The sequence below is a fragment of the Notamacropus eugenii genome, chromosome 1, assembly GCF_028372415.1.
Source record: "Notamacropus eugenii isolate mMacEug1 chromosome 1, mMacEug1.pri_v2, whole genome shotgun sequence".
In the NCBI taxonomy this organism is placed as follows: Eukaryota; Metazoa; Chordata; class Mammalia; order Diprotodontia; family Macropodidae; genus Notamacropus; species Notamacropus eugenii.
The window spans coordinates 10,322,370-10,466,548 of NC_092872.1; the positions used below are offsets into that span (position 1 = coordinate 10,322,370).

At 45.1% G+C, this 144,179-nt stretch overlaps 1 protein-coding gene across 1 annotated transcript; it reads left to right on the forward strand.

The window, feature by feature from the left end:
• The first annotated feature begins 23,115 nt into the window (after positions 1–23,115).
• On the forward strand, positions 23,116–110,361 carry WNT9A (Wnt family member 9A). The gene is made up of 4 exons (XM_072653055.1): positions 23,116–23,355; positions 82,095–82,354; positions 91,380–91,642; positions 103,663–110,361. The coding sequence occupies exons 1-4, from the start codon at positions 23,258–23,260 to the stop codon at positions 104,146–104,148; spliced, it is 1,107 nt and encodes a 368-aa protein (XP_072509156.1). The 5' UTR covers positions 23,116–23,257; the 3' UTR covers positions 104,149–110,361.
• The last annotated feature ends 33,818 nt before the right edge of the window (positions 110,362–144,179 follow it).

Below are 144,179 nucleotides of genomic sequence, written 5' to 3' on the forward strand. Positions count from 1 at the left end.
ACCCTGGCTCCCTCTGGAGGAAGGTGCTAGGGTTCTCTTTCTGAAGAGGGTGAGGTCAGAAAACACAAAACAAACCAATGGCTCGTACTTATCTCTACTCAAGGTCACCTACTCATCCTGAGTCACACAATCTGGAACTGGTGTTCAGGAAAGACCTTTGAGTGAGCCTTGGCCATGTCTAAGAAGGCCAAATTTCATCAATCTGCAATGAAAGAACTCTGGACTTAGTCTCTAAGCCTCCTTTGTAAAATCATGTGGTTGGACATCTCTAACAATCTGTCTGTGTCTGAGTGTGGGACTTCATTTGACACTCTTTTGGCTTGATCTCAACTTCAGTAAGAAGTAAATGAATCTTCCTTTGTGACTGGGCAAATAAATTTCTCCTTTCTGTGGTCTTAGTTTCTTTCCCTTTAAAATGGAGGAGGGGGACTGGGTGATCACTACAGTTCTTTCTAGGTCTAATAATCTGTCCTGATACTTTGAGGGATTGACTTCCTGTCCTCTTCCAGTCTCCTCCTCCAAAGCATCTGTCCCTGTTGTAGTAATTACCACTCACTTAACACCCCTTGTGCCTCCACCCAGTGATCAAGCCTCCTGGTGTCCTTAGATCTCTGCCCATGGAGGTTGACGTCTCCCACCATGGTCAATATCCACTCCCTCTTCCTCCTTCAACCTCCCTCTCCCCATATAGACACAGTAACTGAGGAAACCATTTGTGCACCTTGTCCTGAATAGAGCTTGTGGTGCTTGTTCTAGGCACCAAATGCCCAGTTATAGCTCTGATTCTATAATTCTATTTAGCGTAGACATTCTACATTCTGAGGTCCTTCTCAGCACTGACAGCATTTGTTTTATGGTCTAAAGAAAGGCCTTTGGAGCTCTATGTATTTATGACATATTCCATTAGCCACAGGCTGTATTTGGCTCAGTATCATATATGTAGAGAAGCAGCATGGGGTAGTGTAGAGAGAGATGTCTGTAGAGTCAAAAGAGCTGGATTCAAGTCTTGCCTCTCAAATGTGTGTAACCCTCAGCAAGTCTCAACCTCCCAATGTCTCAGGCAGTGCTCTAAATATATAAGTTGCAGAAAAGTTTCTGATCTTCATTGTTTTGGAAGGGTTTCCTCTCTAGGAACTCTATACGCACAAAATCACAGGTCTGGATTTCTCACCCCCCTCCCCCCCAAAAAATTCATTTGGATAGATACAATATCTATATATTTTGGGGGGAGTTATGGAAGCAGTAGGGACACAGGGCTCCCTGGTCTATTGGCTGGTATGAGCAGCAGTGGGGGTTGTGAAGTCAGAGCTTCAGAGGTACACACACACACACACACACACACACACACACACACACACACACACACACACACACACACACACCTCAGAGCAAACCCTCAGCCTATGAGGTCACCATGTCCATGGCTGGCAGGCTGCACAGGATCATTTCTCCTCCAGCTCTTTGTCCAGCTCAGTTTCGAATGAGTCATACATGGGTTTTTTTGCCTCATCCCCCAGGGAGACCCCCTGCCTGGCCTCATAAACTGTCTCCATTAGGCCATTTTCCCCTGATAACCGGCCCCTGCTCATGTTCAGTGTATGACTCGCAGGCCCAGGCACTTGGACCACCCTGAGAGGGCCAGCCTTCCTCCTCAACCTCCTGAAGTCCCCAAGGCAGCCCAGGCCTGCGTCCCACCCCCAACATCCATTGCAGTGCCAATCATTTGGGCCAGCCTGAGCCCAAGAGGGTTCTAGAGTATATAGAAATGGGGGAGGCAGAAAAGGAGAGAAAAGAGTTGGGGGTGGGATACAGGATGGAAGACCATGATAAAAAAATTGTTATTTGTAGACTCTTTGAGGTGAAAAGTGGGAAAATTGGATAGATCCAAGTTTGACTCTCAGCTCTGTTACTTATTTACTGTAGTGTGACTACAGACAAGTCACATGGCCCTTGTGGACCTCAATTTTGTCATATGAAAATGAGAGATTTGGACTAGATGTTCTCTAAGGCCCTTTGTCAATGACGAGCTAAGGAACTATTTGTAGTCAGAAGATCTTGATGACTCTGGCTGTCACTTAACTAGCTATGTGACTTTGGGTGGTTTTCTTTTTTTTACATCTGTAGACTTCCATTTTGTCATCTGTAAAATGGGAGAATTGGATGTTCATAGGCTATTTCAATCCCCAATCCTATAATTTGTTGAATATCACTTTTCCATTTTGCCCCCTCACCTTCCCCACTATTACCCCCCCCCCAACACACACACACACAGAGTTCATTCCTTGCTATGATCTCATTCACACTAGTTCCCACCTGGAATGAATTCTCTTTTCTCTCTGACTAGACAATCTTATTCATCGTTCAAGGACTTGCTTGGGCCCCAGACACTTTTCTAATAAGCTCTCCAAATCCCATACCCTCCTCTCCCCTAACTCAAAGTGCTCCCTCTCTTGCTTTGAGTTCCCACAACCCTAATTGTCTGAACCAATGGCTGGACCAGTTGAAGGAAGAGGCAGTGAAAGAAAATGGAAGGAACACTGAATACAGGGACAGAGATGTGATACACGCACCCACACATACATATAAATATATATATACATACACGAATATATATATATATGCATATACATTCCAACATATATGTGCATATATACACACATAAATATATATGTATGTCAATGTATACAATTTACCCTGATTTAAGGTTTCATACATACATACACATACATAACTATATATAACATATAACTCTCACACACGCACACGCACATATTTACATTGATTTATCCTGGCTTCTACAGCCTATGTGTATGTAGGCTCTGAAACCTGGAATGAATCAGCTCCCCATTCTGAATCTTGGTTTTTTCATCTGTAACATACTACCTCCCTCACAGGATTGCTGTGGGAAAACTCTTGGCATACCTTCAAATGCTCCAGAAATGGAGTCATTATTATTCACTAGTGAAGAGTCAGCCCAGGGGAGGCATCTTTGCTACCATCATGCATCCAAGCTGCGGTCACATGCAAGAGAGTATGGATTTATTCTGCTGGGCCCAAAAAGCAGAATCAGGAGCGGCAGGGGAAGTTACACTAAGGCAGATTTTTGCTCCATGTTGGGAAGATCTCTCCCAACAATTAAGGCTGCTCCAAAGTGGAAAGGGCTATCTCTGAAGATGGTGAGCTGTCCATCAATGAATGTTTGTGAGTAGAGCTATGGTGATCACTTGTCAGGGAAATTGTAATGGGGAGCTCCTGCTCAGGTTGGGGTTGGACCAGGGATCTTGGGGATCCCTCCCAACACTGAGAGTCTAGGGTCCTCTGACATGAGTTAATGGCATTGTTGTGGCTGCTGTTGATCTGTTCCTATATGTGTTTCCTGGTGCCCTGTTTAGACTGTAATCCTGGTGAGAAGAGAGTTCATGGCTTATTCTTCTTTTCTATCATTCTCCCATGGGGTAGGACAAATGGTAGACACTTAAGCTTAAAATTCACTTCCCACTTTTATATGTCCTGGTTGTATGACCTTGGGCAGATCACTTCCCTTCCTCTAACACTCAGTATTATGATCTGAAAAAAATAGGGACCCACAATACTTGCACTACTTCCCTGACAGAGTGATTGTGAAGAAAATGCTTTGCAAACCTGAATGCATTAGAGAAATAGGAACCACCATATAAATTAAGATTTCCACTCTTAGTGTGCCTAAGACTTAACAATTGCATACTCCTTCCCTGTCCTTGCCATGTAGGTGAAAAGACAATTTTGCTTCTTAAAAGAGCTTATCCATTTTGGGGCATAGCATTATCCCAGAAGTGCTAGATGGAAACTCAGACTCCAGGATTACTTGTGTCCAGATACAAGCTGCAATTTCAGAGGGACTGATTATGACTTAACCAGGGTAATACTGGTAAGTATTCATATTCCCCCTCACCATATTGCCTTTACTTATCTCAGAGGGGGCTTGTCAAGAAAGGACTTTTAAACCTTAAAGGATTTTACAGATGGGAATTAGCATTATCATTTATGAATAAATGCCCCTCCATGTGTTGTACCCTAGGCAGGTGAATCATTCTTCTCAGTCATAGGGGCTTCTATTTGGTGACTCAGGAGACTGACCTTTTTTTCCAGGTCTCTAGGGAACAATCAACAGCCTGTATTGATGCATACAGCTCTTCTGGATTCCCTGAAAGGATTCTGAACAAGATGTCCAAGTAAGAATATCCTGCTGCTACCAATGCCATGGACAAGACTATTGAGGAACAGAGACAAAACTATCCAGTTATTTTTTTAGCTTCTGTTTCCTCTGCCAAGGAAAATAATATTGGGTTAGAAAGGATAGAATAAAAATGGTCAACAGGAATTGAAACCCCAAGATAAGTAAGGAAATTATAAGATGTCCTTTTTGAGTTCAAATTCCTAGACCTAGCTGAACTGCACTTTGGCTATGATGTTTGAAGGCTCATGGATGATTGGAGACGTGTGATAAAGCTACAAAATGGCAAATGCTTTCCCAATTTTTTAAAGGAAAGAGTGGAATTTGAATACTATTAGGCAGTGAACTTGACCTTAATTCCTCCAGAAATAATCAAATAGATCATTAGTGAACATTTAGAAAAGGTAGTGGTGATCATAAAGAACCAATATGGTTTCAGCAAGAACAGACATTTCAGACTAACCTTATTTTCTTTTTTTATAGGAATACTAACTAGACTGGTACATCAAGGAAATGCTGGAAAGTTAAATTAGATTTTAGCAAAGCACTTGACAAAAGTGTCTCATGTTAATCTTCTGGAAAAGGAGTGATGTGGGCTAGACGAAAATAGAGTTAAGTGATCTTGGAACTGGTTGAATAAGTAGGTCCAAATATGAGGCACAATTAGCACTTTAGAGGTTGTAGTCTCCAATGAAGTGTCCCAGGGATCTATCCCTGGTTCTGTGTTGCCTTCAAATGGCTTATCAAGTTTTCAAATGTCACAAAGCTTGGAGGGAGAGTGAATATCTTGTATGACAGAATCAAGATTTAATAAGAACTAGATAGACTATACCATGAGACTGGATCTAATAAGATAAAATGTAATAGAGATATATCTGAAATCTTAAGAGTTGAGTTCGAAACATCAACATCACAAGTGCAATATGGAAGAAACATGGCTAGATAGTAGGTCATCTGTGAAACATCCATGATGTTGGCATACTACACACTCAACTTGTGTCAACCATATGACATGGCAGCCAAGACAGAGAAGGAGAAACAACGGTAATAACAACATTAATATAGCACTTTCTATGTACTAGGCACATAGTTATAGACTGAAATTAAGTAAGGTATAGGAACTAGGACCAGAGAGGTGAAAGTTCCACTATATTCTTCCCTGATCAGGCCATATCTGAAGCATAGTGTTCAGTTCTGGCTGCCGTATTTGAGGAAAGTCTTTGATAAGTTGGTGAGCATCCAGATGGACACAACCAAGGTGGTGAAGATTCTTGAGTTCATGCCATATAAGGAAAAGGTGAAAAAACTGGGATAACTTAGCCTGAAGAAAATAAAACTTGAGCCAGGGTTTGTGGAGGGGATGGAAGATGGCCATCTTTAGGTATTTGAGAGGCTGTCATGTGGAAGAGGTGTTAAACATTCTGCTTTGCTCCAAAAGACAGTGGTAGAAGTTTCAGGGAGGAAACTGTGGTCCTGTGCTTCAAGCTTTGGGTTTACACCAACCAATTCCAATCTTGGGGAAAAGCCTCCCCAAATTAACTCTGACTGTATTGCCCTGGTCTGTATTTGTCTCTGGGAAATCTCAGAATTGAAATACTCCAATATAGTTAGGTTATCCACAGATGTGGGTAAAAGGGTTCCTAGATCCCACATAAGCACTAAAGGTTACAATGCACATGTTGGATATAGGACAATCCTTATTTCATTCCCAGAAAATTCAAAGAACATACAAAGAATTCATAGCCCATAAATAACAGATATAACTCTCTTCTATTCCCAGCGAATCTTGCCTTGCCTGAAGGTGCTAAAGAACTTCATATTCGCAGGATCATCTTATGGTTTGACTTCCCCTTGGAAGAAGAACAAACTTAGAGTTGTTAGTGAGGCAACCCACCTGCTAACATTTTGATGAGTCCTATTTTACTCAAGACATCTACAGAGACATCTAATTAAAGAAAATCATTATTGATGTCTTTCAATTTTTTTATATGACCAAAATTTCTCTCAGTGTTTCTTCTCTTCTCCCCCTCACAGAAAGCCATCTCAATAGAACAAATAATGTTTTTTAAAGAAAAAGAAGATATATTATGACAAGGTGGAATTTATACCAGGAATGCAGTGTTGATCGAATATTAGGAAATCTATCAACATAATTGACCACATCAATAACAAAACCAACAGCAATCATATGATTATCTCAATAGATGCTAAAAAAGTTTTTTAACAAAATGTCATCCACTTCTATTAAAAAATAAAAGAGCAGAGAAATAAAAGGAGTATTCCTTAAAATGATAAGCAGTATATATCTAAAACCAGCAAGCTTTATCTGTAATGAGGACAAAGCTTCCAAAAAGATCTCAGTGAAGCAAGGATGCCCATTATCACCACTCTTATTCAATATGGCGCTAGAAATGTTAGCTGCAGCAATAAGAGACGAAACCTAAACTGAAAGAATTAGACTAGGCAAAGAGGAAACAAAACTATCACTCTTTGCAGATGACATGATGGTATACTTAGAGAACCCTAGAGAATCAACTAAAAAACTACTTGAAATAATTAACAACTTTAGCAAAGTTGCAGGAGACAAGATAAGCCCACATAAATCATCAGCATTTCTTTATATGACCAAGAAAACCCAGCAGCCAAAGATAGAAAGAAAAATTCCATTTAAAATAACAGTAAAAAATATAAAATACTTGGGAATCTACCTGCCAAGACACACCCAGAAGCTATATGAACACAATTACAAAACACTTGTCACACAAGTAAAGTCAGATCTAAACTACTGGAAAAATATCAATTGCTCATGGGTAGGCCAAGCCAACATGATACAAATGACAATTTTGTCTAAACTAATTTACTTACTCAGTGCCATGCCAGTCAAAATACCAAAAAATTTGTTTGATAGAGCTAGAAAACTAACAACAAAATTCATCTGAAAGAACAAAAGGTCCAGAATATCAAGGGAATTAATGAAAAAAAATACAAAGGAAGGTGACCTACATTACTAGATCTCAAATTACATTATAAAGCAGTAATTATCAAGACTATCTGGCAGTAGGTAAGGAACAGAATGGTGGATCAGTAGGATAAATTGGATTCATAGAGAAAAAGAAGGAAAAAAATTAGTAAAACTAATGAATGTAACAAAAAAGTTTGAAAATATTTGCAATGTATCACACATTTGGACTACCCAGCTATTCTTGTACTTCTTCTTTGCAGCCGTCCATGTTCTATGTGATTTTGCAACATTCACTTTTAATTATTTTAATCAATTTATTTATTTATTATATTTTAAAAAATTTTATTTATATTTGCATTTTTAAATTATTTATATTATTGTAGTCTTTGTGTATATTGCTTTCTTACCTCTACTTATTTTACTCTGCGTTAGATTATAAAATCTTCCCATACTTCTTTATATTCATAACTTTTTTACGACATAGTAACATTCCATTTCATTCCTGAACCACAATTTGTTTAGCCATTGCCCGAATGATGAGGATATGATTTGTTTCTAATTCTTTACTATCAAAAAAGTGCTACGCTAAATATTTTGGTGTATATAGGGATTTTTTCTTATCTGATCTAATTTTCTTGGGGGTATAATCTTAGTAGTAAAATCCCTGGGTCAAAGAGCATAGGATTATTTGGTTAATTACAAACTGTTTTCCAAAATTCACAGCTTCATCAACAATGTACCAGTGTATGCATCTTCCTACAATCTTCCAATATTGGCTATTCACAAAGTGCTAAGTGCTTGGGTCTTCTAAAAAGGATCTGTTCTATCAGGCCAACACTATTTGAATAACTCATTCTGATTTCAGAGGAAGAGTTCAAGTCTTTTGCGCCCTCATATCATGACTTTAGTCCTCCAGTTATAAGGAGAGGATGGGACGTACTCAATTCTCTTCTCTCTTCAAGAGGTTGCTTTTCAAGAATTTCCTTCTAGATTCTACAAAACAGGCACTGGGATTCTCAAACATGAGGTAGCTCATAATATTATTCTTAGGGTGGAACCATTCCAGAAACCCCTCTTCTCTCATTAGAATGCAGAATGCCAGGATTAGGTTGGCTACTAGCTCCTCTCTCCTATCCAGAAAATTTGGATTCAGTATCTCTTAAAGCTAAATTTAGGAACTCCTAACACTTTTACCACTTTGTTCCCCATTACATGGGCTGCCATCTCTTGAATGAGATAAAGTTATGTTACTGCCTCTTCAAGTCTGGGGTCAAGAATTTGAGGTCCAGGAACTTTCTCCTCAGGACCCATAAGCAAGAGTGATGCGGATTTCATGTACTTCTTTCCCAAGGCAGCCAACTTTGGACCAACATCCACACTTAGCTTTGCTATACTCTGGTCTATCCTCCAAAAAGGGAGTTGGTTGTGAAAAGGAAAAAAAAAAGTGAACTCTCCCCTCATACATCATCCCAAAGAAGTGGTTCCATTTTCAAGAACAGATTTATCTCCAATCTATTACAAGTCAATTGATTCATCCTCAACAAATGAGACTTAAGGAGATGTCCTCACCTTTGATGAGGTATATTTTGATACCTGTTCCACAATCATCTCAACATTCTAGCTAGGCATGCTCAGGAAGATCTGATTGGTCCCATACAAAGGCTTACCACCATGTAAGCTTATCAAATTGATAAGGGAACTCTCCTGATAACCCCTTATAGGAGAAAAACATAAACAATTTTCTAGCAATTAGAGCCATCTAATTATCATGAGAATTCACCTGATTAACTCCTCATAGAAGAAAACGAACAACTCCCTAGCAGTTAGAGCTATCTGATAAATAAATTAACCAATGAGTATGCATTGAGCATACATTAAGTAATCACTAGGTGCCAGGCAAGAGAAGAGTCTTGGCATAAGACCTAGACAGACTGGCCTTCTACTCACATACCACAGTTCATTTCCTTCCTCTGCATCTTTGTATTGGCTGTGCCCCCTGCTTGTAAGGGGATGCCTCTTAGAACCGAAGTTTCTTTCAAAACCTAGCTCAGATGCCACACTTACATAAGGCCCTTTCCTTATTGATCAGCAGGGGGCACAGCCAGTACAAAGATGCAGAGGAAGGAAATGAACTGTGGTATGTGAGTAGAAGGCCAGTCTGTCCAGGTCAAAGAGTAGGTCAAGGAGAGTAATTGGCATGTAAAACTAGGAGCCACTTCCAAAGGTGGCGGGTCCATCCTTATTAGAGCTCTAGGAAGGCCTGGATGATGAGGTTGTTGGAGAGAGGACTCTTTCTTGGGACCTAGTTGGCTTCTGGGGTTTCTTTCAACTCTGCAGGTCTGTGATTTTGTGATTCCATGACCCCTTCAGTCACTCTAGGCTATAAAATGCTAGAAATATAAACAAAACTAAGCATGAAGGCTATAAAGATTAAGAACCACAGTCCCTGCCCTTACAGAGGTTACAGCCTACCGGGGAGGTTATAATTTGTGTACAAATGAGTATGATTCTGTGTAAAGTGTGATGGGGCAAAGGAGAGAAGCCAAGGGCCCATGGGACAGAGAGAGAGAGAGAGAGAGAGAGAGAGAGAGAGAGAGAGAGAGGGATAGGGAGAGGGAGAGGGAGAGGGAGAGGGAGAGGGAGAGAGAACACTCCACTTGGGGGTGGGGGTGAGGAGATCACAGAAGGCTTCACAGAGGAGGTGACAGCTTGGATCTTAAAGGAAGACAGGTATGTCAGCTGGCGGAGATGAGATGCTTATCCCAGGCATGGTTAGGGGACATTCTGGATGAAAACATGAAGGGAGGGGAGGGGAGGACCAGATCAGGAAATAGCATCTAGTATAGTCTGCCTGAGGTGTAGAGTGCCCAAAGGGTAATTGTTTGAAGGCTGGAAGGGCTGGTTAGAGTCAGGTAATGGAGAGCCTTAAACTCTAAGTGGATGAGTTTGTGTTTTATCCTGTGGATAATGGGTAACCACTGAAGTTTAATGAGGAGCGATGTGGTCAGATGTGTCTTAGGAACATCCTTTTGTTAGATTTGCACATGATCGATTAGAAAGGACAGAAACTGGAAGGGAGAATAATGTTGAGGGGTATTGTAAAGGAAAGGGGTGATGAGGGCTTGGAAAAGAGTAGTGGATGTGACAGTGGAAGGGTGGGCACCAATGGGAGAGTTAGCCATCTTCCATATTTCCCCCTATTTTATTCCAGTGGTGGGATTTCAGGCAGCAGTAAGCAATAGGGATGTGCCTCTCCCTCCTCCCTGACCCCCACCGTGTATGTGTGTATGTGTGTGTATGTGTGTGTGTGTGTGTGTGTGTGTGTATGTTTAGGGTGTCTTCTTGGCTTTCTCCTCTGAAGTCATACCACATGAGTAGCCACCTACTCTGCATATGCACAAGATTGGCTGTAGGTAGTCCAGGGGATAGCATGCTAACCTTGGAGTCAGGAAGACTTGAGTTCAAATTCTGCTCCAAATACTTACAAGTTGTGTGACCCCTGTAAATCACTAGGACTAGTTAGTCAGCCAGTCAATAACCATTTGTTAAGTGCCTACTATGTGTCAAGCACTGTGCTAAATGTTGGAGATACAAAGAAAGGCAAAGGACACTTCCTGCTCTGGGTATAACAGGGGGTAAAAGCAAATACCTATGTACAATCGGGGTATAGACAGAACAAATGAGAGATAGTTAACGGAGGGGAGTTACAAGTAGTCAGGGAAGGATAAGGAAAGTCTCCTTATGGAATGTGGGATTTTAGCTGGAACTTGAAGAAAGCCAGGATGTGGAGATATGGAGGAAGAGCATCCCAGGTATGGGGGACAGTCAGGGAAAATGCGCTCAATTAGTAGGTGGGGTGTCTTGGGAGAGGAACAACAAAGTGTGTCATTGGAGTGTAGAGTACATGGGGGTGAGTAAAGATGACTGGAGAGGTAGGAGGGGACCAGGTTACAAAGGTCTTTGAAGGTCAAATGCGGGATTTTATATTGGATGCTGGAGGTGATAGGGAGCCACTGAAGTTGATTGTTAGGGGAGTGAAATGTTCAAAACTGTTCTCTAGGAAAATTAGTTAGACAGCTGACTGGGGGATGGACTAAAATGAGGAGAGATGAGGCAGGCAGATTCCCCACCCGCCACCCCAGCAGGCTATTGCAATAGTTCAGGTGATGAGAGTCTACAGGTAAGTGGTGGCCATGTCAGAGGAGAGAAGGGGGACCTATATGAGAGATGTTACAAAAGGGCAGAAATGACAAGGTTTCAGTCTCCTGTTTAAAACTGATGTCCCCTATGCTTCTTTCTAGCTGTAAAATCTACAATGCTATAACTGAGAATTATATTTTGAGAGAGGATAGCTGTCATGTACTCATCCAGGTAACACCTATTATAATGTATCTGCCGTGTCTTTCCACTCTCAAACATCATCTTTTCATGTCCCACTCCCCCACCCCCACCTTTGCCCTGGACTGAGGAATCAGGAGACCCAGGTCCAATGTTTTTTTCTAGTCACAATTCACTGTTCCCAGATCCATCACATGAGCTAGATGCCAAGCCCCAAGGAAAACCCAAAACAAGGTGGAAAGTGGGGAAACGTTCTAGATTTGAAGCTAGAGGTATCAGGGTCAAATTGTGGCTCTGGTCCTTATTACTGTGGGACCTTGGACAAGTTTCTTTCCTCACTTGGGCCTTAGTTTCCTCATCTGTCAAGAAGTGAGACACGAACCTTTGAAGGGTCTTTCTAGGTTCTAAGCTCTATAACCTTCTAAAAAGAGGGTTCCTCAGTCAAGTTCCTCTTGAGATTCTCCACTTGTTTTGCATTTTCCTGGGTGGAGGAGCCCTCAGATGCCCTGCTCCAGGGAAGCTACAGTCATGCTTTCCAAGAGGAAATAGAGTTTGTTGGGAATTATTGAGGTAGGCTTAGCCTGTCATAAACACCATGCAGGTGCTGGCCGGATGGTTGATTCCCATGGCTTGGGCTCCTGCCTTAGTAGGCAGACCTCCCAGAGCTCTCGTTGGCCCAGGGCTCCACCCCTTTCCTTAGGGAAGTGTGGTCCACTTCCCCGAGCTCATACAGTTTCACAGAATCATCATTCCCCTTCCTAAAGGTCTTTCCATTGATTTAAAGCTGGAGGGAAGTTTTGAGACAATAGCTATCCTTTCCGTGGTGTGTGAAGGTTTGCTTTGCATTAGATAATTATCAGATAATTAGATTATCTAGATAGATTAGATAATCCTCAAAACAGCTCTGTGACATAGGTGCTATTATTATCACTCCCATTTTACAGATGAGGAAACTGAGGCTGTGAAAGTTCAAGTGACTTGCTAGCGTCTGAGGCTGAATTTGAACTCAGGTCTCTCTGACTCCGGGTCCAGTGGTCTATCCGCTGTCCTGCCTGTCTGTTAACTAGAGACCATTTAGCCCAGATGCTTCATTTGACAGATCAGGAAACAGAAGCCCGGAGAAGGGGACTTGCTTTAGATCTCACAGCACAGAAACAGTGGAGCTGTAACTAGAACCTAGGTCCCCAGACATTACCCCTCCCCAATTCTGTTTTCTATTGTACCACATTTCCTCTCCTTCTACCAGGGGGTCTTACCCTGGGGTCAGTGAACTTTTTTAAAATGTATTTTGACAAATGTATTTCATTGTAATAACTTTTCTTCAAAACCCTATGTACCTGTTTTTCACACATTAGAGATACCATTCTGAGAAGGGGTCCTTCAGCTTCACCCACCATGGCCCAAGGAGAGGCTAAACATCCCTGCCGTAGTCAGTGTCTACCTGTCCTTTCAAAAGCAGCTCAGGCATGTTCTCTTGCCTGAGGCCTTTCGAGATTAACTGGGATCGGTCCCTCCCTCTCCCCCTTCTTTGCTCCCTCCTCCTCTCCCCTCCTTTCCCCCATTAGTTTAGAGTTCCTAGAATGTTATAGACTCATAGAATGATAATCCTTCCCTCCCCCATTTAGCATATGGGAAGAGAGACCCGGAGCAAGAACATGGTTTGTCCCGGGTCACACCAGGAATAATCACAGAGGCTGGGCTGGAACCCAGGTTTCCTGATTCCCCATTCAGTGCTCTTTCCATGATACTGTCTGGAAAAGGAAAATGAACCCCCCCACCTCTCGTTTCTCCTTCCTACTCCCCCTCACCTGAAGGCCCCAAATCCTGTCTCATCCTTTCCAGCTTGGGTGGGGGGAGCAGGGCAGGGTGGGGTAGAGAGGGTGGTGCCAACAGAAGCTTATTATGGGGACAGCAGCATCCTATCCACTCCTGCTCATCTCTGGAGCAAACACACCATCCCCGCCTCCCCCAGCCTCGAACAGGGATTAATTTGAAGGCAGATGTTAAAATGTCTCACTCTCCCAGGGGAGGGAAGTTTTTTACGCCTGCACCATGTTCCAGAGACACATTTACAATCTCACACATCATTTTTCTTGGACGGGAATCGCCCTGCGTTTTAAAAATGTCATCACGGCCCAGCTCCCTGATCCTTTCCCTGCTCGGGTTCCAGCCCTGGCACTTGCTGCCTCTTGGGGGACCTCACGGGGCGTGGGTTGGGGGGGTGGGAGAAGAGCAGTGCCAGAGACACACTTCAGGAGGGTGACCCCTTCTCCCTCTATCCCCTCAAAGCTTGGGTGGGCTAGGCAGTGTAACTTGTCCTGCCCAATTGGTGGCTCCCAGGGCTGGGAGCGGAGGCCAGGCCCAGGTTGGTGGAAGTGTTATTAAGCCCTGTAAGGCTTACTTGGGCATGAGGCGGCAGGGAAAAAACCCCCAAACTCCAGCCCCTTGCCCCTAAACTGACCCCATGAGCACAGTGTGGCCTTCTGACTTCCTAGCTCAATTCTAAGGGTGGGGTGGGGGTGAGAGTGGAAGGGAGAAGGGAAAGAAGATGTCTAAGAGTGGGAAACGTTCTGAGACATGGTGGCAACAGCCAGAAGAAATATCTCTGGACTGAGAATTTGACGAAAGTGTGTTTTAGGTCAGCTCTGCCACTGATGAGTTATTTGACTTTGAGTCATTTCCCCACTTTGAGCCTCAGTTTCCCCATCTGTAAAATGAGGTGGTTAGACTAAATTATCTTAATAGTCTCTTCTCGCTCTAAGTCTTGATTTTAGTCAAATAGAATATTGGCTGGATTTAGGAGTCAGGAAGCTCTGGGTTCAAATACCACTAGCTACTACTACTGATTGGCTGACCACAGATGAGTCATTTAATTTCTGTAAGCCTCAGTGTCTTCATCTGTAAAATGGGAATAATAATATCTATGATATTTACCTCCTAGGACTCTTGGGAGGAACCTGTGAAATTCTGTTGGTAGAGTGCTCTGCAAACTTTGATTCCATACGTGGCTGGTTTCAGCCAGGGAGACAGAAGGCTACAGACACTGCCCTCAGTACATCTAATAGACCTTGATGGGCCTCTGTCCTGGCTGTTCTCCTTACCAAGGGCGTTTTTCCCCTCTCTCTTCAATAGCCAGCTCAGGTCTCAACTTTTCTGTGAAGTCTTCCCTCCCTCTTCTAACCCTTATCAGTTTCCCCATCTTCTGAACTCTCCCTCTTATCATCTTCTTCCTTCTTTTCCCTCTTCCTTTTCTCCCATTTCCATTCTGGTAGCCATTCATTCAATTAATTTTCTTCCTTCCTTCCTTCCCTCATTTATTCATTAATTTACCCCTTCCCTCATTCATTTGCTCATTCATTCAAGTACTCATACACTCATTCATTTATAAATCACCAAATATTTAAAGCACCTCATATAGTAGAACTTTGTGGGGAATGCTGGATGTAATATATAATTTATTTAGACCCAATTCCTGTCCTCAGGGAATTCACAATGGGGGATGGAAGAAGGCAGGGAAAACTACTCATACAAAAACATGCATTGCTGTAAAATCATACAGATGAGAAGTGCAGGGATTCTAGGCATTGTCTCACACCTCTGAGCTGTAACTAGTATTTTAGGTACCCCGTTTCCCAAAGTACATAGAGAACAAACAGGATGAAAGGTGCCCTCAAATCTACTGTTTAAGACAATTCATCTGAAGGAGCTGGAAGAGACTCTGGGATGCAAGTGACGCCTTGTGTGTGGGAGGACTCCAGACCACTGCCCCAAATGGCAGAGAAATCATTGTTCCAGGATCTACTTGTAGGTGGGAAGGCGCCATGGAGGAGTTCACTTTGGGTACAGTGCTGCTCTCAACTGGGGTAGAAGAAACATGTCATCTGATATTGTCCTATGTTAATGAATGAATCTTACTAACTACATGCTAAGCTTAGTTATTTCTGTGTTGTTGAAGGAGTATAAGAGCTGTCAGCACTTTTTAAATTTCAGAGGCCTGAGGCAATATTCTGATTGCCCCAACCTAGTTATGGCTCCGCATCAGACTGTTTACAACCCTCATTTGACACATGATGCCTTGTGATGGCTTATGACGTATTTTTTAGAACTTTAAAAATGTTTTTATTATTATCTTTTTCTTTCTGAAGTCACCATGATATCCCATGTATCCCTCCCTCCCTCTTTCTCCTCTTCCCAGAGAACCATTCCATACAACAAACATTTTGTAGAGAGGAAATTTTTTTTTAAATTCAGCACAATTGATTGGTACGTTGGAAAAGTCTGAAAACATATACAATATGTAATACCTATAGACTTTCCACCTCCACAAAGGGGTTGGTTGGGGCATCTTCTTATACCTCTTCATTTGACTTCATGGCTTATCTTATTATGCCACTTTTTACATGGGAGACATATCTGTGGTGAGGTACAAATCCCTAAACTTTTAAAAGGCCAGCATTGGCATTCTGACTCTACAACTTTGTGAATATAAGAAAATCATTTCTTCCCTCTGGACCTCAGTTTCCATATCTGTCAAGTGGTGATAATGATACTTGTACCACTGACCTTGCTGGTTTATTGAGAAGAAAGGGCTCTGACAATCATGACAGGCTACATAATCACCATCTATAGATGTTACTTGAGTTCTGACTTCTGAACTAGGCTGCAAAGTGTCCAAAACACCTGCTTCTATGTATGTCCCCAGCACCTGACTGTGGCACAAACAGGCCTCTGGCCTAGTCTGTGACAAGCAAGTCTTAAGTCTGTGGCTATTTTCTCTATGTGGAAATGATCCCTATGACAACAAAATTCACATATCACATTTGAATTGCATGTTACAGCTTTAAAGGTAACTTCCACCTCTTTTCTCATGCGCAAAGTCAGAACAGGAATTATTGACCCCATTTGCAGATGAGAAAACTGAGTCCCCAAAGTCACAGAATTACTGACTTTGTAGAGTCAGGCTAAGACCCTAATTCTCTTGACTCAATGTAAGTATAGGGGAAAGATCCCTGGACCTGGAGTCAGAAGACCTCAGTTCCAGGATCTGATTGGATGCTTTGTGGACTGAGGTTGAAGAGGGGGGACACCGGAGGCAAGGAGACCGATCCAAAGGGTGTCACAGTAGTGCAGCTGAGTGGATGAAGATTGGTTGGGTGGTTTTTGTCCTTGGTTGTTGGAGAGAACCAAAAATGACATCACCATTCTAGAGGCAAGTTTCAGTGCATCCGACTGTGGCTGATCAGACCAACATGAGCAAGGAACACTCCAGCACAGGTTGGGCATAAACAGTCTGTGGGAACATTTGGGGAGGATTCTCTAAATCTGTGCATCCTATGTTTCCTTTGAGCTGTCCCATATCTGTTTTGTTCATACAACACAGCATCCTTTCTGATGTGGGCACGCCATGCTGAGCGATCCTGTGCCAGTGTCTCCCATGTCATACAATCAGTTCCAAAGTTCTTAACTCTCAAGGTGGAGGCAGATGTGGGGGATGTGGAAGAGGAAAAATCAACAAGACTAGGGCCTGGGGGTTGCCAGTTGTCCCCAATTCTGGGAGGGATCCTCTCTTTGGTCTCTCCAGCCTTCCCTGTTCACACTGCCTCTGCTGATCTCACCGCACCATAGACATTTAGAGGTCCTCCTCTTCCCCATGTTCCTCTCTTATACATTCAGCCTGGTCTAGCTGGGACAAGATGTTTTCTAGGATCAATTAATCAATAAATATTAAGTGCCAGGTACTGGGCCAGGCTCTACGGATGCAAGTACAAAGAATGAAATAATCCTTATTAGCAAGGAGGTGACATTCTAATGGGGGCAGGGAGGACAAGGACGTATCACAGCTAACTAACATTTATCGAGAACCTACTATGACCAGGCACTGTGCTAAGTACTTTACCTAGGATCTCATTTAATCCTCACAACAGCTCTGAGACGTAGGTGCTATTATGACCCTCATTTGACAGATCACAAAGCTGAGGTAAATGGAGGTTGAGTGGACTTGCCTAGGGCCACACAGCTAGTAAGTATCTGAAGTCTGGATCTGAAATCAGGTCTTTCTGACTTCAGGCCTGGCTCTTTACACATTGTGCCATCTATCCATCCATCTATCCATCCATCCATCCATCCATCCATCCATCCATCCATCCATCCATCCATCTATCTATCTATCTATCTATCTATCTATCTATCTATCTATCTATCTATCTATAAACTGAAAAATGCAAATACATATGAAGAAATTCAATAGAAAGTAGTTTGGGAAAAAGGGCACTGGTATTTGGGATAGAGATCAAGAAAGACTTCATGCAGACGATGGCGCCTGAACTGCATCTTAAAGAAAGAGATTCTATGAGATAGAAGTAAGCAGTGAAGACACTCCAGGCAGGGAGGATGGCTGGTACAAAGACATGGACAGGGGAAATGAAATGTCCTAAATGACGAACAGAGAGAAGTCTAGTTTGACTGGATCACAGATCATAGACTTACAGTTGGGGGCAGGGTGAAGCTGACTTAATCCAATTTATTCGTTTAGAGATGAGAACATTGAGGCCCTAAGAACTTGATTAAATAATTGATTCAAGGTCACTTAGGTAGTAAATGGAAGAGGTAGGATTCTAACTTAGGTCCTTTGATTCTGAATTCAGTACTTCAGTTCAGACCCCTGATAAAGAGAATGGATTTACAGAACCCCTAGGGAAAGAGAACTTCCTAGAGATTTGTGTTGGAAACCAGTGTGTAGTAGTATAATCTAGGTAGATTTCACTTTAAGTAAATGTGATATGTGAAAGTTTGGATTGATATAGAAGACAACCATTACTGCCATATCGTAGGACTTCAAGGTTTACAAACCCCTTTCCTCCTAACAACTTTGTGAATATTATCACCCCTCTCTTCCAAATGAGAAAAACAAAATTTAGAGAGGAAGCGACTTTGTCCAGGGTCACACTTGTTGTTTTGGGGCCCAGAGCTCAAACCCAGGGTTTCCCTTACGCTGTATGGCCTGCCTAAAAGATAAATTAGTAGGCAATTTTTCACTTGACAAAAGGATTCTTTGTGTTAAAGAACGTTCAGAGTGCTTTCCTTCTAGGACTGAACTTCCCAGAGAAATGCAAAGCAAAATTTGATTTACAGCACACAGTCCTCCTCTGTGGCTCAGAGGTGACCCTGGATTCTGCAAGACTCTGCCAGCAGAGCACAATTTGGAAAGACTTCAAGTATAGACCTGGAGGTGGATTGGGTGTCAACAGACACCCAAGGACTAGCCTAGCTAAGTGCAGAGAGGCTCACCCCCAGAAGAACTGGCTGCCAGGGAATGAATTTTTTTTGGCCACAGCAACTCTTAAAGAACATCCACTATAGTCCAGAGGGGAGTGTGATCTATGTTGGTGGAGGGCCCACCCACACAGATGAAATCATACATCTGTCCAAGTCTAGAAGGACAGGCAACTTTTTCAGAAACACACAGATTCTGTAAAGAAAGGGACATCTGGACGGCTCCAGACTGAGTAAGAACACAGATCCAGGTACGAACAGAGGAATGTCAAGATGCCTGTTGTAATCCATTCCCTGTACACCCAGGAGGTGCAGGCTCTCTGAGAACTGATAAATAGGAGAGTGGTAAAAAAGGAAGAAAGAAGGTCGAATTACTCGCTGTGGGACCTTAGTCAAAGCACTTTCCCCTTTGAGTCTTGGTTGCCTCATGTGTAAAATGAGGGAGACTGACCAGTTCTAAGGTTCTTTAACACTCCAGATCCTTTGATTCTTCAGAAGGCTTCCCCTGATTATTCTAGATTCTGTATGCTATCTCCTTCAGAGCTCATGGCATCCTGATTGCAAAGGCTCAGTGAGGCCACAGAAAGAAATAGTCCAAATCCCTCATTGTAAACACGAGTTAAAATTGAGATTGACTGCACCGTGATTTGTCCAAGTTCACCTAGCTAACAAGTAATCAAGTGGGGCTTAAAATGCACATCTTTCCTATTTTTATTCTACAGAGTTTCCTTTGCTCATATTTGTTTGCATTTTGTCTCCCCCCGCCCTTAGATTATAAGCTTCTTGAGGGAAGGGGCTGTCTTTTGTCTCTTTTTGCATACTCAGGGTTTACTCAGCACAGTGGCTAGCATATAGTAGGTACTTGATAAATGTTGAGATTGATTTATGGTTTGTTGTTGTTTCAGTCATGTCCAACTCTTCGTGACTCTATTAGGGTTTTTTTTGGCAAAGATACTAGAGCAGTTCGCCATTCCTTCTCCAGCTCATTTTACAGATGGGGAAACTGAGGCAAACAGGGTGAAGGGACTTGCCCAGGCTCACCCAGCTAGTAAGTGTCTGAGGCCATATTTGAACTCAGGAAGATGAATCTTTCTGACTTCAGGCCTGGTGCCCTATCCACTGTGCCACGTACCTGCCCTCAAGGATGGAAAGAAGGTGCATTTTCTCAACTCTCCTCCAGGGTGCCAAGTTGGAGAGTCCAGGCCTTCTGATTAAAAGTCTCTTGAAATAGCACTTTCAGGGATGCTAACAATATCTCTCAATTTCATTGCTCTTCAAGATTTAAAATATGCTCTACTGACAACACTAACCAGGAGAGAGCAGTAGAAAAAGAAAAAAAAAACTGAAAAAGAGACTGAAATTCAGAGAGGAAAGAGACTTTCTGAGTGTTCCTAAGTGTCCAAATTATGACTGCCTCCATTCCTTCAGCCTAATTTTCTCCATATTAGACTTTTCATCAAATCAATCTTCAAAGCCATGCAGGGCAGAGATTATTTCTAAGAATTCCAACTCGCTCAGCAAATTTAATTGAGCCAAGTTAGGTATCCTTTTGGAAGGTGGGAGAGGGTAAATGATCCTGGGCCCGAGGAAAAAGGGGAGGGGTAAGAAGGAGGGTACCCCCAGAGCAGGAAATAGGAATGTAGTTATGCTGCTGGCTATGGCACTTTTCAGACTTCATGATTGACAGTCAGGATTTTGGACCCCTGACCCACGCTTGCCCAAGAGAAGAAGAAAGAGTTTCAGACATATTGACCTCAGGAAATCCCTGGTCCAAGGAGGGAAACATGGCCCCTGCCTTCAAGGAGTGACCCATCTGAAGAACCTAATCCCTGACTCTCAGGAAACTCCTAGTCCTTGGAAGAGCCACAATTCCTAGGAACCTAGGTCTCCTAATTACTAGGCTGGAACTTTTTCTGCTCCCCGAGGTTGGACTCTGGGATGTTTAAAGCGAAGGAAGATTTGAGGGGGGCAGCCCTCAGAAGCAAAGGGACATCATGAAAACACTAGGTAATTCTATAGGGTATTCACAGAGCTGTAACTTGAAATTTTTGCACCCAGGCCAAGCAACATAAAACTCACTTGAGCATGTAACTAGTTGCTTCCTATTTTAACTGAGTATTTTTTGTTAACAAAGTGCTAAACTCATTTGTTTCTAAGCAACTGAAAGACTGTAAGTTTTATTAGCACCCTCTAAATTTCAGCAACCCAGGAGAAATCTCCTGTTGCCATACCTTGGGTACAATCCTAGGAGGAGGTTAGGAACAGGAGATCTCGAAAGAAGTGTATGTATGTGGGTGTGTGAAAGCAGTTGACAAAGTACAAACTGTGCCAGCATCACAGTTTTCCTGAACACCATCACTGCTCAATGAACCCAACGGGTGTGGAGATACGTATCAGTAATGTCAATGAATAACTTCCATTTCTATAGCTTTAAGGTTTGCAAAAGGGCAGGTAGGTGGCAGTAAATAAGAATCAGGAAAACTCATTTTTATGAGTTCAAATCTGGCCTCAGACGCTAGCTGTGTGACCCTACACAAGTCACTTAACTGTCTCCTCATCTGCCCCAGTTTCATCATCTGTACAATGAGCTGGAAAAGGTAATGGTAAATGTCTCCAGTATGTTTGCCAAGAAAATCCCAAAATGGGGTCAAGAAGAGTCCGACTTGACTGATAAGTCAATAGAGAAGGTCTGCAGAGTTTTTCTCATGACTGTTAAAGTAGGTATACAAGTATTTCTATCTTCATTTTATAAGATGAGGAAAATAGAGCCAGAGAAAGAAAGTGCCTTGTTCAAAGGACAGAATAGAGATTGCCGGGTCCTATAGCACTCTGACGATACCACTCTGCCTCACTTACAGTTTCTCTTGCCTTCTCCCTCTTAAAGACACATTCTATACATCAAGAATGATCCCAGGACTGGGAGGTTCTGCTCTAGCTTTTTGCCACTAACTTACTGTGTGACCTTTCTTTGAGTCAGGCTTCTCATCTGTAAAGTAGGCATACTAAGACTGTGTCCTTCCTGCCTCATGGTTATAGTATGAAATCCAAGAGGTAAAAAAAAATTGTACTTTGGTGTAGTGGAAAGTGTGAGGGATCAGAAGACCTGGGTTTTAGTTCCAGATTCCTATTCAGTGACTGTGTAAGTCATTTTTCCTTTTAAGTTCTCAGTTTCTCCATCTGTAATTTGAGGGGGGTTCAAGCAGGTCTCTTCCAAACTTAATATATTATGATAAAAATTATTCCACTGGAGCGGGGGATACAATCGCCTGTTAGACTTTACATCCGTTGCAAGAGACAACTGGAAGAGGGCGAGGTGGAAAAGCAGTCACCAAGTTAGAGGATGCTGGAAGAAGATGCCAATGAGAGCTGGAAGAACCCCGGAAGATCAACGATTATTGATCAGCGATTATCCAGTTCCTTCATTTTGCAAAAGAGGAACCAGGTTCTGGGGTGGGGGAGGCGGGCAAGGTCTACCCCAAGGTCGTGCCAGCGTCCCTCGAATCCAGGCCTCCTGCCTCTTCCAGGCTCGCAGCGTGCCGCCCTTTTCTGTCCAAGTCAGCGCTCCGGGAGCGCAGGGTCACGGCAGACACCGGGACACAGCAGCCTTGGCTCTGCCAGGGGGTACCCTCCTTACCCCTCCCCTTTTTCCTCGGGCCCAAGGGAAGGCGGGAGCCCCAGGCTTCTCCTCCTCCTCCCGTTGCCCAGCTGGGCTCTCCCCAGGCCATGCCCTTGCCTTGGTGACGCCCGTCAGGGGTTCTGATTTCACACCCTCAGCCCCTCCTCTCCCGGGCCCCTCCCCAGTGGTAGGCGGAGCTCCCAAGCCGCCCCCCACCCCATCCGCGCCACTCCGGGAGCCCAGAGCCCTTGAAGGGCGGGGCCTGACTCCCAGCCACACCCCCCTCAGGGCCACATTCCATGCCTCCCTCCCACCGGTTCGCTGAGGAGGGGCTGGCTGGCCAGCTCCGTCTCTGGCTACGCCCTCTCCCAGCTGGTCGGGAGTCCTAGGCTGGGGAGCAGCCCCCGGGCTGGCCGAGCTGGCATCCCGCCTCTCTGCTTTGCCCAGGCCCTCCAGGCTTCGCCTCTTCCCCTCCTCTGCCCTTCCGTCCACTCGATGGCCTCCCCCCGGAGCAGCGGCCCGCCTCGGGGCTCTCCAGTGGGGGTTCGGGCGGGGAAGGCGGGGTGGAAAGGCGCCGGGCAGAGGGAGGGGCGGGGGTGGGCAGAGGCAGGCGGAGCCTGGAACCCCGGGCCGCGCCTCCTCCCAGCTGGTCCGCGGTCCCCGGGCCGGGCGCAGCCCCTGGGCCGGGCCAGGCGGCGCCCCGCCTCTCCCCCGGCCTCGGCCCCTCCCGGCTGGCTGGCTCCCCCGCTCCCCCGGCGCTCGCGGGCGCTATAAGAAGGCGGCCCCGAGCCGGGCGAGCTCTCACCGAGACCTGCGGGGGGAGCGAGATGGTCAGCCCCCGAGCCGCAGCCGCAAGATGCTGGCTGGACAAGTCCTGGTGGGCTGGCTCTCTTCCTCCTCCTTCGCGCTGATCGTGCTGCTCGGCTCCCTCCGCCCCTCGGCCGCCTACTTCGGGTAGGTGCCGCTCGGGGCTCCGGCCCCTTCTCCACACCGGCCCCCAGCTCCCCGCCCCCAGCGCCCGCCGGCCCGCCTGGGAGCGAGCGCCCGAGCAGCCTCGGCCGGCCCGGACCCCTTCTCTCTCCTTCTGTCCCCTCTCCCTTCACCTTCTCCCCCGCCAGCTCCCGCGCCTGCCCTCCGCCGCTGGGACTTGTCATCGGCTTCTTTTTGCGCCCCCTCCACCCCCAACCCTCCTTGCCCTAGTCCCTGGTTCGAGGCACGGAATGGTGCCCGGACGGGTTGGCTAGCCCGTCTTCTACTCTCGTCCCCGGAGACTACAGATCAGGGCCGGTGGTCTTTCCTCTCCGACTCCAGCCCACGTCCCGGTGAACCAGGGGCGCACCGGCCGTGGACTGGGGAGGCAGGGTAGGAGAGCTGAGCGTCCTCCGTCTGGGCGCTGGTCCTGCAGCTGCCCTGCAGGCAAATCCTTGTCCGCCCCACTTGCCCCGGGCGAGGAGAGACCGGTGGGCTTCCGAGCCGAGGTGGGACAGGCAGCCCAACCCAGGTGAAACAGCCTCCTCCCACTCTCCCCCCAATGCAAACACCCCCAAACGTGGGAAAGAAGGCTTGAGACGAACTATGCTAAGGCTGAGAACTTGGAAAGTGCGAGGGGAGAAGTGAAATGGGCTAGACTGTGCAGGTCTGGAAACCATAAGTTTTTGTTATTATTTAGTTTACACTTTCTTTCTGGTGACTTGGAAACTATCGTGTGTGTGTGTCTGTCTTTCTTTCTGGCTTTCATAACTGGAAGCAAACTCTCTCTCCCAGAGCTATATTAATAGTTAATCATCGGCAGCAGGTTGTGTTGCCTGGAGCGGTTTGTTTGTTGAGCGCTTTTGTCACAGTGCGTGTATTTGTGTGTCCTTGTATCTGTGCCTCCTACTTGTCAGAGGATGGATTTCATTGTGCGTGTGTGTGCGTGTGTGTGTGTGCGCTGTGTGTTTTTTTTTTTCTCAGGGACAGTAACGGGCAAATGAAGAGGGGGGAGGTTACCATTCTCCTCAGTCTTTTGCAAGGCTCCGGGATGCCAGCCGCTCTCCCCGGCGCTGGCCTCCCTGGGGTCCTTGGCCTTAGCGTCCCTTGGGATCCTGAGTGCTACCCGGCCTCTTGGGGCGCAGTGGTTCGGGAGGGCAGGGGGCAGCAGGACGGGGAGAGGCCAGTCCAGCGCGATCCCCACTTTCCCGGAGCGATCTGGCCCCTGTTGGACCCGGGTTCGCTGGCTCGTAGGTGTGGTTTGTTCTGCGTATGCTATAGACAGTGAGCGGAGAAAGCTCGGGGGATGGACGGGAACTCTCTTCTGTTTGACTTTTTCCAAGCAGCCGCAGACTCCCCTCCCCCCCGCCCCCAAGTTAATAAAAAAAAAAAAAAGACGTACAAAATCCAGATGTTCTTTGTACTGTGCCCCAAAGGAAAAAAAAATAACTCCAAGCTCGAAGAATTTGTTTTTTCTTGCCTCCCCCCCTTCAATCCCCAGGGAGGGTGTCTGTCAGATTTATCATTGATATTACACACTTCATAACCAAATAGTTCTGCCATTCCATTTCCAATAGATTTCATTTCCCACCTAGATTAAAAAAAAAAACCTATTTGAAATTTTTTGGCTTAATCCCTCCATTCTCATTTAGCTGTGTCCCACGGCAAGTCACAGCCACCCCTCCCCCGGCCTCAGTTTCCCAGTCTGTAAAGGGGGGACAATGTAATCTTTGCACATACCTGCCCTGTAGGGTTGTGGTGAGCTAAGGGTTGGAGAAACTGGAGATAATTATGTTGATAATTGGAATCCGCCTCCGGACACCTCCCCCCCCAACCCCCAACCACGCCCTGGGGATGATTCTTTATTCTGGTCACTTTGCGCTGGCTGGGGGCTCCACGACCTGTTATGCCCTGCCCAAGCCAATCTTCGTCCCCAAAATTCCCAGACTGTCCGCTGGGAAGGACCTTAAGGACCCTGATGGGGAAACTTAAGATTCAGAAAGGGGAAAGGACTCGCCCAAGGTTATGTAGCAAGAGAATGGTAGAGCCAAGACTGGAACATTGTCTCCAGGGGACTTTCCCGGACCTCAGAGAATCTTAGAATGGGGTAAAGTTGAACCCCTGAGGGGCTCCTTTCTCCCAACCCCCTCCACCCTTTTTCCAAATGAGAAAACTGAGGCTCATCTAGATTAAGTGACTTGCCCAAGGTCACTCACTGCAACTAAATGTCTAGCTTTAGTTTCTGACTCGGTACTGGCGTTGGAAAGGGAATTCAAACTCAGGTCTCCTGCCTCCCAGTCTGACTTGTTACCCTACACCAGGCTGACTTACGCTTCAGGGCTGGGCAGGGCAGTTTTGCCAGCCCTGAGCTTCCTGTGGGGTGTTTACCGCTCTTTCCGCATCCCGGATCCCAGATGAATTCGTTTAAGGATTTCCACCAAAAAAGAAAAAAAAAAGAAAGAAAGAAAAAAGGGGGGAAAAAAAGGCAGCGTCTGTTCCCGCCGCCCGATTTCCCCTTCAACAGCAGTTTGCGGCCAGCGTGTGGTTTCAGAGTGTCTGTCTGTCTTCTCCTTTCCTCCTCTCGCTCCTTCTTCCTCTCCCCACCCTCCCTGGCTTCCCGGATTCCCCAAATAACTGCCTCACGCTTAGTTAGTCCTGAGCGGTGGGACCCCACCAGCTCCGCATATGTGCTGCCGAGGAAGGCTCCCGTCTCAGATTTCGGGGGCATCACCGCAGGTGTGGGAAAGTCTCTTCTTCGTGAGAGGAATCAGACCTTGTCATCACCTGTTAGCTCTCCAGTTTTAGCTGCTCTCCAAGGTGAGACGGGGGGAGGGGAGAAGTGTCAGGGCCAGTGTAAGGGTAGGGGTGGAAGGATTCTAGAGTCAGGACCCAGTGGCATTAGAATCCCACTACTGCCTATTGCTAGCGGTGTGACCTTGGGCAAGTCGTTTTCCCACCCCTAGACCTCATTTTCCTGAGTAAAATGAGGGAGTTCGGCTAGAATAGATTGTTTTAATTTTTCTTTTCAGTTTGAGTCCAGATCGGGAGCCAGCTAGTGCAGAGGTTGCCGCCAGAGGGCTCTGCTTCCCTGCTAATCCTGGGGCTGGGCCTTGGGAGGCCCCGCTGAGGAGGCCTGCAGGTGTATCCTGTTCTCAAAGAAAATAAAATATTTTCATGGGAAACTTTTTTCCCCTTCTCTTTTGTGTTTTTCTTTCTCCCTCCTTTTTCTATTCCTTTCTCCTCCCCTTTTTTCTTTGGGGCAATAACCATTCCTTATCCCGCCCCTCCCCCTTGTCCATTCCTCAATTCAATTTGATTGTACATCCATGTGGCCAGACCTAATTAAATAAGATTTTGGGGAAGTACTTCTAGCATCTGGGATACAAAAGAACCTTAGGATGTCAGAACTTGTAGAGGGGGAAATCTTAGAGGCTATCTAGTCCAAGTGCCACTTTTTACAGATGGGGAAACTGAGATTTGGACTATCTGACCTCTGACATCCCTTCCCAACTCCAAATCTATGATTCAACCTGTCTTTTGTCTCCAGATGCAGTGCTTTTGACAATCTTCTCTCTAGGATGACATTTCAGAGGCTGTTAGAAGACTAGTATTTACCATCTTTTCTTTTAACACCACGAGATCCTTTCCTAGCTTCTTGACTTAGGTGAGCTGATCTGGCTTTTTTGGCAATTGATTTATGACCAAAGGTTCCACTGAAGGGTGGTTTGGTAGAAGGATCCTGGCTTAGTAGTCTAGCTCTGGTTTTGAGTCTTGGCCACATACTACCCATGTGATTTTAGAAAAGGCACTTCTACATTCCCAATCTCACTTTCTCTACCTGTAAAATGAAGAGTTTAGACTAGTTGATTTCTGAGGCTATAATATTTTAGGAATCCAGATATTCACACCTGTTTTTGGAGGCAGAGATGTAGGCCTGTCCTTCACTAATCTCCAATTTCATGGGGATTCAGGATGAGCTGGTGGAAGGTCTGGGGATGGGTAGGCAATATCAATGCTGTATGAGATCAAATGAGGGGGCCTCAAAAAACACCTAATCCAAACTTTCCATAGATCCCTCCCATAATAAGAGAGTCATATAGCTTGGAGTAGTTAGGGATCACTTTGTGTGAAGGTGGCATTTGGAGTAGGCCTTGAGGGATGGAAATGCAGGGAAGGAGCTGGGAATTTCTTTAGTGGTAGAAATAGTATTCGGAGGTGGAGTCAGGGAGACTCATCTTCCTGAGCTCAGCTCTGGCCTTAGACAATAGCTGTGACCCTTGCTAAATCATTTCACCCTGTTTGCCTCAGTTTCCTCATCTCTAAAATAAGCTGGAGAAGGAAATGGCAAACCATTCCGGTATCTTTGCCAAGAAAATGCCAAATGAGTCATGAAGAATGGGATGAGATTGAAAAAAGCGTGAATGGAGGGCTGAGCCTGGCCAGTCCAGTGACAGTGAGATGATCATCTCTCATTTCTATAATACCCTTAAGTTTGTTTTTTTTTAAACGTATTAGTTTATTTTTAGTTTGCAACATTCATTTACATAAGTTTAATACTCTTAAGTTTTTAAAAAGATAGGTAATAAATGGAAAATTATTTCCTTTTTATACCAGGGAAACTGAGGCAGCGGAAGGATGATTTGGTCTTGGTTACAAAGTAAGTTTCAGATTTAGATTTGAGCTTGGGTCTCTGGTTGTCTCTTCCTGTCTTCTTTCTGTTTTTACCACATGATATGTATCAGGGTCTCCAAAAACATAGGGATTTCTCTGGCCTGCTGTTTATCTAGGGATAAAAAAAGTTTCTATCTTCCAGACCCCTTTTTCTTAAAGGAATAATTTGATATTTTTTGGAATCCCTCATCTTGACCATTCAGTGTGAAAACAGCATGTATTTGTGCTAAGTGGGAAAGCCCTGGTTGGACTTGGAATCAGGAGACCTGGATTTGCCAGTTATTAGCTGAATAATCTTAGGCAAGTCCCTTCTACTCTGTGGGCCTCAGTTTTCTCATCCGTAAAATAAGTTGGGGGGTGGGGAAGGAGGGAGTTTGAGTTAGATAGCTCAAAAACAAAAATCAAAAGATCAGCAACGTTTTCCCCCTTTAACCATGAATAGGGCAGGAAGGAACAGTAAAGGTCTCTTCTAGCTCATATGTCTATGATCCTATGAACTCCTTCTTTGGCTTGAATGCCACATATATAACATAGGCTGCTCGTTTGCCATTTCCCACAATCCTGTAAGGTTGGGGCTGTTCTTATCTCCATTTTACTGTTGTAGAAACTGAGGCTGAGGGAGGTTAAGGGACTTTTTCAGGGTCACACTGCTAGTGTCTGAAGTTGGTTTGGTGTTATGGCCAATACTATCATCCACTGTGACACCTAGCTGAATTTCCCATGTCATTTTCTACCTACTCATTGTTTATTAACTGTTGCATGTGTACATAGGACTATAAGATGAAGAGCCGGAAATGACCTCAGACGCCAACTTACTTCTAACACCTGTATGCCCTTGGGCAAGTGACAACTTCCCTGGGCCTCGGTTTCTTTCTTTGTAAAATGAGGGGGTTAAAATGGCTTCTGAGATCTTTCCTAGAGAGCTCCAGATCATGGATCCCTTGAGCTTCTAATCTAGTGCTCCCATTTTACAAAGAGAGAAACTGAGGCAGAAAGTGGTCAAATGATCTACACAGGGTCACACAGCTAATAGTTATTGGAGGTGAGACACCAGAGTCAGCCTGCTTTTTACTCTACCACGCTAACTCTTAGTCCTCTATCCTAACCCCAGCTCTGATTACAGTCCAGGCTGGATTAGGGGTGAAGGAGATAGGGGTGGTGGTAAGGAAATACCATGTGATCTAAAATAACTTGCTTTTTTTTTACCCCCTCTACTCCCAAGGCTTCAAAACCCCCATCCCTGCCTGTGACCTTGCTCTGCTAAGCAGACAGCCAGGGGGCCACCCTTGGGGGTGGGCTCTGCTGTTCCATCCTGCCCTATTCATGGTTAAAAGGGGAAAAAGTTGCTGATCTTTCAATTTTTTTTGTTTTTGTTTTTGCCTTTTTCCTTCTCTCTTCCAACTCCTCCTTTTTTCTGGCTCCAACCAGGGTCCTGCTGGGCTGCCTAGCCCATCTTGGTTTGATTACCAGGTAGGACTTTTATCTGCTGGCACCCGAGCCTGGGAAAGTTTGCTGCTATCTGTAATGGAAAGAACACTTGGTTTGGAGTCAATTGACCCTGGATTGGAATTCTGGCTCTCCTGAGTGACTTTCCCCTTTCCTGGGCCTCAGTTTCCCCATCCTTAAAATGAGAAGGGTTAGACTAAATAATGTCTAAGGATTCTTCTAATTTTATATCCTGTAACATTGATCTTCCAACTGGGAGGGGTCACGTAGGAAGGACTGAGAGAAAACAGAGACCTTGGTGGAACTGTGTCTCTGTGTGGCCAAGAAGCTCCAGCCTTAGGGTAAAGGTGGGTGGTGGGAGTAGGGTAGCTGTTATTTGAAAACTGAGGTCATTTCTTTGGGGGGATCTTTGGCTAGTAGCATCTGATTAGACAGATATTCATTCGGTGCCTACTCATTGCTCTGTGCTAGAGAGAAAAAAATGATCTATAAGTTCCTTAAGGAACTTACAGTATAATCCCAGAGGTGTTTATTGTTTATTTATCATTTATTAATTTATTATTGTCTGTAAGCAAAGTCTGTTAGAGATCACCAAATTTTAGCTAGCTGATGATACTTCAGAGAGCTTTGATTTCTTTGGAGAGGAGAGACTGAGGTTTTTCTCTTTGTATTCCTGATACCTGGCATACAGTCGGTGCTTAATAAATGCTTGTTGATTGATTGCTGTGAGTGTTTCCTTCACCAACAAAATTGGAAGAGGATTTTCATGCATTAATACAAGGATTCTTAACCTGTGGTCTGTGGAGTTTTTTTAAAAAATGGATAATTGTATTTCAATATAATTTGATTCCTTTGCAACTCTGTGTATTTTATTCTATGTATTTAAAAACCTTACTTTGAGAAGGGGTCTGTTGGTTTCCCCAGACTACCAAAGGAGTCTATGACACAAACAAGTTTAAGAGATGTCCTGAGAGGAAGTGGCTAGAGTAGATTCGGAGTCAGAGGACCTGGACTTGATTCCCAGTTCCCTTTCTTAATAGTTCTGTGACCCGGGCAAATTCCTTTGTCTTTCCTGACCCCTAGATTTCTACTCTGTAAAATGAGAGAATTAAATGTGATGAGAGAAATATTAAATATGCTGCCTGCAACCCTCATGTCCCCAAACCCAATTTAAATATGATTGGGAATATATAACAAAATGAGTAAAATACCACAGAATATAGATAATATTAATATGTGATTTTTCAGGTGGAGCAAGGCAGCTAGGTGGCACAGTGGATAGATTGCCAGCCCTGGAATCAGGAGGACCTGACTTCAAGTCTGACCTCAGACACTTCCTAGCTGTGTGACCCTGGCCAAGTCATTTAACCCTGTTTGCCTCTGTTTCCTCATCTGTCAAATGAACTGGAGAAGGAAATGGCAAACCACTTTAGTAAGTTTGCTAAGAAAACTTCAGATGTGATTGTAGAGAGTAAGGCATGACTGAAATGACTGAACAGCAACAAAAAAGTGAATATGTGATCCCCAGGGATCCTTAGGTATGGTTTGATCCCCCTTTCTATCTGAGTTTGATACCACTGGCCTAGATGATCTCTGAAGTTCCGTCCACCTCCAAAACCTATGATCCCTCCAAGCCCCAATTTTCTGAGACTGTGTATTGCCGGGGAAGAGGAGGGTGATCTCAAGGAAAAGAAAAGGCCCCAAGGCCTGTTTGACTAACTCTTTGGTGGTGAGATAAGGAAGGGGAGTAAACCTGTGATTTCCTTGGTACTGGAAATCTGGTACAATGCAGGTTGGTACTGCCTTTGCAGCTCAGAGTCTTGGAGCAGAGGTTCTTAACTTTCCTAGAATCTGAGACCTGGGATAGCAGAGACCCACTCACACGACAAGCGGTGGATGATACGAATACCCATTCAGGCAGTAGAGTTTGTTCAATACTGGGACAAGGGGGCCAGGGAGGCTCATTTCTCTGCAGATCTTGAGAAAAACAAGAGGCTTGGGAACTGAAGTGAGTTGAATTCAGCAAGTATCTTCCTGGGCAGTGGGGAGATGCAAAGTTTGGGTTCCTCAGTGTCTGCCCTTAAAGAGCTCAGTCTAATGGGAAGATGAGGATTACCTAGATAAGGAAAATATACAGTGTCACTTGATAAATACATTAGAGAGAGGGGCAAAGTCCCAGGTGAGGTCAGAGGGGAAAGGACTATGCTGAGTGGGAGATGGCAGGCAGGTTATCTGAAGGCAAAAGCATTTGAGTTGAATAGAAATTCAGTCAAATAAAAAAGGGTGTTTTGGATGTAGGGAGCAGTCTAAACAAATGCATGGTGGCTGGAGATATAGGATACATTTAGGGTGGGGGCAGCGTTGTCTAGTTTTTCTAGAGCTTAGAGTGTAAAGAGGAGAAAAAATATGAGAAGATTGGAAGGATGAGGTGGTGCCACATTGTGAAAGCTCTTGCAAGCCAGACTAAGGAGTTTAAGAATTCAGGGAACCCCTGAAGATTTTTGAATAGAGGAGCACTGTGACCAGATGACAGCAGCAGTCAGATGAATCTGGTAGTGTGTACAGGGTGGATTGGAGTGGGAAGAGGGTGAAGATGGAATCACCCAAAAGAATGATGTAAGTGACTGTGAAGACCTAACTATGGTCATGGGGCCCAGGGCTGCAGTCAAGATGGTATAATTAAAGTCATCATTTAGATGCCACCTCTTCTGTGAAGTCTTTCCCTGATTCTACCTTTCTCTCCCTTGTAGTTGTTGCTATTTCTTTCTTCAGATTACTTTATACTTTTATTTATCTGTCACCAAGTCATTCCAATAGAAGCTCCTTGTGGATGGGAGCAGTTGCACTCTTGTCTTTCTATCCCCAGCTTCTTTCTAAAACAAAATTCGTATCAGTTTTCTCAGAAACCAATGGAGGGAAGTTACAGAGACACAAAACCTTCTAATAATGAGAAAATTGTAAGAAAATGGATGTATTGACTTACTGGGTGGTGAGCTCCCCATCACCAGAGGTGCTTGAATGGAATCTAAATCACTAACTCACTACCTAATAAGGAAACTCATTAATAAAGCCTGTCAGGACTGATTTCTACATCAGGTAGAGAGTAGGCCTTGATGACCTCAAAAGTCCTTCAAAAGTCAGATTTGGCCGTTGTCTTACTCATGAATCCACAGTGGCTCCTTATTAGAGCTTGGTGTAGTGAAGGAACATGAGAACAAGTCAGAGGATCTGCTCCTGGATGGCAGTAGAGTTAGGCATTTCCAGAACTGACTGAATGACCAAACCCAACTTATAATGATAAATTTTATCATGGAGAGAAACCTCTAATATAGTCCCCCAGGGATTTGTTCTTGGTTCTGTGCTCTTCAGTATCATTGCAGTGACTGAATGAAAGCATGGATGCTATTTGCACATTATATGGAGGTGGAAGAGATTGATGACACTTTGTATGGCAGGTTCCAAGGAGATGAGCTAGAAGTTTAATTACACCATATGAAATCTAACAGAGATTAATGCAAAGTCCTTCTTTTAGGTTCAAAAAATCAATTTCCCAACACAAGGAGAGGCATGGCTAGAGTGCAGTTTGTCTGAAATGATTTGGAGATTTTTAGCAGATTGCAAGCTGAATGAATTAAGAATGTAGGGTGATGATGATCCTATTGCAGTCTGCTTTGGCCAAACCAAATCTGGAGCAGGGAGTTCCCTTCTTGACATCATATTTTAGGAAGGACTTTGACAAGCTGGAGAGTATTCAGAGGAGGGTGCCAGTATGGTGACGAAACTAGAGACCATGCTGCACAAGGATTGGTTTAAGGAAATCAGGATATTTAGCTTGGATAAGAGAAGACTTATGGGGAAGTGGAGGGGATGGGTGGTACCTGATACCTGAAGGAGATACTGATTTCATTCTGCTCTGTGCCCAACAGCAGAAATTAAAGCAGTGGTTGGAAGTTGTAGAATGGGGAAGATCTGGGCTTGAGCAGGGTTCTGTTTGGGTTGGGTGTCCATGTTGCACAAAGACAAGAGTCACGTAGGATGGGCAGCCATAGATGGTTTTCCATCTACACTGTCAGCGAGAACACTGACATCACTGAGAACAAAGATTCATTTTTACATAACCCACACTCCGTAGGGAGATATGCAAGCAGAAGGCTTCTGACTATCTGTTAAAGATGGTGTAGAGAGAGCATCTCTGTCCAGCTAGGGGTTGGACTAGATGAGACACCCTCTGGGGTTTGTTTTTCCAGCTAAGAGAATCTGAGCATCTCCCTGCTCTTAAGCTTAAGTGGCATAATTGGTTTCTTTGTCTGGAAAATGGGGGTTGATAATGCCTGCCCTACGTACCCTCACAAGGTTATTTATTATGAAGATAAAATGAAATTAATAATGCACATAAAAATTCATAGACTGTGTGTCCAGTTGTGTCTGACTCTTTGTGACCCCATTTGGGGTTTTCTTGGTAAAGATACTGGATGGATGGTCATTTCCTTCTCCGGCTCATTTTATAGATGAAGAAACTGAGGCAAAAAATACTGCTCTTCGGTATCATTGCAGTGACTGAATGAAAGCATGGATGCTATTTGCACATTATATGGAGGTGGAAGAGATTGATGACACTTTGTATGGCAGGTTCCAAGGAGATGAGCTAGAAGTTTAATTACACCATATGAAATCTAACAGAGATTAATGCAAAGTCCTTCTTTTAGGTTCAAAAAACCAATTTCCCAACACAAGGAGAGGCATGGCTAGAGTGCAGTTTGTCTGAAATGATTTGGAGATTTTTAGCAGATTGCAAGCTGAATGAATTAAGAATGTAGGGTGATGATGATCCTATTGCAGTCTGCTTTGGCCAAACCAAATCTGGAGCAGGGAGTTCCCTTCTTGACATATTTTAGGAAGGACTTTGACAAGCTTGACAAATGACTTGTTCAGGTTCCCACAGCTAGTACGAGTTTGAGGCCAAATTTAAACTCATGAAGATAAGACTTCCTGACTCCAAGCCCATTGCCCTATCCATTGTGCCACTTAGCTGCCTTATAAGCATATATGTACGTATACATCTCTATATATACACAAATGTACACACATGTACATATGTATCATTTTCACTCCTCTCCTGCATTCTCAATTCCAGGTGGAATATTTACTTTTTAAAAATTCTGAATTTGACAAACAACTGTAACTGTAATGAAATCTTCTATGTACATGTAGAACAGAAAAAGTTCTGCATAAAATTGCAGAATGTTGGGAAGTGGATAATAAATGCACCAAGTTACTTTCAAAGCTGTCACGTGGGTTATTTTCCCTGTTTTCCTCCTGACTGAATCCTGCTTTCACTTTTGGTCTCCCTCCTGCTGCTAGAGGTGTGACTATGGGTAAATCACTTCTACTCCCTGGGCTCAAATGTTAGCCTTCGTAAAATAAGGGGTCTTCTCTTCCAGCAGCAAATTTGTGACAATTTAAGGAGAAAGATGGCATGAATAGGTTAGTTCTAGATGTGGGATTTGAATTTAACTGTATGTGGTTAGGCAGGTATCTCTCTGGACCTCAGTTTCCCCCTTGATCAAACAAGAGATTTGGATGTGATTAGTCAGGCTTTTTCAACTTTAAGTCTAATTTATCCTGAACATCTCTCATACTAGGCCCCATCACCCAAGGCACCCTGGGAGGAAGATTGTGGCTTCTCTGTTTCCCTTCATCTAAGGGCAGCCGGGAGCTGCTTGGAAAAGACATGCTCTTTGGTCTGCCTGGGTTGGGATGGGTCTGGGGGTTAGGGGAGAGGGTGTGAAGTAGCAGCCTGACTTCCCTCAGCTGTGTGAACAGATGTCCTGCCCACAGCCCCCTCAGCCTTCCTGCTGCCGGTGTGTGGGACACAGAGACAGCTGGGACTAATCTTGCCTTTCAGCCTCCTGTCCTCTGGACATAGTTTTTTTTCTGCTTTTTTTTTTTGGCTGTTCATTCCCCCCCCCCCCCCCGACTCTGAAGTCCCCCTGAGTTCAGGGTAAAATAGCCTTGTGGCTTCTGGAGGTGGTCCTCTTGGGGAATAGTAGCAGCTGATATTTCCAGAGCGCTTTGAGGTCTACAAAGCACTTTTATCAGACCTATTCCGTGAAGGAAGCAGCATAGATCTCATCCCCCACCCCCTCCACATCTTGTAGATTTGGAACTAGGAGGCATCTTAGAGAGGATTATGTCCAACCCCTTCATTTGACAGATGTGGAAACTGTGACTCACAGAAGATGCTAGACTTGTCCAAAGTCACAAAGCTAGGTTAGTAGCAGAGCCTGTTTCTAAACTTGGGCCTTTAGCATTCAATCCATTTTCTCCCCCTGCTCCCCAAGTTCTATTGCTCCATTATCTCGCTTTTCTCTGCTTATAATCTCTTCTCTTTTCATCCTATTCAGAGTGATGGGTATAGGTAGGGAAATTAGAACCAGATGTGGCTTATTGGAAATAACCCATGAATTCTGAGTCAGAGCAGATAGTCAACACCCAGTCAACGGTATTTATTAAACATTCACCACATACCAGGCACTATGCTAAGCTCTAGGTCTGCAACCATAGGCAAAAACATTGTCCCTGCCCTCAAGAAACTCACATTCTAATAGGGGAGGGGTAGCATATTAATAGCTATGGACATATTGGACATATATAATGTAAATGGAATGCAGTTCCTGATGGAAAGTAGGAGGGAGGGAGCATGGATGCTGAAGAAGAGGTGATTGAGCTGAGCCAGGAGTCAGAGATTATGTGGAAGAGCATTCCAAGCTCAGGGCAACTGAGTCAGGAGATGGAACATCCTGAGTAGGGAACGGTAATAAAGCCAGGGTGTCTGGATCATAGAGGATGTAGAGGAAAGTCAATTGTCTAAGTTCAAATATAGGGACTTACTCAGCCAGACATGTTTGCCCTAGGGCCCAGTCATCTGTCTGATATGAACCCCATCTTTTGCCTCCTCTTCAACCTTTCTCCATCACCTGCTTTACAGATGAAGACCGTTTGGCTTGCCCAAGGTCATACAGTTAGTGTGTGACAATCCAAGACCTTTTAACCAGGTCTTCTGACTAAATTCACTGTTCTTTCAACCCCAAGCCTGTCAGGCAGCTTCCTGGAGTCAAGAGGGTGAGTGGGCCTTGGTGATGAGAGGGCACTGATGGGCACAGTGTGACTGGTCTTGGAGCCCAGTAAGTCCCCTAACCCGGGTGGCCTTAGAAGGGATGAAAATTGAAGCACCATCACTGGCTCTGAAAGGGTTTTGATTTACCAAGTGTGAACACAATGGTGGAAGTGTGCAGAGGGATTATCCTCCCCACCCCCTAACACATTCTTTCTGGGGGAAAAGCCTTGGGCTCAGTGGCGGGGGCCAGGATCCTGGGGGGACAGTGAGATGAACTGATAAGAGACAAGGAATGAGGTAGCTTCAGATCTCCAGAACAGGAAACTGATATTTGTCTGGGAGTGGGGGTACAGCTCTTTTCAGGCTCTTAGGTTATGGTTAATCCGTAACCCTGGGCCTCAGGATTTTTCCTTGGATGGCTGCTCTTTGGGGAGAGGGGTGGAGATGGCATTAGGCTTATAGAATGCCAGAGGTGGAAGGGCCCCTAGGATCTGGATCATGGAATGTTGGCGTGTTTGAGGAGGGTGATAGAGCATTTTATCTAACCCATTCATTTTTCAGGTAGGGAAACTGATCCCCAGAAAAAATGTGATTTACCCAAAGTCGTCCAACTTCTTAATTGTAAAGTCCTCTCTTGAACTTGGGTCTTCTCTATTATATTCTTCTTCCTCTTCCTCTTCCCATGAATGTCTGTTTCTGTTCATTAATTCCGTAGGCATGTATTAGATGCCTACTGTGTACTGGACATGACACTGATTGCTGGGGATAGTCAAAAGTGAAGCAATTCCTGCCTTCCTCTTTGTAAATAAGCTCCCCTCTCTGCTCTCAAGTAGGAACAGAGGGCACTCTAGAGACATATTGAAGATTAGATCCCTGCCGTGGGGAGCTTGTGTCCTATTAAGAGATACGCCCTACCACACCTAACTTGGGTTGGGGAGAGGGAATATAGGCACAGGGAAGTGTGTAGTGTATACCGAAGGGATGGTCTAGCCCTCAGCAGTTGGGAAGACTTCTTTTAGGACCATGTCCCTAAGTTGAAGTTGGGGAGAAGTATCCTAGGCAGGGTGAACGAAAATGGGAATGTGTTTGGGAACAGGGAAGAGTCCAGTTTGACAAGAGTGATGGTGGCTACATGTAGATAAATTGTGGTAGATAAAGATGGAAGAAGAGACTGGAGCTAGATGAGGTGTGTTGGAAATAACACTAGTCTTCAGAGCTAGATTCAAGTACAAGCTTTTCCTCTACCAGGAATGTGGGATCCAGCTCATGTTATACTTTCCGAGTGTGTGACTTTGGGCAAGTTCACTTCCCATGTGTGAGTCTCAGTGTTCTCATCTAGAGAAATAAGGACAGCGATCTTTGAATTATATCCCTCACAAGTCTTTTGTGAGGAAGGTGTTTTGTCAACCTGAAATCGCTCTAGAAATGGGAGTGACTGTTAAGATTTATATTGTAGAAGGCTTTGAATCCCAGATGAACAAGAAATTACTTTATCATGTGAGTAATATAGAGTACGGGGGAGTTACTTCATCAGAGGATCGACATGAAGAAGGCAGAATTCTATTCTGGGCATAAGGATCTGCTATTAGGTCATTCTTCATTATCTCCACCTTGGTCTGACCCATTCTCTGAACTGTTGGTTACAGGTGAGGACAACCCTGATGGGGAGGAGGCTTGGATCAGGACATAGAATGACTGGTTAAAAGAACTTGGGATGGTTATTATTTAACCTGAAGAAGGGAAGTCTTAATAGGACCTGGTCACATCTTCAAGCATTAGCATATCCTGTGGAAGAAAGATTAGACTTGTTGTTCTGTTTGGTTTCCATAGGGCAGAACAGCGGAAAGAGGCTGGAATGCACAAAGAAGAAGTTATTGACTCAATGGAAAGAAACATTCTTAAAATCAGAGGGGGCCAGAAGTGGAAGGGGCTGCCATAGGAGGTGCCCTGTCAGTGGAAGCCTCCAAACAGAGGATGGATGATTCTTTGTTGAGGATACCATACATGGGATTTCTGCTATGAGGCATGGGATGGACCAAGTGGTCTTAAAAATTCTTTCTAGTTCTGAGATTCTCTCTTCCACTTCCTCTGGGCTAGAGGGTATGTCTCATCTATGAAATAGCCAGTCAAGAAGCATTTATTAAGCATTTACTGTGTACCAGGCATTAGGGATACGAAGAAAGGCAAAAAACAGTCTGTTCTCAATGAGTGGTGTGTTTTTTTTTTTTTTAGTGGTATTCCAATTTGGGGTTTTCTTTGCAAAGGTAATGGAGTGGTTTGCCATTTCCTTCTCCAGTTCATTTTACACGTGAGGAAAATGAGGCAAACAGGATGAAGTGCCTTGCCCAGGATCGTACAGCTGAGTAAGTGTCAGAGGAAGGATCTGAACTCAGGAAGATGAGTCCAGGCCTGGCACTCTATCTACCGTGCCCCCTACCTGTGCCCATTTTCAAGGAGCTCTCAGTCTAATGGTGGAGAAAACATACAATAACTCTGTATAAACAAGCTGTATACAAGGATAAATAAGAAATAGCCAAGAGGGATTAAGAAAGGTTTCCTATGTATGGACGGCTGTCCTGCCTCTCTTATAAAGCTGTTTTGAGGATTAATAGAAAATTTATACAAAGGGCTTTATAATATCCTTTTTGTGGGGGGGGGGGTCCTGAGCTCCTGGTAATGAAATTCCTGCAGCCCCTCCTCCCACTGTTGATGACTCTCTGTAACTTGTAGGGTGAGAGAGTTGTCTGGGCTACTAAGAACTTGTAACTCAGGGTCACACAGTCAGGATGTGTCTGTGTCTGAGGTGGGGCTCGAACTCAGGTCATCCCTACTCTATACCTTACTGCCTCTAAGAAGCCATCAAGTCCACTTAACAGATGAGGAAACTGAGGCAAAGAACATTTAAGTGGCTTGCTCATGGTCACACAACTAATAAGTGTCAGAGGTGGGGTTTGACCTCAGGGACCTCCTGATTCCCAGTCTGGTGCTACATGTATTACCCCGTGATGCCTAACAATAGCAATTATAATGTTGCCTGGCAAATTGTCAAGGGAGTGTTCTTTGTTGGGGGCTCTCTCTTGATTTCTTTAGTAAAACAGTGGATATCAAGTGGTAATCAGGAGACTTCAGTCAGTGTCCTAGTTTTGTGTTTAGACTCATTATTAGACTTTAGAGAAGTCAATTTTTTTCTCTAGTCTCATTACCTTATTTGTTGAGTGAAGGGATTTGAATTCTGTTTCTGTGGCCCCCTCTAGCTCTGATCAGGCCTCTTTCTTGAATCCTATTTCTGTGTGTGTGTGTGTGTATGTGTGTGTGTGTGTATACACACACACATTTACCTATATATGATCTATTTATATCAATTCTCTGTGCTCCTCCCCTCCCCTCAGACTGTAAACTTCTTGAAAACAACTCTCCTGTATCCTGAGGTCAGGGTCCTGCCTGTAGTAGTGGTTTAATAAATGCTAAAGTCACATGAAAGCCCTTGGAGAGTCTGCTAAGTCAACACACATTTTGTTAAATGCCTATTAAATGTAAAAGAGCTATCAATTCTAACTCCATAGTAACTTATCAGTTCTCTGTAATTCCACAGGACCTCAGTAGTAAATATCTGGACTATTAGAAGAGCCTCTCTTGGGTCCTCTGCCTCCATTCTCTCTCCCTTTCAATTTAGCCTTCATAATGACCCTTATCTATACATAGATTTGGACAAATCACTTGTCTGCTAAAAATGGAAAAACAAAAGAACAACCAACCAAACCCCCCTCCCTCCTTGGGCTCTTTATTGTCTCCTAAATATTCTAATTCTTTTGCCTGATTTTGGAATATTCCCACAAGCTACAAACTGTTGCCACCCTACCTTTGAAGCTTGATTCTAGGTGCTCAAGGCACGGGACAGTTCCCTTGGCCTTGAGTGTGTCCTGTACTTTCCCCATCTATTCCTTTGCTCATGCTGTTATCTGCAATTAGTACAGAATCAACGCTTTTCTCAGGTCTCAGTTCTTGGTATGTGCATGCTTTTCAGATGTATTAAAAAAAAAAAAACTTCAAGAAGAAAGGGGCAGCTAGGTGCTACAGTGGATAGAGTGCCAGCCCTTGACTCAGAAGGACCTGAATTCAAATCCAGCCTCAGACATTTACTAGTTGTGTGACCCTGAGCAAGTCATTTAACCCTGTTCGCCCCAGTTTCCTCATCTGTAAAGTGAGCTGGAGAAGGAAATGGCAAAACACTCCAGCATCTGTGCCAAGAAAATCCTAAATGGGGTTACGGAGAGTTAGACACAACTGGAACAGCTCGACCACAACAGAAATAACTATATTCTGTAATGTTGTATGTAATATGTAGTCATATTTTTAAAAAGTTCTTTGCCCCTTAAAACCCGACACAAATGCCGTCTTCCTCCTTTACTAGGCTCTCCCTCAGATCTTGCTTTAGCCAATAGACTTTAACCAACAGAGCTGTTCCAAGGTGGAATGGACAGCCTTGGAGAGTAGTGAGTTCTTCATCAATGGAAGTGTTCAAATAGGATTGATTGTTTGTCTGGGGTACTGTAAATGGGAGCGGGCTTAGGTGTGGTTGGGGGGCAGGGCACCTTTGGATACTGGTCAGAGAGGGACAGTATCAGTGAACGTGTGTGCGTCTGCGTGTGTGGACAAGGATGGAAAATGGGGACTTCCACCACAGAGGAGGCTTTATGGACAAAAGGAAGCAGCTGAATGTGACCCTTTTATTATTTAAGATTAAAATTCTTCTTTAAATATCCAGCATTTATTTTTTTCTCTCTCCCATCCATCCCCTCCCCACATTGGTGGGGGGAGGGAAAGGAATCCAAAACCCTTGTTAAGAAAAAACAAAAGAAAACAAAAAACCAACGCTGCAAAGCCAAGTAAAACAAATGCTGACATGGGTCATGTCCACAAAATGTATATCCCATTACTGACCTGAGTCCCTCTTCTTCCCTCCAATAAGATTTAATCACTGCCTTTATTTCAGTCTTATCTGTCAGTGCTTCCCCTTCTGCCCCTAACAACAACCAACACGAACTCTGCAAAGTCTGTAAAGTGCTTTATTTGTGTTTTCTCACTCAGCGCTGTGTGAGTACTTAAGAATGCAGGTATTCTTGTGCCCACTTAACGGATGAAGAAAGAGGCTCAGGAAAGTGATGATTTGCCTAAGGCCACACAGCTGGTCAGAATGAGGTGGAAATCTCCAAGCCCACCCGTCAGTGTTCTGCGTCGCTTTGCTTTGTAATTTAATCCCAAATGAAAGGACCTTTGCACCCTCTAGCTTCTAAAGGCATTCACAATTTCATTTGCCTCTTCAAGGCAGATCTTTGAGGGACACTGGGCAGGGGTCATTCCCCCCACACACATTGAACAGAACAAGAAACTCAGGCCCTGAAGGAATCAGTGTCTTCTGATTCCAAATAAAGAGCATTTCCCGTGTCATGATGCTTCTGTGAGGACTCAGTGGTGAGCTTGGAAGAAGTACTGGAAAGGAAGTCAGGAGCTTTCTATCCAAGATTGGAATGGGCTGCCACAGAAGGTAGTGTATTCCCGATCACTGGAGGTGTTCAAGCAGAGGCTGGTATCTGCTTCCTGGGGGTGTGGCAGAAAGGATTCTGGCTATGGGACAAGATAGACAAGAAAGGGGGTCCCTTCCAGCCCAGAGCAGTGGGCCTCCCTCATATGTGTTGGGCCTTCTCATTAGTTAGTAGCCTACTACCCCAGCCAGGAGCTGCCCCAAAGTTTGGTGCATGCTTTTAGACCTGGGACTACTAGCAAAGTAGAAGAGGAAGGCAACTTTCCAGGAAACTCTGGCCAAGAAACCCGCCCGTGTGGCCCTCATCTCCCAGCTCAGCTAAGGAGATTGGCCCAGGCGGAGCCTGACCTTATGCTCTTTGACAAGTATCTCAAAGCTTCTGTCCTGGGTCAGCTAACAGCACCCTCCACCCCCTACCCCAATCTAGGTCACTGTCACCCAACACCGGTCGGGGGGAGGTGTAGGAGCTGTCTGGGAGGGGCACCAGAGTGACTGAGCTGAGGCTTAGATTCAAAATCTATCTCTGACGTCTTTGAACTGTTTGACCTTAGGCAAGTCATCTCTGTTTCCAAGCCTCTCTGGGTGGTTGTAGGGGAAAGTGAGTCATGAGACTTAAAACTTATAGAAAAAGGAGTTACCGTTTTATTTTAACAAGCATGTTCCCCACTGGGGGGAATCACGGATCCTATCCTCAGGAAACTTTATAGCTAAACATGAGAGGAGATTCAGACACAAGGAGAGGGACTGAGATTCTAAAAAGTGTTTTGTGTCTCCTCAGTTGAGTTTCTTGCCATTGCTATATAAAATACCAACAAAGACCAGAAGTGGTCTGTGGATAGAATGCTAGACCCAGGAAGACCTGAGTTCAAATATGGCTTCAGACACTTACTGGCTCTGTGACCCTGGGCAAGTCATTTGACCCCTGTTTGCCTCAGTTTCCTTAAACTGGAGGTACCTACCTCGCAGGGTCATTGTGAGGATGAAGAGATATTTGTCGAGTGCTTTGTAAACCTTGGAGTGCTCTTGTAATTACTTTTCCAGACCCTTTGTACCAGCTAACCCTTCCCCTCACTGTCCCCTAAACACATTGTGGGGTTTTTTCTGTCCTTTTCTGGCTTTACTTCTGTCTCCTTGACAGCTTTTTTTTTGGGATCCATTGCACAATCCTTTTCTTCTTACAAATCTAAGAAAGAGCTGTCTCCAAGACTCTGCCTTTGGCCCTGGGCTCCCACACTCAAGCCCATCTCGTTCCTGAGTGTGGTTATTCACAATTGCTTTCAGAACACCTCCATCTGGTTTGCATCCCTGATAGCTCAAAGTCAGTCTTGTTTCAAACAACTCCTCAGAGAATGATAGAATTTAGATCTCAAAGCAATCCAACCCAAATCTCTCCTTTTAGCAATGAGGAAACTGAGGCCAGAGAAAATATGACTTGGTCCAGGGTCACTCAGGTTGTCAGGAACAGAGCTGGGATGTGAATTTGGGTCTCTTGAGTCTAAACCCCCCCGGGTCTTTTCCCTTTTAATCATGCATGGATCACCTGTTTCTCAGGGGATACCTTTCTAAGACTTGGGGGGCCTAACTGCCTCTTAAGACTGTAAACCTTCCAGCACAATGGGATAGGGGAAGACACTGGAAGTCTGCTAGGTTGGGAACCCCATGAGGGCAAGGCTGTCTGTGTCTCATCCCAAATCTGTAGCTTCTAGTACCAAGGCCAGGACTCTACCCAAGCAGATACTCCGTTGATGTATGTTCAACTGAGCCAAGGTGAAGAGATGAGAGGGCATTGGACTCCTAGTGGGAGCTGCTTGGCCTCTCCTGGGGGAGTCGGAGGTGGGGAGGAAGGGGGCTGAGCCAGGACTAGAATCCAGGTCTCCTGACTCCCCATCCCATTCTTTTTACTCAACCACAACTAACAACAGCTGTGCAGAGTCAAGCAAGTGCCAAACATTTGCAGAAGTCAAGAGGATGAAGGACAGGCCCAGTGTTTTTTAAATTGAGTCCAGATCTCAGATTGTCATTTATTTGGGTGGGTTTGGGATGGGGGAAGAGGTGGGATATAGAGGAGGGAGTGTGAGAGTTAGTTGGGAAGGGAGAAACGAGTGTCCTTGCCTGGCTTGGGAGTGGAGAGAGGGAAAATCAAGCCTTTGGTATGTGATTTAAAAGACATCTTAAAAAACTTAAACCTTATTTGTGCTCCACCCGATTGAATTCCCTTGCCCAGGGTTGCAGTTCAGAAGGAGGGGGTGTTGTGTGATTTAGCCACTAGAACATAACATCTGGCTTTGCATCCCAGCTCTATTCCTTAATAGCTTTACGACTTTGAGCAAATCACTTAAGCTCACTGGGCCTCAGTTTCCCCCTCTGTAAAATGAGGGTGCTTGACTAGATGACCTTTAAAAATCTTTCCTTGCTGTAAATTCCCTGAATCTTGGCTCTGCTCCTCATGAGCTGGATGACCTTGGGCAAGAAGTCAGATCATATCTTTGGCCCTTCACTTTCTTCATCTGCAAAATAAGAGAGCTGGCCTAGATCTTCTCAAGTATCCCCTCCAGCTTGAAAATCCTCTGACCTACCAGGGGAAGCATGCACGGGTTAATGAAGTCCTGCTCCCACCCCCTCCTCCCCAGGTTTGCCAAGTTGGGCTGGTGTGTGCCTGGGCCCCGGGATGCTCTGGGAGGGGCATCGACGAATTCCAGGCTGAAACGAGATCTGTGTAAGAGGAGCAAGAAAACACATTTTTTTTTCCCTCTCTCCTCAGCCCCTTGGCCATTCACAAAAGCAGCTGTAGCATTCCCCACTCCAGCAGGAGAGGGTGGTGAGGGGGAGAGGCATGAGGCTCGTCACAGCCACGTGCTGTGTACTTCTGGGTTGGTGCCGCAGCTACCAGCTAAAGAAGCAGAGAGGCTCATCCAGGCACCCCAGACCCAAGCTGGCCTAAAGCTCAGGAACCAGTGTTAGCACCAAACATCCCACTGGGTGTTTGCTTTGGATCCAGTGAAAACACTGAATGTCAGAGCCCAAAGGGACTCTGAAGTTTAGCTAGTCTGATCCCTTCATTTTCTATCAGACACAATTAGCCCAAAGTCACACAGATACTAAGAAGCTGAAACAAGATTGGGATCCAGGTCCCAGTACTCCATAGCCAACATTCTTTCCTTGTTGCCTCTAGCTGGCCCTGATTTTACTCTCTAGGGCCAAGTAGAACTGGTCTAATCCTTAATTCCAAGTCTACCCTTCAGATATTAAGGATAGTGATATGGATTCCTTCAATCTTCTCATATTTAGGCTGAGTACCCTGAGTTCCCTTAATATTCCTTTAAATGGTCCTTCTATAGCCTCAGCTCCAGGCCCTTCCCCCTCTCCTAGTCATTCTCCTCACCATGCCATGGTATCCAGGATTTGGGGTTCAAAGAGATCAAGTCCTCTCTCTCTAGCTGCTGCAGGAGTTTGTAACCATTGACCTTCTTCACTTCCGCACCCCTCTCCCCCATCAACCTCTTAGTTTCTGATGGGTCTGGGTGGATAAGTCTAGTTCACATGGCTCCCCATTTGACCTAGGGTCCTCTCTTGGCTATAGGACTTGGAAACACCCAGTAGCCATGACAGCTACAGAACTGAGTTCACTTGTGCATTTATTGAGGACTAACTGCATACAGAATACTGTGTGTTAAAGATATAGCAAAGTTGGATAAGACAGTCCTTGCCCCGTAGTGGGCAACCCATGAAACAAGACCCTCTATCTCTCTGCTCTGGGCATTTTCTCCAGCATCTCCTCTGCCTGGAATGCTTTACTTCTTCATCTCAACCTTCCCTGGCATCTTTAAATCCCAACTAAAATCTCATATTTCCTGTCCTCTGTTAATTCCAGTGCCCTCCCTCTCAATGATTTGCTCTCCACCTTGTAAGCAGCTTGCTATTTGTTTTCTCCTTGTCTCCCCCATTAGGCTGTGAGCTCCTTGAAGGCATTAGCCTTTTTTGGTGTCCCTAGTGATTAGCTTGGTGCCTGGCACTGTTAATCAATGTTAATTGACTCAGATGTTTATTAGCTATATTTCTTCATTTGTAGAATTGGGGTAAGAGCATTTATCTCACAGATTGCCTGTGCAGTAGAAACAAATGAGATAATATATCCAAAACCGTATAGAGTCACAGCTGTAGCGTTGGGAGGCCCTCCTTTCCGGCTCTCTCATTTTACAGAAGAGAAAACCTGGACTTGGCAAAAGTAAGAGACTTGCCCAAGGTCACACAGTGGTGTCTGAGAGGGACCTGGAACCCAGAGGTGGGACTTGAACTCAGGTCTTCTGACTCCAGTGTCAGGATTCTTCTACTTTGTGTTATTTTTACTGCTATTGTTGTCACATCTGTTTGATGGTGTTTAGAAAGACACAGACTTGAGTCACGTCGTCCTCTTACATTTAGAGTTGTGCAGGCTATTACATCGGTATTTAAAATGGCCATTTTGGGAGGTATTTGAATAAAAGGATCATGATAACAGCTCATGCACTTCTTAGTGACCTATGACTTTTATGATAAACAAAAGTGCTCTGTGGGGTCTGAGGACGGAAGGCCATTGACAGGGAGGGACATAGATGGGTTCCTGGTAGAAGTGGCATTTAGAAACCAGGAAAGGTGTTAAAAATGTAACCTTGGTGACTATGAGAAAGAAGATGGGTGGCCCCGTTCAGCAGTGGGAACCAGTAGGACCTAGTGGAAAGAGACCTGATCTGGGCATTTAGATCCCAGCTTCCACTCAGTTACTGAGTGACTTTGGACACATTGCTTCTCTCTGATTTTCAGAGATGGGGGGTGAGGGAGTTGGATTACATCATCTATAAGGACCCGCGGGCTCTGAATCTTAGGATGACTGGATGGAGAGTCAGGGGACTAAGAGTCTCATCCTAGCCTCGCCACTAACTTATTGTACTTAAATCTTTCTTTTGGGTTTTCAGTTCTGTGGGCCAGAAGAGAGCAGAGTGGGATAGGCAAAGGTGGGCAGGAGGGAAGATTCCTTCTCATTCTGGACTCAGGGACTTATGTGAGCTTAAAGACCCACAGGTGGAAGTACAGTTCAGGACAGATTTCAGGACAGAAACAAACATTGTTTTCCTTGGTTATATTTCATCTGAAGTTGCCAAGGAAGGCCTGAACCTTGGAGCAGTTGTGGCTGAACTGATAACTTTTCATCTGAAACTCCCTAAAGCCAAAGAAGGAGGGAACTCCATGGACTTTAGAGGGCCAGAGTGTTGATCCTTGGACTTAAAACTAATTAACGTAATAGGATGTTACATATGCTTTGCCAAGAGTCAAATGTTGCCCTATTCCCTATACCTCCTGGAAAATTCCCTGGTCAGTTGTGTCATAAAATGTCATTTTCATCATGTCACTCCCCTGCTCACAAACCTCCAATGGCTCCCTATTGCCTATAAGATAGGGTACAGATTTCTTGTCCTGGTTTTCGGAGCACCGCCCTGATTCATCCTCTTTCCAGTCTAGCTCTAACTGGCTTTCCAGATCTCATAGGTACTCTGGCACAACACCTTCATTTCTCAGATGAGAAAATACCACCTTAAGAAGGTGGGATTTGAGCTGAATCTTGGAAAGCCAAGAGGCAGAGCATTCTAGGCATGGGGGCAGTAGCAGCTGGAAAGGTAGAATTGGGAGTAAAGGTGTCCTTTCTGTAGAAGAAATAGCAAGCAGGCTATTGTTACTGTTTCTTGGAGTATGTTTAGAGGAATCAAGCCTGGAAAGGTAGAAAGGAGCTAGCTTGTGAAGGGCTTTAAAAGCCAAACAGAGGGATATATTTTTGATCCTGGAGGTAATAGGGAGCCACTGGGATCCATCACTTACTAACTTTGTCACTGGGGCAAGCCCCTTGTCTTTACTGAAGCTCAGTCAACATGTTTATAAAATATGATGAATCTCCAAGGTCCTGTCAGCCATGAATTTGTCAAAATGCTTTGAGGAGCTATAATGTACTACAGGGATATAATATAGCTGTTGCTGATGCAATCATCTGAAAAGGAAGCAGCCTGTTAGGTCTTGTGGTTTCTGGCAAGAGCACTGAATTTGGAGTCAAAAGACCTGAGTTCAAAAATCTGCCTCTGTTTCTTATTGGGTTTGTGACTTCTGGGGCAAGATACTTTTTCTTCACTGTGCCTCAGTTTCCTTATTTGTTTTAAAAAGAGATTTTACTGATTTTTAAAAATTGATTTTATGATTTCCAGGGTTTCTTCTAACTCCATATGTTATGTTATTCCTCTCCTCCTTCCCTTTTTGAAGGAACCAAGAGGAAATATTAGTAGTCTGGGTTGCTGATGAAATGGTCAGGTGTTTAGAAAATATCAAGGTGGATTCTTCTGGTTAGTATGGGGCTATTAGGAAATTAGGGTAATTAACTCTCTTTCTAGTCCTCCACCCCACTGTTTGAAGTTGGGTGGGCAGCACTGTGGGGGGGGGCAATAGGGTGGGGAGAATGGACAGCTTCCCAACTGGTTGCTGATGAAGCCACCTCTCATCAGCCTATGACAATCTCTGGCAAAGGGCTGGTAATTCCCTTTTTCCTTCTATCCTCATTTGCCCCCTTTTAGGGGTTTTCTCTATCCTCCCTTCACCCCTTTCCAAGGCTGACCTCAAGATCCATGGTATCCTGATTTTATAGGAAAGCAGAAGACATGAGATTGGCTTTGATCCCATCATTAAATCAACTAGCACTTACCAAATGCCAGAAGCCATGCCATATTTGGACTACCCCGGGGCTGAACAGGAATCCCTTCTAGAGCATCCCATCAAGTGGTTATCCAAACTCTCCTTGGAGACCTCCAATGGAAAGGGGATCCACTACTGTGTGAGGCAGCCCCTCCAACTTTTGGACAGCTGGAATGGTTCAGATGTTTCTCTAGACCCTAAATCTACCCCCTTTGTACTTTCCATTCATCTCTCCTAGTTCACTTGTTTAAGTTCAGAGTGTGCTGGGAAATAATGGACCATTTAGAAAAGATAGAGTCTCAGTTTAGCTAGGGGGAATAATTCATTCATTCATAGACATCTGCTAAAATTCTGCCTCATTGGGAGCATCAAGGCATGGAGATTTTTAAAGTCCCACTTGACCACATGGGCAATGGATGACAGAATTCATACCAACTTGGTGACTTTTTATTCCTCAACCACAACATCTCTTGAAAATGGCCTTTTCATTTATAGGTTTTGAATCTGCTGATGGAGATCATGCTCAAGCCATTGAAACTGTGGAATCTAGGTAGATTTAGAGACAGAAGGTGTCTTAGAGACCATTTTTTTTTTTTTTACAGATAAGGACACTGAGGTCAGAGATGTGATATGCCTTGCCCAATATTGCATATCTAGTAAATGGCAGAGCCTTGTGTACTCCAGATTCAATGTATTTCTATCAATGGACACAGCCCACCTCATAGCATGGGAGTTCCCATCCAGGCTAATTTGGAGTCTCAGAGAGTTGCCTGAAGGTCTTGAGAGAGATATTAAGTGACTTGCTCATGGTTACCCAGATAGAAAGTGCCAATGGCAGGATTTGAACTTTGGTCTTCTTGACTCTGAATGTAATGACCTATTCATTACTACTTGTTGCCTTCCAAAATGTGTGTGTGTACGAGCGTGTGCGTGTGTGCATGCTCATCTGTTTAAATAAGAGCACTGCTTTAATGGATGTTGGCACACATTCCCTTGAACAGACTTTGGTCTGGACTTCAGGTCCCATGTCTTCCATTTTCAGAGTGTGCCCTTGGAAGGGCTATAGTGGAGGAGTTATTTTATACATGTTTGAACCCCTGGGTGTGGCATTTACCAGTGGAGCTTTGTGGAAACCATCTAGCATTGCTCATCCTGCTGCTCTGCTCCCGTCTCCTTCCTCTCCCCAGATCCCAAGCTTCTACATGCCCTGCTCCATTGTGATTTTCACGGTCCTCTGGTGATGGCCATTTCTGAGATCTTATGTAACTGAATTTGACCTCCTTCTCTTCTCCTCTGCCTAATTTGGCAAATATTGATGCAAGGTACTTTCCTGAATACCATGTAAGAAATGGGGCACCCCTGAGCCAAGTCTTATCCAATCCCTGGAAGGATGGAGAGAGAGCATCTGGGCTGTTGCCCTCACCTCCCTTAAGAGTTGGGGAACATAAACGCTCTCTGATGATTTCTTAGAGATGCTTTGAAAAGTCATGAAGACTATCCTTTCTGAGTTCCTGCCTAGCCCTCCCCCAAATTCCAAAAGGAAAAAATAAGTTAGATTGGGCAAGTAATTTAATTTCTCTGGGCCTCAGTTTCAATTTTTAAAATTTAATTTTTTTCAATGAATGAAAATCTTTTCTCTCCCTCCAATGCCTTCATTGCCTCCCTTCCCCCACTGGGGGGAAAAAGAGAAAGGAAAAACAAAATCTTTGCAATAAATAGGCATATTCAAGCAAGACAAATTCCGATATTAGCCATGTCCAAAAAATATATCTTTCATTCTATACCCCAAGCCTACCTCTCTAGGGAAATACCTCTGTGTCTGGAGGGAAGAATGCATGTTCCTCATCATTAGTCCTCTTGAACGATGGCTGCCCATTTTGTTGATCAGAGTTCTAAAGTCCTTCAAAGGTGGTTGCTTTGGCATTGTTGTCGTTGAAATTGTCCTCCTGGTTCTGTACACTTTGCTCTGCAAGTTTGCTCATACAAGTCTTCTCAGGTTTCTCTGAAACCACCCTCCTCACCAGCTCTTAAAGCACAATAGTATTCCATCACATATGTAACTTGTTCAGTCATTCCCCCATTGATGGGCTACCCTTAGTTTCCAGTACTTTGCCATCATAAAAAGAGCTCCTATAAGTATTTTTATACATATACATCTTTTTTCCTTTTTCTCTGATCCCTCTGGGGCTATTGGCCTAGTTCTGGTAATGCGAGGCCTCAGTTTTCATAGCTGTAAAAAGAGGGGAGTGAACTTCATCTCTAAGGTTCCCTCCAGCTTTGACAGTCTTAAGTTCTCAGGTCCCTCCTTGCCCTGACATTCTATCCTTCTCTAATAACTGTTGGCACTGAAAAGCAGAGAACAGGTTGGCCTCATTTAACCTTGACCTTCCTTGGAAATGATGACTGGTTCCACTCGTGTTCCAGCTCTGACATGCGATGATGCAGCCCAAAGGGAAGATTCCTGGGCACTGAAGCCTGTTGTCTCCGAGATTCGTGTTTGCTTTTCTAGTCAGACAATCCTCCCCCACCCCAAAACGTAGGGGTAGCACAGATCATTGGCTCCTTCACCCTGGGCCTACTGTCAGTAGGTATGCCAATTTGTCAGTATTGGAATTTCTTTTCTTGTGACACATATTCAAAAATGCAAGGAGTCCCAGGCTGGTTGGGGATTTTCCCTGACCGAGAGCTCTGGATTCTTAAACTTCAGTTGTTTTTCTGACCCTTGTCAGGTTTGCAATTTCTAAGACTGCAAGAAAGGTAGGGAGGTTGCAAGGGTGGTCAGGAGAACAATGTGTGTGTGGCTGTCTATTGAGGGGGCATATGTGTGTGATGAAAGAGGGACTTAAATGACTAATAACAGAGACTCTTTGTGGCCTATGGAAAGTTGGAGGTTGAGGTGGAAATCAAGACTTTGACCACTCGCTAAAGATGTCCCGTGGAGCTGAAAGGGAGGAATCTTTGAGAGTTCTGACTCCCCTTAGCCTCTGGGAAGGACTCCAGAGATTGCCCAAAGCCATCCTTCTCATCTGATTCAGGAGGAAACAAATCCCAAAGAAAGAAAGAAACCTGGCCACATTCCAGGTCTGTCAGCTATCTAGGACTAGACACCAGGTATCCTGATTTCAGGTCCTAAGATTTCTTCAATCTCTGTCTCTCCTTTTTCTCTCAAAGGTAGTCCTGTCTTACCTCTGACCCCCATTCACATCAGCCTAGCTTTGAATCTGTCATCCTTGTATCAGATGGAGAAAGTTCTCTGGGCCTTGTGATAGGAAGAGGGCAGGCCTGGATCTAATCACTTCTTGGTCACTGACTCATTGTGACTTCCGACAAGTCGGGGACTTTCTCTGGATCTCTGTTTCTTCTTCTGAAAATAAGGACATCAGACTAGATCAGGGGTGGGGAACCTGTGGCCTTGAGGGTGCATGTAGTCCTTTAGGTCCTCAAGTGCAGCCCTTTGACTGAATTTACTCTCTAGGTCCTCAAGTGTGGTCCTTCTGGATTCAGTCAAAGGGCCACACTTGAGGACCTAGGGGTCCACATGTGGCCTTGAAGCTGTAGATTCCCCACCCCTGAGCTATATGGTTTCAAGGTTTACAGTTCAATGGAGGGATGTAACTAGCACAGAGGTGAGCAAACACAGCCTGTTCCAAATTCTTAAGGAGACAGTGCTCATCACTAAGAGGATCCGTAGAAGGGGATTTAGCCCTGATGTTCTCACATGGCAAACATGCTGTTAGTCCTAAGAAAACAGAAATCAGGAAGGTAGAGCCTCCTTGTTGGAAACAAGTTTTCCTCTCACTTCAAGTAGTTGCACGTGTGTTTCTCGGCTTGCCCTGTCTGCTGATGGATGGGTCAGTGAGGTTTCCAGGCTGTTCAAATATCCCTGGATGTCAGCCTAGGAAGATGGTGGGGGTGGGGCCCTTTAGAATCCTGAGATTGTGAGCCAATCCCTTCCCCTTGCAAAGCATCTTCTAGTTGATTTCATTAACTCATTCCTTTGGAGGTATCTGATATTTCCCTTTTCCTCGATTCCAGGGGAATTTGCATTTTAGGAGCTCCTTAACTTCTCTTCCCCCCCTCCCCTCCCAAGGAAGAAGCTTGAGTGGAATTTCAGACACTGATCATGGAATGTTCTGAGAATTTGTTTTGGTTTATTGGGAGGGCTGTGGGAGGATTGGGGGTTCAGAGTGGCTCTCTTCCCATATGATAGAGGCAGTTACTTCCTGGCCAGGGTCCAGTCCTAGCTCTTCTTCTTACTAGGTTTGTGATTTCCGCTCTCTTGAGTCCATTTCCCTTATTTATAAATTGGAGATAATGCTACAAGGAAGGTTGTCTTGCCAAGGTCGTTGCTGATGAGACTTTTAGACAGCCAGGAACCCTGGAAATTCTTACCCCTCCTCCCCAAAACATTCCTCTTCTCCCTCAGCCCTTTCCATCCTAACCTTGGCTACATGTCAGTATCTCTGCTTTGCAAGTGCTTCATTCAATTCAACAAGCAATCTGTTGTCCACAAACACTACCAAATAAGAGATAACATTGAAGTTAGGGTGAAAGCTTTGAGTAGCTGTGCAACTCTTAGCTAGCAGCAACAGAGCAAGCATCACCGTCATCATTAACTCTTACTATGTGTCTTACTCTGAAGATAGTCAAGAACTTAAGTCCCAACTCTCAAGGAGTTTCCAGTTTATTGGGGAATATATAACTAGTGTAGAGATGAGCAAATGCAAATAATTACCAAATGATCTTAAGAAGGAGAAAGTGTCACTAACTGAGAGACTCTGGAGGAGGGGAATCTTCCTGAGCTGTGCTTTGGAGAAAGCTAGGGAGGGCATTTCATAAGAAAGAGGGGAGGAAGGAGCATCTTCTAAACATGGGGGACCACTTGTATGAATGTATGGAAGCTAGGGAACAGCTAGTGGGCCAGTTTTATTGGAATGAGGTAAAGGGAAATAAAGTCAAATGAAACTAGAAAGGAAGGTGAGGCATTGGTTTGTGGACAGGCTGAGGTCTGTGTATTTCTCCTTGAGGCAACTGGGAGCCATTGAAGATTTTTGAGCAGTGGGGCGATGTGGTCAGACCTGTGTTCCAGGAAAAATCAGTTTAGCGTGTGTATATTTAAAAATTGGATGGGAGTTGGCGCTCTCTTATAGCTCTGAGGGAATGGGGTTTTCAGTGTAGTAATTCCACATGACAAATGTATTAAATGTTCTTGTACGGATGCCTGACGCTTTGAACTGGGAAGATACGAAAATGAAAAATGGCGCAGTCCTTGTCTTTAAGGAACTCCTAACCTTATGCGAATGTGAAGCATACACAAATTCAGTTAGAAGTACTCTGAGTAGACCACCCCTACTAGTAAGGCCCTCTGCGCAGGGCTGGAGATGGAAGGTGAGATGAGACAGATCTTGCTTTCAAGGAGTTTAAAACTGAATAGGCGATCGGGAAGGTTACTGTGCCACACATGTAAAGCATGATACAGGAAGCCTGTGCCAGGAGCAAAGGACACAGGGAGTTCCAAGAAAATCTGAGGAGGAAGAGAACTGTTTTATCAAGAGGAGATCACCTGAGATTTTGAAGAAAGGGAAAGATTTCAGCTGGAAGAGGTGGAATGTTCCCAGACGCAAGACAAGTAACCCCAAAGAGCTGGAATCTGAGTGTGTAAAAAGGAGAAGGCTGTAAGGGATATTTGGTATCAGATTGTAGAGGGCTTCAAATGCCAGGCTGAGTAGGGCATAATTTATCTGATAGGTAATGAGGAACCATCATTCAAGGGTGTGTTCTCCTGTCTTTGGGCTCATGCACATGCATGCTTGTCAGCAAAAAATCCCAGATGAATATTTCTAGAGGAATAGTTTTTTGCGTGAGCTGGGCTACAGCTACAATCAGGATGGGGGAGACTGGAGCCTTGGTCCAGGGCGTAGCAGCACAGAAACAACTCAGCTCATTAGCAAGAATAATTAGCTAAAATGGAAATTATCCTTTTCTCCCTTTGCCCGGTCTGACCATTGTCCCCTACAGGGCCCTCCGCCGGATTAGTCGCAAGGTATATTTTATTTTGTGTTGCTTTGTGATACCTGGGAAAATGTTAGCTGTGGCTCAAAGTCTGTCACCTCTGACAGTTGCTGGGCACCAGTGAAATTCAAGAGGATGCCTTTGATAAAACAGCTCTTTGGGGTTAACGAGGTACTTTTAATGTCCCTGTAAGGGCAGACAGTGTATTATTGTTTTCATTTAATCGGAGGGGACCTGAAGGATAATGTTTGGAGGGATGTTTTGCAAATGAGGAAACTGAGGCTCCGAGAAAGAAGAGACCTGCCCGTGGTCACAGAGCTAGGAAATGGCTGGGCTGGGATTCAAACTCAGGTCCTCGGTGCCAGTAAGTCTCTCCATCTTTACTGTATAGGACTCTTTAAAGTTGTTTTGAATTGTTTTTTTCAGTATTCTGTCTCTCTCTTTCCCACTCCCTGTCCCCCAACCCCTCCAAGTACTTAACCTAGCATCTTCCCCACCGTTGGCCTCTCCAGACTCACCAGCCCAAAGAAGGTGGCTGTGTTTGGATTCCTGAGGTCTGGGTGGGAGAGGCATGGGTGGGGAACAAGGGACTATGGAAGTTTGGGTGGGGTCCAGCCAGACCTCAGGATCACAGAGGAGCCATGTCTCCTTTTGTTAATCCTTTGCATGTGCACAGTGCCTTTTCATTTTAACTCTCTCAAACCCGTCCAATCTATTCTCACTTGATCCTCACTCCTTTCCCTCGGTCCCCTAAAACTGACACCTCACTGTGGTACAGAGAGGACATTGAATTCTAAAAGGCTATGCCAAGCCTTGCCAAGCTATAAAGGCTTTATATATGGGTCCTGACTCTGAATTTGTCTCTGAGGGCCAACCTAGCTAAACTTGCCAGAGGTATGGTGGCTATTGGGTGAATTTTGGCCATAGCAACCCACCTCCTTGCCAACTAAGGCAAAGAGGGATTTGGTCCTCTGATGGAGGGCCCTAGTATGGTACCTCCATTCTCCCCTCCCCCAGTCAAAGCATTGTGGATCTCTTGAAGTATTATAAAATATGAACAAGTGGTAGGCTAAGCTGATATTATCCCCTTCCCTTCCATTTGATAGATGAAACTGAGGTCCAGGGAGACTTTGACTTGTCTAGAGTCAGTCAGTAAGTCAGTTGCTTATCAGGACAAGACCTCAAGTCTGTATCGACGGCATTGTTGCTGTCCAAGGGAAGGGTCAGATGGAGAATTTTGTGATTTTTCTCCCTGCCCAACCCTCACTAAGAAGCAAATTTTCCACCTAGATAATGATTCTCTCTTTCTAGCTTCTAGTTCTTGTGTTGGGTAGTTTAATTCTGTAGCTCTTGTGTTTAAGAAAGAAAGAAAATAATGTTTAGGATTTTGGGGATGGAAGGATCTTTGGAGCTCATATAGTCTAGAATGCCCTTGTTTTATAGGTGAGGAAATTAAGACCCAGGGCATTGGTGACTTGGCCAATGTCACATCTAGATGTGAAGGAGAAAACTGCTACTTGAACCCAAGTCTTCTGTTGCTGAATCTTGTTTTCTTTCTGCTTTTCTCAGTGCTGGGATTTTTAGCTCTGTCCAGCAAGAGGAAGGGATTTGCCCAGGGTTACATGGCAAATGAGCATCAGAGGCAGACCAGAATCCAGGTCAACTTCTCTCAAGTGTCTGACCCCATCCACTCTGCCATGCTTAGGTGCCGGTGATCAACTGTGTTTCTACCAGGAAAGTACCCAGAAAAGTGGACTTGAGATAACAGGAAGGACTTGGGCTAGATTATGGGAAGAAGCAGTTGGCATTATTAAGACACCAGGATATGTTACCAAGAAATGCATGCTTTGGACACTGAATGGAAGAAGGTGGAGGGCATCTCTCTGGGGAGCAGTCCTCAGCCATTGATGAAACAGACACATGTTGGGATAGAGGGGATATTGGGGGAGGGTCATTTTACAAAAGGGTGTTTCCTTAGCCTTTGGTGTACTTGAGTTGACATATCATGGATTGTTTGGGTTTGGTGGGGAGGAGGTGAGTGCTGGAGAGGCTTATACTTGCAGCATTGAGAAGCTGTCTGGTATACTGGAAAGAACCATGGATTTAGAATGAGAAGACCTGGGTTTGAGGTCCAGCCCTGATGTTAACTAGTTACTTGGCCTTGGGTAAGCATGGTGGAGTGAACCAGGTGCTGCTGTAGTAGATGAGATGAACTATAAAGCCCCTTTCATCTCTAGGACCACATATAGCATGATCCTATGATCTTTTGGTCAGTCAACAAGCATTTATGTGTGCCAGGCACTGTGCTAAGCGCTGGGGAGAAAAGGAAAGGGAAAGACAGTGCCTACACTCAAGGAGCTCAGAGTCTAATGGGGGAGACAACATGAAACAACAGACAGGATAAACTGGAGATAATCAATAGACAGAATGCACTGGCATTAAGGGAAATCTGCAAAGGTTTCTTGCAGAAGATGGAACTTGCACTGAGACTTCAGGGAAGCCAGGAGGCAGAGATGAGGAGGGATGGAATCCCAGGAATGGGGAATAGCCAGTGCAAATGCTCAGAGGTGGGAGACTGAGTGTCGTGTGAGTAACAGCAAGGTGGTCAGCATTACTGGATCATAGAATGTGTGAGAGTGAGTAAGGTACAAGAAAATTGGAAAGGTAGGAGAGAGCCAGGCTATAAAGGGCTTTGGATACCAAGTAGAGGATTTTATAATTATTCCCAAAGATGATAGGGAGCCACTGGACTTGATTGAGATGCTGTGGTCAGACTTACGCTTTAGAAAGATCAGTCTGACAGATGAACAGAGGATTGTCTGGCATGGGGATAGACTTGAGGCCAGGCTATTGAAGTGGTCTAAGCATGAGCTGATGAAGGCCAGCACCAGAGAGGAGGTAGCATAAGAGGCATATGTGAGAGGTATGAAAGTAAAGTAGACAAATGTGGCAAAAGATGAGATATGGGCAGTGAGAAAGAGAAAGAAGTCAAGGATGACACTTGGTTGCATTATTCAGTGACTGGGAAGATCGTGGTGACCTCAACAATCATAGGGAAGTTAGGAAGGTTTGGGCCAGGAGGAGGATAATGAGTTCAGTTTTGGATGTGTTGACTTTAAGATGTCAGTGGGATACCAGTTCAAGGTGTCTGCTAGACAACTGGAGATTTGGGACTGGGAGTCAGAGGAGAGGTTAAGGCTGGATAGAGTCATTAGCACAGAGATGATAATGGAATCCATGGGAGGTGATGAAGTCACCAAGTAACAGGATATAGAAGGAAAAGGTAAGAGGGGCCTGGACGGAGCCTGGGGAAACCTGTTGTTCGCAGGTGTGTGATCTGCAGAAAAGTTCAGCAAAGGAGCCTGGGTAGGAAAGGGGTGGTCTGATTGATAGGTGGGAGGAGAACCAGGAGAGTAAGTAGTGTCCAAGAAAACTAGAGAGCAAAGGAGAAGAAGAGGGGGATGCCTGACAGTGTCAAGAAAGGACAATCAAAGATAATAATAATTCTTATACTACCTGGCTCACAGGGTTGTTGTAAAACAAGTGCTTTGAAAACCTTAACTGGCTTAAAACAAAAGCATGAGTAGGGATGAACACAAACAGCGTTCCCTCAATGCCATCTTATATGGGGAGGCATCTCCTGTTTACCATGCCAGGCAGAGGTCATGTGGCCAGCCTCTAAAACCTGCAGGGCTCCAAAATGGAACTTCTTTCCTTCCTTTTGAGGTAGCTCCAATCCTTTAGAAAATACCAATGGAAGCACTGAAATATGAAAAACCAGCTTCTATGTGAGATTGCATGGGCTCCTCATGGTTAGAAGGGCCCCAAATCTACAGTCTGGCCTTTGGGCACCAGGCTGAACTGGCCAGACTTGCATTCTTTTCTTGAAAGCCCTTCAAATACTTGAAGATTGCTACCTTGTGGGCAGCTAAGTGGCACAATGGATAGAGTACTGGGCCTGGAGTGAGGAAGACCCATCTTCCTGAGTTCAAATCTAGTCTTGGACACTAACTGTGTGACCCTGGGCAAGTCACTTCACCCTGTTTGCCTCAGTTTTCTCATCTGTAAAATAGCTGGAGAAGGAAATGGCAAAACACTCCAGTACCTCTGCCAAGAAAACCCCAAATGGGGTCACAGAGGGTCGCACCTGATTGAGTGCACACCACTGTCCTGTGCTCCTCCACATCTTCTCTTCTGCAGGTTAATCATCCTTGTTCCTTCATCTGAATCTTCAATGTCCTGGTTTGGCATCCTTTCCCCATTTTGGTTATGGCTTTTCTCCACTAGCATTGTAGTCTACTTTAGTGCTGGGTGCATGGTAAACGTCCAGTAAAAACTTTCTGAATGGAGTGGAAGTCCTACTTTCTCTGGCCTCTGCATTTTCTCCTGCCATCTCCTTTGTAGGGTAACAGAATGTTTCTAGATCCCCCACACATGGACTCCTAAAGAATTCATTCACTCACAGTAAATTCCATTTCTCTAAGGTTTGCAAAGCCTCAAAATAGTCCTGTGAAGAAGGTGGAATAAGGATTATCCCCATTTTATAGTTGGCAGCTGAGACCCGGAGAAGTAAACAACTTATCCATGGTCACACGGAAAATGGGTACCATGGTGGGACCTGAATCCAGGTCTTCTGACATTTCTGTTAAATATCCTGTCCCTGAACCAACCTTCCTTCCTTCCTTCCTTCCTTCCTTCCTTCCTTCCTTCCTTCCTTCCTTCCTTCCTTCCTTCCTTCCTTCCTTCCTTCCTTCCTTCCTTCCTTCCTTCCTTCCTTCCCTCCCTCTTTCCTTCCCTCCTTCCCTTCCTTTCCCTTCCCTCCATCTTCTCTCTCTCTCTCTCTCTCTCTCTCTCTCTCTCTCTCTCTCTCTCTCTCTCTCTCTCTCTCTCCCTTCCTCCCTCCCCCCCTCCCTCCTTCCTTCCCTCTCCCTCTCCCTCCCCCTTCTTTCCTTCTAAGTATTTATTGAATGCCTTGTAATATGCTAAGGCATAGTAGCTTGGAGGAGACATAGGGAGAAAACACTATTCTTGGTCCTTGAGAAACACTCTGTCTCTTTGGAGAGAAGATGTGGGGACAAACCAAGATGGTGTAACACCAGGCAGCATCTATTCAGGTTCCCCTTTCCCTACCCTAATCCTTCCCTTTCAGAATTCACACAGCATCCGACTTGCACCTCTCTACTTCCATGTCTTAGTGATATCAGCATTATTCAGTTGAATCCTATTATCCTACCAAGAGTAAGCCCTATGAGGGCAAGGCTCATGTCAGGAGATCTGGATTCAAATTCTGGTTCCAATTCTTAATCACTATGTAGCTTTGGACAAATCATTTATCTCTGCAAGACTTGATTTCCTCATTGATCAAATCTGGACTATAATCTTTGCAAAATGCTTTATAAATCTTTTAGAACTCTAGGGTAGGAATTTCTGTGATTTTTTTAAAAATCTAGTAGAGATTGACATGGTAGACAAAAGTAGGCTGCTGTATGGATTCGTTAATGACCCACATGCGAGAAGTAGTAAGGAATTTCATGGAAAGAATATATGATCACATGGTGAAGTGGGCCAATCACATACGTGAGATTAAGGGATAACCCAAGGATGACCTGAATGCTACAGTATGGCTCTGAAATTTGAAAAAGGCCTTCCTAGAGGAAGGACTTCTAGTGGACGTAAAACATCAATGGGAGAGGATGAAAAGGTATGGATAGTTTTCCATCTTTCCCCATGGAGAAAGTACCCTCACGGATGAAGTCAGAGTCTTTGTGGAGCTGATTGGGAGCTTATCTAACCGTGCATCTCTTTGCAGCATATGGCTGGTATTAGGCACACAGTAGGTGTTGACGTAGACAAATAAACAGTGCTACAGCATGGGGGAAGAGGGAGGGAGGTTGTAATCTTTGCTCAAATTCTTTCCCTCTTTTTGGAATAACTTCATTCCTCTGCCAGCAAAACTTCTCAATTCAAGTCTTTCCCTGTCCTTAAAGGGTCAGCTATGCCATTGCCTAGGTGACAGAGGCTAGAGTGCTGTGTCTAGAGTCAGGAAGGCTCATCTTTCTGAGTTTAAATCTGACCTCAGATGCTTACTAGCTGTGTGACCCTGGGCAAGTTACTTAACCTTGTTTGCCTCAGTTTCCTCATCTGTAAAATGAGCTGGAGAAGGAAATGGCCAACCACTCCAATATCTCTACCAAGAAAAGTCCAAATAGGGTCACAAAGAGTCGAAGACTGAATAACTCCCTCATTTTGTTTCCAGTCCGCAGAACTGTTTCCTTGCTAGCAGAAAGAGAGTGCTGGCCCCGAAATCAGGAAGACCTGACTTCAAATCCAGCCTTGGACACTTCATACTTGTGTGATTCTGAGCAAGTCACTTAACTTGTCTGCCTCAGTTTCCTCAGTATAAAATGGGGAAAATAACAGTAATTACCTCACAAGGTTGGCATAAGGATCAAACGAGATAATACTTATACAGAACTTAGCAGAGTTCCTAGCACGTAGGAGGCACTTAAGTGCATATTCCCTTCTCTTTCTTTCCTTCCTTTGATCCTCAGGTAGAACCCACTTACATTTGGCCTTGAGTGATCTTCATGAGCTTGGGGATCTGCGTCTGGAGACCAAGTGCTTTAGAGTATCATGAGTTTTTAGAGTTGGAAGGAACATTATAAGCCTCTGAGTCTGGGCTCCTAATTTTACAGATGAGGAAACTGAGGCACTGAGTGACTGGAACTTACCCAGGGTCAAGTATCTGAGACAAGATTTGACCCTAGGTCTTCCTGACTTTGAGTCCAGTTTACACTCCACCATGATAACAGCAAGGACCACCTGTTTCACTTTGTAGCGCAGTGCCTAGACTCCTGATCTCCTGGGATCACTTCATAATCAAGCACAGGCTTGAGCATAGGATAGGTGCTTACTGAAGAGGTAACTGGATTTGGAGATAGAGGGCCTGTGTTCAGATTCTGACTCCAGTGCATACTGCCTCCATAACACTGGACGAGTCATTTCACATCCTGGGTCTCAGTTTCCACATCAGCAAAAATGGTTATTGTTGTTGTGTTCGTCCTTCATTGCTGAAGAAGACCATGCCACCAGGGAAATGATGACATGACTTGCACTTGACTTTGTGTTGAGTGAGGGACGGCTGTGCAGGTCACCAGCCTCACTTCTCCAGAGCCATCTGAATCCAGTGACAAGATATTCATCAGGATGACTGGAGATGACCCAGGATGCATTGGGAGACCTTGGCCTTTTGAGACTAAGGCCTTTTCAGGTACTCACTTAGAGAAAGGTAACGCCCATTCAGTAGATCTCTGGGCTTCCTTCTAGCTTTGTGTTTTCTGAACTCCTATGAATGACTGATTCTCTTTAGCTTTGTTACTTACTCCTGTCTTATGCGGACCTCTCAAAGACAGGCTGTGGGGGTGAGCAATGGTTGAGTCATCCTGCGTTGTCCCACCTCCATCCCCTTCCATCCCCGCCTCCGCCGCCCCCACTGACTGAAGTCTGTGTCTGTTTCTCTCACCCTTCTCTCCCTCCCCTTTCCCTTGTCTGGGGTCCAGAGAACCTAGGGCAGCAGCTGCATTGATCTCTGGGCACCAGGTGCATTCCGGCTAGGGGGGTGGAAGGGCACAGCATGGTACTGGCAGCTGGTGTTAGAGGCTCTGCCAACTGGAGCCGAGTGCCCTTCTCATCCCTTGGGTTGAGCCCACGGGTGGGTGAGCTCTCTCAAAATGGAATTCTTCAGATGGGGGGCAGTGTGGGCTTGGCAGAGAAGGTTGGGCTAAGACCATGGCCAATAGGACCTCAAAGGTCATGCAGTCCAGGGTCCTCCTCTTAGAGAGGACACTGAAGCCTGAGGGAAGTTACATCCAATGCTACATAGGAAGCAATGGAACCAAAGCCTACACCAGATCTCTTGCCTCCTTTTCCTATGTCCCAGGCCCCTGAAAGTGGGTGCAATAGAAAAGGGATGTGTGGTTCAAAGAGTGTGAGGCTTGAACTCAGACATGCCGGGTGGGACTCCTTCTTCTGCCATGTATCACCCACCTGTGGGGCTGGCAAGAGGTCACTTCAACCCTTAGGCCAGTTTCCTCACCAGAAAAACAGACATCCTCAAGGGTCTTTTTCTAGCCTTAGAGTCTAAGGTCTTGTATATAGGGGTGAATGGCCACAGAGATGAAGCCTTGCCTTTGGGAGCTCCCAGTCTAGGAAGGGAGACAAGACTTCGGAAGCCTGCAGACGTGGCTCTGGGTTAAGTGGCAGTTGAGAGGCATTGATGTGTCAGCCTGTGGACTGTGTAGGTAGGCATTCCATTGGCCCTTCTCTCTTGGTGGGGGGTGGGCAGCACCAGGTAGGTAATGCTGCAGGAAGGAGCTCAGCAAAGGTAGGGATCCTTTTCAGCTGGGATGGTCAGTGAAGGCTTCCCAGAGGAGGTGGCATTTGGTCAGAGTCTTGAAGGACTGGACAATTTGGAGAGATGGAAACTGGAAGAGGAAGGACATTTCTGCGCTGTTGAAGAGAAGGCAGAGATGGAAAGATTGGAGTAAGTATAGCATTGTGAGGAAGAACTCTGCTGGTAAGAGGGAAGGAGCATCTAGGGAGATAGTGGGAGAAAAGTCCATGAAGGTTGTTTGGTACCCAGTGGTAGAAAGCCTTGAATGCCAGAATAAAGAATTCCTATTTTATCTGAAGTAATGGACAATCACTCAAAGTTTCTGACCAAGGGAGTAGATTACATGAAAGCTATGTATAAAATAGATTAGATTAGGGAATGACTGAAGGCAGGGAGAGTAGTCAGGAGGCTATCATATCAAACTAAGAGGTAATTGGGATAGGAGGAAGGGAAGAGAAAAAGCATTTATTAAACACCTATTATAAATATAGTTATAAATGCTTTACAGATATTTCCTTTGATCACAATAATTCTGAGGTAGGTGATATTTTTATCACCCTCACTCCCCCTTTACAGTTAAGGAAACTGAGGCAGAGAGTTTAAGTGACTTGCACAAGAGACATAGGTATAAAGTGTCTGAACTCAGATTTGAACTTGGGTCTGGTGCTCTATCCACTATAACTTCCTAGAAAAGATGGGATGTATGAGAACTTGGTGGAAAGAGTACGTAGGATCTGATGACTGACTAGATGTGGGGTGGAGAGTGGAATCTTAAAATAATAGTTCTCATTTCCATAAGATTTTAAGTTTTAGGAAGCATTTTTTCTCTCAGCAATCCTGATAAAAGATTATCTCCCATTTTGTAGATGAGAAAACTGAGACTTAGAAAGGGGAAGTCATATAGTTAACAAATATTTGAGCTAGAACGCAATTCCACATTTCTGATTCTACGATCAAAGTTCCGTCCACTCTCCAAGCTATCGAAGATGACTGGAAGGTTGTGGGCATCTCATTGGCACTCCCACCCCCCACTAGCTAGAAGGACCAACGAAGGACCCAACCTCCCTTATTATGGATGGGGGAACATCTGGGCCAAAGAATGGGGTCAGGATGTTCCAGGACAGTCCAGCTGTAGAGAGGGAACAATCCCCCTTTGGGGTGTGGGGGATCGGGCAATCAAGCAATCACTAATGTTTATTAGATACCTACTATGTGCCAGGTACTGTGCCATGCACCGGAGATATAAAAAGAGACAAAAGATAGTCCCTGCCCTCAAGGAGCGTATAATCTAATGGGAAGAAGGCCACTACAAGATGGGATGCTAGGGTGGCAGACCCCTGAGATGCATTTTGGGTTTATTGTCACTTGGGGCAAGGACCCATTCCTCCTGGGCTAGTCCCAGAGAGAGCAATTATGCTGTGTGACCTTAGCCAGCCTACAGCCAAGAAGCAGCATTATATGTTGACAAGACTCCTGAATGAGTACTGTGCTTTCGCATAGGGTCTCACACATAATGTTTAATAAAAGTTTGCTGAATTCAGTTGTGATTGGAGTCAGCATAGGCTAGTGGAAAGGGCATTGAACCCTGGAGCCAGGCGGTCTGGGTCTGGGTCCCAGTCCCGGCTCTGCCACTAATTAGCTGGGTGACCTGTGAGTATTTGCCTTCCCTTCTGGGAGCCTCAGGCTTCTCGTTGGACTAGATGACCCCTCAGGTCCTTCCCAGCTTGGACATTCTTTTGTCCATGATGTCGAACATATGATCTGTGACTTCTGGTCACCCCTTGGGCCGGGGGGTGAAGGGAGCACTCGAGCAGGACTCCCGGAATGTCCTGGCAACTGCCTTGGAACTCTGATAATCCTGAGGAATCCGGGCGGGGGGCCTGGGCAGGTTTGGAGACGTGCATGTTTCCTGATGGGCGCTGTTCCCGGCACAGCTGTCGGGATTCCTGTCTGGGGGGCTGTGGTTTGGTTTGGCTTGGGGGAGCTGGGTCGTGCCTCCTGCTTCCAGGTTCCGGGGGGCCATCGCCCACGCTGGGCTGGCTCCAAAGTGTCAGTTGTTTGCCCCCTGAGCCCCTACACCATATCCTCCCCCACCCCGCCACCCCCAGTCCCAATCACAGAGGCTGGGTATTGCCTGGCTTGGCTACTCCTGGCCCATGTCCGCTGGGGTGGGGTGCCTGGCTGGTCTCCCAACACCTGCTGGGGCTGTCATGGGCCCTCCCTCCTCGGCCCCATCCCTGTCGCCCTGAGTCCAGCTCCCCCTATCCCGACTGGGTTCTGTCTCCAGACTGGCTGAGCCACAGAAGTGTGAAAAGTAATGATGATGATGATGGTGGTGAGAATAAGAAGACTTCCCATCTCTATAATACATTAAGGTTTACTCACAAGCTTCCCCCTGGAGGTATATAGTTCAAGGCTTACTATACCCATTTTATAGATGTGGAAACTGAGGCATTTTAGCTCAGCAGCAAGAGCACTGCTTTCATTTACTCTGTGTTTGACCCTGGGCAGGTCCCTGCTGTTCTCTGAGCTTGTCTCTATCTGTAAATGGGGAGAAATGTGTGAGGTTAATCATGTGGACAGTTAGCCCTTGTGGGTCATTGTGAAGAGCTGACGTGACAGGTGTGAATCCTTTGCAAAGTGTATTCGGTAATTTAGTGAATTAGTGAAAACACTGAGTGCTGGCCTGGGTATAGAGATGCTAGGAAGGGAAATTGCATTGAAGGGGTGTGTGTGTGTGTGTGTGTGTGTGTGTGTGTGTGTGTGTGTGTGTGTGTGTGTGTGTGTGTGTGTGTGTGTGTGTGTGTGTGTGTGTGTGTGTGTGTGTGTGTGTGTGTGTGTGTGTGTGTGTGTGTGTGTGTGTGTGTGTGTGTGTGTGTGTGTGTGTGTGTGTGTGTGTGTGTGTATGTTAAACATATGCAAATGAGTATAATACTAGGTGAAAGGAGACGCAGGGGGAAAGGGTAGGTACCATTTGTTATAAGAAAAGTTAGGGAGGCAGAAAACCCTTTGAGCTGGAGGGAGATGAAGGAAGACTTGGTGGAGATGTCGCCTGAGCTGACCTGGAAAAAAGAAAAGGATTTCGTCATTGAAAGGGGTTCAGGTGGGAGGGATGGTGTAGGTCAATGAATGCTGGGTCAGGATAGTATAGGACATAAGCAAGGGACGCAGGGAGTAGTTCAATTTGACTGGAACCTAGAGTATTTGGCTGGGTGTAACATGAGAGGAGCCTGGTGAGGTAAGTTGGGACCAGATGGTGGAGAGCTTTGAATGCCAGGCTAAGGACTGTGCATGTGTGTGTGGAGTGGGGAGGTTGGTTTCTATAGAAAATGGGAAGATGCTGATGGTATCTGAAGGAGTAGGAGAATGGCATGATGAAACGTGTCTTAGGAAGATGGATAAGTCACTTCACTTAGCCTAACCCCAGCTTTTCTTGAATGTAAAATGGAAATACTCTGACTTGCTTCTCTCTCATGGCTCACTTTTGTAAGTTACTAGGTAAAAAGTGGGTTTGGACAAGTCCCTTTCCCTCTTTCAGCCTCACTTTCCTCATCCTTAAAATGGGCACAATCGTCCCACCTGGTATTATGACGATCCAAATAAAGACTGTCTATACTTTGTAAACTTGCAAAGTGCTTTATTGTTATCCCTTTCTATTGTGTGTTAACTCTGGGGTTCCAGGGTATCAGTAACTGATTATACCTTTAAGCTAAAGAAATGCAACCCCAATGGTATAATTTCGAGGATTATTTCATATAACTTCACAGAACAAATCCCCTTAATAAACAGATTTGTTCTGTAAAACTTGGACTCGGCTGTGAAATTTGTATTCAGTCAAAGATTTGCACTTGAGGACCTAGAGGGCCACATGTGGTCTCAGGAGTACAGGTTCCCCACCCCTGTCCTAAGTTCCTAAGGTCAGGCACTAACAGAATGGTGGGACTTCCCAACGTGACAGGCAGATGGTGATGTGAGGCCAACTCTGTACAGGTCATTTTATACTCACAGGCTACACCTGATCCTAAGACTCTGCTTGTGAGTTCAATTTTGACAAGTAGAAACCTATGAGAGGCCCTGTTGCCTAGGGGAAAGAGCCTTGAACTTGGAGTCCACAAGTCTTGGCTCTGATACTTTGACTTTGGGTAAAATCCCTTTCCCTCTCTGGGCTACAGTTTTCTCTTCGAAATGAGGAGGGGGTCAGACTAGATAATCTCAAAGGGCCTCCTGGAAACACTCAGGTCCTGTGTGGTCCCTTCCCCTCCCCCTCCAGGAAGTTAGGCCTGGGGGCCTTGGGCTTGGCCCCCCTATCCATCAATAATGTGCCATCTATTAGCCTGCTCCATCCATGACTTCCTCCAGGGTTCAGACAATAGGCCTTGTATCTAGGCCTGCTTGTGTAATCCTTCACCTTTATTGGCTTCAGGTTAGGAGCTGAAGGAGCCAATCTCTTCCCATCCTTTTCCCGCTCCCTCCCCTTCATTCCCATACCCGGATTTCTGGTGTTTGATTATCTCCCTGCTTCTGTATTCCCCCTCCCTTCTCTGGTAGTGGTGGTATGGACAGCCTGTGACCTTTGATCTGCCTCCAGGTCAGGGCAGCCTTGATTAAAACTTTTGTTATGGAGGAAGTATATTTGTGTTTGTCTACACTTTCCTTCCCATGCAACCTTTGCTCCCCATAGTCAACGTCCCTCTTCTGTGCTCAGTTCTGCCTGACCTGTTGGGGGGGATTTGTATCCACAATGCTTAGCACACTTGCCTGGCACATCATGGTGTTCAATAAATACTTATTGACTGCTTCCTGACCTTGGCTCGCTTTGTCCCACCTCCCCTCCACATACCCCTGATGAAGTTGTCTATCACCTGAGCTACCCTAGGAAGAACAAAGGGGTTTCCTTTTACAAAAATTAGGAGAGGGGCGTCTCTGCTTGCTTAAAACTCTATCAAAGCTTCTATCCTCCCTTTAAAATAGCTCTTGGAAAAGGTGATCTAAGAAAAGGCAGGCAGGAGACCTTCCCTCTACCCATACCTCAGTGACTGAGTCTGTCTTCTCTACCAGGTCTGATGGGAACATGATAGATGTTTTGGGGGTGCTCCAGGGAGAAGAGATTCAACTTGTTCTGCTTGGCTTAGAAGGTCCTTGGGGAATTACAGAGGATCCAACCTAGCTCTGAATGTTGGAAGGTTCTGTGCAATGAACTGCCATAGAACTTCCCAGCCCCTGGAGGCCTCTAAGCAGAGACCAAATGGTCACTTGTCCAACATGGCAGAATGGGAGTTCCTGTATGGGAGGGGTTGCTTTACCACATAATCTCTCTTGAGCTCTCTCCTAGCCTTGGGAACTTAGCTTTCTAGTAAGTATCCAAGGGCTTTCTACCCCCCAAGACCTGCTCCTTCTGACCAAGAAACTTAGGACAGACTCTCATCCCATTGAGGATTAGGAGAGAAAGAGAGAGAGAGAGAGAGAGAGAGAGAGAGAGAGAGTGTGTGTGTGTGTGCACGCGCACTCACATGTGCATTTTCAAAGAGGACTATGGAGAGGGTGATGTTTCTCTCCAAGAAATGAAGTTAATGCTGGGATTTTACAAGGGTAGCAGGGAAGAGGGGGTGGGGGGAACTGACAGGGAAGATATTTGGTCCCTTGGGCCTGCCCAGTATCCTCTCAAAGAATTCTTACTAACTAGCTGCCATCACTGGGTCAGAGACACAGGAATTGTTTTGAGGACTACCTATACTCATAGGATAATTATAATTATAAACAACTACTCCTCTAATTCTTCAAAGCAAGGAAAGCACTTTCAACAAGACCACAGTGAGGTAAAGAGAACACTTTATAGATGGGGCACCTGAGACTTAGGGATGAAATTTCTTCTCTGGGATCATGTATAATCAGTGGTGTCTAAACTGGGACATCTGACTCTTCTCATCTGAAGGCCTTCCACCAAGTGACTCTGGTAACATCTTCAAAGCTAGGTTCAGCATCTGAGGCCACAGGCTGGTCCCTCAATCCAGGTAGGATTGTGAGCCCTGTGGGTTTAATGCTGTTTCAGGTGCTTTTATGAGAGGGAGACATGTCATAGAGACAAGACAGCTTTCTTTAGGGAACTCCTAGTCTGGTTGGGAAGGTCAGCTTCTCCTACATGGTCACCCTTGAGAACCTAGAGGGCCATATGTGGCCTTGAGGCCACAGGTTCCTCATGTTTGTCCCAAGGGGAGCAGCTCGATGACATGGTCTTAGAACAGAGAAAGCCAGAGTGGTCAGGGACGATTGAGGCTTCTATCTTGCTTCTCCCTATTTCAGGTCAGCTCCTAGGCCTCTAACCTTAGTGTGTTATGTATATTATGAACAATGGATATTTGTCTATGTGTTGTTGGACCTCAGCGAATGGGGGGTGGGGAGATCATGGTTTCATAAAACTTCAGAGCTTGGAGAGACTTTGGAACATAGAACACAGGACGTCAGATCTGGGGAGGCCTTGGATGCCTTGTTTTCATTGATGAGGCAAGTGAGGCTAGGAGAAGGGACATGATTCACCCAAGGTCACACAGTGGATTATCAGAAGGGCCAGGCCATGCTTGCTAAGCATGGCTCTTCCTTTTTGTAGACTAAAGCAGACTTCGGTCATGTTTGTGGCTAGACAGCAGCTGTGAGAAGAGCCAGGACAGATGAGCAAGCGTGTAGTCCTTTCCAGCTGCTCTTCTGAAAAGCCCCTAACGACCAGCAGAGCAGACAGGGAAGCCTCCATCCCACCCTAGTACAGCAAAACAAAACAAAGCCAGATCCCTTCTTCTGTCTTTGTCCTGGGACTTGGTACTTCCCATAAGATTTTCTCAACTGTCCTCGTATCATTCGGTGCTACAAACAGTTTCTGAGAGGTGGGGGGTGTAATGGTTATAGCTTTCATTCTTTCGTAAAGACATTCCATGAGTCTTTAAGGCTCATGTGGAACTTGCTTTCAAAGAGTCTTGTGAGGCAAATAGCAAATATAGACATACATATATGTGTACACATATACTTGCAAACACACATATACATGTGTATACACATATATATGTACACATAATCTGTTTCTCCTTTTGGGGATGAGGTAACCTAGACCCAGAGAGGAAAGTGACTTACCTAAGGTCACATAGCTAATAATTATAATAAATAATAACTAGGCTGTTCAGTCACATGACCATTCTTGTTCCCCTGCCCCAACCTTTCAAGGTCCCTCATCTTCTCATGTCTTGCTTCTGGATGAAATCTTGTCTCTGCTGCTGGCAATGTAGTATAACTGTCATCCGCTAAAACTCCTCCCTCTTCAGAAGAGAAGACTGAGGCACACAGAGAGGAAGGGACTTGCTTAAGGTTCCAAAGACAGTAAGTGATTTCATCTCTATGGGGCTTGGTTTTTCATATCTAACCAGGTGACATCACATATTTGCTTGGAGAATCCAGTTAGACTCTTGTTTCTCCTCTAGCTCTGTCACATCTAATTATTTGCCAAGCCCTACTAATTTTACCTTTGCAATATGTCTTGAATTTGCACTGGAACCTTCCTTTCCTCTCTCCAGGTCCTCACTCTAGCTCAGGTCCAACCTGTTTCCCTGCCGGAAGGATGCTAACATTTCTTAACTTTTTCCTGCTTCTGTTCTCTCCCCATCAGATCCATCCTGTACATTTTTTGTTGTTGTTAAGTTGTTTTGGTTGTGCCTGACTCTTCATGGCCCCATTTGGAGTTTTCTTAGCAAAGATACTGGAGTGGCTTGTCATTTCCTTCTCTCATTTTACAGATGAGGAAACTGAGGCAGTCAGGGTGAAATGACTTGCCCAGGGTCACACAGCTACTAAGTGTCTGAGGCTAGATTTGAACTCAGGAAGATGAGTCTTTCTGTCTCTGTGTCCTGTCTCTATGCCACCTAGCCATCCCATTGTGCACATAATACCTGAATAACCTTCCGCTCAAAATCCCTCAATGATTTCCTACTGCCAAACTCTTTGACTTGGAATTCAAGGTCTACCACAATATCTTAGCCTAGTCTTGGCATGATACCCCTTCAATCATCCTCTATCCAACCATACTGGACTGCTTACAACTCCCCAAAATAAGCCTATCTTCTTTGTCTGGAATCCTCTCCCTCCCTACTCCTTACCCTCTCTGCCCACTGAAAAACAAGTCCTTCATTGCAAACTCAAATGCTAAGCTCTTTTAGCAAACCTGTGCAAGTGTCTTATCATTGTACTAGCCTATGGGTTCTCTGATGGAGCAGGTACTGGGGCTAATCTAAACTTTATTTATCTTGGCACACAGTAGGCACTTAATAAATGTTTGGATCAAATGGGTAGAAATTGCATACTGGGTCAGAAAGCTCATAATGCACTATGCAAAAGAGTCATGTTCTTATTATGGCCACCTCAATAAGGTAGACAGGGCCCTTATTGTCCTTGGTTTCCTCCTCTGTAAAATGGGGAGTTGCCCAATTACTGGGCAGTCAATGACAGGTTTGGAGCTGCCTTTCTGATCTTAGAACCTAGTGGTGGCTCCTCATAGTGGTCAGGTAGCCTGGTTAACAGTGGCTACTGGGTGGTGTAGAGAATGAGACGCATTGGATTAGGAATTGAATGGCCTGTTTGAATGCCAGCTCTATTCGTTATTGGCGGACCTTTTGGCAAGTCCCTTTCCGCTTTCTAGGTGGTGGTTTCCTTATCACAAATTGATGAGGCTGGACCAGATCTAAAGTTCCTTCAAGTGACAGCGGCCTCATTCTTGCATTCTTGGTCAGAATTGATATGCCTAGATATAGGTGCTTCATAAATGTTTGTTGAATGGTGCAACTTTGTTTGGCTTTTCCTATATCCCCTCTCTCCTCTCTAATCCATCTTCCACGTAGCCTTTAAAATAATCTTATACTCCCTTGGTCAGGATGCTTCAAAGTGCCTTTGTTGCTGCTAACATAAAATCCAAACTTGCAGGCTCGGCATTTGCAACCCTTTCTCACAAACTCTCTCCAGCTACCTTTCCAGATTTAATGTTATTCCCCTCCTCATTATTACATGAACTTAACATTCTGTCTCCTACCTCTATACCTTTGCCCAGGCTGTTTCCTAAGCCTCCTGACCTCCATCTCTTAGGATTCCTACCTTGCATCAGGGCTTCACTTAGACACTATTTCTTTCTCCTGAATCCTTGTGGTCATTCCCTTGCCTTCAAGTTATTGTGTATCTCCTTAATCTCCTTGAGTGCTACTGTGTCTCATCTTCTTTGTATCATCAGCATGTTACATTGTGCCCTGTATACAGCAGGCACTTAATAAATGTTTGCTGCTTGAATTCAGAGCTCCCATTTCTATAGCAGCTCGTAATTTACAAAGCATTTTCCTTACCACAATCCTGTAAGTTAGGCAGCACAATATGATCTCCCCCCCCCCCCCCCCATTTTATAGCTGGCAAATTTGATGGTCAGAGAGAGGAAGTGATCTGTCCAGGGGAAAACAGAAAAGCTAAAAGGGAAGCCAGGGCGCCTGACTCCTAGTCCAGGCTTCTTGCCCCATGCCAGATTGCTCTCTGGGTCTCCCTTCTCTCTCTGTCTGGAAGTGTAAATTCCCTAAAGCAACTGGTGATTCTTACTCTTAATGAATGGGATTGTGCTGGTGACCCTCTTGAATCCTGGAACGGGCTCGGCTGACCTGGAGGGCAGACCCACTGCAGGGGCATGAGGCAGCTGCTGGCGGTCTCTTCCACATTCCTGTCTGCTGGCCTTCTTTGACTAGGGGTATGGGGTGGGGAAGGCAGGGATCACAGGGTCTGTATGTCTGGGTTGGCCAAAACAGTGGAACCCACAGCTTCCACCCAAGCAATTTCATACTGGCTGTGTGGTCTGGGGGAAATGAGTCTTGGGTTGAGATTCAGGAGATCTGGGTTAGAATGTTCGTTCTGTCCCTTCCTAGCTGTCCAAACTATGGGCAGATTGCTTAGCTTCTTAGGAAGGCTTAGTTTCCTCCTATATAAAATGGGGATAACACATTTATTGTATTTAACAGAGTTGTTGTGAAGAAAGTATTTTGGAAACATGAAAGCTTTGTGGACTTCATTCTTGTTAGTAGATAGGATTATCCCCTTACCCCCCAAGGGACAGGGAACCCTCTCTGATCTCTTACCACTAAGTCTCTCTCCATTTGGCCTGCTGTTCCATGGCTTTTTGTCTTTTTCTAACCTGCCTCTGCTTGTCTTTATTTCCCTGCCATCCCCCTATATATGGTATAGGAGTGCTGGTTTGAATGTCTGCTCTGTTCATTTCTCATCTTTTCGAGTCCTCAGTTTCCTCATCTGTAAAAAGGGGGAGGGGAGATGGACTAGTTGACTTCCTAGGCACCTTCTAGCTTTAAATATATGTTTTAAGGTATCCAGTCATGCTTGGGTTTCTGTCACATGTCCTTTTCCATGCCTGTGACTGTGTCTCTCTCCCTCTCTTTCCATTCTTGTCTCTCTCCACTTTCACATCTAACTTTGAATCCTATCCCATCTTTGCATCTTTTGGCTTCCATGACATCCATGTCTGTGTAGCCCCAATGTGACTGTCTCTATTTCCACCTACTGCATGAAGCCTCAAAAGGGAAGTAATTTGTACATGATAACTTGGAATAAATGGCAACGGTTAACTACTGTTGTTTTCTCTCGTGTCCAACACCTTTCTTTTTCAGTTAAATTGTATTTTGTTTTTCAATTTAAAATATTCATTTTCTTTCCCTCCTCCCCGCTGAAAACAAACAAACAAAAATGTGACAAATGTGCATAGTCAGGAACACCAGTTCCCCTTTCGATCATGTCCTCCTTCCCTTCCCCTTCCCTCTCTCTCCCACCCCACCCATCTGTCTAGCTGTCATCTATCTATATAGTGTATGTATGTATGTGTACACATATGTATTTTATATATGTGTGTATGTGTACATATACATGTATATATCTTCTGTATCTTGAATACGTCATCCCTCTGCGTAGTCCAATGTATCATCGGGTCTCTGAAAATCATCCTTCCTTATTGAGTTGATCAGTGTTCTTATACCTTTTAAAACTGTTTGTTTTTACAATGTTGTTACTGTGTAACTTCTCCTTTTTCCGTTCACTTTCCTCTGTATCCGTTTGTAAAGTCATCTCACGGTTCTCTGAAATCATCCTTCTGTTGTCCTGACTCTCTCACCAGGCTGTAAGGAGGTTCCCAGGATGATGGCAATAGATGAGAAAATCCTTCATAGTCATGTGTGGCTTTGTAGACTTAAAATGTGTGGGTTTTGTAGAAGGCAGATCTGTTAGGTTAGATCGATGAACCTTTCTTAGAGCAGCTTGGAGGCTACCTAGAGTCCAACGGAGGCCTAGCTCAAAGCTCAGTCTATGGCCTGCTGGTATGGTGGGGGCAGAAACACTGAAGGATCCAATCCAGGATCTCCTCCAGGCCACCATTTAGGAATAAGCCCTTGCCTGGAGAACACTTCTAGAGCTATTTTATAGCACACCTTGCACAAACAACCCTCTGAGGTAAGAGGTTTGAGGACTGTTGTTTCCATTTTCAGATAAGGAAACTGAGTCCCAGAAAAGGGCAATGACTTACCCAGGATTGCTTAGCAAGTGGGTGAAGCTAAGTTTCAAACTCAGAGCTCTTTACACCCAAGTATAATATTCTTGTGTTGGGTGGATTGGAGGGAGGAGAGGTTGGTGGTAGAGAGACGAGGCTGGGGAATTGACTTATACAAGGATCTTGACCAATTACTCTGTAAGCATTTGTTAAGTACCTGCTATGTTCTAGGTGTTGGAAATATAAAGATGAAAATAAAATATTCCTACTTTCAAAGATCTAGAGTTGGAATCTCAGACATTATTTGGTCTGACCCCCTCATTTTACAGTTGATGAATCTCTGACCCAGGGGACTTACAAGGGAGACATGTATACATATAGATATACCTAGTTACAAAACGTGAGATGCTTCCCTGTGTGGGGTGTGGGAAAATTTGTCTGACGTGTGGCTGGGGGCAGCAGGAAGAGGCAAGATGGCGATGGAGTGGGAAGAAGTTGAAGACAAATCAACCATCCCCAATGGCAGAGCGTGCTTTTATTATTTTTTTTCAGGTTGGCTAAAAAAAATCTCTTTCCTTTGGGCCAGTTTGCTTGACCTTGGGTTGGTATAAAGTACATTGGCTTTGGGTACCTACTGTGCATCCTGGTCTCCTAGGGTTATTCTCTCTCTCTCTCTCTCTCTCTCTCTCTCTCTCTCTCTCTCTCTCTCTCTCTCTCCTCTCTCTCTTCTCTATCTTCTGTGTGTGTGTGTGTGTGTGTGTGTGTGTGTGTGTGAGCGTGTGTGTGACAGGCAGAGATAGAGTGGGGAATAGGAAGGGAGGAGAGAGAGACCACGAGTCGGAGCTGGATGATCACTTGTTGGAAACAGACACCTGTTCTGGTGGGGGTTTCATTAAAGATGTCATAAGCTCTAATTCTTAAGAATTCCATAGCAGGTTGAATTGGGTGCTTTGCAGAGTCCCTTCCAGCTCTGAGACTCCATGATTCTGAGAGACAGAAATTGAGAGAGATTTAGTTGCCCCAAAGATAATGTGACAGACATGAAGGTTGGGGCCAGAGCAGCTTAGCTGGCATTGCTGTGTGCTGAGAGGGATGGTCAGGCTGCTGAGCTGATCCCAGAATAGAGCTGATGATATGACAGGCAGGGGCTCTGGCCAAATGCTTCCCAGAGTCTCTTCTGGGGGCCTCATGGGGAAAGGGCCCACAGGAGAAAGTTACTTCAACTGGAACAGGCCTGAAACTAGCTTGGGAAAGAGGCTGGGCCTGGATTTTTTTCTGGAGGCTCAGCCTTTGTGTTCCCCAGCCTCCAGGGCATACCCCCTTTAGACTGGAAGTTTCCTGAGGACAAGCATAGCCTGTCTTTTTTTAAACCTCTCTTTAAAACCAGTGGCCTCTCTTGTTGGCTTAGCATGGCTAGAAAGTGGCCCTGAGTTCTTCAAGAAAAGCCAGGTAAGCCTGGGTAGGTCCTGCCTAGCTAAAAAAGGTTTTGAGTTACAGGACTGCTGAGAGACTAAGTGTCCCCAAGGCTCCAGTCTAGCTCAGTTCAGAGAAGCTCTTTCCCAGGTTGGCCCTACATCCCCTCACCGGCTACAGCAAATCACAAAATCTTCGAAGACCTTGGAAGGTTTAGGAGGTGACCGTAGAAATTGAGAAAATCAAAGACCTTTTGACCTTTCACAGTAAATCCAGGGTCTTGTACTCACCCAACCTACTTTAAACAAATGTTTAAACCGAATCGACTTTTCTGTTCTTGACCACACTGCATGGTTCATACCACCAGGGAAAGAGCTCAGAAGCCCTGAGTTTGAATTCCTGCTCTGCTTATGTAATGAGTTATTTTCCCTACTTCCCAGGTGGGTCAGGGGAGCTGGGCAATGTCTTCTGAGTCTCAATTTCCTCATCTGTAAAATAAAGGATTGGACTAGATGGTCTTTAAGGAGCCCTGCCAGCTATAAAAGGGGATGTTTGGTATCTTCTAGTTCTGATACTAAGATCTGATGATTCTGATTTAATTTAGGTGATTTGTTCGCCACTGACTTCCTGTCCCTAAGTTTGCCCCCGCTTCATTATGTGGATTTCTTCAGGACCAGAGCTGTATTTTCTAATTCTTTTGTATTTGCTTCCCTGGCCTCTTCCTTCTCTTCCAATCCTTCCCTCTGCTCCCCGATTCAGGGCCCCATCCCTAGCGATTCCACTCCATAAATGCTTGTTGACTGACTGAGTGATTGACAGCCTGAGGCATCCCACAGACCAACTGGATGATTCATGACCCACTCCAGTGTGTCCTTTGGCACTGTCTGGGCAGAGAGGAGAGGAGAAGGATGGATGCCAACACATGGTGGGTTAAGGGAGGGGGTGGAGAAGGGAGTAGAGGACAGCTGGCAGGAGGCCAGGCATGCCCAAGGGTGGAATGACTAGGAGTTAAGACATAATACCAGGGGACAGAAGTGGAGCCTTGTTGCATCCCCTCTCAATCAGGGGGGAAGGGAGAGCATAAGACTCAGCCTTGGGCCCTGTCCCTGACTTAGTAAAATATCCTCTGGGAGGCTTTCTGCCTGTTTGGGGCCCTATGGGAAGGACAAGGGAGAGAGAAAACCCTAATGTGATGTCATTTGACAGAGCTTTGCCTGAGAGTCTGGTGTATGGGGAAATGGCACTAGCTTAATGGTCAGAAGGCTTAGAATCCAGTCCTGACTCTGATACTTCATGTGTCTCATTGGGCAAACCATTTCTCCTCTCCTCAGTTTTCCTCTCTGTATGGTGGGCACAACAATATTGTTCATTCGTTTTAGAAATGTCCAACCCTTCATGAACCACTTGGGGTTTTGTAGGCAAAGATATTGGATTGGTTTGCCATTTCCTTCTCTACCTCATTTTACAGATAAGAAAACTGAGGCAGAGATAAGTAACTTGCCCAGGGTTGCACAGCTAGTAAGTGTCTGAGATCAGATTTGAATTTAGAAAGAAGAGTCTTCCTGACTTCAGTCTCAGCATTTTATCCCCAAGCTACCCCAAAAATATTATTAGGAGGGATGCATGTTACATAACCTCATATTTAATATTTGGGGGGCATAAATAGCATCAGAACTGAGATTATTCTCATAGAAGTTCCACTCATGTAGGTTTCTCCCAACAGGGCTTGGTGAGTTCCACTGTGGGCAATGAGGAGCCATAGATGGATTTTAAAGAAGGAAACAACCTGATCTTGGAATGTTGCCCTGAAGGCCTTTGCAGGAATAGCTTGGAAGGGGCGAGAAGGGGATGCGCACAGCATTGTAGGAGATCTGGGTTTTCTGTCTGACTTTGCTACTTCTTAGCTGTGTGATCATGGACCAATCCCTTCCTTTCTTTAAGTCTCTAAAATAAGGGTCTGGACTAGATGGATTCGGAGGACTCTGCCAGCTCTAAATCTATGATCCTTTGAAAACAGGAGCTGTTGATTCTTTTCTAAGCTCTTTTCCAGCTTTGACATTTAGAGAGACCAGTATTAAAGACTTTGAGCCTTCAGGCCCACCGGGTGGCTCAATGGATAGGACTTGGAGTCAGGGAGACCTGAATTCGAATTCTGCCTCGGAAACTAACTGGGTGACCCTAAGCACATGAACTCTCAGTCTCATTTTCGCCATCTGTAAAAAAGGGGATAACATTATCACCCATCTCACAGGATTGCTGGGAGTTTGGAATGAGTTACTATATGTAAAGTGCTTTGCAATCCTTAAAGCAATATATGTTGCTGTTGTTTAGTCATTTCTGTCATGTCCAGCTCTTCGTGACCCCATTTAGGGTTTTCTAGGCAAAGATCCTAGAGTGCTTTGCCATTTCCTTCTCCATCTCATTTTACAGATGAGGGAACTGAAGCAAACAGTGCTAAGTGACTTGCCCAGGGTCACACAGCTACTACATATCTGAGGCCATATTTGAACTCAGAAAGATGAATCTTTCTGACTCCAGGTCCAGCACTGTGTGCACCATCTAGGTGCCCCAATGCGCTATATAAATGCCAGCCATTAGCTATCTAGGGCAGCCCTATCTGGAGTTGGGAATGGGGGCAGGGGAGAGAGAAAGATAAGCAGATATTCATGAATGGTTTGACAGAGTATTATACCCTACAGATGGCCCCCTTAAGTGACTAACTGTGCCTTGTTGAAGAGAGATCTGGTACCCCAAGAAGCATCAGTTGGGGATGTTTAGGATGGAACACATGGCCGTGTTTTCCCCACATCCCTATAACCCAGCAGGGATCCTTCAGAGGCACCTGTTCTTTTCTCTCCCAAGGCCTCCTACCTGCCTCCATCAGGAATCAGATACCAAAAGGAGGCTTGCCTGTACCTCCAGCCCCGGAGGGGATTGTGTGACTGGGCTTTCCTGGGGGTTGAGAAGAAGATCCTCATTCCTGCCCAACCAGTTTCCATTCCCATCAGCTAAAGTCATGCCAAGTGCTTGCAGCATCCCTTCCCTGTGCCTGGCAAGTAGAGCTGTTGGCTGCCATTCATTACATCCTAGAATCGAAAAGGGCTCTTGGAGATCCAGCTCTCTGCCTGGTACAGGAATCCCCTCTGCATGACCACTTTTCGTAGAGTCTATTGCCTCTACTTGCATACCTTGAGTGATGCCTTTGGACAGCTCTAACGAAGCCATGGCCCCCTTTATGGTTTCATTATTCAATTCCCTCTTGGATTTCCACATAATGACTTGCTTATCTGGGGCATCTTTCCACTTTAGTAGTGAAGTGAGCAGGGGGTGCCATTGTCTTTTATGCTCTCCTAGCATCTGGGGCAAAATGTTTTCTTTGAGGAAAAGAGAGCCCCAGAGAAAGCTCCATTCTGCCTTTCCATCCTGATCTCACCTGCTTTGGGCATTCTATATTAAACCAAACTGGATTATTCTGTCCTCCAGTCTCAGCATTCTCATTCCAACCTCATCTTCTGTACGCTTAGCTTCCCTTTCTTACAATGCCCCTCCCCCTTAGATCTGCCTGTTGAATTCCCTCCCTTCTTTCAAACAGCTACTTTGATGAAGATCCCAGATCCTCCCCCTACCCCAGACGTATGTGTTTTGGGTGTACTTTTTAAGGTCCATCACTGAAGCAGTGTCATAGTAAATAGAGCATTGAATTTAGAGTCTGGACAACCTGGGCTTAATCCCACTTAAGACACTTATTAGTTGTATAACCCTTGGCAACTCTCTTTATTTCTCTGTGCCTCCGTTTTGTTGTCTGTAAAATAAAGAAGCTGGGCTCTGTGACCTCCCAAGTCCTCCCAGCTCTGGGATCCTATGAAACTGTTGCTTCTCCCCCCTTAGAATGTAAGGTCCCTGAGGGGAAGGGTCTGTTATTATCATTTTGCTATTTGTGTCCCCGGTGCTGTATCCAGGAAGTGCTTAATAAGCGTTTGAGTCTAGAGTACATTTAGTGTAACCCTTTGATTTTACAGTCCAGGAAATGTAAATCCCCACGAGTATGACTTGTCCAAGGTCCCAAAGGTAGAATGCTGCAGTCTGAATTTGAATCCAGATTCTCAGACTTCAAATCTAGTGCCTTTTCCATGACAACATGAATAAATTCTTTCTCCCCAAATTTCCCAAGTCCTTTGTTACATTCTTTTCTTTGCCCCTGTCACATTCTATTTTGTTCATATTTTAAAGTTCTGAATACACGTTGTAGCAACTTCTTTAAATTATAACCTCCTCTAGGAGGTGTGTGCTGTTAGCTCTGAACACATGCCCTGGCATACAGCAGGTGCCTGGTAAGTGTTTATCCTACAGCTGTACCATCACAGATTGTGCTACTCATTTCACAGATGAGAAAACTGAGCTGATCACAGGTGTTGGGGCAGGGAAAGTACTCATCCAAGTGGGTGTATTTTTTTGGGTAGAGACTGGGAACAGTTTCCTGCCCCTTGGTGGGCTGAACTAGATTGCTTCTGACGTCTCTCTGAAGTATGAGATTGAGTGATTCTAGGAAGAGGATTTTGTTTCCTTGAAGGACAAGAATAGTGGTTCCAGGAAAGGGCAGGAGGTTCCTGAGCTGATCCCCCAACTTCAAGGGGAAGGAGGAGGAAAAGGAAGAGGAATCCTCTAAGTTTTCCAAAGAACTCTGCAAATATCTCATTTTATCTTCACAACAACCTTGGGACAGAATTACCATCATTATCTTCATTTTATAGATAAGAAACTGAGGCAGACTTGTTCAAGATCATACAACCAATAAATCTTTGAGGCCAAATTTGAACTTGGGTCTTCCTGACTCCATATCCAGTGCTGTATCTATCCACTGTGCAGCCTTGTTGCCAGAAACTAGCTGTTTAGACAGAGCAAGGATTCTGACATTGTGTCCACTCTGGGTTGAGGATTCAGTTTATAATTACTGAATTGGCTCCTAGAAAATTAGAATCTGTGGGGGTCTCACGGTGGGATTTAAAGTTAGCAGAGGGCCAAGATAATCTAGTCTGATACCCTCATTTTACCAAGGAGGAAACTCTGACTCAGAAAATGGGAAGAGACTTGCTTAAGATCAAGAGGCAGAGATGCCGTCTGAAAACAGAGCCAGCGATTCAATATGTGATAGGGAGATAATGACAGAGACAAGATTTAGTCCTGCTTCTGGGCCAAGGGTTCTTCAACTTTCTTTGGGTCATGGGCCCAAAGGGAAACCTGTGGACTCCTTCTCAGAATAATTTTTTTTGGGGGGGGGGCAGTGGGGAAGGCAAGGCAATTGGGGTTAAGTGACTTGCCCAAGGTCACACAGCTAATGTTGTGTCTGAAGCCAGATTTGAGCTCAGGGTTTCCTGACTCCAGGGCTAGTGCTCTGTTCACTGTACCACCCAGCTGCTCCAGAGTAATGTTTTTAAGTGCGTAAATTCAAATACACAAGATTGCAAAGGAAACTAGGTTGAAATCACTGACTCCTAGTTAAGAACCCCTTTGTAGGCAAACCCAGCAGGACTGTTATTCATCTACCCAGTATTCTTCAGTAGCTTGCTGTTGTCTTTGCCCTGTTTAGCTGTTCAGCAAGCATTTATCAAGTGCTTACATGTTCTCGTTGTTTCAACTCCCATGCCTGGCTTCTAAGCCCCTCTGCTGTTTGCATCCTCTGTTCCCACTGTGCAGCCCCTATATTTGTGAGACTCATTTGACACTCCATGCATTCTCTTACATTCCCTGCCCCAACATCCTCCTCATCCTTCAAAACTCATTGCTTTTTGCCTATGTTAGGTTACAGTCCAACGACAGAAGTCACGGAGGGTTAGGGTGCCTGGCTGATTGCATCTCTCTTCTTTATCCCCAGGCTGACAGGCAGTGAGCCCTTGACCATCCTCCCACTGACGACAGAAATGGAGGAGGCTGCCACAAAGGCCCACTACAAGGTGTGTGACCGGCTCAAGCTGGAGAAGAAGCAGAGACGTATGTGTCGGCGGGATCCAGGTGTGGCCGAGACACTTATGGAGGCCATCAGCATGAGTGCCCTCGAGTGCCAGTACCAGTTCCGATTTGAGCGCTGGAACTGTACCCTGGAGGGTCGATATCGGGCCAGCCTGCTGAAGAGAGGTCAGTCTTTGGGACTGGGGAGGAGGGTGAGACTAAAGGAGGAAGGAGGGACAGGGTGTTTAGGTGGGGGAGGGTGACACTGACTTGCTTGGGTGACTTTGGGTAAGCTACTGCACTCTAGTTCCCAGCTTCCCCACCTATAAAATTGGGCATTGAGGGGTTGAGGTGAAGGATTGGGTAGATTTCCAGGATCCCTTTGAGATGCTCCATTCTGAGGTCCCTCCCAGCTCTGATTTCTGATTGTTTACTAGGGGATAGGAGGGCATCTGTATGCTCTATCCATGATGTATAAAGGACTGCTAACAGCTGAGTGAGCCTAGGCATCCTTTCCTCAGATCTGACTTTGAGGGTAGGGATACTGATAAAGTCCGTAGGCCCAAGCACCTGAGATGGGGTGATGGGAATGGGAAGGGTATGTGTGCACCTCCAGGAGCCTAGGGACAGGGAAGGCCAACTTGGCTCTCTCTGCCATTTGCTGGTTAGGGCTGGCCTTGTCAACACAGGATCCACCTGTCCTTCCATGCTGTTTCTTTCTTTTCTTTTCTTTTTTTTTTAAGTTTCCCCTGGCACCGGACTTGGAGTTGAGCTTGATAGTTAGAGTAAGCTAAAGTTATTTCATAAGAAGAGTTTTTTTTCTTTTTTGGGGGGAAGGGAGGGTGTGTGGTGTGGGGCTTTTTAGGGAGACTTGGGAATTGATCCCGGCCACAGGGCTGGTGCCTCACGGCTGGCAGGCTGGGGGAGGCACCCGGGGTTAGAATGGCTGCATTGATTGGGAGCTTATTATCTTGTTACAGAATATCTCATGCAATCAAATAGCACCCAGTGGAGACAGTTTGGGCACTGGCGAGAACCCAGGCTCTGTGTGTGTGTGTGTGTGTGTGTGTGTGTGTGTGTGTGTGTGTGTGTGTGTGTGTGTGTGTGTGTGTGTGTGTGTCGAGAGTACGCAAGCTGGGGGTGGGTTGGGAAGGAGGCAGGGCGGGGTCTAGAGAGGGGCCCTTGGGAAACACTTGGAGATTAAACTTCCTTCTATCTGACTGAGAACAGTTTCTCTCAGAAAGTTTCCCTGGGGCAGGAGGAAGGAGGAGGGGTTAGAAAAGGGAGAGGATTTGAAAGGAGACTCCCCTACCCACTCTGTACCCCCAATCACCCCATGCCCCAGGCTCAAACTCAATTCAGGACCAGAAGAGGGAAGGCTGAGGCCTGGGGGGTGGGGGAGGGGAAGGGGAGGGTGGCTGGAGGGCAATGGTATGTGAGCTTCCGTTCAGCTGTCAGGGGATGGGGATCAGTGTTCCTGACGTGCTGGGCATCGAGGGGCCCAGGCTGTGCTGTTCTCTCCTCTCAGGGAAATGGTGCCCCTTCCTGGGCACATACCCCATGACCTCCCCTACCACCAACCACCTGTTAGGCGTCATCCAGGGTAGAATGGTCAGAGCCCCAGTAGATTGGTGATTGAATGCTGGAAGATCATAGAGTTTAGAGCTGGAAGAGACGTTGGAGAGCGTCTTCCCTATCCCCTATTTTATAAATGAGACAACCGAGGCCCCCCAGAAAGAAGGGATGTGCCCACAGTACCCCAGCCTGGGAGCTGCTGGGCTAGGAATACCTGGTCCTGGCCCTCGTTACCACCCACCTGGCCTGGGCCACACATCGACTGGGCAGATGGCTACATAGCACGATGCTGGCATGGCCTATGGGTGATGGAGTCAATAATTTCGGCTGGTCATGTCTGCAGCTGGTACCACCCCAGGGCCTCAGAGAAGGGAGCTTTCCTTTCTGAGGCTCAAGCCTTGGGGCCTCACTCTCTCCTCTAGGAAGTCATTTGCCAATGTCACTTTGGGCCAGTTTTTTAATAGCACAATAAATGGCTTTGAGTATGGAGATTACTGAGCTTCTCATTCACACTGTGTGTAAATGTGGGTCTCTCCACATCCTGTGAAATCAATCAACAAACATTTATTATGTGCCTCCTAGGGGCCTGGAGCTATGAAAGGTGCTAAGGATACATATCTAAGAAGGTGACGCAGTGAGCTTACTTTCTAAAACAAAAGGATTAGATGACGTTAGGGTGGGACTTTTAGGTCGCTTTCAGGTTTAGGGCACCATGTGGGGCAGTGGATAGAAACACTGGGTGCAAAATCAAGAAGGCTGGAGTCGAGTTCAAGTCTGGCCTCAGTAACCCTGGGCAAGTTGCTTGATCTCTGCCTGCCTCAGTTTCTCCATCTGCAAAATTGGGGATACTAAAATCAAACTAAAAACTAAAATTGGGGATACTAAAATAAAACTAAAATACTAAAATAAGATTTATAAAGCCCCTACATACTACTGCTTAGTAGGTACTTAATAAATCCTTGCTTAATAAAGCTGTGAATTTGAAGTAAGGAGAATTGCACTCTGGACGTTGGCTTATTCTGTGTCCTTGGGAAGTCTCTTTCACTCTCTGGACTTCAGTTTCCCATACTGTAAAAAAAGGACCGGGGTGGTGGAGAGAGCGATGGAAGCCAGAAAGCCCTTCATCCCAATCCCACTTCCAATACTTACTAGACTGTGTGACCTTGGGGAAGTCCCTTTCACTCTCTGGGCTTCTGTTTCCCTCCTGGTATCAGGGACAGGATGCTGGATTTGGATGGTTCATATCTTGCTTCAAGATATTTCATTTAAAATGAGGCAGTATTTGTAAAGTCTTTGAATACTACGCTAAGTGGCTTAGTAGGTGCTTTGATAAATCCTCATTCCCTTATTCCCGGCCTGACTGTGTAATCACAAAATGACTAAAAATCTACATCTCAGCTATACACAGGTTAAGTTACAGATAGCCAGCATGGCCCAATTTAACTTTCTAAATTTTTTTTTTTTTTTGAGTTCGGCGTAGCTGAGCCCCTTCGAGGAATCTGTAGTCCTTTGGCCTATTTCTCCAGGCATAGCCTTCAGGTTCAAGAGAGATTAGCCCTTAGGCAGACCTCAAAGAACTCCAAGTGGTTGTGTCTTCCTGGTCCTCATGTCCAGAAGTCCTTCAGAACAAGTGGCTGTTATTTATATAACATGTTATGGTTTCCAGATTTCCTTTACCCTTTATCTCATCTGAGCCCCAGGACACCCTGGGTGGAGGGGCCCGAGGGTTAGGCAGGGTGGGCCTACAGAGGCTGAGTGACTTGACCACAGTCACACAGACATTTGTTAGGGATGCCTCTGGTCCCTAAGTCCATGAAGTCACCATTCTCCTCATTCTTTTCCTTCATTGGGTTTTATCTTGGTCTTTTCTGACTACAGATATTTCTCTTTCCTCAAGTGGTACAGTGTCTCACTTTTGCCTTGTGTTCTTAACTTATCAAAGTCCCTTTCTTCAGCCTATTTGAGCCTCGCAATGTCGCTCTGAAATAGCATTAGCATCTGTGAACCGACAGGCCTCGAAAAGCATTATTGTGAGAGGTGGGCTCTGTGGACCTCAAAGAACCAGGGAATTGGGAGCTACTGTGTTGACCCATGACGCCTACTTTGTTCTTTCCTCTGGGAAAGAGGATGGTGTCAGAGATCCAGAACTGGAAAGAACCTTAGAAGTCATCGACTCCTCCCCGCATTTGACAGATAAGGAAACTGAGGTTCAGGAGATTAAAAGACTTGATTAGTATGATGCAAATACTAAGTGCCAGAGACAGAATTTGAACTCAGGTTCAGTACTCTTTGAACCACTGGTCTCTTCCCACATGGTAGCTTTTCAGGTACTTGAAAACAACTGTCACCATACCTACCCCCTGTGCTCCACTCAAATCTTCTCTAGGCTTAGTAAACCTTCCTAGGTTTGTCTCCAGGTTCCTCCTCCTCCTCCTCCTCCTCCTCCTCCTCCTCCTATGTGACGGGACAGGGTGCCTCGATAGAACAGGAATCTTGGCTTTGTGATTGACTCTGTGTCATTTCTATCCCTTGTTGTTTTTGGGTCATTTCAGACTCTCATGACCCCATTTTTGGGTTTTCTGGGTGAAGATGCTGAAGTGCTTTGCCATTTCCTTCTCTAGCTCATTTTACATGAGAAGAAACTAAGTTCCTGCCTCAGAAACTTACCAGCTATGTTACTCTGATCAGCTCCCCGAGCCTCAGCTTACTCATCAGTAAAATGAGAGGATTGGAGGCAATGACCATCCTGTGGTGCTGTGATTTATGAAGTCTTTTCCAGCTCTGATAGTCTGTGAATTTATGATTCTGTTAGAAGACATTTGGGGTGTAAACAGGGGCCTTTCCCCACAGTACACAACCACACCATTCACAGCCAGGCTAAGGCCAAGGGAACACGAGACAGGAAGGACAATCTGGGATGCATACACAAATGGACTATGGGTAAGGATAGGTAAGGGGGAAGTGGTTCTGCTTCCATGTACATCTGTCCCTCAGGGCTTCTGGCACCTGGGGAAAGGGACTGAGGACAGAAGTTAAAACCAAAAGATGGGGCCTTTAGTCCTATGGCTTGCTGAAACCTGTCCTACCTACCTGGAACCTTTCTCCCTTCTGCTCAGATACCTTGCCTTTGGCAAAGACTTTCTCCATGCATGCTTCAGTTTAAGAAATGTCTCTTTGTGTTTCAGGCAGGGGGACATAGGAGGTTTAGATAGACGCAGAGTCTGCCTCCTTGGCTTCCTATGATTCAGTTTAGTAGAGAGGGATATGACGTGCAGATAGATATGCAATATTTCAAGGTGAGCTTATCGGAGGGGTGCAAGTGAAGTCTGAGACTGGAGGGAATGTGTTGTTACTAACTGGGCAGAGTAAAGGAAGACTCCTCCAAGGAAGTGGCACCATTGAAAATGGTACCATTGGAGGTGGACTTTAAAAGCTGGGCAGGGATTAAACAGGTAGAAAAGGGGTGGGATGATGCTTCAGGGAAATGTTGGGGGAGCTAGAGTCACTTAAACCCAGGCCCTAAGTTACCCAAGGGAAGTGGGTGGCAGGCGAGTGTGTGGTACCTGCTACCCATCTCTAACACTCTAGCTTTTGCTTTCCTTTCCTTAGGGCTAGTACTATGAGTGAAAAGGTAGATGGTCTTCCTTTTGCTGATTGGTGCCCTTTTCTCTATTGTCTTCAGTTGGTCATCTTGTGTTGTCTCCGTCTGTCCCTCATTACAACCCACTCTAGGAAAAAGGAATGGAAGGCTTAGAGCAAGAAGGGACCCTCGAGATGTTTCTGTTAATCTGGCCTCTTTGACAAGTGTCTTGCTCCAGGTACCACAGCTACAAGCAGCAGTTGAGACTCCAACAGGCCTTCCAACTCTAGGGCCATGTTGTTTTTGCTTAGGGGCTTCGGGCCTCCTGGACTGTATTCCGGCCCCTTCTGTCTTTGACTTTTGGAATTCTTACCCATCCTGCTAAGCCTACTTCAAATGTCAGCCTCTTTAGGAAACTGCCACAACTTTCGACTGTCCTTTTTTTTGCAACTCTATGCTATGTTTAATTATATTCATATATATTATGCAATAGTAGCCATGCTTGTGTCTTGACCTTCTTCTAGGATGAGAGTTTCCATGAGGGTAAGAATCAGTTATCTTAGCTAAACTGTGCTTCTCCCCAGCAGCACAGGATTTTATGCACAGTAACGGTTTAAGAAATATTTGGGGAATTGAATCTGAACCTCAGAGATGTTGATCATAGACTTCAGAGGTCATTTGACAGAGTTGTTATAGATGGCTGACTTAGAGTTAATGATTATTTATCAAAGGTTTATAGATTCGGAGCTAGAAAGTCCAATCCCCTCATTTTACAGATGAGGAAACATTCCCAAAAGTTAAATGACTTGCCCACGGTGAAACAGATAGTAAGGTTCTGGGATGACTTCTGACCTAGATTTTCCTTATTCCAAGTGTAACCACTAGTCTTCCCAAAATCTGTGTTGGGTTAAGCATCGAAAGCTTCAGCAAAGAGGGTGATGCTTCACTTGAAGAATTTTAGACACCTCTTGGTGATTGAGGGAGCTGCTTTGTGAAGGCCTCAGGGACTGTCTAGACTTGTTGGTACATCTCTTCTACCCCCCCACCCCTAATTCTGAGGTCTCTCCCTCTCTAATCACTGAGAGCTGGTTTTCTTCCTACCCTCTTGGGGCAAGTCCCTTCCTCTGCTCAGGGTCCTCTTTATTTTTTTATTTGTAAAATAAGGGGATTGAGCTCCATGTTCCCTAGGAAGTGGCTTCTATGTGCAGAGCCTGGGATAGGTTCTAGGGCCAACGTAAAAATGAAATGTAAAATACAGCCCTTGTGTACAGATAACTACAAGATATGTTACAATAGAAAGTTGGTACTGTGTGAGGTCTGAGGCGGGGAGACCATTACTAGGTGTTTGGAGGAGGGAGTGGGTTTTAAAGGATGTATAAAATGGATGTATAATAAATGAAAAATAAAAAGAATGCATACATACATACATACATATATATGGGAAGTGAGGGGTGGGGAATGTATAAAAATTCATCAGGTGGAGATTTGGAGGCAAGGCATTCTAGGCCTCGGGAACAGCCTGAGCATTGGTGCAGAGGTGGGAAAGTAGGTATCTTAATTTGAAGGGAGGGAGGACAAAGAGTTGTCTTTGTCTGGAGTGAAGAGTGTAGGGAAAGGAGTCATGTGAGAAGTTTGGCAAAGTAGGATGCTGCAGCTCCTGGGAAGCCTTGACCACTAGACTTAAGGCCATGGGGAGCTTTGGAAGGGTTTTTGATCATGAGTGACATGACATGACCAGATCTCTGAGCTAAAAAAAAAAAATTCTAGTGGGATAATGTGTTAGATTGGAGGAGAGAGGAGGCACAAGAGCTGGCGATTGGTCAGAATTGGAAGGGAATCTTAAAGATCATCTAGTTCAATCTTCCTATTTTAGAGACCAAGCAACTGAGTCCCACTGAAGAAAATGAGGGACTTAGCCAAAGCTACAGAGATAGTGGGAGAATGTAAGCAGGTTTCAAACTTGGGTCCTGTCTCTCTGCTCCACTCTCCACTGCTCTTTTTATTAGGGTGTGGTATTTTTAGGTGGGTTATAACAAGGTCCTGTACAGATAGTGGTGGCAGAGGAAATAGAAAGGGGAGGGGGTGAATGGGAGAACTGCTTGCTCTTGTAGGAGAAGCACAGGTCTTTAGAAGGTCTGGCTTATACTCTCTGCTCACCTCCTTCTCAGTCCATCTGAGAGCCTCAGTTTTCTGCTCTGTAAAATGGGGATAATGACCTTTGCACTGCTTTGTAATGGGAGAAAATGTTTTGTCAGCCTTTGAAAGGTTTCTGTTCTTCAGGGACCACTCTGGGAAGGAGGACACACCTGCTGTTTACAGAGCAGCTGGCAGATGTTGACTGGTATTCTTCCTAGCCTAGGAGGGTCTTCTGGCCTGCTATTGGTCCCCTGCCTCTGGAGTTAGACAATGCTGCCTCCCCCTGGCTGTCCTAGGCTGAGGGATGGGTGGTGAGGGTGGAGAGTCGGGGAGGAGGAGGAGGAGGGGGCAGGGCAAGCTGACTAGCTGTGAGGTGCCTCAGCAAGAACTCAAAGCAGTGGTACATCTCAGGTTTCTCTTGGTAGGGAGGGCTCCAGGCTGGCCGGCCTAGGTTTCTGATGACTCTGGACACATGCTGAGTGTGTGTTACCCAGCCCTTCTGAGAGGGATGGGGGAAGGTGGGAGGTGGTTGTGGTGCCCTGGCCCTGGGAAATAGAGCCAGTCTCTTCACTGTCTCCTAAGTACAAAGCAGAGTTCTCCTCTTCTCGTCCTTTTCCCCATTCCCTTTCCCCCTTTTCCTTTCTCCCTTGTGGTATGCCCCCTTCTCTCCTCCCGCCCTCCCAGGATTTCTCTTCTTTTTTCTTAAGCCCTTGGGAGGGTATCAACAAAGAAGCTGTGCTCCCACTTTATGGTTGGACAAACCAAGGCCAGCAAGTAGTAAATAAGGGGGTTAACCAGGCTGTCAACTTAGTGTGGTCTGAGGAGTGGGAGGGAAGGTTCCTTCTCCTCACCTCTCCCTGACACATTTTACCTACTAGTCTTCTTTCTGGGGATGCTGGTGGTTAAACACACATATATACATACATATACCCAACACATGTTCAGTGGTTTCTAGTCACATCCAACCCTTCATGACCCTGTTTGGGGTTTTCTTGGCAAGGATACTGGAGTGGTTTGCTATTTCCTTCTCCAGATCATATTACAGAGGAAGAAACTGAGGCAAACAAGATCAAGTGACTTGCCCAGGGTCACCCAGCTAGCAAGTGTCTGAGGCTAGATTTCAACTTAGGTCTTCCTGACTCCAGGCCCAGCACACAAACACACACATGCAGGCACACACATGCAGACATACACATGCAGAATTTATAGCAAGAAGTCCTGGATTTGGATCCTGACTCTGCTAACTGTGTCACATTGGCCACAACCACTACCCTCCTTCAGTTCTCATGTTCTTTATTCTAACATCTCTTCTGGCTTTGGCATTCTATAGTCCTGTCATTGTGGAGCTAATTCTGGGTGAGATAGCATTCAGCCTGTATCAGTCACTAACATTTTAGCAGGAATTATCAGCTTTTTTCCCCTCTGATATTAAGCTTTGGAGTGAAGTTTTGGGGGTAGGGGAGTAGAAATAATATGCTGGAGGTGTCTTATTCCCAGCTATAGGGAAGGTAGAAAGACACTGAGTATAGGCCTGTCAACTTCCCTGACTTTGCACAGGGTTTTCTGAGAGGTCTCTTAGCGATTCCTTGACCTCCCCCAAATTGTACTCTGTTCACCTTACAAATAAGACCTCCACTAAACATTGTTTAGAATACTACAGTTCTGGTCCAATGGGAATTGTCCTTTCAACCCTCTATATTGGAATAATTTCCCCAATTCTTATCCTAACTGACTCTTATAAGACCAAAGACCTGAATGTCCAAGCAGGGAGAGATCTCTTAGGGGCCATGGATCTTGTCTAACCGGATGATTTTACAGATGAGCAAACCAAGGGTCAGTGATGGGGATTTGATCATGTAGCTGGCAAGTGTGGAGTATTGCTAATATGGGTCTCTGTCCTCCTGTCCCCCTGCTGGGTAGGCTTCAAGGAGACCGCCTTCCTCTACGCCATCTCCTCAGCCGGCCTGACCCACGCCCTGGCTAAAGCATGCAGTGCTGGGCGCCTGGAGCGCTGCACCTGCGATGAGGCGCCAGACCTGGAGAACCGGGAGGCCTGGCAGTGGGGAGGCTGTGGGGACAACCTTAAGTACAGCAACAAATTTGTCAAAGAGTTCCTGGGAAAGAAGTCCAGCAAGGACCTGCGTGCCCGCGTGGACTTCCACAACAATCTGGTGGGGATGAAGGTGAGTGGGGGCCCCTGATGGAGTGGGAGAAAGGGATGGAAGGAGGGCTTCAGTATTCATCTTTCCTCCTGGCTCAGGTCATCCTTGGAATTTAAGAATCATGCGATTTAATAGGTGGGAGAGAGTAGCTATAACATCCCTATCAGATCATGATCACCCAACCTTGGAGACCTCCAATAAGGGGGCACCTCCCAAGGCAGCCCATTCCACTCCTGGAGAGCCCTAGTGATTGGGAAGGTTTTTTTTTTTTTTTTGCTGACGTAATGCCCATTTACCAATTTGTAACTTCTACGCATTGTTCCTGGTTCTTGTAGATAGTCCTTTGCCATTTCTCTCCCAGAATTCAGTGGATCATAGCTTTCCCAGAAGTGTAGATGGCTCACCTTGCACCATCCCAATTCTCTGGTCATACTTGCCTTAGGATGATTGGATTTAGAACAAGAAAGTGATCTTCTAGTCAAAACTCCCAGTATACATATGGGGAAAAGTGAGGCCCAGAAGGGTTTTGTGCTGGCATATGTATGCCCAAAGTTATGTATAAATATGTAATGGTCAGCATACATAGCATTGCTGGGATTTGAACTTGGATCCTCTGATTTCAAATGCCATGTTATTTCCATGGTATAACTCTGCCTTGTTACAGACCGATAGTCTGTGTCTGATGTTTCTCTTGTGTTTCTGGGTAGCTTCCTTGAATAACAGAGAAACATCCCCTTTGGAAGAGTCTTCAGGAGTTGTCTCACAGCTTCTCACGACCCTAGGATTTATAGTATTTATTACCAGAAGCTCCTTTTCAAAAGCTCACCTTTTCATTTGTCTTTGGTGTACCTGGTCATATTTATCCTATATACATTCTCTCTGCAGTTACCACCATGGGATGACAGTGGGCTGTGACCCAGAGCAAGGAATCCCTCTCTCTTTCCATCTACCTCTCACTTTAGGGCAACATGATAGAAGGTCTCCTTCCTTTGTTCCCTAGCCCATGTGGCTGCAGGAAGTCCTCCTTGCCTCCCAACCATTCAAATCCAAACTCCACTGTTTCAGGAAGCCTTTTCTGACCTCCCAAGCCCACTAAGATTTTTCTCTCCTCTATGAGCCCATAACCCTTACTTTCTCTGTTCTGTGTGTCTTTCCTGTCTAATTAGATTGTAAGCATCCCGAGAGCAGCAATGACATCTTTTCCTCTCCTTCAATCCCTCCTAAGCTGGGTACATAGTCAATACTTAACTACAATTTAGAACATAAAAGGTCATGGAATGTCAGAATGGAAGGGACCATAAAACATGAAAAACTTGTATCATCCAGTTTATCTCATTTTACAAAAGGAAAAAACTATGTTTTGTATGTATGTGTGTGTGTGTTTGTGATGAAGTGACTTGTTCCTCTGTTAAATTATCCCCAGGTCTTTTGACTCCATATTCACTGACTTTTCCCACCTGACTCTAAAGGACTAGAACATAGGATGTGATCATAGATCACAGAAAGTGATCTGCAGCTAGTTTGATGCGTTTGACTTGTTGTTAGGAGAGATCTGGGTTCAAATCTTATTTCTGACACTTATCATTGGGGTGACCATGGGCAAATCACTTTACTCTCTGAGCCCAAGTTTCATCATCTGTAAAATGGTAACAGTAATACCTGAGTCCCTGTCTGTCAGGGTTGTCATAAGAATAAATGTTGTAAGAACAAATGAAATAATGCTTTTGTATGTGCTTTTAAAGAATGATGTGACCATATGGTGATGGTTGTTGTCACTGGTAATCATAATAACTATATTAACAGTGTAAGCACCAAAAAAGAGTTTAGAAATTGTTGAGTCTAAGACAAGGTGGGGAATCTGTGGCTTTCTGGGTCCTCAGGTGCGGCCCTTTGACTGAGTGCAAGTTTTACAGAACAAATCCTTCCATTAAGGGGATTTGTTCTGTGAAGTTTGGATATAGTCAAAGGGCCACACTTGAGGACCTAGAGGGCCTTGAAGCTGCAGGAGCCCCATCCCTGGTCCAAGACTCTTCTTTTATAGAGGAAGGAAATAGGGCTCAATGTCCCTTGGCCAACTCAGTGAGTTAGTGGCATAGCTAAGTCTATCAATTAATAATGAATTAATAATAGCACTTTAAGGCTGAGAAACGCTTTACCAACTTTGTCTCATTTGATACTCTCAACATTCCTGGGAGGTAAGTGCTATTCTTATCCTCCGTTTTACAGATGAGAAAACTGAGGTTGTGACTTGCCCACAAGTAAGTGTCTGAAGCTGGATTTGAACTCAGATCATCTTGATTCCAGGTCTAGGGCTCACCTTTTTTACTCACTTTTTTTAAGGGATACACCATAACACCTAGCTCCTAACACAGTGCTTTTTAAATTTTTACTTGCTGAATGAATGAAGGAGGTGAGACCATCTGGGGCAGGTTGCCTTGTGTGGAGATGAAGGGGTTCTCACCTTGACTAAAGGGGCCACAAAGAAATGATAAACACCTTGAGGGAAAGCATTGTGCTTTGTTATCTTTATAGCCCTAGTGCCTAGGATGTAGCCTCATGCAGAGCTTAATCTGTGTTTAATTGGTCTTTCTGGCATGCAAGTCTTAGTAGTAGCCTCTGACCTCTGAGGTTGAAATTGATTCTGGCCAAAATTGTAGCCTGGAATAGGAGCAGGTGATTTGTGAGACTGTGGATTCTGTGATCCCTGGGAGCCAGCATAGATTCACTATAAACATGTCAGGCCAAAGCAAACTCACTTGCTTTTTTTGACTGGATTGTAAATCAAGGAAGTGCTGTAGGTACAGTTACAGATTTTAGAAGACTCTGAAAAAAGGGTCTTATAACTTCTCTGTCTTTGTGGAGGAATGTAGGCTGAGTAATGGTGGAGTGATATATGTAATTTCCTAGTTCATTGAAAAAATGGTTCCCCAAAAGTATCGCTAATTTAATCGCTCTCCATCTGGAAAGAGGTCTCTAGTAGAGGTGCCTAGGGATCTCTCCTAGATCTTATTTTGTTTAACAGTTTTGTCCATGACTTGGATGAAGACACGGAAGGCTTCTCAGTTTTCCAGATAACACAAAGTTGAGAGAGCGAGCCAGGACATTGGATGGCAGATCCAGGGTCTAAAACATTTCTTAAGAGGCGTAAACAAGGGACTGAAACCAATAAGATGAAGTTTTCCCAAAGATTTCTGATTTCATCTGAATAGATCCCCAATCTTTCTTGCTAACACAAACCAGAGCCCCTCTATACCTTAATAGACAGCTCCATGATTTGCTGTGACCAAAAAAGTCACCATCCTGTGACTGCGCTTTCTGGTGATGAACCTCCTCACACTTAGTCTGTTGTCTCAGGACTGACCAACTTAGCGGCCCTGGCCTGTGCTCAAAGACCTTCTAGCTTGGTGAGAGCTGCCACATCTCATTCGGTTGGTCCCAGGAAGAGTCAGTGGAGGAAGATTTCAGTGGAGGAAGATAGAGCTAAACACAGATAAACAGGAAGTTTAACATTTAGATGAGAAAACAATCCACTGTCCAGGAACAAGATGGGAGGGGGGTGGAGCTCAGCTTAAACAGCTGCTAATGTGGAAAAAGACAGGGGTGGGGGTGGGGGGTTTGTTGACAGCAGTTACTTTAAAAAAAGCCTCTCACCATCCTGGGTCAGCAGAATGTCCAGAAGAAGGAAGGAGATAGTCTCATTGGATTCTGTGCTAGTGGGTAGGACTTGGGGGGAGTGGAATTAGAGATCTACTGAGTTGAATTATGTGATTCATTGGTGTAACATAGAAGCAGTGAGTTGTAGGAGAAAAAATCATTAGTCAGGAGTCCTGGCGTGGATATTTACTGGTTGTATGACCCCAGGGTCATGGTCTGTAGACCTGGAGGGATCTTTGGAAATGATCTAATCTCCCTTTCTTCATGTTCTTTAGCACAGTGCTTGGCACACAGTAAGTGCTTAATAAATGCTCATTGACCGACTCACCTTAAACCTTTAATTTTACAGATAAGGGACAATGACTTCCTCAAAGTCACAGAGGCAGCTGAGCTGGGATTGGAATCCCAGCCTTTTGGTTCCAAACGTCAGTGCTTCTACAATACCAGGCTGCCTTCCCGAACTGGTTTCTCCCTCTCTGAAACTGGAAGAACGAGCTTTGCACTGTGTACTCTGCAGGGTCGTTGTAAGGAGAACATTGTGCAAGCCTTAGAGAAATGGGAGCTACGGGGCTGATGGCCTGCCTGTCTTCCTTTCTGAGGCTGCCCGCCGTGATTATGTGGCCAGGTTGTCATTACCCAATCTGCCAGGTCTCTGCGGGAGCTCCCGGGCTTTTGGCGCTAACCCTGTGAGGAGAAGAGCCCGGCCACTCCGGTGGTCTCTCCCCATCTCCCTGACAGCATGCTTTTTCCTGTTTCCCGCCTGCCGGCTGGCTTGTCTTTGGAATAGGCCCCGTGGTGCTGAGCCGGGGCTGGGGGGAGGCTTCATAGCTGAGCCAGTAATCCCCGGGACAACACAGCCCTCCTCCCTTCCCACCCCCACCCCAGACAGGGGCCGTGTGTCTCTGACTGGGGGGTGGGGGGTACAGTGTGGGGGGGGGAGGCTGGCCTTTTCCAAGGAGTCTAGAGCATTTTCTTTCTCCTTCACATACTTTCTCCCTCCTAATCTATCCCCCAGGGGTGCCCCCAGCCCAGGAGTCCATCAGACCTGTCATGTCCTGCTAAGTGCTTGCCATATGACCTCAATAGCTAATGAAAGACCCAGCTTGTCTGGTGTGAAGATGAGGTAATTAGAGCGAGGACTTCTGTGAGCTCCCTTTTATTGGGAAGCAGAAGTTCTGAATTACCCACTTATTAAAAAACCAATTTCCCCCCTTTCTCTGCCAAAGCCCCTCTCCCGCCTTCAGCTGTTTAAGGGGAGGTGACGGGGTCTCGAGCCCCGTTGCTGGGGAGGGTGGTCTCCAGTGCAGATTAAATCAGAAAGGGCCAGTTTCCTTTCTTGTCTCTGTCGCCCCTTACCCCACTCCAAGCCCCTCTAGACTATGACTCTTTTGTAACCTATTAATGAAAAGTCAGAATATTAAAAGCACTCAATTAGTTCCACCGGGCCAGGATAAGTGATGTTTTAATTAAATTCGTCCAGGTTTCTCAGCAAAGCATCATCAAACGTGACTCCTTTCCCTACTCCCGCCTCAGAGAGTGTTCCCAAGCTCCCTAATCCCCCAGGAAGCTGCCCTTTCCTGATCTGGGGCTGTCCCCTGAAGCATGGCTGGCCTCGGACAAGGACTAGGAGCCAGACCCTGGGGAAGTGCTCGGAATCTGTCTGCACCTCCCCTCGCCCTTTCTGGGGTGTCCCCCTTTCTTAAACTGTTACTCTATTTGGATGCTTCCTCATGCGCTATAGGGCAAAAAGCAGTCAGCTTTGAGTGAGGTGACCTGGGTTCAAGGCCTGGCTCTGGTATTCACTGGCTAGTTGGGTGACTTTGGCAAGTCATTTCACATTTCTAGCTCTCAATTTCTTTTCTTTCTTTCTTTTTTTTAGAAGGGAGTAGTTCTAGATAACCTCCAAGGTCTCTTCCGTGTGTGTGTGTGTGTGTGTGTGTGTGTGTGTGTATCTGTATCTGTTTAACTTCTGTCTCTGTAGACCTCCAGATACAAGCTTTGGGGGAAGAATTCATCTTTACATTCCTATTGTGTGCATTCGTTGAAAGAGCAGATTTGGGGAGTCAGGAGACCTGCCTTCCAATCCTAATGCTTGAGCAGCTCAGTGGTCCTGGAGAATTTCTCTGGACCTTGGTTCCTCTTTTTGTAAAAGGACAGGGTTGGACTTAGTTGAACTTCAAGGTTCTAGGGTCCTCCCCAGCCCTAACGTTCTAGGATCTGGGGGCATAATATGGAGATATACTGGTGGGGCAGTGGGAGGGACTCTGGGGTCCTCCCCAGCCCTAATGTTCTAGCATCTGGGGGCATAGGGTGGAGATAGAGTGGTGGGACAGTGGGAGGGGTGTTGAACTGGCAGCCAGGAGGCCTGGGTTGCAATCTTGGCTTGGACATTGATTAGCCATAGGACTTTGGGAAAGTAACCCTCTGTGAGACCCTGTGACCCTCAATCTCTTCATCTTTAAAATAAGTACAGCAAAAGGGATTACCTGCATCATGCAGGTCTATTGTGAGGAAAAGTATTCTCTAAGGAAAACCTTAGAGAACGGGAGCAACTGATTCAGATTGAAACTGATTTCAGTTTCAATGAAAAGTATCCTGCATTTGGGGTCTGGGGACACCCAGATTCAGGTCCTGGCCTGGGTCACTTTGAGCATTCAGTTAGTTAGCCTTTGTGGACCTGTTTCCTTGCCTAGAAATTAGGGGATTGAATCAAGTGGTCTCTAATGTCCCTTCCAACTTTGAATCTCTGTTTCTAAGATCTAAAACTTCTGTCATAAGTTACAAAATCCTTGGAATACCAACACGCAATGACATTTCCTGCCTGTAGAACTTAAATCTCCCAGGGAGTATAGGACATGTACACACAAATAACTTTAGAGGTAGTTTGGGACAGTGGAAAGAAGGTTGACTTTGGAGTCAGAGGGACCTGTCTGAATCCTGACTTCTTCCACTGACTAGCTGATTGACCTTGGACAAGTCACTCTCTCCATCTACATTTTCTTTCCAGCTCTAAGTATATAATTCTGTAAACAAGGGAGGGCAAGAAAGGTGTGTGTGTGTGTGTGTGTGTGTGTGTGTGTGTGTGTGTGTGTGTGTGTGTGTGTGTGTGTGTGTGTGTGTGTGTGTGTGTGTGTGTGTGTGCCTCAAGCACACTCAGGTGAAATCCCTTATAATCTCAGCATTTTTGAATGTGTCCCAAAAAGTCTGAATGGAATAACAGTTGAGATTTATGTAGGGTTAGCTTACCTTGTAGGAATGTGGGAATAGGCACTATCCTCTAGGGGATTTATGACTTCATCACAGTGGGTACACCCTCCAATGGGGCAGATCACAGCCCATCCATGCCCTCTCATCCCGGATGACTCTTAACCTTGGTCTCTCATAAATCATAAATCCTGCCTGGGCCACCCAGTATGCTTACGGCCTTCCCTTTAACATTTGGCGGGCACTCCACAGTACCTCACTATTGCTCTGCACTCAGAGGGCATTTTTTTCTCATCCTGTGTCCTGGATAGCATCTTTCATGTCACATTTTGCATTTGAGTTATGGTTGGGCATGAACAGCAGTCTCTTTGGGTTCAGCACATAGCTTCCCATTGCCATGTGGATTGACCATGATTCTGGTTCTTACGTGGTGATCTGGGCTTTGCAGCCAGAGGAATGGCAGGGTTGAGATCGAGGCTTTTTAGCTCCAGGGGCCACTTGAAGCATCCACAAAGTTCCCCCGACCCTATCCATTCCATAGTCTTCCTCCTGTCAATCACAGAGCAGGAAAGGGAATCCCAAGGAAGGGAAGTCACAAAAAGAGTAAACAGAAGAGCTGGAACTTGGATCCAAGTCTTCACTCTCCGTAGTCAAGGTTTTTTCAGCAGCACCAGGCTGCCTCTACCTGTAACCCTAAATTTGCCTCTTGGTGCTTAGTTTTGCGCTCTTGCATTGGGCAGACCAAATCTAATTCCCCTTCTACATGGCAGCTTCTCAAATACTTGAAATCAGCTGTTATATCCTCCACAGCCTTCTCTTCTCTGATTTGTTCAGTCTTCCTATCCCATAGCCTTGAGTTATGTGTATGCAATGAAGCAGATTGGGCCAGCCCCACTCAGTCATAGAACTGAGAGCCAGGGGATCTTTAGCAATCCTTAAAGCCGGTGGACCTTGAATCAGAATCATGTTTTTAAGTGTATGAAATAAAATCTGTAAGATTTTAAAGGACCCCCAAGGATTGTGAAAATAAATATGTAATTTTTTTTTTTTACTCTCCAAATTCATGAACCCACTGAAATCTACCCACACTCCTCTTGGGGTTCCATAGATTGCAGTCAGGGTAGGAACCCCAGGTTTTGAGGTAGCGGGGACTATAGAGATCATCTGGTTCAATCTTCCCATTTTACAGCGTAGGGAAACTAAAGCACAGGAAAGGGAAGAGACTTTTCCAGGTCATACAAGTAATAAAAGGAGGGACTCAATCCCAAGTCTGCTGACCCCTAAATCTATTGTTTATTCCCCATTTCAAGGCATCTGTCTGTTGAGGAGTTGGTGGGAGCCTGGTGTGTGAAGGCAAGTCTGTGATATCTCAGCTAATGGCTTTGACTGGCTTTTAACAACCCTGCCCCTGCGTGTGAGGTTGTTGTTGGGAGAAGGGATTGGATGATGCCAGGATTCCAAAGTCATTAGGGTGCAATATGTCTCCAGGCTTAGACAAACTTCCCTTAGTCCCCCCGCCCCCATCATCTCCAATCCTTCTCTCTCAGTCTCTGCCCCAAGCCCCTCCATGTGCATGTAAACCATCAGCTTAGTCTCTTCCTGATGTTGGCCCTGAGGCTAACAAACAACACAGCAAAATTCCCTTCTCTCTTTCCCCCACCTTTCCAGTCTCTCTGGACCCTGGGAACCCAGTGCCACACATCTGTCCTTGGCCCTTGGGCACAGCGGTGTCCAGGAGTTACTGCCTTGGGGTCTGCCCTCAGTGGGTAGAACATGCATCTAGAACATGCCATCTTTTCCCCATTAATAAGGAAACTCCTTGGGGTCAGGAGCTTACTTCCTTTTAGCCTTTGTATTGCCAGTGTCTTTCACATAATAGGCTCTTAATAAATAGTTGCTGAATTACCAGATATATTAATGGTGATTGTTTAAAATTGTAGGACCAGCTGAGAGGAAGTTTAGAGATGACCTGTGAAGTGTCTTAATTTTTACAAAGGGAAAGGAAATGGCTTAATCAGTGTTACACAGGATACTCTGAAGGGTTTTCAAAACACCGACAGAACTCTTTCCACTGCCTGACATATCCATAGCTGCTATACTTGCAGGTATATAAAGTATTTTCTACACAGATATCCTGTGAGGCAGATCATGCCAAGTCTTTCCCTGCTCCCCATTTTACAGATGGAGAAACTGAGGCTCAGACTTGATTTCTAAGGTCACAAAGCTGTATAAACTAGAACCAAAGGGTTTGCTTTACTACACCATAAGCTCTGCATAAACTGTGACTGTGTCTTATCTGAGTTTAACCTCTCTCTTCCAGCATTGAACATAAGGGTGTGTCCATAACCATGATTATAATCTCTCTGCTTTCTAGAGTGCTTTTGCGGGGTGTAAAGTGTTTTCCTCACAACAACCCTCTGAGGTAAATAATATCTTCATTTTACAGATGAGAAAATTGAGGCTTAGAGTGTTTGCCTATGTTCACATAGCTGTGCAACAGCATCAGCCATGACTCGAATCCAGGTCTTCTGATTGAATCAAATTCAACAAGAATTTATTTTATGAATTGTTGATGTCTTTTGGTTTTATATTTTATTTTTAATAATATTTAATTTTCCCCAATTACATATTAAAACAATTATTAACATTTAAAAAAATGTTTTGAGTTCCAAATTCTGTTTCTTCTTCCCTTCCCTGAGGTGGTAAGCAATCTAGCTGTCTTTTATTCTTATATCATCTTCATTTCTGAATATCTCCTTGTTCTTCCACAGCTCAACATGCCATCCCTTGCAACAAGAACAAGAAAACAGTAAAAAGAAATGGGAATAAAAAGGCTGTTAGCTAAATTAGCCATCTGAGTCACAGCATCTGTAATGCTCCTCTGTCTTTGCCCAGAAGGAAAGGAGGGACATCATTTCTTTCTTTGGGGTCAAGATGAGTCATTAGAATTCTAGAGTATTCAGTTTAGTTTGTCATTATGCACTTAATTAGACATCTACTGTTATGGGAGTACTATACTAAGTACTGGTAAAGTATTCAATGAACAGATCCAACTTGAGTACTCTAGGAAATGTAGGGAGACCTCGATTTTAGCTGATGGGAGAGGGCTTCCTGGGGGCAGCAGTACCTGACATACCTGCTTCCCTTAGATATGGATGGGGGCTTATTTCCCTTGCACATAAGGCAACAGTATGTATGGAATATTTGAGGCAAACAGAAGTTCTACGTAAACACGCCTCTCTACCAGTTAGCTTTTGAGTATGTGGAATTTTAATATAATAAAATAACAAACATTCCCATGCCAAGCATGTAGACAGAAGATGGAAGGGCAGCCTCTCTACCTTTGCAGAGTCCTGTTGAAGTATTTCTGAAATTTGAGACATGTTGCCAAGAGATCCTTAGTTCAAGGCACCCAGGCTAAATGCGGAGACTTCGGATCCCTCTTGGGGGTGGGGTAGGGGTGGGGGAGCAGGAAGATGGAGACAGAACAGGAACTCTGCCCTGATCTGCTGTTCCTCGCTATCTTGTCCCTTCTGTTTTCTTTCCTGTTCTCAAGTCATCCTTGTGCCAAGAATGGACTGTTGGTTCCTTTAAGTCCTTCCTTTCTTTGGGGCATTTGAGACAGTGGAAGAAGAGTAGGAATAAGAAAATATGGGTTTGAATCCTGGTTTATGAGTTGTGTTGACCCTGGTCCTGGTCCTCCTCTGATCCTCAGTTTCCCCCTCTGCAAAATGGGAATAACAAACCTTATATTGCCTCCATGAAGAGGGCTGTGAGAAGGGTTGGGCTTTGTAAACCTTCCAAACTACTCTCAAATTGGGACCTGTTATTATTTTAGCCAGGCAAAGGTCCCGCTCTTCCCACTGATTTCTGACCCAGTTTAGGAAGTGGGATGTTACACCCATTTTCCCCGTGGCAGGGGGAGGAAGGGAGGACAACAGATGAGTTTGGCATCCAGACTAAGTGATCGGTGGAGTTCCAGGCACCAGAGCTGAAGGGGGTCTTGGTTTGTTTGGTGAGTCTTGATTACATGAACCTCTGTAGCAGTAAGGAAAGAGATTGGCATGGTTGGAGTGGAGGAAGCATGTTGGAGAAGAAGGTAAGATAGGGATGGTGGAAACAAGATGGTGGAGGGCCTTGAATGTCTGGCTTAGGAATTTGACCTTTGTCCAAATGCAATGACTTTTGAGCAGGGTAGTGACATGTCAAAAAAACAGCACGTCAGGAAGGTGAACCTGATGAAGGTAGGTGGAACAGAAAGAAGGTGAGCCACCATCCCACTAGTCATGAAGGCTTCAAATCTCAACGTCATCTTTGACTTCTCTCTCCCTCATCCATGCATCTGATCAGTTGCTGAGTCTTGTTGACTTATCCAAATATTTCTTGGCCTCTTCACTACTGCCACCTGTCACCTCCAGTTCAGACCTTTACTTCTTGTTTGCCCACTCTTAACAGGGTCTCTTAAACAAGTCTCCGCCTCCAGGGTTCCCCCTTCCCTCCCACCACAGCTGCCTTTCCAGTACATCCTTCATGTACTGTCAGAGTAATCTTCCAAATACATAGATCACAGTGGCTCCTCATGGTTTACTGAATAAATAGCGATGCCCAATAAATGGGGATCCTGGCATTCAAGGCTCTCCATTATTATGGTTCTCTTAAATTTACCCCCTTGCTGGGCACTACATTTCAGCCACACTGGTTTCCTGTCCTTCCCTGGTTCTTTCTTATCCTGAATGAACTGTTAATTTGTCGAAATCTTTGTTTCAGGACTCAATTCAGATAGTACTTTCTCCATCAAGCTTTCTGTGGTTTAACTCTCCCCTTCTCACTGGTGAAAGTAATCAATACTCTCTTCCTTCTTAAATGGTTCATAGCTCTAGGCATGACTCTGTCCTCCAGATTTCATTGTACTTAATTTCGTTGTTATTTGGATGGCTGTTTTATCCCTGACCCCTCCCCTTTACTGGTTTATTAGTTTCTGGGGGGCAGGAGTTGGGCCATTCCTTGTAGCACCGGGGCGGAGCTTAACCCACATTTGTGGAATGAGGTGGTTTTTCCAAAGACCAAGGGCTGTCACCGTCTCATCATCCCTTTGGTTCTGGTGTAGCTGAGCAGGGTGCAGGGGTGTTTGGTTCCTCCTCTTCCCCCCATGACTCTCCCCACCTGCTTCCTTTCTTTCCCAGGTGATCAAGGCTGGTGTGGAGACCACCTGCAAATGCCACGGAGTCTCTGGCTCCTGCACCGTCCGCACCTGCTGGCGCCAACTCTCCCCGTTCCACGAGGTGGGCAAACAGCTGAAGCAGAAATACGAGGCCTCTCTCAAGGTGGGGAGCACAACCAACGAGGCGACAGGCGAGGCCGGAGACATCCCGCCTCCGCGGAGGGCGCTGGGTTCTTCTGGGCCCGGCACCGACCCTCTTCCGCGCACCCCAGACCTGGTGCACTTGGATGATTCCCCCAGCTTCTGCCTGGCGAGCCGGTTCTCCCCGGGAACAGCTGGTCGGAAGTGCTACAAGGACAAGAACTGTGAGAGCATGTGTTGTGGGCGCGGGCACAACACGCAGAGCCGGGTGGTGACTCGGCCTTGCCAGTGCCAGGTACGCTGGTGCTGCTACGTGGAGTGCAAACAGTGCACCCAGAGGGAGGAGGTCTACACCTGCAAAGACTGACCGCTACTCCCCATTTGGGGCCGGGGTAGGAGGGAACGAGGCACTCCGCTCTGACTCTGGCCTTCAGACCCACCCGCTGGTTTTGACCCAGGCGGTTCTTGGGTTCAGAAGGCAATGTTGATGATGCAAGCACTTTGGTGTGTGTGTGAGTGAGTGCGTGCGCCGTGTGTGGTTGTGTGTGCCTGTTCGCACACAGGGGGCTGGTGGGGCGATCTGGCTCTATTGATCTTCAAGCCCTTCCCTCTTTTCCTTCCTTTTCCCCCAGCATTTGACTCTGGGACCCCAGCTGTCAACTCAGTCTGAACTATTCTAATAGGGGTCTCTGTCCACCCCCCTTCCCGACTCTGTGCATTTTCTCCCACCTCATAACTTGCTGACTATCCCCCGCAAACTGAGGCAAGAAGTCCAGGACGTGTGTACGACTCCTTCCCCCATTCCCGCACTCTCTTCCTCCAGTCCTTCTTTGGTCGGGGCTGAGGGAAAAGAGAGAGGAAGAGGAGGGAGTCTGGTAGGTATCTCCTTTCTCTTCCCCCCTACCCCCAAGGCCAGGGTGGAAGAGGGCAGCTAAAGGCTCTTATTGAAGCCAGTAGTGCTGCCCAAGGAGCTTCCAGGGGCAAGGAAACTATTTTTAAGCTGGAAGGGACTTTCAGAGTCCAGCACCCTGTAACCTCAGGAGCCGAGAAACGGATCTTTGCCCACGGTCTCATTAGGAATTGAGTGAGGGCGTGCAGCCTGGGCTTGAAAATGGGTCCTAGGGTAAACTTTGGGGCATGACTGACTCATCACTGGAGAAAGGGAGATTTTCACCCAGGGTGTGGGAAGGACTTTCTAATGATGAGAGATGCCCTAAGGTGCAGTAGGCTCTTTGACCACTGGTTGGAGGATACTGTTTCAGGAATTCATGCTTCGTGTACAGGTTCATCTTGGAGAGGGGCGGTCTGAACTCCCATTCGGCTTAAAGGTTGTGTGACCTTGTCTTCTGGCTTCCTGTTCTAGGGCTCTCTCCTCGACTCTTCCCCGACAGGGGTGTTGGGATGGGGGAGGACTTCAGAACCCCAAAGAGACAGGAGTCCAGAGGAGGAAGGCTCATGCTGGTTCCCTAAATCCCCTCCCCTTTCTTAGCACTATCACTGACTTTGGAAAGCAAGACCACTAGAAGGCTGTCTTTGGAGTCTTTGTCTGAATCAGGGAATTGGATGCTTGGCCCCTATTCCTTCCCCACCCGCTCCTGTCCTACCAGGGATGGAGTTCGTTGGATTTTCCCTTCCCTTCTTTTTCTAGAATGACACCAGACACTTCTCTTCTAGTTAGAGCAAATGTCAGTGATTATTTTTATTGTCATTTGTTGTTTTTATTATTAATATTAACATTGTTATTATTAATTATGATTATTCCCTCCCCCTTGCGCATCTTGTCTCATACATGTGCACATTTCTTACTTCTGAAGGGTTGGGTAGAGTCTGAATGGGGGCAGTAAGACCCTTACTTCTAGATAAGGGGATTGTACCTGGTTGGCCTTTGTCCATTGATGGTCTATCCAAGTGGTATAGCTGGTCCACCCCCTGCCTCTCCCTTGCCCTGCCCACTTCTTCTTCCCTTGACTCTGCTTTATGTGTTGTTGTTTTTCCCTGGAAACCACTAAATCGAAGAATTTTTTTTCAAATAAAACAAAATAGGAAAGATATAAAAACACATGCAAAGACACAAAACTGTTCCTATCCACTTAGTACTCTGGGGTGGTGAAGCCCAGTGCCCTCTCTGCCTGAGTAGAGAGGGGAACATCATGAGGACTGACCTTTCTCTCCCCCAATTAAAAAGCATCCATGCTTATAAAGCTGTGAAGTGGAATCCAACAACCCCACTCCCATCCCCCTGTTCTCCTAGGAGCCCTTGAGTGCACTGGGATTCAATGAGGCCTTGAACCCTTCAGCTTTGTTCCTCTCTTATGGCATTTCATGAGCTGTTGGTCAGTGGTCCAGGGTTCCTAGTGTGAGTGGAATCAGTGATTGGATTTGTTCTATGTTTCCTTGAGACTGGAAGATTTGGCCAAGTTTCCTTTAGCTAGATTCTTCTGAACTTAACCTTGGAGGGATGGGAGGACAAGTGCCTGGGGGAAGAAGGGGTTTGAGAAGGTCTTCTGGGTAGGTTGAATCATGTGGTAGCCCCTATTTACAGTTGTGCTTCTACTTCGGGGTTGGGGTTGGTGGGGGTGGGGAACAGGGGAGAGAAGAAATTCTCTTAGGTTTCGATCCTATGAAGCAAATGGTATTTCTTTTGGGTGTTTGGGGATCAAGACTCACTGGGGTGGTAAGACTGTGGGGTTGGGGAGACAAAGGACTTGGGCTGCCCTGTGTGTGTGTGTGGTTTTTTTTTTTTGGTTTTTGTTTTTTGGTGGTGAAGGAGGGTGGGGGATGGCTTTAGATTGGTGGAGGAGGAGGTGTAATAAATGAAGCCATTTGTAAAGCACCATCTTATTGGCTCAGCTGAAACAGGATGGAGTAGGAAAGGCTGCATGACTGGGCAGCCCTCCCTGCTCTCAGGACAATATATTTATTGTCACATACTTTCCCAAAGAAACTTCTGGTTTGAACATGGTATCTTTAGGCTCAGTTGTGAGGCCTTGCCTGTGTGTGCCTCTCTTACTCTTCATTCTCTCACGTGCTGAAGTCAGTCAACAAGCATTTGTTAAGTGCCAACTATGTGATAGTCACTGTTCTAAGTGCTGGGGCTACAAGAAAGGCAAAAGATGACCGATGCCCTCAAGTAGCTCACAGTCAAAGTGAAGTCCTTTCTCTTAGGGATAAGGAAGGCAGATGGATACCAGGGTCATATTACCTGGAATAGGTTTTAGGTCATAAAATTTAGGTCGTGCCTAATTGTGTGTTTTAGAGGTAAAGGGTAAAGGAGTTGACTGGGTAATACAATAGCTTGTGACAGTGTTTTATATATATATATAAATAATATGTATATTTCTCTTTGTGTGTATATGTATGTGTGTGTATATATGTATATATGAGCAATGTGTGTGTATGTATATATATATAAATATGAAAAGCGTGTGTATAATTTTTTTTCTTTTTCCAAGCCACGTGTTTGACAGGTGAGAGACAAGAGCTAGGAGATCGTTAGAGAAAAGTGTAGTCAGGAGCAGACAAGAGGAACTACTGAGAGGGAACTCCTGGTGTCCTAATTCACACACTGAAGCCTGGAGAGTCACTGTATTTAAGAAACAAAACAAAACATATTTATGTTCATGTAGATATCTCACTTCCCTGTTATATATTGTAAATACTAAGGTTTATTCTCCTGTGGTCCAGAAGGAAAAAAAAAAAGTAGAAAAAATATTGGAATAAAATAGTCCAGACTCACCTCATGTACTAACAGGTGGAATATGAATTCTGAGCTCTCCAGAATTGGGGAAATACTAGTCAGGACCTAAAGACAGCACAGAGATCATAGATTTAGAATTGGAAGAGAACTTCGAGGTCCCCACTCCCCTGGCTACCCATTTTACAAAGGAGGAAACACTAAGACCCACACCTAAGAAGTGACTTGGCCAAGGTCACATGGTCTAGTTCTAGCAGGATATCTGGTTCCTCGTTGTCAGAGCCTGGATTGGGGGTGGGGTTTTGTTATTGAGTTAGGTTTTAGTTTCGCTTGACTTGTTCTCTATTTACTTAACCTCCAGATACATGCATATGCATTTTTGGGGGGAGAAAGTGAGAGTGCACACAGTCACACTGTTCTGACAAGGGAAGTCAAGTTTAAAGGCTTTTTTTAAAAAATTGTTTTTAAAGAAAACTGTACATTCCCCAAAGTTATTGGTAGATATAACTTTCAAAAGAGTTGGGGCTAGGGAAGAGGGGCTCCTCTCCTCTTTTCCTTTTCCCATTCCCTTTGAAATTGTTGAGCTCCGCTGAGGCGGAGGGATGAAACTATTCATACCCTCAATGACAAGACTGCCTGGTCCAAGGCACAGGGCATCCATTTATTTATGTCTCTTTAGGGGACGGTCCCAAGATGAAGGAAGAGGATTTTTTTTTAAATCAGTTATCTCATTTAGCTTTATTTCAAAAATATTAAGAAAATGTAATATTTTTTTTAACAAGACAAATCAAAAATGTTTGCTGATTTGTTTATTTTATGTGTGAATGTATTGTATTATGTATTGTATTGTGTGTGTATTGTTATGTGTGGTGTGTGTGTGTGTGTGTGTATGTTCAGATTTAAGTGAAATGGTTCTCTGCCTGTACCTATTATATCTATGCGCTCTTATTTATTGGACTTGTGTGACTGAGATTTCTGGGAGGAATATACATGTATATATGTGTGTGTGTATGTACATGAACATTTTGTCAGTGTTTTCCTTTTTACCAAAACAGAACGAAGGACTTCAGAGGTAAGTCTTAGTATTTACAGTATACCATAGTTAAGTGATTTGCCCAGGGTGACCTAACTAGAGTCAGAGATAGGAGCTGAGCCTAGGTCTTTCAGACTCTCTATCTACTACATTTTAATATCTCTGATATTTAGAGCCCTACCTAAGGCATGGTGACTGGGGCTTTGCCCAAGGGTGTTAAATTTAGAGGCACTGACAGCATTTGCAATTTTTTAGGAGTGGGGATAAAAAAGAGATTAGCACTTAGCAAAAATAGTTAGTTTAAACCAGAAACTGTGCCAGATGGTAATCTGTGTCCCCCTGACCCCCTGTACCACCACCACCCAGCACACACAAGGGGCAGTGTCCAACCTGGCATTCTTCCCTCACCTTTCCTAGCACATGCCCTGGATGAAAAAATTCCTGGTTAGGGTTTTCTGCACACGTATGTATGGAGAAGGAATCCAGAGAGAAGCCTGAAACTTCAAGCTTCTCTCCGGAAACTCCATCAGTCCTGCCAAGAACTAAGAACATGTGTCCTTCCCCACCTCTGGCCAAGTGGAATGGGCCCGTAGCTCCAGAAGGGATTAGTTCAAGGATGTGTGTGTGTGTGTGTGTGTGTGTGTGTGTGTGTCTGGTCTGTATGATTCTGTGTGTTAGTGGTGTATGTGTATGTGTGTGTATGTCTGGTCTGTGTGATTCTGTGTGTGTCTGTGGTGTGTTGTGTGTGTGTGTGTTTGTGTTCTCCCCCTTCTCCATTGCCAAAGCCAGGAATAATAATGAACAAGCAAGGTGTCCTCAGAGGGGGCCTCCCCTTATCATTGCCAGCCTCCAGCTTTGACTTGGGAGCCCCATAGGGCTGCTCTTCTGTCCTTTGCCACCCTCTGCCTCCTCTCATCATTGAAAGGCCTCTCTGGGAACGGTTTCCAGAGCTGGGAGGTAGGGATGGGGCCGAGGGTCTCTCACTCCCTCTCTCCATTTTCTCAGCTATCCTTTGATCTCACGCTCAGATCACAGTTTTTTGATCTGAAAGAGTCCATACATCTCATCTAAGTGGAAGGAGTGTTGGAGTTTTTGTCAGAGGTCCTGGGTCTGACTTTCAGCACTGGCTGTGACCTTGGGTGACTGTTCCCTTAGCTACTCTGGGCCTCAGTTTCCTCGTCTGTAAAATGATAGGGTTAGACTAGATGATCTCTCAAGCCCCTTCTAGAAGGGGCTTTTCTAGCATAGAGATTTTCTCTGATTCTACTCTAATCCTTTCCCTTCCCCCCATCCCTCCCCCCCATTTCTTTGTGTCTGTGAGCATCTCTCTATTTCTCTCAAAACTGGAGCTAGACATAAGGGTGGCCGAGATGTTTAAGGGTCTGGAAGCCCTATAGTCCAGTGGAAGGAGCTGAAGCTAGTTTTCATTAGGGGAGTTCCTTCTTATAATCAATCAATCCCCCTACCTGGCCTGGCCAGGAGACCAGCCCAGCCCCATTGTCTCTGTCCCCTTCCCAAGCCAGGCCTGGCCTGCTCAGAGTATGAACTCTAGTATTTGCTTTGAACAAGAACAACTTTGTTGGAGAGGGAGGGAGACAGAGGACCTGGGCTGGGGGTGGGGTGAAGAGATAGGCATTTGGGAAAGGTGAACACTAACCTATGAAGAATTTGTGTATTCTTTTTTGTGTCTTATGAGAGCCTAAATTATTTTCTCTACCTCATGTGTACAGCTTGTAGGTATAAATCTGATTCTGAGTGACTGTGGAGAATGTATTTAAGTTATTTAACACCTTTGTATAACAAAAACCTGAGAACAAAATGAAAACAATAAATAAATGTATTTTAAATTATAATTGATGTCTGTCCTTCACTACTCAGTCTGGGGAGGAGAAAAAGGGATATGACAAAGGGAAAGATATTGGGGGACAGACTATGTAATTCACTAGACATTAAAGAACTCTAGGTGAAATATAAACTAGGTCAGCTACGAGCTCATCCTGGCCCACATGGAGCTCACAATTGTGACATTTAAAAAGTCTGAGAGACATAATTTCTGGGTAATTAGTAATTTTATTAATAATGCCAGCATTTTTAGTAAAAGGTCAGTGACCTTCTTGAATGCCAAAGATAATCATGACGGGAGCTTGTGGCTTATATGCCCTTGGAAGAGGGATATTCCTGAGGGTGGTGATCAATTCTAATTGGTTAAAAATTGATGAGAGAATGAATGTTACAGTGAGAGACTGAGAATGACATTATGTCGCTCTTGGACAGAGGATCTGTCCCTATTCCAGACCACCCCGGGCCTTGGGCAAACTAGACAAAGCGTCTTTCTCTGCCCGAGGTTGATTCAGTGGAATTCACCTTAGATTAGAGATTCCATGTAAGGCTGGGTGGGGTAGAGGAGAAAGAGACTGAGTTTTTTAAATGAGGGAAATAAAAAAGGGGAAGGGATTCAGGATCTCTCCAGATGATTGGTTATTAATAATAATTCACAGTCTAGATGAAAGGAGACCCAAACGTGTATAAACTGTTCCTATCCTTGACCCAAGGGGTACCCTATTGGCCTGTGCTCTAGATTCACCTAAAGCCAAATTTTGTCCTTGGGGAACTAAACCCCCTATTTCAGGCAATCTAGTTTTTCTCATATTTTAGTTCATTGTCTCCACGCCCCCCCTCCCCCGCCATTAAGAGAAATATCTCTGTGACAAAGGTTTAAATATAGCTCATGCCTCAAGTCTCCCCTAAAAGGGATAAATACGGTACTCTGCGAATAAAGTAGATAGGGGATATAGGAGAGGTCTTTATGTCCTCCACCACAATATAAATACTGAGACTACGAAAGATGTAAGCATGAATGAACAAATGCTTTAAATATGAAACAACAATCTTACACTTATGTTGTCCCAGCTCTTTGTGGCATAGCTGAACAAGCAGTTCATAATTGCTTCAGATCCATACCGTGTGAGAAACTCACAGTGGCTAGGTCTCTTGGCCATCCAGGTATGACTGTTGAGTCCCAAGTATATTGGAGAAGGGCAAAGCAATGTGTGAGATCACAGGATGCCAGGTCCTTGGGAACTGGCTAGTTCAGGCCTTTGTGTTGGCTATTGAAGAGATGAATGGCCAAAGAAAGGAAAAGCTCACACAAATATTTGAGTGAGTTACCAAGCTCACACAAATATTTAATAGCAAGTTAGGCTTAAAACTCATCTCTTTCTATCCTATCAGGAATACTCAACATTCTCCTGTCCCTGCCTGCCTTCATAAACCTTCATTAACCCCTTATTCAACTTGAAAGGAAATGAATTCTCATCTTTACCACTTATATGCACATAAGAAAATAAATTTATTTTACTTCTCCAAGGGTACATCAACATTTTGATAAATTCATTTAATAAATAAAAATTTCTGATACTTCAATAGGACAATATAATTATTTACCAAATCTTTCTTGTCTCCTCGATACCCGGGGTTGGGAGTCCCTGTGGCACTCTGTAGTCCCTGGGGTTTGGCAAGATAGGAGAAGATCCAGGCTCTGAAGACAAAAACTGCTTCAAACTGAATGCTTCTCATTATCTCTCTCCCAAAATTCTGTTGACTCTTCTCAATGAAAGTCCTGAAAAAGGCAAGTAAAAATAAACATTTATTAAGTGCCTGGTATATTCTGGGCACTGGGGATAAAAAGAGAGAACATAAAAGTCAGTCAGTGGTCAAGAAATAGTCTGATGGAGGAGACAACACTCAGATGACCGTACAAAGAAGATATAGATGGGATAAAATGGAAATAATCTCAGAAAGAGGGAATTTGATTAAGCGGGACTGGGAAAGGCTTCTTGTAAAAGGCTAAGATATGAAGGAATCCCCAGGAGGTAGACATGAGGGAGGGAAGAGGGCCAGGCATGGGTCAGGGACAGCCAGTGGAAATGCCTGAGATTGGATGATGGAGTACATTGGGCCAGGAAGGGCAAGGAGGCCCGGGTCACTTGTGACAGGGAGGTGTTGGAAGTCTGGAAAGGTAGGAAGGAACTGAAACAACTAACAGAAGATTCCAGGTTGGTCCTGGGCACAGCTGGGAGCCATGGGGGTTGTTTGAATGGGGGAGGGGTGATAGGGTCAGACTTACACTTTAGGAAGGATCAATCTGAATGATGAATAGAGGACAGGACAGAGTGAGGAGAGGAGCCAGGAGAGCAACCTTTGCAACAGGCAGATGGTGAAGAGGGAGGGCATTCTGGGGAGAGGGGGACACCTTGCAAAGGCCAAGGGGTGGAAGATCATATGCCTATGGGTATCTATGGTTCCATGATTACTTTTCAAATGTCCCCATAAATCTTTTCCACAAGCTAGAATAAATATGCTCAGTAACCTCACTGGTCTGCTTACACCATGGTTTCCTGTGCCTTTCCCCCCCTCCCCAATTTACTCTCTTCTGGACGTTCTTCAGCTTATTAATATGCTTGTGAAAAGCTTGTGTTCAGAACTGAACACTATCCAGTTGATGGGGGATTGACCAAGGCACAGAAGACAATGAGATGATTGCCTACATCCCTCTGGACACTGTACCTTTCCCAAAACAGCTGAAAATTGCACTCTTTTGGCTGATATATTGTGAAATTTATTTCTTGTACTTTTAATTAACTTTTCATCCACTCTGCTACTGAACCCCAAGGGTCCCTTGGTCTTCCCACTAGCCAAACTGTTGTCTATGTGCTGTCTTCCCCAATAGGACAGACACTCCTTGAGAGCAAAAATGGTCTCGATTTTGGCTTGTATCCTCAGGGTGTAGCAACACAGAAGTGCTTAAACATGATTTTTCATTCCTTCCTGTGTTTCTTGTCTTCCAACTAGATTATAACCTCCTTATGGTGAGGTGCCCCATCCCTTCTTTGACTCCTAGTTTCCCTACCCAGTTCATAGCAAAGCAGAAGACACATAGTTAGAGGTCAATAAATGTGTTAAATTTATAATTGTCCAGTAGAGAGTAGATGGTCTTCAAGGTTCCTCTGAGCTCTGATATTCAGTACTCTCTAAACTGGACCAGTGACTTTAATGATTATGCGGAACTTCCTCTTTCCCTCTCTTTCTGGACACTCTCTTCCTACTTGTGTGTTTGCTCCCTCTCCGTCTCCTTTTTTGAGTCTTTATTCGGGGCATTCCCACTAACCATGGGGTCTTCCAAGGTTCTGTTTCTCACTTGGTGGTCTCATCAGCTCCCATAGGTTCAATATGACTTCTATGTAGATGATTCCCAGGTCTATACCCTAACTTTTCTCCTGAACTACATCAACATATCTACTGCACATATTGAATGGCATGTCCTGAAAGCATCTCATACTCAACACATCCAAAACAGAAGTCATTGTCTTCTCCCTCCCTTCTGAACTTCTCTCTTACTATTGAGGGTGGCATCATCCTCCTAGGCCCTCAGGCTCAAAACTTTAACATCAATTTTGATTTCTTCACTCACTCATCCCAAATATCCAATCTGTTGCTAAATCTTGTCATTTCACTTCACACCATCTCTCCTCTATGTCCCCTTCTCTCCATTAATATAGCCACAACTTTGGTTCAGACCTTTATCGCCCCTTACCACCTTGGGCTACCACAATCGCCTGCTAACTGGTCTCTCTGCCTCAAATCTCTTCCACTCAGCTTCCAAACCTTTTCTCAAGTGTAGCCCATCTGCAGTGGTTCCTTCTTACCTTTGCAATGTTCCATCTTGTCTCTCTGTGCCTTTGCATTGGCTGCCCTCAGCCCTGAAATACTTTGTCCCTTCACCCCAAATCTTCTTTTCCTTGGCTTCCTTCATGGCTCAACCCAAAGCTCACCTTCTGTAGGAGGTCTTCCTGGTCTCCCACCAACACCATGACCCCCCTGCTACCAATGCCTTCCCCTTTCAGATGACCTTCTACATATCCAATTGTTTACATGTTGTGTTCTCCCTCCAAAAAAAGAGTATATGCTCCTTGCCTGGCATGTACTAAGCATATAATAAATATTTGTTGACCACCAGAGAGATATCTACTGGCAGGTTAGTCTTAGAGAGTCACCTGGGGCTGCTGACAGGTTAAGAGAATTGTCTGGGGTCATAGAGTCAGTGTGGGTCAGAAGCAGGATCTCAATCCAGGTTTTCTTGACTTGATGACCAGCTCTACATCCATTAGGACAAGCCATCTTTTTTTTTTTTTTTTTTTTTTTTTTAGCAAACATTGAAACCTAGAAGTTGGAAATTGTTTTCAAATCTGTAAAATAGGACAATTGGAGACCGTGGCTTCTGAGGGCCCTTCTGGTTCAAAGTCTCCGATCCTGTGGTTGTGTTGAACAATCTTAGGAAACTGAGAAATGAAGAGGTTACTTGACTCCCCAAGGCCATCTTGCTAGGAAGACAAGATAAGAAAACAGTGATGCACTCCTGACATTAGAATGGCACTGAACATGCAAACATGTATGTATGTATATATTCACATCCGTATCTATGTACAGACTTGTGTATATGTATATACACATATGCAATGATTCAGAAGGGTCTTTGTCCCCAGTTTTTCTCTGTCCTCTTTTTCCTCATGCTATTTTTTCGTGCCTGAACTGACCCACTTTTCCCTCTTTGTCTACTGAGCACCTTGTTCTTTAGTCTTTTTCAGTCATGTATGACTCTTTCTGACCCTATTTGGAGTTTTCTTGGCAAAGATACTGGAATGATTTGCCACTTCCTTCTCCAGCTCATTTTATAGATGAGGAAATTGAGGCAAACAGGGTGAAGTGACTTGTCCAGGGTCACATAGCTAGGAAGAGTCTGGGGCTGGATTTGGGCCTCAGTTTCCTCATTTATAGGTTGAAGGGGTTGGACTAGGTGGCTTTGGGGAGCTTCTCCAGCTCTAAACATGTGATTCTAAGAGCTTCTCTCCTGTCCTACACACCCTTTCTCTCTCTCTCTCTCATTTTCCTCTTTCCCCTCTCTCCTTTCTGATGCTCACTCAGTCCCTCCGCTCCAACTCTTAGACTCAGTGACCCAGCCCATGCTCCCTTTCAGGGCAGAGGATAGAGACGGGATTGGTTTTTCTTTCTGGTTGGCCCCAGAGTCAGATTTCCTTTATACCCGCTGGCTAATTTCCTCAGAATCAGAGGAGCTGCCTGCGCAGGTCAGGAGGGAGCTGGCCAGACTGGCTCACGGTCTCCCTTTTCTATTCCTCAAGCCCTGTCCCATATCCTCCTTCCCCCAACATTCACACAAATGTTCTTGTCAGTGAAGCCAGCTCACTCTCATTTTCTAAGAGCAAACTTTCTGGTTTTACAACTTTTCCCAAATCTAGGACTGCTTGAGCTACGCTGAAGTTCCCTGTCCTATGGGGCCCAGGTTCAATTCAACAAGTCAGGTACTTGGACTAGCCGGCAGCTTGCTTGTGTCTGGGAAACATAGGACTGATGAGTACAAGGTCATGGACAATAAGAGATGACCCTGGGGATAGGAATGGAGGGGGAAGGAGGGCAGAGAGGGCAGGATTTGGGGAGATGGAGGGAGAAGGGTGCAGCAATCACTGAGGGGGGAGAAAGCACCGGACCAGAGGCAGGAGATCTGTCTGCATCCATGCTCCCTTTTCCTACCTCCAAGGGCTAAGGTCTAGTACCTGCATTCCCATTCATAGTTTGGGTATAATTTCTGCCGGGCCATCAAGGCTGCTGAAATCAGGGTCAGTCTTTCGAGTCATCAACAGCGGTTGGATATGAAGTGGAGACTGGTAGAACCTTTCCACCAGGTGAAGGGTTAAGTCACCTACTTCCTAGTTACTCGTCCTGACCCTCCCTTGTCTATTTATGGCTTCTTAGAGAGGGAGCACAATATAGTGAAGAAAATATGGACTTTGGAGTCTGCAAACCTGGGTTCCACTCTAAGCTTTGTCACTTCCTAACTTACTTTGGACCAGTCACAACCTCCAGGGCATTAGTATTCTCCTTTAAATGGGGATGAGCTGGATGCTCATGCTTGAAATCCACAGCTCTTATATTCCCGAGTCTCCTGCTGGGAAAAAGAGGCTTCTCTCATGCATATCCCCAGAATCTCCTGAAATAAGCCTCTCTTAGCTTTTGGCAATAAGTGCATCTGGGCAGATCAGGTCCCACCACTCTGACTGTATTCTCACAGGCCCTCCTTTGTATGTAAGTTCGTCAAATAGGGCAATAAACTAGATATTGATTACTTTGGAGAGGTTTTAGCTCAAAGACAAATATACAAATAATTATTCCTAACCTTGGAAAATTAGCTCAGATAACTACTTTGCTGGAGGAATTTCGTTTTAGTAATTTGGGAGGAAAGGAGTGAACATACATATTTCCTTTCTTCTTTTTTTTCCTGAGGCCTCAATCTGCCCGGCCCCTACCTTAATAAAGCCCCAGTAAGTTTTGAATGACCCAGATCAAGTCCCTCCCTTTCTTTGGGCATCAGTTACTTCTTCTGTAACATCGGGACTTGGATTAGATGCTTTCTAACACCCCTATAAGTCTGAAATTCTGTGTTATCTGTCCTACAGCCCCCCTCCATGCTCATCTTTTGTGTTCTAAGGTACCTCCCAGCTCTAATGTTTGTGGTAGGTTCTTTCGTCCCAACCAGCTCTGACATCTGTTCGCAGACCTTTCTAGTGCTAAGATTCTAGGATTTCCATGAGTGGAGTGCCCATGCTGGGCCTCCAGGACTCTTCATACTCTACCTCCTCTTGCTAAAGCTCCCAGGGCTGATGGACAGCAGGTGGAGATGGGAACAGAGAGGCTGGAGGGGGTACGTGTCCTTTGTAGCTAAACCCAGGGATTAGGCATGTATGATTCACACATTCCCTCCTTGTCTCCGGAGGTGTGGACACAGTCACTTTTTCCGAGAGAATCCTTGGCCTAGCCCCAGCACTAGGCCCACATGCTTCTGTCTATCCCCCTCCCCTGACCCAGACTTTCTCTGCTCTCCACCTCCAGGATTCACATCTCAGGCTGAGAGATGGTAGGGAGCAGCTGGGGGCTTGTTGGGGCAGACGCTTCCCTGATAGGGTCCTCTCCATTACACCACCTTCCCCTCCCAGGATTCCATCCTTGGGGGACAGTAAAATCTGGGGAAACCATAGCACCTTCTTCAGACTGGGAGCCCAATAGGGACAGCATCCAACATCCTCCCTTGAAACCTCCAGGTTGGATGGGTTTATCCTGGGAAAGTCCTCACCTGGATTGTAGGGATGGTGTTTGTGTGTGTTTATACCTTAGATGGGAAAATTTTGAAGCTGTTGGGTTAAAAAAATCATAATAAAGCAAAAATGAACAAAAAAAATCCACAGAAAAATTTTTTCTTCAAAGGTTAATTTGAAAAATTCCTTTTCAGATATGGAATGGAGGGAACCACAGTGGGTGGGAGAATATCATCGTATCAGAAACCCTACTTCTGGAAGGCAACTAGAGGTCACTTAATACAACCTCTTCATTTTACAGATGGAGAAACTGAGGCATAGAGAAGGCCCAGCATCAGTGCATTAATAAGCATTTATTAACTGTCTATTACATGTCAAGCACTGTGGTCTGGGGCTGTGGAGACAAAAAGAAAGAAAAAAGAAAAGAAATGAAACAACCCCTACATTCTAGCAGGGCTGGAATTTGAGTTTAGATCCTTGCCTCCAAATTCAGCGGTCTTCCCATTATATCATGTGGCTGATCTCTTGGAAGGAGATTTGGGGGCTCAGTGTTCAGAGGAAAGATGGTTGATTCTGTACTGAGCAGGGACAGTATGCATTTCAAGGAGACCAGACTGGGCATTCCTGGGTGAAGGCCCCCAGTGTAGAGATCAGGAGTCACCCACCCTTCCTTCCTTCCCCCAAAACAAATATCTTGGTCTACCTGATCTGTATTTCAAACTTGGGACTTCTGGGCTTTGGATTTTTCAAGCCTCACCCTTATGAGGAATGTCCTCTCCTCCCCAGATGCTCCCTACCCTGCAAGGCCCAGTTCAAATCCCAATGACCTCCAAGAAACCTCATCTGATCACCCTGGTCATCTCTCCCTTCCTTTGAATTCCCTCAGCAGGTATGGAAACAGTATGTGGCACCCCAGCACAACCAGCAGGCTGCAGATGCTAACGTTCAGTATGTTTTCAGCTTTTATATCCAACGTCACAACTTGTCCTAAGAGGGCAAGATAAGTATTACTAACTTTCTAAACATATCATGGCTTCCCAGAGTCTTCCGGAATTACTTTTATATGTAGTCTGAAATTTAGGGTTTTTGATAACCTGGCTCCTCTCTACCTAACACAGGATCATAGACCAAGAGGAACACAGAATTCATCTAGTCCAACTCCTTTATCTTACAGATGAGGAAACTGAGGCCTAAGATGTCTAAATGGCTTACCCAAAGTCATTAAAGTGACAGAGCCAGGATCTGAGCTCAGGTTCTATAGTGTCCAAGTTTAGGACTGTATATCACAACACCTTTTCAGCCTTACTCCCTTATTTGTAACCTGAGTTGGGGCCAGTGAAGCACTTCCCTGAAAATACTATCTTTTCTCATCTCGATTACTTAGCACCCCTAGTTTCCTTCAAGCCTCAACTCAAACATCACCTCTTCCAGGATGCTTTCCCCAATCTCCATCATGAAAATAATCTTCCCCTCCATCTGATCTCATAGTATTTGGTAATCTTCTTGTCCAACTTTGGGAAGTATGGAGACAAGATGATTATCCCCATTTCACAGAGAAGGGGCCTGCAGAGGAGAAGGAACTTGCCTACAGTCCCACAACTCTAAGTATCTGACCTCAAGTTAAAATCCAGGCCTCTTGACGGGAGCACCTGCTCTTTCCCAATGGTCCCTTTAAGCCCTTCATAGATATGTGGCACAACTTGGCAAGGACTGTGCGTTTGTCTCCGAGTGCCCATGCCTAACAAAGTGCCTATAATAGGTACTTAATAAATACCTCTTGCATTGGGTGGAATTGAATTCCCATTTTTAGTCCAAGCAATGAGACTGGTCCAGGTCATGCAGAACATTGCCGACAGACCAAGGCTCTTGGACTCCTTTCAGATTCAGGAATATTCAGCATGTAAGACTTTGAAGTGTGATATTGTCACTTTCTGCTTCTCTGTGGGGGTGTCCCTTGCCTGCCACCCTGCAGGGACTTCAAGGCCAGCAAAAAAGTCCTTTTAAAATGCTGTATGATTTCATGGACTGGGGGAAATGGCGATGCTTTCTCTCTAAGGTTTGGCATGAAGCAGACTGGTGAAGGGTCAGATGGATTTGGAGTCCAGAGATCACAGAGCCTAGCACCTTAGAGGACCGAAGAGTTTCATCTTCTTTGTTTCATAAATGAGGAAACTGAAACCTCAAAGGGGAAAAGATTTTCCCAAGGTCACACAAGCAATCGATGATGGAGCCAAGATTCAAACCCAGGTCTGAGACTCCACGTCTGGCTTAAGTCCCAGCTGCAGTGTTTCCAAGCTAGGGGCCAGTTCTCTTACTTCCATAACTCCGTTTTCCTGACCCTCTCTTTTCCAGTCTATAAAATGGTGGGGGGGGGGGGGGGAGGGGAGAACACTGTGGTATAATAGTATAATCCTGGGCTTGGAGACAGGAAGAGCTGTATGACCCTGGGCAAATCCTTGAACCTCTCTGGGCCTCAGTTTCCTCATCTGTAAAATAAGCAAGTAGATTTGATGGGGTCCCTTTCAGCTCTAAATCTATAATCCTGTGAAACTCAAATGACCAACTCAAAAAGATGATTAGAAAAGTGAACTTGTTATTATTATCACCCCCATTATGGTCAAGCCTTCACTAACATCCTCTTCTGGCTCTTCATCATAGTGTCCAGATGACCCTTGAGTCTGGAAATCTGAGCTCTCAGAGTGTAAAACTTGGCAGGGCCAACCCTCACAGAATGACTTCAGACCTGACTTGATGAAGAGTTGTGTGTCCCTGATCCAAGGACCAACCAGGCAGTCAGCGAATGATCAAGGTAACATTTATTGAGCACTTATTGAATACCAGGACCTGTGCTAAGTGCGGAAGATACAAAGAAAGGCAAAAGCAGTCTTTGCCCTCAAGGAGATTCTATTCTAATGAAGGAGACAATAGACAAACGCTATATAGGTACAAGATGTATACAGTATGGATAGAAGATAATCTCAGATGTGGGGATGGCCCCAAGGAAATGAACTAGATTATGTCACATCCCTTGAGGACCTTACTCTGGGAGCTGCAGCAAGTACTCAATATAACCAAAACCTTACTAACAGTCAGAGCTACCTAAAAGTGGGATGGGCAGTCTTGGGAGGTGGTGAGTTCCCCTTCACTCCTTTAAAAAGGATGCTAGATAAACACTTGGTGGGGAAGTTGTAGAGAGGATTCCTGTTCTTGAACTAGATGCTGTCTAAGCCCCCTCGAATCTGAGACACTGGGAAAAAGACTGGGATTCTAGCTATACCTTGAGTCAGCTCAGAAGGGGTTGCCCTGAGACAGCTGGACCACCAGAAGTTGAGATACCTGTGGGTAGAACTGTCAAAGACAGCTGAGAGGGAGGCTGGGGTGGGGGGAATGGGAAGCTACTCCTAGGTCACACCAGAAAGTAGTTGCTAGTGTCAGTGGGAGGAGTGGGAGGAGGATTGGGTGGCATGTAGGTAAAATATTAGGGGGTCCTCAGGGCTACCTAATTGGCAGCTGGCACTGGGCCATGAATGGGGGAGAGTTGATATCGTAGATTTAGGATGAGAAGGAGCCAGTGAGATGATCTAATCTAAGGCTCTAATTTTGTATGACTTGTTCAAGTGACCTCGTAGCAGAATTGGGGTTTAAACCTGGGTCTTCTGACTCTAAACCATACAGTGCTTCCTTCGGAGTTAGTGGGTAGAAAGATTGAAGGCCCTAGGTAAGTGAATAGAGTGTTGGGGACAATTTGGGGACCATGAAGAAGATGAATCTCTAGGAATCCTGGAGTGAAAGGAGCCAAGGGATGAGGGGCCAATACAGTTCAACATCCATAAAAGATAAAGTGTACTACTATGTGTTAGCTGATCGGGATACATAGAAAAAAGTGGCAGGATTCCTGTGCTCAAGGAGTTTATATTCTACTGCAAGGACAGGGCTTATCTCCTGGCAAGCATGATGCAAGGTAAGGAGTGTCCCAGACTAAGTGTCCAGGCACCTTTAAGGAGAGAGAGGACATTGTTAGCTGGGGTCCCCAAGAAAGACTTCATGGAGGAGGTGGTGCCTGAGATGAACCTTTGAAAAGATAAGAATTGTGAGTGATTGAGCCGAGGAGGAAGTGTACCTCAGCCATGGGAGAATGCCTATGGAAATGCAAGGAGGAGAGCTGTGGAATACCGAGGTTGGGGAAATAGCTCCCCATCCAGTTTGGTTGGAATAGAAAGTAGGGTACCATGAAAAAAGAATGAGTAGGCGGATAGGAGCCAGATTATGGAAGAAATTAAATTCCAGGCTGAAGAGATGATATTTTATGCTATGGGTAATAGAGAGTCACTGATGGTTTTTGAGGATAAAAGAGAAGTGGTCACATCTGAACCTTAACAAGATTATATTGGCAGTTATATGGAGGATGAATTAGAGAAAGAATGAAGGTGGGGGGGGACCAATTAAGAGTTACCAATAGTCTGAGTGAGTAGTGATAAGGATCTGAATGAGGGTAGTAGTCTTGCAAGTGGGAGGAAGGACATGGGTGTGAGAGATTTGGGACTGATCAAGACTTGGCAATTGATAGGATAAAGGTTAGGCAAGAATCAAGGATAATTCTGAGGTTATAAATCAGAGTGACCAAAAGCCTGGTGCTGACAGACTCTCTGTGCTAAGCGCTGAGGAGCCCAAGAAAGACCTAAGGCAGTCACTCCCCTCAAGGGGCTCAGTCTAATTGGGGAGACAACATTCTAACAACTATGTACAAGTACACAGAATAAGTAGGAAATAACCAGCAGGGGAAAGGCACTAGAATTAAGGGGGATGGGGAAAGTTGGGAAGTAGAGATAAGAAGGGAGAGGACAATCATCAAAACACCCAGATTCAGAAGATGGAGTAACATTGAGGAGGTCGATGTTACTGGATGTACGAGATCTTCCCCCCTCCACACCCACAAAGGGATAAGGAGACTAGGAAGTCCAGGGAAGCAGGCAGGTTATGAGCTTGGCATACCCAGAGATTTGAATCAACAACAGTCCTAGTTCTTCTGCTTACTATGCTGGTGACTTTGAACAAGTTATTTCTTTCTGGGTCTCAGTTTTTGGACCTGTGAAATGGAGAATTTAGACTTGATGATCCATGAGGCTATTTCCGGCTTTATATTTTATGATCCAATAAACTAAGCAGTTTCCCAGCCAGTACTTAGTGCTGAGTAAGAAGTAGGTCTCAGCTTCCTAAGCTGCACTGCCCCCCTCCCCTTTTCCTTTATTTCATCCCACCCACCTCAGCCAGTACTTTTTTTAAAAATCCAACCTGCTGTATTTCACAGAACACCCTCTTTATATGTCTTCCCTGTACTTTCAAATCAGAGAGTAAATCTGGTGATGTGGGGGATGGGGATGCACGGAGACCTTCATCCTCTGCCAATAACCTATTTTCTTTAGTAGTTTCCCATGACTAAGAGTTGGGCTGAGCTGGGATGGGCCTCTATACCGCAGGTGGGAAAATAAATGAAAGACCCACCGATGCCCTGAGCCGTGGCTTTGGTGCCAACCCACCCAGGAGGGGGAGACTCATCAATTGGATTCAGTCATTCTGACCCAAGGAAGACATCAACCAGCTTGACTTGGGGAGTGTTTCGAGGCAGGCAGGTGGCTCTGATTTCTTCCTCAAACTAACTGGGATATCAGAGGCCAACCTACCCCAAGAAATTGACTTGTTGTCTGTTAGTTGTTGTGTAGACTTTAGATGTTGTGTAGACCCAGATGGGGAAGCCCATAACCTGGGGTCTAGTCCTGGGTCTGACACGAGACATGGAGCTCTGCTGAGACAAGGTTATTTCTTCTGGAAAATGGGGGTGGTAATCCTGGCACAACTAAGCCCTAAAGGTTATTGTTGGCAGAGTGCTTTGGACACTGCAAAGAAGCAAGCCAAAGGAGCTGTGATTGAGAGGTGGCCACTGGACTAGGATTCAGGAGACCCAAGGAGATCTCTGCTAGTACCAACTCTACTGGTATGTGATTTCCCCAATGGGTGAACCTCAGTTTCCTCCTCTGCAAAACAGGGTTAATAATATTTGTACCACCTACCTCATGAGATTGTTGGAAAGTAGCAATTTGTAAGCCTCCTAGTTCTATTGAAATGGGTGCTATTTTCTTTTTCTTCCCTTCCTTCCTTTTTTCCTTCCTCCCTCCCTCCCTCCCTCCCTCCCTCCCTCCCTCCCTTCCTTCCTTCCTTCCTTCCTTCCTTCCTTCCTTCCTTCCTTCCTTCCTTCCTTCCTTCTGTCCTCTCTCCTTCCTTTCTTCATTTCTTTCCTCCCTCCCTCCCTCCCTCCCTCCCTCCCTTCCTTCCTTCCTTCCTTCCTTCCTTCCTTCCTCCCTCCCTCCCTCCCTCCCTCCCTCCCTCCCTCCCTTCCTTCCTTCCTTCCTTCCTTCCTTCCTTCCTTCCTTCCTTCCTTCCTTCCTTCCTTCCATCCTTCCTTCCTTCCTTCCTTCTTCTTGTGCTTTCTCTGTATTTCACTGTCTCTGTCTCCTTGTGTCTCTCTCTATGTACTTGATTTCCTGTGTCTCCATCTGTGTGTATGTGTGTTTCTTTGTCTTGCTGTGCTTCTGTCTTTCTGTGGTTCTTTCTACACATCCCCTTCCATTTGCTTCTCTCTCTGTTTATATATCTCACTGTATCCTGGTCTTCTTTCCCAGCCAGTTCACCCAGTACAGGAGAGACTTTGGAATGCAGGAGGGCCCATTGTGACAGAACCCAAAGAGCTGAAAAGGTCACTTACCATTCCACAATCACCACCCCTCCCCAGCACATTTGCTTCTCTAATGAAAAGAGGCGAGAGGATTTAGGGCTCTGGGAGGGCGGGCTGGGGGAGATCACTTCTCCTTCCCCGGGTCTTCCTTTCCAAAAGACTCCTGGTCTCTTGGTGTCTGAGAGTTTGGGGAGGGAGGGTTAAATAGCAGAGTAATTCAGGGAGCTAATCCACAGGCCCAGTGCAGGGGGGCAGACACACATTGCCTCTCTCACCAGCCTTCTCCCTTTTGTGTACAGTGTTTGTACATGGAGGAAAGAGATTGGAGAACCCGGCTACCCTCCTCCCACCAGAGTCATGGCCCTGGAGAGAGAACTGGGGAAAGGGGCCTGATGTGGCCCTGGCAAGATGGCAAAAATATGTCTTTATCTCCTCTGCTTGCCCTCGTTCCTTGTGTGGACCCTATCCTGTTCCCTCTGCCACCCCAGCCCCACCCCACTCCATCACTCCAGAGGCCCAGATGGAGAGCCCCAACCTGCAAAATGAGCTCTCTTTCACTTTCTCTTCCTCCATCAGAATTCCCACTGCCCCGTCTCATGTGATAACCAGAGGAAAGTCTCATTAACCTAACTAAGCTAAAAAATTCTTACTTCTCTATCTCTTAAAGGTCAGCAAAGTCCTCTCTTTACAAGAATCTTGGGAAGTGGAGAGGATAAGAATTATCACCCCCATTTTGAAGATGGGCAAATTGAGGCTAAATGAAGGGAAATGAGTTGCAGAGGTCACAAGTGTTGGAGTTGGGACTAGGATGGTAAAATCATAGTTTTAAAGATCATCTATTTCATTGCAGATTTTTTTTGGTAGATTTGTTTTGCAGATCAGGAAACTGAAACACACCTGAAGTTAAGTGACCCGCCTGGAGTCACAGAGTTGGAATTTGAAATGGCAGGGCTCATTCTGCTGCCCCTGGATCCCCCTATTTCAAGACTTTCAGACCGGGGTTTTCTCCCACTGGAGTCTCCATAGTTAGCCCTGAGGCACAAATGCAGAGGGCTCTTTCACCCTCCCGAGGGTGTTTGTGTTTCACGAGAGAAAGTGTATTTACCCTCAAAGGAATGCAGGTCCAAGGGGGAGATAGATCTCTGATCCAGCTAATCTTCAAATTTGGAGCTCCCATGGGTCTTCGAGATCTTCTAGGACTTTCCTTTCTTTTTACAGCTAAGGTGAGTGGAGTGAAGGCAGCTAGGTGGCACAGTGGATAGAGTGCCAGGCCTGGGATAAGAAAGACTCACCTCCATCAGTGTCTGTTTGCCCCAGTTTCCTCATCTGTAAAATGAGCTATGGAAGGAAATGGCAAACAACTCCAGCATCTTTACCAAAAAAACCCCAAATGGGGTCCCGTAGAGTTGCACATGATTGAAATGACTGAACAACCACAACAAATGGAGTGAAGGATTTTAGCCAAATGAATCATCATAAATGGTCTTTGAGCTTGAATGGTCATTGAGGTCATTTTACTGATGAGGAAACTAAAGTATGGAGAAATGAGATTTTACCAGTTTACTTAGATTTCTACTTGATTTTGTGCTTTTTCTCACCATGCTAAACTGCCTCGTTTAATATCTGTGGAGCAGAAAGCACGGTGTATTGAAAAACCAGAAGATGTAGGCTCAATGTATGGCCTGGCCACTTACAACCCTTGTCACCTTCAATGGGTCACTTAACTCCTTTGGTTATCAGGTCTCTTATCTGTAAAGTGAGAGAAGATAAAGTCCAGAGTCCCTTTTGGTCCTAAATCTCTTATCCTATGATCTCAAGTCCTGACTCTGCCACTTGCTAGGTGAGTGACCATAGGCAAGACCCTTAATTTTTCCAAGCTTGTTTCCTCATCTGTAAAGCAAACCTAGCTCATACAAGGTTGTTGCAAAGAAATTCCTTTTTATTCTCAGTCCTGGCTACTAACTCACTGAATGACTGTACAGGCTGTTTTCCTTCTCCAGGCCTCAGTTTCCTCATCTGTAAATTGAGAAAGTAAGACTAAATCTACTTTAACCAGGGTTTGTGAATTAAATTTTTTTGGATAACTTTATTTCAACATAATTTATTTCATTTGATGCTTTCAAAAGCATTATTCTATCAGAAACTGAAGGGATGTCCATCAATCAGAGAATGGCTGAGCAAGTTAGAGTTTATGACTGTAATAGGGTACTTTTGTGCTGTAAGAAATGATGAGTAGGATGGTTTTAGAAAAACCTGGGAAGACTTATATGAACTGATGCAAAGTGAAATGAGCAGAATTAGAAAATTATATATCGTAACAGCAATATCATATGATGATTAACTGTGAATGACTTAGCTATTCTCAGCAATGCAGTGATCCACGACAATTCTGAAGGACTCATGATGAAAAATGCTCTTTGCCTCCAAAGAGAAAAAAATTGATGGAGATTGAATGCAGATTGAAGCATACCTTTTTAAAACTTTCTTATTTTTCTTGCTTTTTTGTGTGTTTTCTTTCGCAGCATGGCTAATATGCAACTATGTTCTGCATGCTTGCACATGTATAACCTATATCAAATTTCCTGCCTTCTCAAGGAAGGAGAGGAGAAGGGGAGAGGAGAGAGGGTGGGAGAAAATTTACAGCTCAAAATTTTAAAAACAACAAGTCTTAAATATTGTCTTTACATGTAATTGAAAAAATATAAAAATTTAAAAAAATATTTAAACCATTGTCCCGATAAGAAGTCCGTTGGTTTCAACAGACTGCCAAAAGGGTCCATTACACGCACAGCAAAGGTTAAGACCCTCTTGACTAGATGATCTCTAAGAGATTTAGATATTTTATGTTCGAAATTTTTAGGTTCCCTTCAACTCTGGCTTTTTCTATTGAGAATTCTAAGTTCCCTCTTCGATCTGACATTTTCCATTCTAAGATGTCTTCCAGCTCTGACATTCTATGCTTTATATTCCAAGGAACCTCACAGCCCGAGCATTCTACATTTTAAGGTTCTTTCCAGCACTCATGTTTTATGTAGTTATAGAAGGTGGTATATGGGGAGAATTCTTTAGAGTGGCTGGGAGGTAGAAAATTGTGGAGTTGAGTCTGGCTCTCTTGTTATAATACTAGACTACCATTTTCCTCTTGCATGGAAGAAGAACCTCATCTCTTCCACGTCTCAGAGAGGTCTCTGAATTTTTCAAGCTATGCTTTTCCATGCTGGCTATTAACTCACTGTATGAGTGAGTCTGCTGGGGAGGCTTATCCAAAGTTGGCTCAAAGCCTCTGATTATATTGGGCTGAAGACGTGATGGGCCATGGACCAAGTCTGGGAACTATTCTAATCTCCAAGCATCTCTCTCCCTCTGTCCCTATCTCTGTCCATCTCTCTGTCTCTCTCTGTCTCTCTCTCTCTCTCTCTCTCTCTTTCTGTCTCTGTCTCTTTATCTCTTTCTGGGTTTTCCATCTACCCAGGGTGGGGATGGGGACAGGGAAGAGAGAAATGGCAGGTGCCCAAGTGACTGGAATTCAAAGCCAAAGGTGATCGAAACAAGAGGAGGAAAGTATCACCGCTGGGTTGGAATCCTGGCCTTCCCTCTTAACGAGTTACACGGCCTTCTGGGTCATTTCCCTTCTCTGGGCCTCAGTTCCTCAGCTTGCCCCTGTGTTAGGTGAGGAAATGCTACTTGATCTCTAAGGTCTTTTCGATGAATAATCACAAAGTATTTATTAGCTACTAAACACTACGCTGGAAACTCTGGTGTAAAGAGTGAAACAATCCCTACTTGAAAGGGCCTTACAGTCTAATATGGTTGACTACAAATACATACATACATACATACATACATACATACATACATACATATATATATAAGTGTATATAAGCATATGCAGCAAAAATGCAAAGTAAATATGTGTGTGTCTTAAACACTAGACAGTCATTGGGGAGGGAAAGCCCCAGAAGATGAGGGGGCAGGGGATCCTGTCCATCCCTCAATGGTAAGGGAGATTTTGGCCAAAATATCTTCATCTACTTCTTAAGTACAGTATGTGTACATACCTGTGGATCTCCCTAATGAAGTCTCCTACTTCTACCCCTCCTCAAATGCTTTCCTTAACAAGATCACGTGGGATGCTGTGCAAGGATTATTTCCTTTCTACAGCTGAGGAAATGGAGACTTAGAGGGAACCTCAGGGTTAATGGCTAATAACAATATCACTTAAAAAGTTTGCAAAACGTTTTACAAATGTTATCTCACTTTATTCTCACTGCAGCCCTGAAGGATGGTGCTATGAACATCCTGATTTTACAGATTGGGAAACTGAGGCAGAAAGCACTTAAGTAACTTCTCCAGGTTCACACAGCTAATAAGTGTCCAAGGCTAGTTTTGCACTCAGGCCCAATGTGCTATCCATTACACGACCTAGCTGCCTGTTAGCCCATATAGTGAACGTCAAGTATATTGTTCAGACACTCTGAGTCCTAGACCAGCAGTCTATACTACTGTGCAGTGCACTAAAATTTGGAAAGCCCTTGGCTCACAGCAGCCCCGTAAGGGAGATGATGTTGGAGAATTGGCCCAGTTTTATAAGAATTCTCTTTATTAATGATTTCTAAGCAGCTACCATACCTCAGGGGCTAAGGAGCATCCTGGCACTGAGTATCTGTTCCAGTTGCCTTAGAACAGAGTAGGAGGGGAGAGGGGAGGGGGAGGATTGGCCACATTTGAGGTACCTTTGAGCTCTGAGCTTCTGTGATTCTATGATGAGAATGTTTAGGGCAGGGGTCAGAGGAGCCGCCTGCCCAGTCTATGGCCACATGAGAAGAAGGGATTCAGTCCTGGATGGACTCCTAAAGGCTAAGCATGGGGAATATCCCAGGAAGGATGGGATTAAGTGGAGTAGAGGGGGATGGCTGGGTCCTAAAAATTTGAGCAGGAATGACTTGACTTGTCCAAAGTGACAGGGGTTCTAGTAGCTAGCAAATTCCAGCTCTGTCACTTACTGTGTGACCTTAGACAAGTTAGTTAACCTCTCTGGGCTTTGGTTTTCTCATCTGGAAAATAAGAGGGTTGGACTAGCTGATCCCCAAAGTCCCTTTTATTGCTTGATCTATGATCTTAAGGCACCTTAGATATTATCGAGTACATTCTCATTTTACAAAGAAGAAAAATGAGAGGTCTGGGGGGAGGGGGATGGTTTGAGACACATACAGGGCCATGGTGATAGCCCGTGGCAAAATCTGAGTTATAATCTCTTGGTCCTAAATGTAGGGTCTGTTCCACTGGAGATAAAGATAAAAATTCAGGGGGTCATTGGAAATACTAGATAAACAAGCTATGCGGTGCGGAGTCAGAGGCAGTATCAAGCTCAGACAAATTGTCCATAAACTGAGGGAGGTGGGGGAAGGGAAAACAACACCAGATCTCCAAGACTGAGGAGCTCTGGGCCAAGGAACCCCAGCGTATGGAACCCAGGCAAGGTCGATGGCCCTGAGTGTGACAGGCCGGAAGTGGAGCTGGAGAATTTCACCCTGGTATGTGCTGGGAATCTGGGGAGTGGAGTGGAGGGGAGAGAGTTGAGCTGGGATTGTAGGTGGGCAGGGTCTACCAGGATACTAGATGTGGAGTTGCGCTGAGTCCAGCCCCTTCATTTTACAGACAGAGACTGAGGCCCAGAGAGGGGAAGGGATTTTCAAACAGCTAGGGAATGGCAGAGTTGGGACTCACATGGGATCATAGAATCCATAGAGTCAGAGGATTCCAGCCCAGAAAAGTCCTTAGAAAGGATCCAGACTTGCTCTTTCATTTTGCAGTTGAGTAAACTGAGGCTCAGATTTTTTCAGGCTCTAAGTCTAGTGTCCTTTCCACTCCATAAGGTTGTCCTTATCTGCAGTTTACTGTGTTGCTCAGAGCACTGAGAGGCTAAGTGAATTGCTCAAGGTCACACTGTCGGATTATCAGAGATGGGACTGGAACCCAAGTCTTCTTAGCTTTTGAGGTGCTGATTCTCACAGAATCATATAATAATAGCTAACATTAACATAACATTGGGTATTTGTGGTTGAATTAGGTCCTCAAAATAATGCTATGATGTAGGTAAGTGAATGAATTATTCTTTCCATTTTATAGATGAGGAAACTGAAGCTAATTTGTTCATAGTCACATGAGAAGTGAAAGGCAGAGTCTGGACACATCCATGTCTTCAATACATTTTAATTCATAGATGTTTATAGTGTCTACCATGTTCAAGGCACTATGAGGAGGCCTTGGGAATACAAAGACGGAACTGAAAAAATCCCTCTTCCCAAAGACCTTGCCGAGTCCTGGGATGAGGAATGAAGGGTAGTATATAATATGTAAAATGTGTTGTGGGATTTTTGTCCCAACCTCTGCTTGAACTGGCAGGCTGGATCTCCAGAGGGCAGCTGCTACGTTTCCCTCAAGGTCTTCCTCTTTCTAGAGGGCAGGCAGGTGGCTTTCTAATGCTATATAGCCAATAGACCTCCGCTGGCATGTTTCTTTTAGTTGATTATCAATTGCTATCAATTAGTCAACTTTATTAGCTTTTAAGAAATGGTATAGTGTATATGTATGTATATATGTATGTATATATATGTATATGTATGCATGTACATAATTATACTGTAGAATAGTGAGTATGGAGTCCTGAGTTTAAAGCCAGTCTCAGATACTTACTAGTTGTGTGACCCTGGACAAGTCACTTCACCTTATTTGCCTCAGTTTCCTCATCTGTAAAATGAACTGGAGAAGGAAATAGCAAACCACTCGAGTATCTCTGCTAAGAAGACCCCAAATGGAGTCATGAAGAGTCAGACAAGACTGAAATGACTAACCAATAACAAATAGTATAAAACGTGTCCTTCCCCAAATCGGGAGCGTGTTTGCGTGCATCTCTGTGTGTGTGTGTGTGTGTGTGTGTGTGTGTGTGTGTGTGTGTGTGTAAAACCCTTGGATCCAAGCGTCATTTGCATAAGGCTCTCCTCATAGACGGAGACTGATTACTCAACACTCCTTTCACAAGGAGAAGAGTTGGTGGAAGTTCGAGAGAAGAGATCCTGGTCTTTTGGCTTCCAGCTTCCCAGACTCTGGGAAGAAGGATCATGTTGGCTTCCTTCCAGTTTTTTCTCCCTTTGGAGACCTGAGGAGGGTCTGAAACCTTTCCTCTTGAAATTGGAAGCCAGAAGACCAGGATCTCTCTTCTCTCCAGCTTTCACCAACTCTTCCCCTCAGGAAAATGAGAAGCAATGAATGATCAGTTTCTACCAATGAGGAGAATCTTATGCAAATGGTTCTTTGAGCCAACAATAACATACACACACATACATACAAATACGTTGTCTCATCTGTTATATATGTATAACATGTACTTGCATACACATACATACATACATGCATGCTCAGTGTTTCCCCAGTGAAGGAAAGTATGGGAGAGAAGAGGTATTAGACTGACTACCAAACTGGAGATCTGCAGAGCCATTGTGCTGACCTCATTGTTGTTTGCCTGTGAGATCTGGACAGTCTACCAGCGCCATGCCAGGAAACTGAATCGCTTCCATTTGAATTGTCTTAGGAAGATTCTGAGGATCACCTGGCAGGATAAGATGCCAGACACTGAGGTCCTTTCTCGAACTAAACTGCCAAGCATTCAAACTCTATTTCAGAGTGCGCAACTCCAACGGACTGGCCATGTTGTTTGAATGCAAAATGTATGCTTGCCAAAAAGACTATTTTATGGAGAACTGACACAGGGCAAGCTTTCACATGGTGGTAAGAAGAAGCGATAACAAAGGACACTGTCAAAATCTCTCTTAAGAACTTTGCAGTTGATGGTGTGACATGGAAGACCTTGGAATAGGACCGCTCAGCATGGCATACCCACACTGGAGAAAGTGTTGTGCTCTATGAGCAAAGCAGAACTGAAACAGCTCAAAGGAATTGCAGGATGTGCAGATTTAGAGAATCCACCCCAAAGGTTCACCCAGACTATTTGTGCCCGACCTGTGGTAGGGCATTCCCAGTTCGTATTGGTCTGATCAGTCACAGTCGGACACACTGAAATGACTCTAGCACGGTGATGTCATTTTGGTCCTCTTCGAGGGCAGAGGACAACAACCAACCAACCACCAACATTCATGCATATATGCTATCTTCCTGACAGAATGTAAACTCCTTGTGGGTAAGGACTGCTTCCACTTGTCTTGCTCTCCCCAGCTTCTAACACAGTGTCTGGCACATATTATGCTCTTATTAAGTTCTTGTTTTATTGATTGATTGATATGAAGTGTATCTCCATTTAATAACTGATAGAACTGAGACCCAGAGGTGGGGAGAAGACCTTCTAAAGTCCAAGTGATGAGCGTGTAACTTGACTGGGATTAGATTCCAGGTCTTTGGGCTCCCAGTTTGGTGTTCTTGTTCTCTGTACTGGGTTTGATATATACGGAAAGGCTGATTGGGTAGCCTGGAGCCCAGGTCGGAGGTCAGGATGTACAAAGACAAAGACAGGATTATGAGGGTCTAAGGAATTCTACTATTACTTTCTCTCTTGAGTTTTCTCTCCCGTGAGGCTTGTCTAACAGCCATGACTGCCACATTGCTTTTCCTAATGCCCTGCTCTGATCTTATCACAGTTCTGCTCACAAAGTCTGAACAGGCTCCCTAGGGTCTATAGAATCCAGCCCCAAATCCTTAACCTGGTATTCATGAATCACGTGGAGGCATTGATTCTATAGGATTCCATACCTGGAATGCTGTTCCTCTTCATCTGTCCCCTTCCCTGTCTCTGTGATGCTTCCTGGATCTCATTTCTGAGGGCTAGATTTGGAGTCAGGAGACCTGGGATTGAATCCCAGTCTAAGGCCAATTTGCTGTGTGACTTTTGACTTTCTCTAGACCTCAGTTTTTCCTCTATGAAATGCACAGTTTCCAGCCCTGCCATTCCATGCTGTAAGAGCATAGACAGGGACTTCAGATGTCATCCACAGAGGAGAAAATTGAGGGATTGACTTGAATCAGAAGAAGGATTTGAAACTATGAACTTCTGACTTCAAAGTCTTTCCCCTGTATGGTAATGACCATATTCTAAAGTCCTTCCCAGCTCACACCTGGGTTCTATGCCAGCTCTGGCATGCTTCAACATGGCTCCTGTCTTGGTGGCCATCTTCCCCAGTGGGTGATTCTTGCCTCTCTACTGTAATTCATGATTCTATCTTCCTGGAATTTCTTTCCTGTTTCCTTTGGTTGAAGGCTACCTGTCCTTCCAAGTTCAGTTCAGGACCTGATAGACCCCACGTTGATCTAGGCCCTGGCTGCAGAATTTCTGAGAACCCCTTTTCCATCCTTCCCCTATGACCCCCATCCATAACACAGGCAGGTCAGCTGCATCACTGGATTTATTCCTGAGTCTACTCCGATGTTGTTTCAGTTTCTAGAATCCCACTGGCCCTTCCTCACCAGCTGATTCACACCGATCTTTCTCTGTCAGGACCTGCTTGCTGCCTACATCTCTTTGGTTTCTGAACACAGAAGTTACTTCCCTATTCTCAGTTTTCTCACCTATAAATGAGAAGAATGGGTTCATAGGAGGGAGGACAGGAAGGGACCTTTGAGATCAATTAGTCTAAGCCCTTTGCTCTATAGATCAAGAAACTGAGGCCCTTAAAGGGGAAGTGTGACTTGGCTAAGGTCACACAGGTGAGATGTGGGATTCAACCCTGTCCTGTCTATCTCACAGGATTATTGTCATCCAATGGGATCTCTGAGATCCTTTCCAGCTTTGGCGCCCTGAGTCTATGATAATGTGAACATGAAAACCCTTTGTAAATTATTGAGTACTATGCAAATAGAAGTTGTTATTATTATCATACAGAGGAAGCCTGGTCTCAAAATCAGAAAGACCAGAGTTCAACTCTGGCCCCTGACACTTACTAGCTGTGTGACCCTAGACAAGTCACTTAACCTTTCTATGCCTCAGTTTCCTCATCTGTAAAACAGGAATAATGATAGCACTCAGGTTGTTGTGAAGATCAAATGAGATAATGTTTATAAAGTGCTTAGCAAGCATTATAACCATCTAGTCCCATCAGCCTGGGGTGAGATACCCTTCTGTGTTATGTGTCCCTGCCTGGGGACCCAGGATAGAAAGAGCGCTGAGGCTGATGTCAGAAGAGATGATTTGCCACCTTTGGGCACATGCTTCAGTCTCTCTGAGTCTCCCCTCCCTCATCTGTAAAATGGGGGCAATATTACTTGCCTACCTGCCTCACAGGGTTGGTGAGAGGAAAGCTCTTTGTAGCCTTGAAGTCTTAGAGTGATGGGAGCAGTGACTGGTGTTCATGACAACAACCCAATTGTTCCCTACCTTCCCACATGTGTTCTGTCTCTCTGACTAGTAGGTGAACTCCTCCAAGGCACAGCCTGGTTCTTAGTCTTAGTGTCTCCAGTGACCAAGAAGACCCTGGCTAAGAGTGAAGAGCACTAGTTTTGGGGTCTGAACTCACTCTGGAGTCAGGGAGACTCATCTTCTTGAGTTCAAATCTGGTCTCAGACACTTACTAACTGTGTGACCTTGGGCAAGTCACTTAACCTTGTTTGCCTCAGTTTCCTCATGTGTGAAATGAGTTGGAGAAGGAAATAGCAAATCACTCCTACATCTTTGCCAAGCAAACCCCAGAAGGGGTGGAGAAGAGTCAGATGTGGCTGAAATGAACTGAATAACAATCTGCTGCTGGGCAGCTAGGTGGTGCAGTGGATAGAGTAGCAGGCTTAGAGTCAAGAAGACCCTGGGTTCAAATCTAGCCTTAGACACTAGCTGTGTACCCCTGGACAAGTCACTGAACTCTGTTTCCTCCTCTGTCACATGAGCTGGAGAAGGAAACAGCAAATCACTCTAATATCTTTACCAAGAAAACCCCAAACAACAGCAAACTAAAATGCTAGCTGTTATTCTTAATAATGCTGGATTAGAGACTTGAACTCAGTGCTCCAGACTCTGAGTTCTGTGCTTTTTGCTTTTTTCTTTTTTTAACTATACTGCAAGTTCAGGGAAGGTGTCCAGTCATGTGACCATGCTGATTGAATCACAGAGGCCAGTGATGAACCTCAAGGACAGTCTGGAAAGGAGATCCAATGGACAAATGGAAGTAGGGTAGGAATGCTTGGGTCTCTGGGAAAGAACTGGGCAGAGTCACCTTCCCTAGTCAGCTAGAGCTTGGACTTAGAGTCTGGGACTCCCTCCCCTGGCCATTTGTCTTCCTCCCCCATTCTTAGTACCCTGCAACAGCTGCTGGGACCGGGTGGGGGGGGGGGAGGATGGAAGTAAGAGGGTCAGTGGGGTTTTCTCCCTTTCAGGGAGCAAATCCAGGCACTTAATTTGTTTGTAAGGGCCGGATCAACTACAATAATAAAGCCGGGCCCGCTGTCTTAAGCTGTTAGGAAAACCCAAACAAGGGGGTCTGGCTTGTCTGTCAAAGGCCAGGCTTTCAGAAATGGTCCAGGGCAAAGTCTGAGGGGGGTTCAGATCTCTCCCAGTTCAGCAGATGCTGGGTCATTTGGCCCCTGAAGGTCTGAAGCCTCCCACGACTAGGCTGGCAGGCGTCTGGCTGACAGAGACCCCCACCTCTTGTCACCCCTCCACTGGCCTCCCCGTTCCAAGTCCAGGACATAGCTTCCCCCTGGTCTCAGTGATGCCTGTGGGAGGGTGGAAAGAGCCCTAGACTAGGGTCCAGAGAACTTGGGTTCAAATTTCACCTCTGCTACTCAGTAGTGAGCAAGTCACTTCAAGTTTCTAAGCCTCAGTATTTTCACCTGTAAAATGAGGGGGTTGCATTAGATTAGAGGGATTTAACCTGGAGTCCACACATTGGGATCCATTGCATAGATTCAGGGAGTTTAGGAACTTGAACAAAAAATATACTTTTATTTTTGCTAACTTTTGCTCTCCTTTATGATTTTTCATTTTATTTTTTGCATTTGAAAATGATTTTGAGAAGTGAGCCATAGGTTTCACCCCACTACCAAAGGGCTCACCCACATAAAAGGTTAAGTACCCCTGGATGGTAAGATTCCTTCCAACTCTACATTTATGATCTCATAATCCTCTGAGATGGGTTTTAGTCCTGGACCTACCCACTGTTCACTGGCTGTGGTATGACCTTGGATAGGTCTTACCATATTGGTATGGGCCTGGAGGAGATCTGGGAGTCAGGGTGATGCAGTGTACCTGGTGAGTCAGTGTGTAAGCATGTATTAAGTACCTTCAGTGTGCCAGGTACTGTACTCTGCTGTTGGGGATACAATCTTTAAAAGATAGTCCTGCCCTCGGGGAGCTCAGGGGTCCAATGGAGAAGGAAATACAAAAATAACATCACACCTCAGACAGATCGCAGATTTGGCTCCAGACGATGCAAAAAAGCAAATACTAGAATAAAACAAGTCACATGAATTTTTTGGTTTTCCAGTGCCTATAAAAGTTATGTTTATACTCTACTGCAGTCTATTAAGTGTGCAATGGTATTTTGTCTAAAAACTGTACATTTAATTTAAAAATACTTTATTGCTAAAAACTGCTAATCATTATCTGAGCCTGCCGTAAGTGTTAAGTCTTTTTGCTGGTGGAGGGTCTTGCCTTGAGGTTGATGGCTTCTAACTGATCAGGGTGGTGGCTGCTGAAAGCTGGGGTGACGGTGGTGGTTTCCTAAAAGTGAAATTTGCCTCATGGATTGGCTCTTTCTTTGATGAGGACTTCTACTTGGACAGCTAGAGGCCATTGTAAGATTATTAACTGACCTAACTTCAATATTGTTGTATCTCATGGAAAGGGAGGCCAGAGGAAAGGGAGAAAGAAGGATCAGGCCAGTCCCCAGTGGAGCAGTCATAACACAGGAAACATTTATTGATTATGTTCACGGTCTTACATGGGTGTGGTTTGTAGCACCCTGAACAGTTACCATAGTAATGTCAAAGATCACTGAATCACTGTAACAGAATAATAATGTGAAATGCTGAAATATCGTGAGAATTATTAGAAAGTGACACAGAGACACCATGTGAGCATACACTGTTGGGAAAATGGCTCCGAGAGACTTGTCCAATGCAGGGCTGCCTTAGACTTCAATCTGAAGGGGAAAAAACACAAATGCCACATCTGCACAGTGCAACAAAACAAGATATGCTTGTTTATCAAACAGCTGAAGGAAAAATAGGAAACGATTGACCAAAGAAATGTACTAGAAGTCAGGGGGACTGGGAAAGGCTTCCAGCACAGGGTGAATTTTAACTGAGACTTGAAGGAGACCAGGGAAGCCTGGAGGCGAAAAGGAGGAAGGAGAGAGTTCTGGGTATGGGCCCTGCTGGAAAATGCTGATAGCTGAGAGATGGAGTGTCTTGTTCATGAAACAGCAATGAGGTCAGTGTCACTGGAACTAAGAATATTTGAGAAGGTGTAAACTATAAGAAGCCTGGAAAGGTGGAGGTGGGGGTGTTGGGGGCTAGGTTCTGAAGGGCTCTGAACGACAAACAGAATTTTGTTTGATTCTGGACGTCATAGGGAGCCATTGAAGTTTATTGAGTAGGGAGGGTGACGTGGTTCGACCTGTGCTTTGGGAAAACACCTAGGAGCGAGGAGACTTGGATCTGAAAGCCAACTGAGCCCACTGACTTACTGTGGGATCCTTCTCTTTTCTGTGCTTCAACTTTCTCCAGGAAAATGAATATTGCAGACTAGATCCTCCCCTGCTCCAATACTAGTGTCTATGATTCTTCCCAGAAGCAAACGCTCTCACCCCAAACCCTTCCATTCACATGTAGGCACGGGTACATTTCCCATGGGCAGGGACTGTTTCCCATTTCGTCTTTGTCCGCATCCTTGCACTGAGCTCTTGCTTAATCGTTAAATTAAATATTTACTAAATTAAACGAGTTGGTCATACTTTAAGGTCCTCCTCCTTGAAGCTTTCCTAGACTACACCAGTTCCCAGGAATCCCCTGCTCCTCTGAGGAAGGGGCAGAATACCACCGGTAAAGAAACCAGGCCATTAGTGCCAAGCTCTGTCATGAACCGGATGGGTAACTACACACAAATAACTTCATCTCTCTGAGATTTATCTGTAAAAGGAGAGGGTTGGATAGATGGAATCTTAGGTTAAATTACCTAACAATTTTTAGATCTGGGACAGACTTTAAAGCCATAAGATATTTGAGCTAAAAGGGCTATTAGAATATGGATTTTTAGAGTTGGAAATTGGCTTAGAACATAAAACAAAGTCTATAAGAATTGGAAGAGACCTTAAGAGATTATCTAGTCCAACTTCCTCATTTTACAGGTAGGAAAACTGAGGCCCAGCAAAGAGGAGTGACTTCTTTAAAGTCATGCACAGTTACAGAGTCAAGACTTGAACCCAGGTACCCTCACTTCCAGGTACACTGTGCCACCTCATGATTCATGCCCATTCCTTCTCCTCCAGTCTTGAAGCAGTGTATGAGAGGCAATTTGGCACAGTGGAAAGAGATCTGGAATCATGAGTAATCTTGATCTGAATCCTGCCTCTGACCCTGACTGGTACATTGACTCCAAGCAAGGGCTTTCATCTCTCTTAGATGAATCTCCTCACCTGTAAAATGGGTCTAAGATTCTGTCATACCTAGGTCACTGTGGAGTTAAATGACATTGTGCATGTAAAGTGCTTTATAAACCTGGAATCACTGGATGAATGTCCATGTTTTTTTCTTTCCCCTTCACTGTGTTGCACCATGCTATTGACTGATTCAGACATTCTTCTTGGGTGAAAATTTGTGGTGGCAGGCAATGTTTTTGGAAGACTTTCTAAAATATTTAAGCAGGAGGGAAAGAGAAAGAAAAAGAAACTTTTGCCAGGAAGTCAAATCCTTGCCATCTCAGTGAAATGTCTCTGCCCTCTGGTTCAAACTCTCATCCCTCCTGAAGTTAATTCAACCAGAGCAGAGATTGAGAGAAGACCCAGGCTAACATCTCCCCTCTGCTGCTTCTCATTTGTGTGACTCTAAGCAAGCCTCTTCTCTCACTCCACGCCTCAGTTTCTTCCTTATAAAATGAGGCTGTTGAGATAGGTGATCTCTCAAACTCCTTTCAAACAGTTGACAAGCATTTGTTACTAAGCACCTACTGTGTTCTGGGCATTGTGCTAAAATATTAAGGACACAAAGAAATACACAAACAGCCCCTACCCTCAGAGAATTCGTATTCTATTGAGGAAAACAACACGTACATAATATGTGCATATGAGATATAGTCAGAGTAGATGGTCAGCAGTCTCAGAAGGAAGACACTGAGTGGGAGTGAGGAACTGGCTCTGGAAAGGTCTCCTTGGGGGAATTTTAGCTGAGTTTGGCCATCTTTATTGTGTTCTAAACCATTCCTGGGTGCTCATTCTTTTTAGGAGGGAGGGGGCAGACAGAAGGAAAAGTGAGGGAGATGGACTTAAACACCTGGCACAGAGATAGTGGGCTTGTTTATTCACATCTGAGTCTTTGTGACCCCGTCTGAGGTTTTCTTGGCGAAGATATTGGAATGGTTTGCTGCTTTCTTCTCCAGTAAATTAGATAACAGAGGTTAAATGACTTGCCCAGAGTCATGTAGCTAGTGAGTGTCTGAGGTTGGATTTGAACTCCGGTTTTTTCTGACTCTTGGTCCACTGCACCACCTAAGGGATATTTGGTACCAAACCCAAAGGACTGACAGGTTGTGCTGCTAAAAGTTGATGGAAGAGCAGCCAATGTTCTGCCTTTCATAGATTGCTTGGCTTCCTAGAGAACAGACACGCCCAGAAACTATGTCACAGTCCAGGCTCAGGCAGTGCAGGATTCAATTCAGATTGATTTGATTTCATCCCATTCCACTGAACACATTGATTTAGACCCTACCTTGTAGGAGACCCTGTTTTCAGGACCTGTGACACCAAGGTACAGCATAGAGATTGTTCTCAGGGTAGTTCCTAGTGAATTAGTGAGATGAATACCACCGGATAGAAGAAAATGCAAACAACTCAGGTAAAACCATCTTGGCAGGAGAGCTAAACCAGGCTGAGGGTAACCTACAGATCTCATACCTTTTAGTGAATTCTGTAGATGCCTGCCTCTAGCACATGAAGACTTTCCTCTGCAGAATGGGCAGATGAGAACAATTGATTCCAGTGATCATGAAGGTGGTTGAAGCTGGGGCTATGGAGCACTGCTGGGTCAGATATGGAAGGAGCCAAGGTCATCTGCTATGTCCTGGGCCATCACCAATTGTCTTGCCAATGGACTTCAGTGAGAGGGAAACTGATGACTTTGTGCAATTTCCCCTCACTTCAATCCAGTTCACCCACAAGTGAAGACATTAGCCATGATATCCTTGGTCCTTGTTGAAAACAAAGGTCGAACAACAATGAGATAAAGTCTGACAAGGAGGTTTCTTTAACAGAGCCAGATTAGGGTAGGCCTTGAATGCCAAGATCTGGGGGTTTGCCTTTAGCTCAATGAGGAGGTTTTGAAGGATCCTGAACAGAGGAGTGATATGAGCAGAGGGGTGATTTAGGGAGTTGGTTTGGGTAGCATGTGAGAGTGGAAACGGGAAGCAGAGAGGCCAGTTAGACCATTACAACAGTCCAGCTAGTTGAGAGGTGAAAGGGTCCAAACTAGGGTGATAGACATGAGTTGAATAATGTTGTGAAATATGTCAGATAATATCCACCACTTCTATAAAACTATGAATTTTACAAAGCATTTCTCTCACAATACCTCTATAAGGTAAGGAAGAACTTTTTTTTTTTTAACAGTGGATTAAACTGAGTCCCACAGAGAGAGAATAATTTGTCCACGATCCCACCACTATACATTTTACAATATGCTTCTGTCACAACACCCCTGTAAGATAAGGAAGGACTACACTTTTTTTTAAAAACAGTTGAGTAAACTGAGTCCCAAGAGAGAATAATTTATCCACAGTCCCACAGGTAATAAGTAACTAAGCCAAATTCAGTCTTGATTGCTTACTTTGTAACAGGAGGATTGTTGGATTAGGTGAACTCAAAGATCCCTTTCAGCTCAAAAGATTGTGTGTTAAGACCTCTCATCCCTAAGAGGATTAGGTGAGATGAGGAAATAGGATGTCAATCTTACAGCCGCTGGGGTGTCTGTCTGGGAACGAAGGAAGGCAGTGTGGCCTAATGGATTTGAAGCCCTGGATATGAACCTTATGTCAGATACTTACTAGCTGTGTGCCTCTTGAACAAGTCACTTAACCACCTTCAGCCTTAGTTTCCTCATCTGTAAAATGGGGATAATAATACCTTCAGCACTTATCCCACCTCTTGGTTGCTATGAGGATCAAATGAGATAATTTAAGTACAATGCTTTGCAATAAATGTTAGCCATTATTATCAGGACTCCTTAGACACAACCACAGTTACTAGGAGTGGGATTCAATATGTGGTTTGGTTACTACGGACAAATGAGAACTCATTTTCTAGTTCAAGTTCAGACACGGTATCTGTTCCTAGGCTGAAGTGACTTACAGAGTCAGAGGTATAGAGATGCGTCTCATGGGCCCCAGCTGAGAGAATTCGGGGTAACAAGTCAGACTGGTCATTATAGTTGGTGATTTATAGAATATAGACTACCAGGGCTGGAAGGGACCCTCAGGACTTAGAAGTTAGAATGCCAAAACTGGAAGGGAGCTCAATTCGATTCGGTCTACCAGCCTACGACCGTACCGGGAACTTTTACATTCTACTGGTGATGGGAGTGGTGAGATATACTGGACCCAAGGGACAGGCCACCAATGCTTTGCTTATCCACTCTTGTTTTAGTGGAAAAGAAAAGAAGGGGGACGAGGTCTTTGGCTAGTGGTCTGCAAAAGCCACTCTTAATGGCTGGCTCCAGGCAATTATTAAGTTTTCAGTGTGAAAATTTACGTGTTGGACCTCAATAAAGGCTGCCAATCAGGGCTTGGTTTGTTGATTTGTTGTTGATTGTTTAGACTTAAGAAAGTGATAGAGAAAAGGTTGATAATGCAAATTAAATTTAAAACTGTGTTATGCCTACAATCCATTCCCTGCCCTCTTCCCCCTGCCCCCCAAGTCGATTGTTAAACCTTGTTTCTAACAGAGAAGTAGACACAGATGGATGGCATTTTCATCTGAGATGATTTTCTGACCAAGAATGAAAACATAAGAAGCGAAACCATGGAAAGAGAGATCAGAAATGGTATTTGCAGTAGTCAATTTTATTTTCTTTGGAACGTTCAATGAGAGAGGTGAAAATGGCCCTAGCACAATGTAGTCCAACTCTCTCATTTTACGTCTGGGGAAACTGAGACATGGTAGTTGAAGTGCTTCACCTAAGGTTGTACATCCCATGGGTGGCAGAACCTGAGTGAAGGCCCACTTCTGACTCCCAGGCCAGGGTGACAAAATGCTTTTTCTGGGACTGGCCATCAAATTTCTTTTAAGTCCTTTTGACATCTTTTTCCTTGCAGCATTTTTTTAAACCTACTGTCTAATTCCTTTTCTGGCCTGCTTTGGCTGCACCTCACTGGCTAATTTCCCATGGTCTCCCTTGATACTGGGACCCAGGAATCCTGCTCATGTTGGAAGTAGGTGGAAAAAGGTGGAGTAGAGGTTCTCTGGGCCCCCCTCTCACCTTGAAACCAGAAGCAAGTCTGATTCTCCCAGTGCTGGGCCAGACCCAGCTGCCCATCACAAGTTGAATGAGGCCTTTCTTTCCAGGTGAGGGGCTGAAACCATAGACCTAGGGGAAAGAAAACCAATCCCTGTGTGAGTGGCTGGCGTGGGTGCTTTATTAAGGCAAGGGGAAGACTCTGGGCCAAGGCTTATTGGGGGTGGGGGGACAAGGGTAAGGACGTTGAAGGAAGGAGCCTGGGCCATGGGTTCTCTGTGTGTGTATGTGTGTGTGTGTGAATGTGTGTGTGTGTGTGTGTGTGTGGTGTGGGGTATGTGTGTGTCTGTGTGTGGTGTGTGTGTTTGTGGTGTGTGGTGTGTGTGTGTGTCTGTGTGTGTAATGGTGATGGGGGAATCTGGGAAGGACTCCACTGTTTTCTCAATCTCCTCTGCATCTTAGCTTCACTGTATCTGCTTCAGAATGTCTGTCTATCCCTCTGTCTGCCTTTTAGTCTCTAATTTCTCTCTCTGTCACTCTTAGTCTTCCCGGCTCTCAGTGTTTGTCTCTCCTCTGGCCTTTCCGTCTTTTCTTCCTCTGTGGACCTTTCTCGAGGACTCCTCTCCTATATTTTTGTCTTAAACTCTTTTTCTAAATGTGCCTCTCACTTTCTGTCCCTATTTCTTTAATAATAACTCACATGATACCTTAAGACTTACAAAATACCTGCCTCATAATTCTGTGAGGAAAATTATATGCGCATTATTATCCTCTTTTATGAATGAGGAAACTGAAGTGCCTAGTCTGTGTTTCTCTCTCTGCCTCTGTTTACCTATGTCTTTCTATCTTGCTTTTTTTGTGTGTGTTCTTCCATCTCTGCCTCTAACAGGGATCCCATCTTTAAAATCTTGCTCAAAAGATCTGTATGTACAAAAATATTAATAACCACTCTTTTAGTTACAACAAAAACTGGAAACTTCGGGGATCATTTGGTAAATGACTGAACAGATTTTGATATATAAATGTAATGTAGTATTATACCATAAGAAATGATGAAAGGAGATCTCAGAGAAACCTGGGGGAACTTGTATGAACTGACACAGAGTGAAGCAAGCGGAGACAT

Excerpts from the sequence above, each read along its gene's own strand:
- WNT9A (XM_072653055.1), top strand. The coding sequence starts at position 23,258 with ATGCTGGCTGGACAAGTCCTGGTGGGCTGGCTCTCTTCCTCCTCCTTC. Across the intron at positions 23,356-82,094 it reads CCCTCGGCCGCCTACTTCGG|GCTGACAGGCAGTGAGCCCT; the intron begins GTAGGTGCCGCT and ends CTTTATCCCCAG. Across the intron at positions 91,643-103,662 it reads ACAATCTGGTGGGGATGAAG|GTGATCAAGGCTGGTGTGGA; the intron begins GTGAGTGGGGGC and ends TTTCTTTCCCAG.